The sequence below is a fragment of the Macrosteles quadrilineatus genome, unplaced genomic scaffold (assembly GCF_028750875.1).
Source record: "Macrosteles quadrilineatus isolate MER2022 unplaced genomic scaffold, UCM_ALF_1.0 Scaffold_9__3_contigs__length_116548681, whole genome shotgun sequence".
Taxonomy (NCBI): domain Eukaryota; kingdom Metazoa; phylum Arthropoda; class Insecta; order Hemiptera; family Cicadellidae; genus Macrosteles; species Macrosteles quadrilineatus.
In genome coordinates, this window is record NW_026542602.1 from 30545355 (window position 1) to 30649457 (window position 104103).

At 35.0% G+C, this 104103-nt stretch overlaps 5 protein-coding genes across 6 annotated transcripts; 3 read left to right on the forward strand and 2 right to left on the reverse strand.

Annotated features, from left to right (window-relative positions):
* The first annotated feature begins 22187 nt into the window (after positions 1-22187).
* On the forward strand, positions 22188-27358 carry LOC129003212 (28S ribosomal protein S34, mitochondrial-like). The gene is made up of 3 exons (XM_054431499.1): positions 22188-22480; positions 26195-26413; positions 27074-27358. Exons 1-3 carry the CDS (start codon positions 22301-22303, stop codon positions 27287-27289), a joined length of 615 nt encoding a protein of 204 aa, XP_054287474.1. The 5' UTR covers positions 22188-22300; the 3' UTR covers positions 27290-27358.
* A 1702-nt stretch (positions 27359-29060) lies between these two features.
* Positions 29061-80419, reverse strand: LOC129003114 (recQ-like DNA helicase Blm). The gene is made up of 31 exons (XM_054431354.1): positions 80307-80419; positions 78804-78914; positions 75043-75150; positions 73814-73906; positions 72250-72354; positions 71227-71289; positions 70956-71024; positions 69284-69367; positions 68813-68875; positions 67701-67772; positions 66333-66431; positions 64992-65111; positions 64489-64560; positions 62585-62662; positions 62270-62344; positions 61367-61459; positions 59732-59868; positions 55012-55233; positions 54779-54863; positions 54195-54342; positions 52429-52560; positions 52000-52138; positions 51243-51365; positions 48141-48336; positions 47007-47188; positions 37421-37574; positions 36463-36647; positions 35245-35424; positions 34380-34524; positions 33538-33676; positions 29061-31050 (listed from the first exon to the last, which is right to left on the reverse strand). Exons 1-31 carry the CDS (start codon positions 80311-80313, stop codon positions 30825-30827), a joined length of 3705 nt encoding a protein of 1234 aa, XP_054287329.1. The 5' UTR covers positions 80314-80419; the 3' UTR covers positions 29061-30824.
* A 2135-nt stretch (positions 80420-82554) lies between these two features.
* LOC129003017 (dynein axonemal assembly factor 11-like) lies at positions 82555-91449 on the forward strand. 2 transcript variants are annotated; one of them, XM_054431212.1, is made up of 9 exons: positions 82555-82752; positions 83302-83469; positions 84458-84632; positions 86950-87128; positions 87594-87675; positions 87849-88076; positions 88810-88957; positions 89651-89733; positions 91180-91449. In XM_054431212.1, the coding sequence occupies exons 1-9, from the start codon at positions 82743-82745 to the stop codon at positions 91340-91342; spliced, it is 1236 nt and encodes a 411-aa protein (XP_054287187.1). In that variant the 5' UTR covers positions 82555-82742; the 3' UTR covers positions 91343-91449. The 2 variants fall into 2 exon arrangements, with proteins under 2 accessions (XP_054287187.1, XP_054287186.1); XM_054431211.1 differs by having other exon boundaries at positions 82556-82752; positions 88810-88975.
* Positions 91450-92736: 1287 nt separating this feature from the next.
* On the reverse strand, positions 92737-100064 carry LOC129002749 (ras-related protein Rab-10-like). Its single transcript, XM_054430778.1, has 5 exons — positions 99901-100064; positions 96727-96787; positions 96312-96450; positions 95743-95832; positions 92737-94870 (listed from the first exon to the last, which is right to left on the reverse strand). Exons 1-5 carry the CDS (start codon positions 100025-100027, stop codon positions 94682-94684), a joined length of 606 nt encoding a protein of 201 aa, XP_054286753.1. The 5' UTR covers positions 100028-100064; the 3' UTR covers positions 92737-94681.
* Positions 100065-100840: 776 nt separating this feature from the next.
* Positions 100841-102665, forward strand: LOC129003904 (glucose-fructose oxidoreductase domain-containing protein 1-like). Its single transcript, XM_054432241.1, has one exon. It carries the CDS (start codon positions 101218-101220, stop codon positions 102391-102393), a length of 1176 nt encoding a protein of 391 aa, XP_054288216.1. The 5' UTR covers positions 100841-101217; the 3' UTR covers positions 102394-102665.
* Positions 102666-104103: the final 1438 nt, after the last annotated feature.

A 104103-nucleotide genomic window follows, 5' to 3' on the forward strand; every position in this document is an offset into this window, starting at 1 on the left:
ATGTGCAAACTATAAAAACGAAAACAGCCTTTGTTACTAACACAGAATATTGTGTTTTTTATATTTATCAAACTTAATGACAAGGCTTCCTTTATTTTATGGCATTTATTGAATTAAATATGTCACTCTCATAAGCCATGCCAAAAATATTCCTGTTTGCTATCGTAAGCAGTTGAAATGTAATTTTAAATGTAGTTTAAATATACCAAATAATTAACCTTGTCTTCTTTTTGAGAAAGGACCTTGTCTACTATATGAAGAAACCGCACCTTCATAAAATGAAATTAACTTTGTAATAAAGTTATGGGCTGTAATTAAATTTAACCCTGCTTAATGAGAAATTAAGGGAGGCGAGAGGAAGGAATATTATTTTTCTGGGAAACGAAGGTACATAGATTTATACAGACGTTACTGCCAAGAGATACATTAATGTTATTTATTTTTGTGTTTGTTTCTAGAGGTAACTAATAACATAATGTTTCAACAGTAACAATCACATATTTCACAAACTACTAAGCATTGTCAACTAGAAATTATCGTTTATTGGATTTAGCAATGACTATTTTTATCTTTTATCGGAATTGAATACATTACTTGTTTATGCAGATCACTATAAGTTTGAAGATTTAATGAGTTTATATTTTACAAACATTAACATAAAACTAACAATCAAATTAATATTGATATTGGTAAGATAAAGTACGGTAAATCCACAAAGGATATCAAACCCTCACTTTTCTGTTAACGAAATACGTGTACAATTAATTATCAAAGCTGGGCCCAGTCTCGACCCATGAAAAAGTTACGGAAGTCGACATGATCGAACCGGAAAACGTTTCCACTTTCGTCCACTGAAAACTGTTGAACTGTCCTCTTTAAACTTTTGAAAAGTTTAGTGGAATTTCCAAAATCCACCAAATTTGCTAAAACATTTTAATATTTTCGGTTGAATAATGTTTTAGTTATCTACAAATCCTCTTGAGGGATTGGGTTGGTTAATGTTAGGTTAGAATCGAAACACAGCCTAAAACTTCAATTGTATATTGTTACATGCAATTTTTTTAAAAATTAAAAAAATTACATGAAAATAACTTAGTTGTAAATCCAGGAAATGGTCTATAAATTTAAATATCCAGATTATGATTGTTATATGGGTACACAATAAAACGATAATAGTATATCAAAACGACGAAGGCAAAAGTAAACTATATCAAACTTTCTATGTTACAACTTTTTATTTCCAATGATGATAACCTTCTCTAGATGTTTAACCTTAATAAACACAACGGCAGTTGAAGGTGTACAGAGTCGCTGTAAAAGCAACACTTGCTGCTAGAGTGGTCTCAGTAGATACGTGCTTTTTATCAATTAAACTCCGAGTGTTGTCTTTGCAATTTAGGGCCAAATTGCTTACGTACTCTAAACGTTCTCGAATTGTATCTAGTAATTAAATTGAATGAGACTACATCGTTTTATCATTTTGTATCAAATGTAGTTTTGTTACATTTTAAATTCATTTTATCCTATAACCTGGCACAATGTTTTGTAATGTTAAACTTATAATCTTTGCTGGTATGTAGCTAGACTTTACTACTATTTACGTAAAGTATTGTAATATAGAAACACTAGATTAGTAAGTGATAAAAATTAAACACTCTGTCTACCTTGGCCTACGAATACAAATAAAGAAAAATGAAACATTCAGACATTATTATTGTTACGAATTAAAAAACAAGTTTGTGTAGTTTGGCCAAGTTTCGAAAAGTTTTCTACTTCTTTCGGATGGTTTATTACGGTTTATTATACTGAAACGTCCTCTAAATAATTCTAAAATGTTATGTATTCGATTTTTACCAGTTTTACATCAATTCATATTCACCTAATAGCTAAAGGACCTATTTGAATAGTACTTATCATTTGAATTGTATTTTAAATCAAATGTTAATAACACGAGTTATTTCATTTGTTATCATTTTCCCAAGTACTGTACTGTATGTTGTATTTAGATTGTGTTATTTACATATGTAAATCGGTTGATTACCTAAACCTAAACATTTCTCCATAACGAGTAAATTTTAATTCTTAACTTGGAATCTTAAATATGTAGTTTTTATTTTAATCATTTAGCTCTTAACTTTATCGATGTTATTCGAAAAAATTACGTATAAATCATGAACTTATTGTTGCATTGTCGGGAAATATACAAATATCCATTGGAAAAGTCTGCAAATGATTATTTTGAAATAAAACTAATGACAAATGATGGAGGTTGAAAGTAATATTAGTCTTCTCGGTAAATGGCAAATGCTAAATTTAACGCTGTTAAGGATGCTTAGTCTAAACAATGTAAACAATAGCTTTTGTTCAACATCTTAATCACTTTTGAGAAACTTCTGTTTCATAATAAATTGCGTAAAAATTGTTTTAAATGTAAAAATTCGTCACAAATATAATGGAATAATTTTAATTTTATAACATTGGCTCAGGACTCTCCTAAATTGATTTCAATGAAACTTTGAATTACTTATATCCCGGTTGTTGTACATGTCTCTATTAAACACACCCACACAACAAACACACATTAAACATGTCTCTTTGGAGTCTTCCCACTACTCCAAAGTTCTATTTCTCCCTACCAGCACGGATTCTCACCGGGTAGATCTTCTATGACAAACTTGATCAAGTTTCACTCCGACATCATATCCTCGTTCACCGATCGAAAGCAGGTCGACACCATATTCCTAGACTTCTCCAAGGCCTTCGACAGGGTCAGCCACCCTCACCTTCTTGTTAAACTGTCGTCTCACGGGATCCACGGCCCATTGTTGGACTGGTTTTCGTCTTACCTCTGTGGCCGGAAACTGGTGGTGAAGTTTGCCTCCTGTACCTCAAGATCGTTCTCTGCTACATCTGGCGTCCCCCAGGGCTCACATCTTGGCCCTGTACTCTTCAATATCTTTATTAACGACATCTCAAGAGTCATTCATGTCAAGCACCTCTTGTTCGCTGACGACATCAAGCTGTATTCAACCATCAATTCAATCGATGACTTCTATGACCTCCAGGTTAGTCTTTCTGCTATGGAGAGATGGTGTGTCGAGAACTGTATGGCTCTGAACACTTCAAAATGTGTTATCATGACTTTTCACCGGACCTTGGCTCCCGTATTCCGCAACTATGGCTTGAATGGGTGCAACCTTGTCAGAGTCTTCGAGATTAAGGACTTGGGCGTTCTGTGCACTGCTTCCTTGAGTCCAGAAAAGCACGTACTCTATATAAGTGCAAAAGCAAATAAGAACTTAGGTCTTATTACCCGATATTCACGATCCTTTTCGTCACCATTGGCACTGAAAACCCTCTATTGTCACCTCGTCAGATCACATTTAGAATACTGCTCAGTAGTGTGGTCCCCCTACCAACTCTATCTTCAGGAGAGACTCCAGTCAATTCAGACTCGGTTTATCCGCCTAGTGGGTCTTCGTCTTGGATACCGCTACGCAGATGTTCCAGTGTGCGCCTTGGCAGCTGTCTTGGATCTTCGTACGCTGGTGTATAGAAGGAAAGTATTCGATCTGATGTTCCTACATAGACTGGTCAACGGAGAGATACTCTGTCCGGAGTTGCTTGAGCGGATTAGCTTCCACGTCCCAGGAGGGGGTACCAGATCGAGGGAGCTGTTTGCTAGGTCTTATCATGCTACGCTCTACGAACAGCACAGTGCCATCGCTCGCATACAAGCCATGGGAAACTCTCTGCCACCTGAAATTGATTTCTTCAACTGTAACACCACATGCTTCAGGAGATTGATCAGCTCGCTTCCACTTGATTAGAGAAGATGACCTATCTCATTAATTTAATCTCTCACTAATTTGTTAAATGCTTTTTATGTTTTGTTGTTCTCGTTGCTCTTTATTGTTATCTTAGTATTTATTGTTACATCATTGTTATTGTTTTTGTTATTTCGTTGTTGTTGTTATTATTATTATTATTGTTATCGTTATTACTATATGCACTTTTGTTGTTATCTATACATGTTTGTTAGTCATCACTCATCAATTCAATTCAATTTAATTCAATAGTTGTAACACAAATTGTATCCTGTATGAAATGGTTTGTCCGTCAAATAAATGAAATGAAATGAAACACTAATTTAACACTATATGTATTAGGCCACTATGCTCATAAGTGAGGTAGGTAAGTCTCTAGGTATATTTCAGCCAAACCGAATGAAATATGTTTGTACAATCAGATACAAAACTGTTTACAATGTAGAAAAAAGTTATGTTTCTCTAGTTAAGATAATTTATTTTTATTTTCTATTTACTCATTAGCCTACCACTCTCTTTTCATTTCCATCTATGATTTTTTATTTTTGTTTAGCCAATTTATAAAACCCTATCCAAAACCTAACCTAACTAGTAGTGAATCGACAGAAAATTGAAAATTGTCCTTGCATCCACTCTACTAAAACCCATCCGATAATTTAATTGAATTTGCAAATACTACGAGTTTTCGATCTCCAGAAAAGATTTTACAGTGGACTATATGTTTCATTAATTGAAAGATAGTATATTTTTGTGATTATCGTGCCTTTAAAATCAAAATCGACACGTTATAAATAGAATGTTTGTTGTCGCAACAACAGATTAGTAAGTGGCATTCGCTTTCTAAGCATTTAGGGCGCAGTAAGCGCCTTTCGTCTACCTTATCCCAGTATTCCCAGCGTAGTTTCATTGGAGACAACAAACTCTCCTAAGCCCATTATTGTATTATTACACCATGCATACCAGGATGAGCATTTCACTCCAACAATTAATTTTTACCCCTTCTAAACATGCCTTTAGTTTGGACTATAAGAATTATTAACAAATATTTTACCTATTTTTCAACATGAAACGATGAACATATTCGATTTAAAACATACTTTTAAGCTATCGTGCAAGTAGTTTAGTTTAGTTGTTAAGAGTCGACAAAGGATGTGCGTTTGAGTCTTATCTAGTCTATTAGCGAATTTCCCATATAGGGAATAAGCTATTACCGTAGTACTCATGGTAAGACCTGGACGCGGGACCGATTTTTTTTTCGTTTTGAGGTCCCTATAGGCCAAAAACACCATCCGTTCAAATTCATATATGTATATATATATATATATATATATATATATGTGTGTGTGTGTGTGTGTGTGTGTGTGTGTGTGTGTGTGTGTGTGTGTGTGTCCGTCAGCACGATAACTCGAGCAAAAATTATCCGATTTTGATGAAATTTGGTACAAACGTGTAAACGTACATTTATTCGAACGAGTTCGCGATCCAGCATGATCGGACCATGGGAACGTAGGTTTACGGGGGGTTTTATGGGGTAAAAATAGGTTTTTCCCATTTTTGACCCAAAAAACATAAAATTTAGCAATTTCTTTCCAAACCATTTTGTAGAGCTTAAAAAAACAAATAATTTAGTATATTGAAGCGTTATTATGCGCCTAATGGTTACGGAGAAAATTCCAAAAAATTGTAAGTTTAAAATTCCGATGTTATTCTTATGGAGAATAAGTAAACTGTTGTAGTTTGCTTGTTTGTGAACATATCTTGATCAAATTTGGAAAATGTTTTTATTTCTTACTAACTATTCACATTTTACAAAAAAATACCCCCGCCGCAGCAAACCTGCAGACTAAGCGAATTTCCATTTGACTGATTGGATTTACACTCAAATGTCTACTTAAAAATATAACATTTATTCCCAATTTAAATAGAATTATTTTAACAAGTACTTAGGTTTGCTGCATCAGGGAGGGTAAAATTGTGTTTTTTTTTGTAAAATGTTAATAGTTAGTAAGAAATAAAATAATTTTCCAAATTTGATCAAAATACGTTCATAAACAAGCAAACTACAACAGTTTACTTATTCTCCATAAGAATAACATGGGAATTTTAAATTTACAATTTTTTGGAATTTTCTCCGTAACCGTTAAGCGCATAATAACGCTTCAATATACTAAATTATTTGTTTTTTTAAGCTCTACAAAATGGTTTGGAAATAAATTGCAAAATTTTAAGTTTTTTGGGTCAAAAATGGGAAAAACCTATTTTTACCCCATAAAACCCCCCGTAAACACCCGTTCCCATGGTCCGATCATGCTGGATCGCGAACTCGTTCAAATAAACGTAGGTTTACACGTTTGTACCAAATTTCATCAAAATCGGATCATTTTTGCTTGAGTTATCGTGCTGACGGACACATATATATAAATATATAAATAAATATATATATATATATATATATATGAATTTGAACGGATGGTGTTTTTGGCCTCTAGGGACCTCAAAACGAAAAAAAAAATCGGTCCCGCGTCCAGGTCTTACCATGAGTACTACGGTAATAGCTTATTCCCTATATGGGAAATTCGCTAAAAGCAGTTTTACCCTCCCTGATGCAGCAAACCTAAGTACTTGTTAAACTAATTCTATTTAAATCAAGAATAAATGTTATATTTGTAAGTAGACATTTTCAGTGTAAATCCAATCAGTCAAATGGAAATTCGCTTAGTCTGCAGGTTTGCTGCGGCGGGGGTATTTTAATTTATACCCCAGGTGATTTTTGTAGAGGCCGCAAAATAGACTGACCGCAAATTGGCTACAACCTTTTGGAAGACTCTAGATTCCGTTCAGATGGTACAAAAATGTTCAATTTTTACGCACATGTTTATTTAATGCTTCTCTATGTTGTTTAATTTAGATTTTCATAGATACAATTTTGAATATCTGGATATCTGGGTAACAAAACATCTTAGGAAAGAATTCGTTCTTGATTTTCTCTTTATTTTTCGGCTTTAAAGCCTACAATTTAATTAAAAACTAGAGGTCGTCAAGTGGTCGAAAACTTGACCAAAAATATGTTATGTACAGACATCTCTATTTTTCACCCAATGTTGTAAGTAATACATGTGATTGGAATTTCTTTAATTTGTTTTTATTTTCTGTTTATATTTCGTTGTTATTTCGTCACCAGCATGGAAACCCATACAAGCTAAGACAATTTTTTTTTAAAGAAACATGCTTGCCTACTATTCAAATATAACAATAAATATAAATCGTGTTACTAAAGTTTTAAAACATAAAATGTACTTTTCAATTATAAAATCATGTACGTTGACATAGTACCAATTCAGTGAATCGGGAACTGCTTAGATATTCAAATCCCACAACGACACTAAAGCTACAACTGTTATAATTAACTGTCTTCCGTCGCTTAAACTGAGTGAAGCACTGTGTTGATACTAGAGGTGTTGCCACACTAACAAACTTCACTAACTATAGATTATTTAACGTTATTAATGTTGATTATTGTACACTTGTACAGGGCATATATTGAAAGGTGCATTGCCTTCAAATAACTATGTGGTTTTAAGTGATTGTTCCTGATGATAGTAGCAAAAACTACTAGGAGCCGTTTCACCTTTAAACTACACACAAAGATAGATCATGAACTTCAACATGACGTACAAAGTTTTGAGGCTTTTGGTGATGTAAATAAATATTGATTGGGCTCCATGGCATTAAGAAAAGTATGGTTAAATCGTTCGTTATAATTAATAACTATAGTTACAGTTAAAAAGGTCCTTCTAATTTATAGCAACCAGATCGTGTTGATTGTGGCCTCTGGAGCCCTTTCTCCAATCACCATACACAAGGTTACTTTCAAAAAAACTACCTGTAATCTCCATATTTTACTTTATACTGTACACCAAGCGTTTTTCTAGCCTAATTTTAGAAATAAAAATACAGTTCCTTTTACTTTGTATTAGCTTACAATTTATCTACATAAAACCCATTTCAACGACCTTTTTTGACTTACTATGTAGTTCAACAGAACGATGAACCGTTTATTTAATTTGGTTTTAGCCGATTATCCAAGTTCACAGTAGTTCATTATGAAAACAAGAGTTTCAATAAACTGAACTAAGTTTATCGAGTACTTAACCCCTAACTTATTGCACTTCTTTGAAAGTTATAAGTTTATTCTAACTAATTACGTTTAGTTGAAGCTCGCCTGTAACTCTAGTTAAAAACATCGAGGCTAACTTGTTTACTAGTTTTTTTAGAGCCAGAATAATTGTATAACATAAATCTGAGAGATTTAAGTTTTGACAATGTATCAAATATGTTGGCCATACACCAGACATCTTAAACAAGTATAAAAAATCTTAAACTAAATAACACACTAGACATATTTCACACATCTAAGCCGTTTGAATATATTTTATATTAAATCAATCATCTTAGACATACCAATATATCAAACATCTTAGACAAATGTAAATATCTTAGACTTATATAAATGTAAGTATAAATAGTACCAACCACCGATCTTAGACATCAAAGATGATCAAACCATCTGAACAAACGCATATTTTAAAGATGTATCCGGTGTAGAAAAATTTGGTCTAAATTTAACGTTGTTGTACTGCTAAATTAATTGCTATTTTAGTATATAATTTTAAACACTAATCTTACCCAAACTTTGGTTCCTTATAACAAATTTTTTTCGAGGTTCTTTCCTGTCATGTTTCTCTTCCATAAACTGTTCAAAGTACAATACACGACAAAAATGTAAACGTCAATTTGAAGTTTAAGGAAGGAAGAGACAAGCCATTGACAAGCAACCAGCCTCAGGGGTCAACTTGTTATGCCTAACTACTTGAGAACTCAGTTCACCTTGTGGCAGTTTTACACATTTCTCTCTTAACTACTGGTCCAAGAAATTATTTTTATTAGATGAATCATTAAAGTATAATTATAAAATAAAATATCTCCTCATGAGAAGAATTAGTTGTTTACTGTGCTTAGATAAACATGTTTCTAACTTATTCTCTATTGATCAATACTACCATACTTTTGTGGTACGGCCTAGATCCGCGAACACTACTATTTTTTAGGGTCCCTAGAAACAAAAAATACAGTTCGATTAAATTTGTATATTCGGAATAAACTTAAGTATAAACCTCAATTTTTGTAAGTTTGTGAACTAGTTCAGTCCAACAGTGGAAAAATATGTTAGTGAGAAAAGTTTGTACCTAAAGAAGATTAATTTGTTTACGCTTTTGTCAAAATGTTAAACTCTTGTAAAAGAATTTTCATAGATGAAAGTAAATACTTATAATATTCTACACTTTTATTCTAGGCCATAAGCTACCGAGATATTACAGGTCGTGCAAAGTGCTAAATACCACGAAGAAATGTGGAAGGGTGGTCCCGTGGCTAGAATGAAAGGTTGGTGATGAATAAAAAGGAGGTTGTTTGTATTGTATTACGAAAAAGAAAACAATTGTCTGTGTAACCGAGTGGTTATAGTGTTCACCTTCAAACCACCTTCAAGTGGTTAGAGTGTTCTGAGGTTCGTTAGTCGAGTCCATGCAAGATCGGTTCTGTACCTAAATGCCGTTTGTAACTGGGCTATCTATACTAATGTTATCAACAAAATGCCGTAGATTGTAAAAAGACCAGGGGTTGAACCGTTTTCACACACATAAAACATTCTAATGACGTAGTTAAACATAAAATGAAGGAGGGAAGAGAAGTCCAGACAACTCTCATTGGCTATCGGAAACCCCCACAACCCAGTGCTGATCGAGGTTAGTGCTAAGAGTGCTGACCATCTATGGGGATCGGCTTAGCTGATTTTTGCCATCCTTTGCAAAGAGAACATTAAGGTTCTACATACGGAACATGTTACCAAATATTGTTCTTTTGCAAGTTATTGTAATTTATAAAGAATGCCTTTTAAATAGCGATAAGTAATTTTTACATTGAGGCAATTGCTTGACATCATTCATTTCCCTCGTCTTGTGACATCATCTGACAAACATTATCATCAACAGGAGATTGGGTTAAATGGGAGTAAGCCATTAAAAGAGCAATTTCCAACAGCGAGGAATCTAATGAAAACCGACAGATGCATCCTGTCGGTAACAGGAGGTTGAAGTGGCATTAATGACGTAATTTGTGCATAGACAGCTGATTGATAGTTGGATTACACGGGTTTTGTGTCAAACTAGCAACTCACCCGCATCGGTTGGTAGCATTAACTATATTGGATCCTGAAGTATGAAGTATTAATAGTTGTATTAATAGTCAAAGTTGGTAGCTTGTGGATGGTAAGCCAAAACAGATTTGTAATGGATCGTTACAGATTTGTGTCACATATTGTTTAGCATTTAAATAATGTATAATTTTTTGAGTTCATTATCAGTGAGTGTAAGTGTTCGTCGTTTAAGGAACTGAAATCTCTACAGCAGTGTATATTTCCCGTCATTGATTAGGTTAGATTTAAACGACAACGACATCGACATACCTCATGAGAGTGTGTAATTTATAGTGAAGAGCGAAGTATGAATATTTTATCTAGCTTCCTTACTGACTAAGATCATCTGAATATTTAGCCGTAGCTTTTTCTAAGGGTCCAATGATCAATGACAGCTGGGTCGGTTTTGAACAACCACTGACTTTTCTCAGTGGTTTGAACTGGCAATATTCTGAAAACATGCATCCAGGGCGAGCACTACTAAATCCATCCAGTGCTAAACTAAGCTTTGTAATAATAAAGCTTTGTAAATAAGATAAAACAATGTTTCTTAACGATTCAGGTTTTGGAATCTGATTTCATCTTTAGGTAGGAGAAGGTACTTCATCATGATACAAAATAGACAAACTCACCGGACAACACTGTCTACGCGTTTGAAAATTTTCAATTTGAAATGTGTCGATTTTAGATCCATACAATAAAGGGTGATTTGCCTAAATCAATCAGGTTACAACTACCGAACAAGAAGTAGTACATTAAAAATATATTTTGATAAAATGCTGTATACCTTTTACAACATGACTGCGGTTGGAAATTAAACTGACTGTTAACTACAATTATTCACGTTTACACCCGCTGTAAATTAAATTGGTCAGCTAGCACTGGTCTTTTGAAAGATCACTCTAGATATGGCCTTAGAGGCGAAGCCCTAGAGCAAATTGCCATGTTACTTACCATCAACGATGTATCGTTGCTTACCATTTGCCACTGCACCAGATTATGATAGAAGCGTTAAAATGATACTTCAGTCGTAACGATCGGTTTAGGACGGGAGAAAACGGATATTTATACAGGACCCCCTATTAAGTTTACTGTACACGATCTATTCATCTACGGTACGACATTGTTAAGTGGGCAGAATTAAAAATTGCGTTTTTAACTTTACGATACTCCTGCAAAAACCTCAGTTTCGGTCTTTGATATTAAATACTATAAGATTACAAAATCTTGTTAAGTTAACGAAACTGCATTGTATAACTTAATATATTTAGCTTTGTTTCACAGCTAGCCGAAGTATAATAACACATAGGTCTAATTGTAGCAACAAATAATTATCTAGTTTATTCCAATATTACTATTTACTAAATGAGAAACCTTACAACTTAAAACTCCATTTGTAGGCCTATAAGCTGCAAATTACATTCAATGAATTCTAATTCCCATCTTGAATTCTAAAATAGAAAGTCATTTTGTGTTTCAACATTTATTTATCTACTGGAAATTTTGAGAAATTTTATTTAGGGGCTAGTTTCAAAATACGTACAAAGGAGAGATAAATATGATTTAATAAGATATAAGGGTCTGTTTCAGGTAACAGGAATGTAATTGGATCTTCAAGTCGCATAATTGAATTTGTAGACGCAATTTCCGAAGTAAAGGCAGTAATGAGAGACGTAGAGCACCTGTGCCGGCGCAAGATTGTGTCGTGTGTTTTATTTCTACGGCGAAATAAATATTTGTAAATGTAGAGGAAGAGATAGGGATCTTTTCACAACGCCTACACATCGGGGTAGCCTACGGATTTTAATATAACGATTACGAGATGTTAGACCGTCCTACGTACGGGAATTCAGTAGTCAGTTAAAACCGTGTACAATTCAGATCAGCTAGTTTACACATATAAAGACAAAGTTTCTTGCAGTTTTAATGTAAAAAATCATCTTGTAAACAAATGTTGTGTGACAAAATATGTTTTTATTCCATCATAGGCCTATACGATATGCATTTTAAATCCGTTAATTTTAAAATAAAACAGCAATTCTGCAATTTTTACGATGTGAAAAGCGTTGAAGTGAGATTTGCAGCCGATTCGCACAGACGCACACTGATTATAAGTAGCCTATTGTAGAGAGAGTAATAGTCAAAATTGAGAAGTGTATAGACATAGACCTAGTCAACGATACCACCTTTCATAGCATACCTGCCTCTTCCATAATTATTATCACCACAATACAACTACTATACACAATTTCCAGTAGGTCTGAATAGAAACGACCTAAAATAAAACGATAGTATCCGATAAAATTCACAGTACACATAATTTAACTTTGGTGTCCTAACATCAAAACTAATCGTCACACCTATCCTATATATAAATTTCACTGCATTAATTGCTAAATAAATAAGCGTAAACAAAGAAAAGTAAAAACAATCAGTTTGTTTTGAAACAGCTGTTTGGTTCAAATAACATTCATTTGAAAATAAGAACTGGTCACATGTAGCAGGAATATAAAAAGTTAACACGCTAGTAAAGCTAATGACGTAATTGTCAATGTTTATTATCTATACCGTTTTCAGTTCTATCCTTGATAATTACACACCCTCATTGAATAAATGTACATATTAATTTCCCATATTAGTTAATTTAAACTACAATATATTCATAGTTGAAATAAAAGTGATATTTTCACGTTTGGGGGCGCTGATATATGCGTCCCCAAACGTAACCACAACCATGAACACGATTTTATGTAAGGATGGTTTGTCTAATTGCAGTATCCTAGGTCAATGTTGACGTTGTGTTCAATCTATGTCATCCATCTGTTTATCTTTGTATAAAACCCGGCTGAGGTTGTGGTGGTAATTTAAAATCGTGATTCCTGATTATTCTTGATCTTCTTTTTATGACATCGATATTTCCGGGCCTAATCCAAACAAAGTTAAAGCAGACAAACATTAATTGTAAACAAAAAGCTACCATGAAGAATTAAAACATGTAAACATTGTTATTTTTCTAATCTTTCCTTGAAAAGTGTAGCAGTAAAATAATTTGCATTTATCCTTTTTTATTAGACTCGTGTACAGAGCCTCGATTTGTACTTTGGTTTAATTAATTTTGGTTTAAACTGTGGTCTAATTATCTCTACTAATCTTACTTATTTCCTATAATCAATGACAAAAATAAAATAACCTCATAGTTCCATAGTTTATATTTAACCAGCTGTTAGTTAAAACAAATTATATTGCTCTAAAACAAATCGAAGTTTACAAAGATTGCTTTAAGAAATAATTTGAACATCCTAGTATTTTACTATGTATATTTAATTAATCCGTCATCCTCTTACAAAAGAATTGAACGTATCAATGAATAGCATTACACATAGTATAAATAAGTCAACCCTAAGTATGTCTTTACATTTTTATCCAAATGCTGAATTTGTGACACAAAAGCTGAATGTTTACAGCTGTTATGTTAAGCAAATTATTTTATGCCAAAAGCTAGTTTAGAATCTTAGCGTCGGCTGCTAGACTTTTTAAAAATTAAAACTTAATTTCTAAAAAACTGGGACCCTAAACTAAAATTATGGCTTCGACATTCCCTAGTTTTCAAAATTATCTTTCTTTCAACTCAAAAATCATGAAAATCCGTCTAGTGGTTGATTCAGAATCGTGAAATAAAAAAACACACTTTCGTTTTAATATTATAGATAGATGAGTGGATGATGAAATGGCATCTTTGTTATTAACTGTGACCACCTGTTTCTTTAGCCAGGGTCATTTATTAACAGTCCGATGATCAACGACAGCTAAGTCTAGTTTCAAACCATTAAAAAGATAACATTTTATCGGAACTTTAATTGGTGTTCTACCGCTTGAAACCAGGTAGCCAAGAATTTTATTTTGATGAAGAGGAAATCCATATTCCACACGAAAATAATTTACTGACAGTTATTAAAAATGTGTTAATGATTCGTTAAATATCGGTTATTTTATAGGTTTTGAATTCAATAATGTAATTTACGTGAAATATTTGTATTAGATTTGTACAATACTACTAGACTACAGTACATAGCAACACACAAAGGAATACAAAACTACGAGGCTAAAAATACTTGCATAACTGACAAGTCATCCTGTTTTCCCCGTCGGGGTAAATGATTATTTGAAATATCCTAACTTGGTGTTCAGCTTGAAAATTGCCATTAAAGTTCGAAATGTCTACAGTATAGGATAATACCCCCGCCACAGCAAACCTGCAGACTAAGCGAATTTCCATTTGCCTGATTAGATTTACACTAAAATGTCTCCTTAAAAATATCACATTGATTCCCCATTAGTTTAACGAGTACTTAGGTTTGCTGCAACAGGGAGGGTAAAAACGTGTGTTTTTGTAAAATGTTAATAGTTTAGTATGAAATTAATACATTTTCCAAATTTGATCAAAATATGCTCATAAACAAGCAAAATACAACAGTTTACAAATTTACTTCTTAAGAATAACATGAGAATTTTTAATTTACATTTTTTTTTTTTTTCTACGTACCCCTTAGGCGCACAATAACGTTTCAATATACTGAATTATTTGATTTTATAAGCTCTACAAAATAGTTTGGATAGAAGTAAAATTTTATGTTTTAGGGTCAAAAATGGGAAAATCCAACTTTTACCCCTTAAAACCCCCATAAACCCCTTTTCCCATAGCCCGATCATGCTAGTTCACGAACTCGTTCGAATAAACTTAGGTGTACTTGTTTTTCCAAATTTCATCAAAATCGGATAATTTTTGCTAGCCAAACTTAAAGTAATAAATGTTGTACAATTGTGTAAACCTACGTTTATTTTATCGAATTCGCATACACTATCAGACTATGAGAACGGGGTTTTATGAGGTAAAAATTTTGTTTTTCTCATTTTACCTCCTCAACAAAACATAGAATTTTAAATTTTTTCTCAAACCCCATTTTGAAGAGCTGTAACACACAAATACCCTAATAATTTACTATCTTTTTTAGTGTGTTTGTACAGTTATTGGTTGCAGAGAAATTTGAAAAAAAAATAAATTAAAAATTTCCATTTTACTAAGTAAACTGTTGGTAGTTTGCTTGAGTTGTGGATACATTTTGATCAAACTTGGAATTTTTTTAACTTTTATATTGACTAAGTTTTCAACATTTTATTAAAAAAGCATATTATAACCCTCCCTGTAGTAGCCAAAGAGATAAAAGGATTATAACTAGAGTCACTACTCTTTGGTTAAACCATTTAAACATTAAAGAAAAAAGAGTGCCATCGATGGCTGCTTGTTGCTGTGTTTTGTTGACTCGAATGTGAATCGAATTTGACAGCTATCCAACCAATCTATCATATGGCCAACATAAAACACGAAAAAAGCAAACACTTGTAAAAACACAGTGAACACAGAATGGTGACTCCAGTTCATCAATTTATCTCTCTGGTAGCAGCTAACCTGAGTACCTACTCGTTAAACCTAGTGCTCTTTAAATAGGGAATACGTCTGACAGGTATAAGGAAATATTTTTGAGAAATTCTAATCAGGCAAGTGGAAATTCGTCTATAGTCTTCTAGTCTGCAGCAGGGCATAGTATTTTGTAAAATATAGCACCCTATAATTCATGACATTTTGGCATGGTTAAAATTTGCTATACAATTAAGAAACTATATATTTGATAGCTCCCGCTATATCGGTTGATAGTATAAACTAAATATTTTATATTTTAGAACCAAGAAAATTTTTTTTTTCATTAATTAAAAAGTAATTTCTAAAGAAACTATTCATTGATCTATTACATCGACCACATAATACAAAGAACTATTTGAACCATACGGTCGCTGAACTATTACTACTGTATATCTTTTTCAAGAATGCTTCAAAACGTCTGGATAATGGTAACAGGAAGCCGAGAAAAGGAAGCGGAAGAAGAAAAAGGAAATTGCTGAGGATGTTATTTTGGTGTTCATCGTAAAGTGTTATTCTTAGTTCCAAACCATATTTATTCAAAATAAAATCACTGATTTTACGCCTTTGGTTCCTTTTCATGGCATCCAAAAATATAAACGCCCTCACTCACTCACTGATTCATTACCTAATTCTCCAACTTCCAGACTAGCACTTCAACATTATTATCAAACATTCCAAGTGTTAATTCATCGATTTAATTTCGATTTGCTCGTAGAAAGGTACAAACAGTACCAAGTTTAATTTTTTTACATGACTGATTATAATTAGTAGGTACTTCTGTTATAAGATCTATTATTAGATCCTCACACCTATGTCAAGAGTGAACATGGTACGAAACGTACGCCTGCTGCAGTTGGCGGGGTTCTTGTTTTTCTAAGTGGGGCCTTGGTTCTTTAAACCAATTGTGCCAAATGTAAATGTTTGTATAATTCCGTTAACCCATATGAGCCGTGTAAGCTACATTTACCCCAAGTCACGTCTTTGACATTTAATCACAATCAACGAGTAAGGTTTGAAATAATTGCCAAAATACAGTTCAGGACCAATACTTGAGATAGAAAAATTATTATTACAGAGATTCCGGTTGATGATGGAACTCTACAATAAATGTTTAACCGATTTTAACGAAACTTTCTTTGCAACAGTCCTCTAATGAGGAAGATCATACTAGCCACAATTAAATTATAACTCAGCATATAACATATATTTTCTATGTATTCTGTATGCCTTGTAAGAAAGGGGATAAACCCTGTACCCACGGTGCTCATCTATGCAGACACACACTTCACATTACATTTAGTCGACCAGATGAACAGAGATTAACAGTAGCATGAGCACCGTGGGTACAGGGTTAACATGGTTGGTCAACATGGTGGGGTTACATGGTGGAGGCAGCCACACGGCGAAGACTGTCTTTTCATTCTAACCTTAGCGATAACGATCCTACATTTATTTTAATACATTATCGTTAAAACAAATTATATGACTTGCGAATTATTTTAGTTTATTTTATAGTCAATTACAGTCAGTTAAGTTGATATCAGACTTACGACTCGTCAAATGTATATGGTGTTAATTTAAGATTAAACTTAAAGTCAGAATATGAACAAAACAATATAGGCCACTAACACAAATACAAAAACTCATAATTAATTAATGTAGCTAGGCTCATAACGTTTAAAACCCTCAAATGTAAAAATTACTTATGTAGGTTCATCGTAGTACTAAAACTTGAAAGATAATTTATGGATTTAGATTTTTAAATTGTTAATATTGACATTATAGCTTAAACAAAACTGAGGCTTTACAACAAGCTTGTAAATATAAAATACAACTCCCAACCATCCCTGAAACCGAAACCCTAGCTAATCTGATAACATAAAGTTAGCTTTCACTAAAGATGTTTTCAAGACTGCATTTAGACATGCTAGTTTCGCTCAGACTTGTTCTTTAACTTAACAACATTCTAGAAGACCAAACAAAAGAACAGTTTAGAGATTTTCTAAAATTCTAGAATACCCTTCAAGAACCAACATATGACACTGTACATTCTTCTGACGACCTAACACAACCTGAAACTAAACATTCACAAAACCTTTACGAAAACAGAACAATAATAGAGCATGAACAATAATTGTTACAAAGCTTCAATTCGTTAAATTTAAATCCAGAAACACATCAAAATCATACCAACTGGAAACCCCTTACATCAACACAAATTGTCTCTCATCCTAAATCACATATAACCAATAAAAACATGCTGATGATTTAAAAGAGAGACTTCCTTTAATAAAAGCAGGTACATACTCTGGTCTTCCTTCAGAATATTTACATGAATTTATTCAAAGTGTGGTTGATTCAGAATCGTGAAATAAAAAAACACTGTTTCGTTTTAATATTATAGATTTAGCATTAAAGACAGCAGACAAAACTAATATGATTATCAACGCATCAAGGACTAAAAAATGTAATAGCAAATACAGTACCTATATGTTTCATTGCATCTCTGATTCTACTCTCCAAAAATATCAACAGACAACTTAATATACAAACCAGTTCTTTTAATCAGTTCCATCATCCATTGCCTTTACATTTTCACACTTACCATTGAGTAAACATAGTAACAGATATTTCATTGATTTTAGAAACAAAAGAACACTGTGTACTGCTTAGTTTTATGATATTTTCCTTGGTTTAATTTAATCAGTGGTGTGGCAAAACACAATAGTAAATTTATCAAATAAAGTAAATGCGAATTGAAAGCTATGTTAAGATAAAATAAGAGTATTTTGTATTACCATTTGATAATTAAATATAGTTATACATATACAACAGATTTTAGAACACAAAAATCAACACAATTTAGTTATTGATGATATTTTTTAGTTTGATTAAAGCATAGGTTTAGCAAAACACAATAACTAAATTTACCTAAATCTATATATTTAATACGCGACATGAAACTTTGTGAACAATAAGGCTTTGTTGTTTTAAGATTAAACCACACATATTATATACCAAAAAGTTCGTCTAGGTGTGTAGATGTGCAAACTGGCTTTATATTTTGGAAATATATCTTTTTAAGGGCGTGGGCTGCCCTCAAAGTTCCTTCCATAAGGATAACATTGTAATTGATTTGACTGAAACAGATGTCAATAAATTAGTTAACAAAAATATTAAATCCCAGCTGTTTTGTTTGGTATTGAAATGTTGACAGTTTCAATGTTTTTAAAAATAATAAGAAAACCGGCAAATAAATGTTACCTATAGGACTCGATGCGAAAAAAATTTTAAATTATATTTTCGTTTAAACATGTCAAGGGCCCGACGACGAAGAAATATTGCCGGTCGGACACGGCGAGTCAACATACGGCAAGCAATGCAAAACATAAGGAGTCCAGACGAGGAGCTGGAGCAGTCAGTGGCAACTTGTACCTACAAAATTACATTGACAAATACAAGAATTCAGCAGCATTCACTTGGCGAGATAGCATTAAAATGTCAGATATGTGGTGCGCTACATTTTAGAGAAGAACAAAGAGGACGAAGGGAAGGATTTTCATCCTACTGACATAAAGGAAAAGGGAATATACCACCATACCAAGAAATCTATTATATCCAGAGCTTACTTATTGGAGCAAATAATTTGAGGAGAAACTACAAAGAGAACATTAGATCGTACAACTCTGCGCTCGCAATGGTCAGCACTCTAGCTAAAATTGAAGAACATTACGTTGGAGGACATTTCATGTATAAGGTGCACGACACAATTTATCACTCAAATTGGCACTTTTCAACCGTCAGAAGGGGAGCATCCCACGTATGCCAGAGTTTATATCTACGACGTCGAAACCGTTGTTTAAGAAAGAATGCTAAACAAAGCTAATGGCTCTTGCAGCACTGAACTCATGCACATTTTGACTCATCATTTGGTTGATATTAATCCATACGCGCAGGTTTTCAACATGATGAGCTCCGTCCTGCAAAATACTCCTACTGAACAGCAAAAATTCCTTAGCATGCGAAAAGTCAACGATAGAGCTCAAGACCAACGTCGATACAACGACGCAACTACTAACGACGTTGCTATACTATCCTAATTTATTATTCGTGCGAATTCGCACGGGTTCACCTAGTATACATATAAAAAAAAAAACAATGTGATGTGCAAGTTATGTTAAGTTAATCTAACTTATGTTAAGCAGTTCGAATTTATTTAAAGTAGCCTCCAAATTCATACAAAACATCTAAGCAGTTTAATTTTCTTACTGTTTCCATAACACTTAAGACAATTTAAAAATCGAAAGCAGAGCCTGTATTGATACAGCAATGCTTTTAGAATATATTTTTTATTTCTATAATCTTTGACATAGTTTTTGAATAAATCATCTTTGATAAATTTTTAGATTAAATAAATCAACCACATAGTTGTGTGAAATATTATATTTAACTTCATTGGATCAGCTGTCTTAAATTGTAAACATTGTGAGTATTCTTATTGCAGCCATGGAGACCAATCAATATTTACTTTTAAAATCCTCAACTCAGAACTTTTAAAGCCAAAGGGGCGAAGCCCACGGTTGGTATCAAAATGTGAATAGTCCTATAATGGTCCTTGGTATGGTAGCTATATTTTTGTAAAATTTGAACCCAGTTGGTTCAGTAGTTTTTGCACCTATTACTATTAGTAATACACATACAGACAGACACCATTAGATTTTTATATAATAGTATAGATATAGATTAAGTGCTTTCGAAAATACACAAACACTATTAGCTTCTTCCAAACAGCTGTTACAACCCTACTTGCAACGTTGCCACTTCGAAGGCCGCGGCCTGGAGTTAAAGGTGGCCGTGGGTCGAGCCTTCCTGAGAATCTGTAGGCCAAGGTTTTAATGTGATTTAGAGACAAAAACTATTTTTTATATTATACCTGCTTTTTATCTGGCAACACTGTAATAATGTTTTAACGTGTTTTACATTAACTAGTTTGTGGCGAAGGGCCTTTTCCTCCGGACCCTTAAAGAATACTATTTTTCCTACAGTTACCTAACAATGTACATGTTCTCTCACTGATTTGAGAAAGCAATGTTGCCGATTCGCTCATCAGTGAGACAATGTTCAATGTTAACATTGTCTCACTCTAAATTACTTTGTCTCACTCACTCCAGATTTGCAACGTGAAGGCACGAAATAGAGAGCGCGTAATATGCAGACAAGGTCTTATGCGCGCGAAATACGTTGGCAGCACTGGTTGTAAATCAGCTGGTCAGCTGGTTGTACTGTTGTATCATTATATGTAATATTAAAAGTTCACTTCTGTGTAAAAAATATGTCACGTTTCTTTACCAATTTATTAGTTTTATGGTAACTGTAGGAAAAATATAATGTGCAACTCGAGTGCAAAGTGCAATTGCCTCACTCGAGAAATTAGTCCTCACTCGCCTACGGCTCGTGAACGCCTGGTTTACGCGGGTCGAGTACAGCGGGCGAGTCAGTGTACGAATTGCCACTCGCTCTGACTGCGACGCTCTCTAACTCGCATGGTGTAGACATGCAGACGAGTCGAGCAACGGGCGAGTTGATAAAAAGAGGTCAGTTGAGAGCGAGTCGAGTGATTTAGTTGAAAACCGAGTTGCTCGGCCCAGTAGCTACCCCCACCACCACGATTTGCCCGCGAAACATCTGTTTACTGATATCAAGTTAGTCCAGCGTCCATAGAATTATGTTTATATTTTTTTGTGGTCACTGAGTGAGTCGATGGAGTCGATCACCGATCACACACTGACACACAACGATCAGTATTGAGGTTAGTTCAGTGAGTCGTGTAGGCATACTCACCCTCAATGCTCAATGGTTTATTTGAATAGTACAAGTGATTTTGTACAAGTACAAGTTGAACAGTACTGTGTTGCATTGTCTCGTAAATCTACTCTTATAGAATTTAGTTTATAAAATTGTTGTACAACAACTTAAGATATACAGTTATACTGGACTGATTTTATTAATCAATGGGTCATTAATTCAATTCAATTCAATTCAATTCAATTATTTAAGATGGGGACGCCACTATGTGCGTATTTTAACCCAAATATGAGTGAAGGATGAGTGGCGCGATCTTGTAGTCTTGTTAGTGACTAAGGCCGACATGTTCCTTAGACACAGCTGTTAATTAATTAGAAAGCTAACTTCCTAAAAATGTGTTCTATCAGAATTACATTTACATTATTTACTTCCACCATGGTCCAGTCAAGTACCGGGAGAGTTTAACAAATCAACAACTGGGCCTAGTATAACTGGGCCGAATAATTCGTCTGACATACTCGACCCGTGTAAATCAGGCTCAAGTATTTCTCTGGCTCTCGAGTGAGTCAATTGCTCCCTTTGTTCACTAGTTGCACAAATAACTATTGCCTCCCCTGAGGGTATTCCTGCCAGCGCTCATGTTTACGTCAATCAGTCGTATCTAAGATTGGATTTAATTTAGAAAATGTGTAAAATCAGACGATAGATGAAAATAGCTCATTTGCCATAATACACTGAACTACAGTTAGAGTTACCCTGAAGCTACATAGAACTTTAACCAGCATACTTTTTTCAGGAAAAACACGAAGAAGTTTGAATAAAAATTTTTGTTTATCAATTTACCGGACAGACAAACATAACCTTAAAAACTCAAAATAAGTTTTATCCTTATCCTCCCTTGAAACCCTTGTAACTTAGCTATATATATTTTCAGAAATGCCAAAAATAATTAAAATTGGGCCCAGTACAAAGTATGTAGGAAAAACACTGTGGGAAATTCTAGGAAACTTGAGAAACTTAGGGGTAGGAAGAATCGTGAGGCGCAGCATTTATGAGAGGTATCCTGAACCTACCTACTATAGAATTCTCAAAGTTGATACACTTCCTCCTCCTCAGGTAATGTGTATACTATATTAGTTAATTCCATTAACTATAGGTAGTAATGCGGAGTTTCTACTAGGCCCTAACTAATAGTATTTTGAACTGATAGGGGTTTTTTTAGAGGGCCTGACTTACAAGTATCCATGGGATAGCGATTGCATCACAGTTGGAACAGCTTATTGTGCACCCTCATTTACAAGTCCTCATTCTCCGTCAAATCACAGGTCCTTTGTGAACCATGACATCCTTTCGACTATAGTAGGCTAACCTGTTCTTCCCTTTGATCTCCAGTCGATAGGCCAAGGAATCTCATACGCAGACCTTGTAGGGCTGGGCACATAAATATCACGTGGAAGGCTGTCTCTTCCTCCTCTCCACATTTCCTACATAAAAGGCCTTCAACTTGAATTCCCATATTGTGTAGATGTCCGCGGAGTATCCAATGGCCGCTGATGAAGCCAACCACCTTCCACAGGGTCTTCCTATTCAGCCCAAGGGCATATGCCGCTATCGCACCAGTAGGTGTCTGCAGCATTCTCTTTGACTGTACGTTGCCTTCTGTTCTTTCCCTGCTCTTTCCCAACTGATAGGCTGGATCAACATTTTTTGGTCTGCACCGTTGGCATTTTTAAAAGGAGTTGGAACAGAGAGTATGGACCTTTTCCGTTAGGCCTAATTCACTACCACAGAATCAAATTGTTTAGTTGAACCAGCTGATTAGATTCTTTAATTCCATTTAAAGTAGGTACGGTACTCATAAGGTTAACATGGGGAACTACAGAGCCACTGGGGTGGAGCCCGAAAGGATTTTTGAGATAAGAATATGCCTAAATGTTTTAAATCGGGAATGTGAGCTATAAACATCCCAAATTTCAGCCCAATCCATCAGTTTTTATGCGTGATTGAGCAACACACAAACTCACAAACTTTTAGATTTATAGTAGGCCTAGTATAAGATAAGATACTTATAATGTTGTTAAAAGTGTAATCTACAATGTTTAATATATAGCCTACTTTTTACTTTAATACTTTTGGTACTTTACTGTTAAGGGGAACATTCATTATTATCGATTATTTCTTTTCGATATATCGATATTTTTGTTTTCCTTTACGGTCCATATTCTATCTGTTTTAATATATTCAAACGCATTTAAATTACAGACAGACAGACATAGAAAATATTTCTAAGTTATTCTTGGCTCAATTACCTAGTTATTGAGTTATAGCTCGTATTAGAGAATAGGATTGAGAACTAATCTTGTTTAGGCAAAAAAAAATAGCCTAGCCTATTTAAGAAATAAAACTATTCTAAACTAACCTAACATAACTAACCAAACTTGCTGTAGGCTAATTAAGTTACCGTTCAAAATTCCGTTCTGTAACAGAAAAGGCAAATGGGGAATAGGCTATCAAACAGAATTTTGTTACAGGAAGTTTAGTTCGTTAGGTTAGTTTAGAACAGTTTCATTTCAATATTATATTTTTTTTTTATTGTTTGTTGATACTGAACAATATTTACCTACTAAAGAACCCGTGCGGCTCAATGAGCCGCATAGTATGAAACATAACGCCGAGGAAAACTTTATGCTTAAATTCAAGTAATTGTAGCTACATCTTAGAGTTGTTTAAACACTTGTTAGAAAATAATTTTAAATATCTCTGTTTGCGTCGTCAATGTTCACCTACATTATTTCTGCTCTCAGTTTTAATTGATAACTTCTAATTAATGCTAAACGATCTGCTTCGATTTGAGTTAAAATGTTGCAACAAAGTTTTTCCAGCATTGAGAATTGAAGAAAACTGTTGCCTTAGACCTACTGATAACCTGTGTTTAGTAATTTAAGTTGGGTCATTTCATTTCTTTGATTTGATACATCCCCTAAATCAAACGAATTTTCTTCGTGGAGAACCCTGAAAAGTGAGGTGATATCAACCATTTCATGTGCTCCATTTTTTGCCAACTGGACTGTCATAATCTGCTTTGAATAGGCTAAAGCAGCAACACCATTGAATGTTGGTTAACATATTTTAACGTGTTGTCTGCCAGTATCACGTTTTTCAGTTGAGTTTCTTTAAAATACCTGTCCCAACGTTTTGAAAGTATGGATTCATTTGTCGAAATAGGTTGGATAACTCTTGTAGTTATACGATTTGGATAGCAATTTTCGTATTCTCTTTTTGAACAGCGTATATTATTTGCCTTTCCTAAATCATAAAAATAAACTTGACTGTAACAACTCGATCGTTGAATACATAAACACTAATTCCTTCACTTATGTTTGGTCTAATATTGCCCCTAAAACTTTCAATAGCAAATGAGTTGTTGAAACTTCTTATTTTTGACTTGACATGTCTGGATTGTGTAGGTAAATTCTACTAAATGTTTTGAAATATCTTGTTTTGTCAGTGTCAGAAGTAAATATTTTTTGCATGCATTCATTTGATCGGACATTAGGCAAAAATACTTTACCACCGTGACAACACTATGTGCTTCGTATATCTTTTCACTTCCAAAGTGAGTTGCATAGCAGAACCATCGATGTGTAGCATAACTGGCAAATATTATTCATATCACCAAGTGAATGTGTATCTGGATGGGTGTCTGTTAGACCAGGCCTCTCTATTTCTACTCTCCTCATACGCATAAGATATCTTATTATTAATTGTCTCCTACTCACGTTTTCAATATTTCTTCTTTGAACTTGAGGTATTTTCTGTTCTTCCTACAAAACTGATTACCGGTTTAACTTGGTCTTAACCTACTCAATATTAAAAAACATTAATATTTACTCCCAAAAAGCTAAGGAGTTTCTTTTTATAAACAGCTGTTTTTGTTTTTAAATTTGTTCTATGTATTTCTTGGGGAAAACCCAAACTTTGAGAGGGTCTCACGCCCTTAAGAGTAGGAATTTCAAAGTTCTAAAACCTTATTGCAAAACTACATATTGAGACGAATCGTTTGACACCTTAAACATTGAAATTGGTCCACAAATTAGGGAGGAGTTGCGTTAACAAAAAACGGCTTCACGTATTATATATATAGATATATATAGATATAGATATATTTTTATCGTAGATGTCAGCTGATAAGTTTCATTAAAAAAGGTTCAACCTTTTTTTATTTTTTTAAATATATTTTTAACAGTATGCGAAGATTTTCCCTGTGACGCTCACGATGAGAGAAAAAAGGTTTTAAAGGAACATGCTTGCCTATTAATATATGGATAGAGCTACAAAACAAGATATATAGATGGATAATATATAGATAGAGACACAAAGATACTGGGCATTACAATAATTTGAACACATTAATCAGTAATATGTTACCCCTCAGGGGGTAGACCTAAGCTGGATTTTCTTACGCGCGGAAGCGGAGAGCGGAGAGAGGAACGCGGAGAGCGGAAAAGAAATTAAAATGGCATTCTGCTCCGCTTCTAGGATAACAGTAACATTAAATTACCTAAGACAAGTGGAGTCCGCTCTCCGCTCCCGTTCCTTGGAAAACCCGGCTCTACATACATACTATGTTTACATTTAAGATTTTCTTCTGACTCCTAGCAGGTCGTTCCCCTGAGGAGGTAGCTTATATCATTAAATAATGTGTTCAAATGATCTCAATGCCCAGTAGCCTGACCCAGGCTTAGCAAGACTTTTTTACACCATGTATAGATATTGCCCATGTTACTTATTTGTACTAGCTTCAGTGAATTTATTTGGGATTGATTGCAGAAAACAGATGATGCCAGAAAAGTACGAGCTTATACAGAAAGAGTTTTCAGGGGAAGGAAGTTTGAAAAGATTTATGAAATATGCCAAGAATCCTGGGCGCCCGATTTCACTTTGGTTCCAAAATCAGAAGAAAAGGCTTTATTAGAAAAAGCAGAAGCGTCAGTATATCTTAATAAGAAAACTGTCCCAAAAACAATTTCCTTTCCACCACTGTTAAAGGTAAGTCTATAGAAAGATTAAATGAAATACTATTTCTAATGTTATCAACACACTGTGTTGTTAAGAAAAACATCAATAGCGTATATCATGTTACACAGTTTCATAATATATAAGTAGCCAGCTTAAATTCTTACTGAAAATGGTGTAAGCACCTGGTTCTGGTAAACTCCTAATTTGCTATCAGCCACTAGTTTCGCCTCTAAATCTGAGCCATCTTTAGGCATCCTCCACTGAAGACTATCAAATTTAAAACACACAACCTTACACATGCATGTATACCTATACATTTGGGCCCACACACACACATTTGGCACTACACAAACATTTTGGCTATACACATACACACACAAACCAAACAAACAGAAACACATACAATAAATTACTAACTGTGTGTGTTTTTGCTTTGATGCTCTGAAGCAGAAGATGACTCAAATAGGATTTACATGAACACTTTGAATCGGCAGAAGTTTAGTCTATACTGGGTTACAATTCAAATTGTTGATTTTATTATTATAACTAAACATAGTTGTTGTTTACTTATGGATATATATCTTGATAGTGGTTTCTGGATGAACTAACTATTCAGTAATGAATCTTAAATATTTCTATTGATTGATAAACTCAAGTAGGTAGTTAATCAATTTATTTATTTCATCGTAGGAACTAATAATCCAAGACAGAAAGGCAAGGGGACTTCCTGTAGATGAGGAACCTCGCATGAAGCTGGTGATTCGGGAGGAAGAGGACCAGTTATACAGAATAACACAGGATGGCGAAGCTCCGTCAGTGAACTACGACGGAGGGAAAGGCACACCTAAGACACCCCAACTATACGAGATACCTCAACTTTTCAAAGAGAAGCTTAATTTGTCTTGAACATTGTTGCATTGTGCTGTTAGTTATTTTCTATATTTTGTTTTGAAATAAATTTTGTTTGAAAATATTTTCAGTGGTTTTTAAAATACCAAAGTATAACACTGTATGTACTGGTCATCTAAATGCTAAATGAAAGGGACTTTACAGTATTTCCGTGTGATATGACTGTACGTAGTGCGTATCACACTTTTACCACCGACTTACTTGGAAGATATGTGCCAAGATTTCGGTACCTACACTTGACTGTACATTTGTATTGTTATAGAATGCTGTACACTAAACGTTCCTCAACTCCTGATACCTGCATATATCTCTGCTTCCCTTCGTCTTGGTTATCAGTCAGAACTGGTTTAGATAGGATAATCAGAACTCTGATGATTTAGGTTGTCATGGAAGTCATACATATTAGTTTACGGGCATTTTAAGTCAAGGGCCTCAAAAATGATGTAGTTAAAAAAGTTTAATTTTTTCATCCACCAAATTGAAATTGACAATGAAAATTTTACTTAGATCATAATATGGACTATGTATTTTGGCACAAGAAGAAGGGGGGTAAGTGCCTCCTCCTCTTTCAAGCTACGATTTGGTCAAAACATCATTACTAAAACAAACTGCACAGTGTGTCAATACACTCTTAAATTGTGAGATGATTAAGTGCATTCAAGTTTACTTAGATATCACAACCCAAGGTTTCTAAAATTGTTATTTAGCCAAACAACTACAGTATATAGAATTATAGTTGTATGACAAAGGAAATTGAAAAGTCAGAGATTTGTTCTAAATTTTAACTAACTAACTGGTGTAAGTTAGTTTTGTCTACACACCTTTCACTGATTATGGGAATTTATTGCAAATAATGTATAAAATAATATATCTAAGGACGAGCTCAACAATATTAATTGATGTGAATTTTCAAGAATAATGTTTTTATACATCACATATAAACTGAAACTGACGTGGTAAGGACAATTTACTTCCTTCCTGTTTCATAAAAAAATATTATTTTGATTGCAAAGTAAACAGTTCTATCCAAATAAAAGCAATTAAAATTACCATCCACTACCTATTTGTTTTAGAAATGTGTAGAACAGTATCTTTTCATAACAAGAGTAGAAAGTGAGTTATTACATATTATTTGAGACCATGTTTGAAGTGCTATTGCTATTAACTAGTATCGAGCACTTTTAATGGTTGAGAATATAGACCCACTTTCACTCGTGTTTTGAACGTTAATTTTCGCTACACTACAAAGCCAAATAATTTCTTAATTAAAACAGACATTGGATATTTCTTTATTACAGTTAGGAGCATTGCAAAACTCATAGCATTTTCAGGTTATTCTTTTAATTTAAATTAATATTAATATAATAATATACGGTTTTGGTTGTCGGGAATTAAAACGGTTAACAAAACAATAACAAATTTTTTTTGTTAACGTCGGCAAAATCCAAAAAAGATAGTCGACATTACTTTTGCATAGTAAACATTCGTTTTCCTTACAAATCAATGTAATGATGAATTTTTGCAGGTGATAAACATGAAATCTTTTTAAACATCAGAAAACAGGTAATTTCACAGTAGTGTAGCGAAAATACATTTCTTGAACTTGAGAAATCCAATTTAGTTAGAATTAAACTTGTTGGATCAAAGATTAAATAATAAAAAATAAGGATGGGGGGGGGGTCATTTATAGGGAGTAAATCATAAACTGGATTATTCTGTTTCAGTTAAAAAGATTTTATAAAATAAAAATATAATAAAAATGCTTAATTTATTGATTTTACTACAAATATTTAATTCTAACAACAAATAATTAAAAATCCATACTATAGTTATTTGTGTAACTATAGTTCGGCCGCTTAGAAAGCGACCTCCTCCAGCATTAATTTAGCATTAGCGCGCAGGTCGTTTTCTAAGCGGCCAAACTATAGTGAGCAAAGTGGCACTTTGCTGCACACAAGAGCAACTTTTACGGAATGATCTTGAGTGCAGCAAAGGCCTTTTGCACTCGTGTTACACATTATATTTTTCCTACAGTCACTATAAAGCATATAAATAATTAGTTTTTCAAACACTATACATCACTTTTTAGGTTCAGCTGGCAACACAAATAGGTGCCCTAGAGAAAGTAGTCCCCGGTCCGTATCACTCCGCTATTTGTTCCTCGACAAGCAATGTGCTCCGCGACTTGAGAAAATAGTTCCGTATATTTTTGTAATTTGCAGTGGTTACCGCGCCTAAAAAATGCTTTAAAGGTATTTTCTTGTTTATTAAGATCGTAGGAATGTTTTAATAACGTTTAAAAGAAAAGTCCAGAAAGTAAGTGATGCCAACCCATTTCCAAGCGTTCACAGATTAAGTGCATAATAGAACCGCGCTGTTTTGTGTTGTTTCGTTGGAATCCTGATGTGCGCCAAAGTATAAAACGTACGATAAAGTATAAATATGCAGCAATTAGCAGCTTTCTGAAATCTGTACTATAAACAGTACAAGGAAGCCAACTTTGTGAGGTGACTGTAGGAAAAAGAATTTACTACACTTAGTCCTGAACATTGAATGCAACAAAGGCACTGGTTAACTAAATTGAGTTTTATAAAAACAATTTATTTACATTACAATATTTTTTTGAGATTTTGGCGTTTTGCTTATAAAAATAATAAATATGTTTTTTACAAACTAACGACATATAAAAATATGAATGGTAGCTTGGCTACACTGATATCATGTGTGTTTAGTTTCAATTCAAAACTCAAATGATTATCCTGTTGGACTAGTCACAATACATAAATCCTTCGTTATGACATATTACAGTCTCTGATGACTTAATTCCAATTTATCATAGAATGGTTCAAGTTACGTCCAGGAAGATAAATAATGTGTAACGCTGAATTTGTCTTCAAGACCTTTACAATAAATAATACTATAGAGCTGTTTGTATAACTAATTTATAACATACATTTCAAAACTAACAAAACTACCTAATTAAAAATAAAATAAAATTTTTATAATATACATTTTTAACTTAAAAACTATCCTAATAAAAATAGATTACAATTAAAGTCCAACCAAGGTTGTTGGCAGCAGTAAAACTCAGTATTGTTCCCAAAAAATGTTGATCCAAAGGTCCACTATTGGTATCTATCTATAGGTATCTATTGGTTTCATGATAAATCAAAGTATTTTCATTATGATCATCTTTCTAGGACCAGACTTAGAATGAGTCAAATTCCAATGCTCACACCCACCAACCTGCAAGACATTTTTATGACAAAACAGTATGTTATGTATCTTAAGATTTTTTCCTGGCTGCTCATTGCTAGAAACCAGTTCCTTTCAGCCAGCTGCAATACATTGGTATTCATTTCAAACTTGAATATGAATTAAGAAAGTTCATTACACTATACAAGCATCCCGTGTTGTCTTCACCTGCAGGTGTAATGTAAAGTAATCAAAATCAGAAATATAGGTCTAACTCCACAGATTGGCGTTTTTCCAAAATCCATTTCTTATTTTGTTATGAGGATGACATTTTACATCACTTATTCATCGTGGACACTCTTGGTGCGGGCATGAAGCCGGGCCGCTTGGTAGGAGGAAGAGTCCGGTTCGGTTGCAACGTGTTGTGATTTCCACTGGCGGTTGCTCGATAACTGCTTGAGCCAGAGCCACTAGAGGGGTTAGCCCTACTGTTGCTAGCACCTCTAACATTCTTAGATTTTGTTGTTTTCCATTTCTTCTTGCGTGGATTAAACTTTCTGTTCCTGAAACAGTTTCTGAGTTAAATATACTGTGGCAAACATTGATCTAAATAAAAATAAATGGTATAAGCAATCTGACACATACTTTCTCCCGTTAGCTTGTAAAATCCTTCATCATTTTATGGGGAAAATCACAAAAGTTGCAATAATTTTTTAACCGTAATTTTTACAGCAAAGGGTGTTGTTGCCCTATTTTGTTTAGAATTATAAGGGCCATAAATTACTAATTTTAATCACAACCGGTTTAAAAAAAAATCTGATTATGGGAAAATAATATAAGTTATAATATCTTTAGAATTAGAACCCTAAGTTTTACAACAATGGGAGTTATACCATTTTGTTCAGAATTCAAAGGGCTATAACATGCTAAAATTTTATCAAAATGGTTTAGGCCATTTCCGAGAAAATTCTATCTTTCTGTTATTTTATGGGTTTTATGGAAAAATCTCCATCAAAAATGCCTGGAGATGCAATGGATTAATTAATACCTAAATACCAAATTTCATAAAAATCAAACTTATAGGTGATGTCTGTAGCTCTACACACATCCACACACACACACACACGGATATCACTTCGAAAACCACTTTTTTCCACATAAAAAAACGTGTATACCACTCAATCCACTCAAACTCAAAAATGTTGATGAAAACAATTTTTCTGAATATACTATGGTATAGGGGAGAAAGTAAATATTTACACAAATAACTGCTAAAACTGTTTAGTGAAACTCAAATGATAATGATAGTTTCAATAAGATCAAAGAAGATTTTTTCATCACTGTGTATACAAAATTAGTTCTTTTTCGACTACAGCTGAGCTTTACAAAAATCGTAGTTTTCCAATCCCTCCAAAGATGATGTTGCCTGTGATAAACATTAGTTTTCATGTTCCAAAAAATACTTTGCCTGTACAAAACAGACTTTTTCACGTCTCAAACCGAAACCAACAATCTTCCCGTTTAGTCTAACAGAGCACTAATCTATGTATTCTTTTGAAACAAGAAATAATGTTCTACAGTAGACCCCCTCTTAAGAATCCGGACTTCTCGGGACCGAGGCCAGTCCGGATAACGGTTTTTTCCGGTTAAACCGACGTCCACAAAAACTTGTTATGTAACCCAAATATTTGACTTAAATTTAGGAGAGAATTGTATTTAGACACGTGATCACTGGTCTCAAATCTTTCCACGAGAACAGTCGTTTCAGTACTACCCACTTCCTGCCGATCTAGTCCGGTTAAACCGATGTCCTGATAAAAATTGTCCGGTTAAAGTTATGTCATTTCCGCCGAGTGTAGTCCGGTTAAACCGATGTCCGGTTAAAAGGTGTCCGGATAAGAGGGAGTCTACTGTAACAGCTAACTTCAAAATAAATAGTAAAACTTACTATTTAAAGTGTACTATTTAAAGAGTAGTTTTAAAGAGTACTAGGTTATGGAATAATGTTTTATTATTAATAACCAAGAAGCTTTGTGTGATTGTTTTCATCGTTATGGAAAGTATTGTCACTACTCAACATTATTTTAATTTTCCATTCCGGGGCTCGATAGTTATTTCTTGCGCTCTGCTTTTCCTCACTTGTAAACCACTATCTTGCCATAAATGGGTTACTTTCAGGACGAGTAGTGAAATAAACTATTAAAGTTAGGTAATAATGCAATTACTTTTCAACACTGGCTTCAAAAGGAGACATTCTTATATATTCTAACCTCATTGCAAATAATGCTGCATCTATTGGTCCTAAATATTAATAAATTAAAGTATGATTTCTTTCAAAAGGTCAAAATTTGCAGCATTATAGGTCCACATTCTAGGGTTTTGTTTTAGCACTTTCAATGAACAAAAAAACACTGTGTTTGAATCTGCTAGTGTCTACACCAGAATATATCAGCGCTGCTGTCTCTGGCTGGCGGGCTAGGCCAGACTTGTGGAAAGGGAAGAACTGACTTCACTACACAGTTGCTAACTACTGATTATATGAACAAGTGAAATTTTAACTTTAGAAAAACTACAGCGGAGCTCAGGTAAATCCCCAAAGATCTACCTGCAAAGGCAGAATTCAACTTCTAAATTTTGACAAAAGCGTTTTTAATAGAGTGGTGTTGTATGTATTTTAAGGGAAGGTGAAATAGAAATAAATCATTCAGACACTTATCACTGATACAAAACTGTTGGGTACTGAAGTAGGCTACACATCCCATCCATGTGGATTTTTAATTCAAATACAACATAGTGAAATGAGCTGTTTACAGCCAATGCTACAGTCTACATTTTGTTTTCTGCCTGAGTTTTTGTTACTGAGATAGTTGATGTGAAATAAAAGATGCTACAGCTTACAAAAAGTTGTCAAATCAGTTTGACTTAAAAAGGTGGACGAATTCAACTGAAACTAGTAGTTTCAGCACACTTTGTTGGTGGGCTTGATTCAAAAACTGGTGACAGCATAGGAATGGAAAGTCAAACTACCAATTCTCAAGACTGACACTTACTTCATCTTGGCGGCATATGGAGCAATGTAGGATCCTGCCGGAGAGTCTTCTGTAGAGGATTTTCTTCGTTTTGAAGGGCCGTTGTGTGGCCTGAAGGACGTAGGAGACAAAGATCTCTTCTTCTTTGGTTCGACAAAATCTATAAAATATCCATGATTAATTTTTACCTAGTTTTTACTTTAAAAAGGTATACTAGGGAGGAGCTAGCACAGCTCATTATCTAATTAATCTTAAAAACAGTTAGAGGTTATTGACGCAACATAGGGCAGAAGGGCCTAAGTGTTAAACAGATTTACAGCAAACTTATCTGAATGGGAAAGAGTATATCCTGGCAAAAAACTTCACAACATACACACAAAATAGAACATTTCTCAGTTACTTACAGTATTTTCTTTCAACCAAGGAAGGTTTGAGATAGAAAGATGCCTTCAGGACCTAACAGTGTTAGCTTGAGGGTAAATTGCTGCCAGTGCTAATCATGCTATGATATCTGAAGTCTCAGGAAAAATAGGCCTATGCCTACAGGGGTTTTAAACTAATTTATTATTTTTTTTAAATAAAACTCCAAACCTATAGTGTTTAGTCACTTAATGAAGACTGCTTTCTAACAATTTAAATTGGTCTATTCTGATACTTCTATAATCTAAAAATATTAAAAGTTGGCAGGAACAACATCAAATTTAACTCTATCCAATGGTGTGCATTATTGGAATTTGCTATTTAACAATATTGCATTTAAAATTAATGCAGTCAAAAATGTATAAAGTTAAGGAATGCGAATGAAATAAACTCATGAACTAAAACAACCTTCAATTTACAACAATAATTGTTCTTATACTCACTTAGCTTATTTCTCTCCTCCGCATATTTGCTTGTGATTTTAAGCAAATCTTTGCCATATTTTTCATAGTTAGCATGTGTCACACCGATAATCTTCAACATTTCCTCTCTAGTTTCAGGTAATTTCAGAGACATTCCTTTTAGAGACTGAAATTAAAAAAGGCAAATAAAATAACCATGCTTTCATTAACTATCAACATTGGTTTTGAATATTATTGCAGATCCCCATCTTATGGTAAAATCTGGAACATTTTTATGAGTCTGACTACGTTTGGGTATGCTGATGTCAACTGGATGTTTTTCTTTTATTTTTCTGTAAATTTTACATAGGCTTGATGCAATTTACACTTAGGTTATAATACCTGAAGACAAGTTAGTTACAGTAATTTATTAATTAGTATATCATCTATTGAATTGGTTGGAACTTTCTTAATGTTGATAAAATTAAAATAGTGAGAAAGAAATAATAAATATCAAAACACAGTCGGTTCAAACCAGACCAAATCATACCTCAAAGTTGTTTTCAGCTAATCTACAAGCATGACTATTCTTAAAGGGAGTATACAAGTAAGTAAATAACACATCTTACAAAACAATTTTTAGTTGTATTTTAGTTGTCGAGTTAATAAACGAACAAAATTAGAGAGTTAAATAGTCGTCAGAAGATAGCCGTGTCGTTGAACCATTGACGATACAAGCTGGCCTTTTGGAAGTATTGCAGCAATCCATCTGCGGGCGAGCTACTATTCAACTGAGTTAATTCTTCCAAAACAAAAACGTCAGCCACTGTTTTTACCAATTCAATGACACAGTCATCTCTTGAAGATGACCCAACAGTCTCAGGTTGGATGTACATGATGCCTGTACCTGTATGTTCATGATGGTGTTTGTGTTGACTCCGCTGACCTCTGCGATGGCCGTTACGACATCCATCAGCTCACTGAAGCACTGCTCATGTATCGCATCCATCTCACTCATAGCCTCATTGCCCTCCGCTGGGTTCACAACTGAACTCTTCCTGGCAAGCTTGCGTATGGAGAACTCAACCTGCAAGCATTCACTCATTGGCAAATAAAATAAATAACCACTCTTTCACCTGCAATATGTCCTGAGGATCAGTCTCTGGATAAACAGTCAAATAATGATATATTAGTTTTATAGTTATTTGTGCAACTAGTGAGCAATTGCACTTTGCACTCGAGTTGCACATTATATTTTTCCTACAGTTCCCATAAAACAAATAAATTGGTAAAGAAACATAACATTTTTTTACACAGAAGTGAACTTTTAATATGACATTTAATGTGATGACAAATACAACAGTACAATAGCTGACCAGCTGATTTACAGCCAGTGCTGCCAACGTATTTCGCGCGCATACAACCTTGTCTGCATGTTACGCGCTCACTATTTCGTGCCTTCACGTTGCAAATCTGGAGTGAGACAAAGTAATTAGAGTGAGACAATGTTAACATTGTCTCACTGATGAGCGAATTGGCCACTTTGCTTTCTCAAATCAGTGAGAGAACATGTACATTGTTAGGTAACTGTAGGAAAAAATAATAACACATCACACGCACACTACCACTGTCTATTACACAGAGATTGTCAGTTGCAACTCTCCTTTCAAAAAGCACCGTATTTATGTCTGAATGGGGTCTGGTCAACCAAGCAATGGAATAATGCAATAAAAAATAAAGTAAGTGAAAGAATAGCCTAATGAACTAGACTATCGTTCTTTAGTGTGCTAAAAGTAGGCACTGCTTACTCATCCTGATAGTTTGCAGGAAATAAGGTTCACCTCAGTGACCTAAATATACTACAGGCTTAATGTTACAACTAGGAACATGCATGCAATCTTGCCTTTGCAACGACCAATTTCAGATTATTTGGTTATTGTCTTAAAAGAAATAATTTCTACCGAATCTATTTCATTTAGTCCTAAAAGTTTTTGTTTTATTCAAAACTACTTACCGTACTTTAAATTCAATTTGTGCCAAAATATATACTGGGATTCCAATGTATAGATACACTATGGAAGAATTACCTATCATATATCTATTACAATAGTATGAGAGTAAATACCTTGTCTCGGCCGTTAGCAAGGCTCTCAGCTCTCGGGCCCAGTCTGATGTAGGAGTTGGTGTTGTCATACTTGGTGACATGGTACTCCTCCAACACTCTGTCCATCACCAGCTTGTTGATCAGTCTGCAGATATCTACCTTGTCCCAAACACTGAGACTGCCAAACGCATCCAAGGTGTCATGTCCTAAAACATAAAACAGCTCTCAGCTTAGATGACCACGAGCTACTACCTGTAAAATACAATAAAATACATTTCACTGGTCAAAAGAACTGATTTTACCCAGAAAATATTGTTCGTTGTCATGTCTGCTCTCGTGGTCTTTCTACATTGTCTCCCGGCATTGTTTTAGTGATTGCGTTAAAATCTTGAAAACCTTCCGCAGTCTTGCAGAAATGATCATTGTCTCTCACGGTCATGGAAACTCGTCATCCTTTTCCGCGATTAAGGCAACATCTTTTACAGTTTTGTGGACATTATCATCGTCTCCCGCAGTCATGGAAACATCGTCATAGTTTTCCGTAGTAGCGGCAAAATCATGAATAATTTTTGTGGTTGGTTAGACAAGATCATGGTCTCCCGTAATGTAATTTTTTTTGCAAATAATTAATATCTTCTTCAGTCTTGTAGACCTAATTTTCGTCTCCCGCGGTCACGTAAAATCTTAATCGTCCTTCGCAATGGCGGCGAAAGCGTGATTTTATCTTTCGAAATCTTTGCAGACGCGTTTTCTAATTAAGATAGTAATAGCTCAGCTTTACTCGGTTTATTTTTTGTAAAATACCCCAAATTTGGGTAGAAATCCAGTTATCAAAATTTTTGTCAAATCAAAAGTGTTAAAAGATTTTCAAATTGATTCGGATACGCAAACAACTGCTGAAGTGAGCACAACGGGATAAAAGACATTTTATTCTGTAAAAAAGCTGATAATTTTTATACAATCTCTACCTTACACTTACCATTATCCACCACCTTCTTGCAACGACTGCCCTTACAGACATCCACCAGGTGATTGATGGTGAAGTTATCCCACTGAGACTTGTTACAGATCTGAGCCACCATCATCACAATGGCTCTGCACACTTCTGTCACATCCTCCACTCTGTAACTCTCCTGTAACAACAAAGACTTGTTACAGATCTGAGCCACCATCATCACAATGGCTCTGCACACTTCTGTCACATCCTCCACTCTGTAACTCTCCTGTAACAACAAAGACTTGTTACAGATCTGAGCCACCATCATCACAATGGCTCTGCACACTTCTGTCACATCCTCCACTCTGTAACTCTCCTGTAACAACAAAGACTTGTTACAGATCTGAGCCACCATCATCACAATGGCTCTGCACACTTCTGTCACATCCTCCACTCTGTAACTCTCCTGTAACAACAAAGACTTGTTACAGATCTGATTCACCATCAGCACAATGGCTCTGCACACTTCTGTCACATCCTCCACTCTGTAACTCTCCTGTAACAACAAAGACTTGTTACAGATCTGAGCCACCATCATCACAATGGCTCTGCACACTTCTGTCACATCCTCCACTCTGTAACTCTCCTGTAACAACAAAGACTTGTTACAGATCTGAGCCACCATCATCACAATGGCTCTGCACACTTCTGTCACATCCTCCACTCTGTAACTCTCCTGTAACAACAAAGACTTGTTACAGATCTGATTCACCATCAGCACAATGGCTCTGCACACTTCTGTCACATCCTCCACTCTGTAACTCTCCTGTAACAACAAAGACTTGTTACAGATCTGAGCCACCAACACCACAATGGCTCTGCACACTTCTGTCACATCCTCCACTCTGTAACTCTCCTGTAAAGACAAAGACTTGTTACAGATCTGAGCCACCATCATCACAATGGATTGACACACTTCTGTCACATCCTCCACTCTGTAACTCTCCTGTAACAACAAAGACTTGATACAGATCTGAGCCACAAACACCACAATGGCTGTGCACACTTCTGTCACATCCTCCACTCTGTAACTCTCCTGTAACAACAAAGACTTGTTACAGATCTGATTCACCATCAGCACAATGGCTCTGCACACTTCTGTCACATCCTCCACTCTGTAACTCTCCTGTAACAACAAAGACTTGTTACAGATCTGAGCCACCAACACCACAATGGCTCTGCACACTTCTGTCACATCCTCCACTCTGTAACTCTCCTGTAAAGACAAAGACTTGTTACAGATCTGAGCCACCATCATCACAATGGATTGACACACTTCTGTCACATCCTCCACTCTGTAACTCTCCTGTAACAACAAAGACTTGATACAGATCTGAGCCACAAACACCACAATGGCTCTGCACACTTCTGTCACATCCTCCACTCTGTAACTCTCCTGCAACAACAAAGACTTGTTACAGATCTGAGCCACCATCATCACAATGACTCTGCACTCTTCTGTCACATCCTCCACTCTGTAACTCTCCTGTAACAACAAAGACTTGCTACAGATCTGAGCCACCATCATCACAATGGCTGTGCACACTTCTGTCACATCCTCCACTCTGTAACTCTCCTGTAACAACAAAGACTTGTTACAGATCTAAGCCACCATCATCACAATGGCTCTGCACACTTCTGTCACATCCTCCACTCTGTAACTCTCCTGTAACAACAAAGACTTGTTACAGATCTGAGCCACCATCATCACAATGGCTGTGCACACTTCTGTCACATCCTCCACTCTGTAACTCTCCTGTAACAACAAAGACTTGTTACAGATCTGAGCCACCATCATCACAATGGCTCTGCACACTTCTGTCACATCCTCCACTCTGTAACTCTCCTGTAACAACAAAGACTTGTTACAGATCTGAGCCACCATCACCTCAATAGCTCTACACACATCTGTCACATCCTCACATTTTGTGAACTATAAAACAAAAAACTTCATTATGAATAAACCCATTAGAAATTTTGGCTTAAATGCAATACTGTTATAGTTCTAATAAAACACATTTGTAGCCTGACAAACAGTCAAACAAAATCATCCCTTGAAATAAGTGCTATACATCTTAGCAACTTTTGTTTGGAATACTCAAGCTTTGCGTTTGCAATGGGTTGAGGACACAGTTTAATAAAATTTGGTTCATAATTTTACGGTATAGTATTGTAGCATTTTTTGATTAGGTTAATATTTTTTGTTTATGTATTGAAATAAAATTTGAATTTTGTGTTATTATTAAAGAAATAATTTGCAACTCTGCTCAAATAACAAAACGTTACAAGTCCATTCAGAATAATTCTTGTAAAGTAGATGAGACGTCATTGGGGGAGGGGGAGGTATATAAGACAGCACGTGCTGCAAGGCTCTTCCTCAGTCGGGTTTAGTTTGGTATTACTGTAGATCAGTTCACTTGTGATTAACCATCTTAGTCTCTGGTACCCCAATTTGGGTAAGTTTGTTCGAATTTTTAATAGTCTTAACCTTTTTATTTTCATGTATGTCTCATCTGCTCCTTTTCAGCTCAATTCAGTATTAATTCTAGAATTCTAATGTTATTGTATTTTTTTTAGGGCTCATGAAACTAAATAATAATTCAAATTCAAGAAATATCCAAAATTGTGTAAAGAAAAGTAAATGTTAAAAATCAAATTTGATCAGAGAATGATCTTAATAAAAGTTAATTTAAAGAAAAAGATGTCAGTGTATCAAGGTTTATAATTTTGGAAGTAAATAAATTATTTTTAAATGTCTTGAAGATGTTTTTAATTCAAGTTACACTACAGTATAGTATAACACATCTAACATTGCCATAATTTTCTACCACTGCACCTAAACAATAGAAAAAAATAAATTATCAAACATTCGCACAATATCATAAATTATTCATTAAATTAAAAACACAAACCAAACTGTAAACAATACTACTTTGACAGTTTTCATTGTGCTCTTTTCTATGCTATTCTATGCAGTTCTCTTTTTAATGCTACTAGTGGAACCCCGTCGAAATCGACGGTTAATCTTGAGGTTTTATGTAAATTCAGCTAACTGCGTTGGATAGAGTGAAGTCATTAAAATCTTAGTTATATGAAGGGAGGATAAGCAATAATAAGTATGACGATTGTGTTCCCTAAAAAACGTGATTGATAAATTCGTTTAACACAATATTTCCTTCCTTTCTTTTTATCGGCTTTAGGTTGCCCAAAAGGTTTTTTAGGAGTCTTATAATTGTTTGTTCATGAGTTTGTTTCATACCAAAGCCACTTTCACTATATGGGAGAATGAGTTCATATAATTAGTCTATCATGTTACAGAAAGAGTCAATATTTATTACTAACCACTAATTCCATCTGCTTTAGGAAAATCATTCAGATTGTATCCGGATTTATAAGTAAATCTTCATCTTTTTATGATAAAAATATCTGATTCTCCAGAAAGCAGTAACATTCTTACTTCGATCTCAGCAATTTTAAATCCTTCTCTTGCCACATCGACCCATGTATTTATCCTGTTCTTACTTGATAATTCATTAACTTATGGGGTAGTTTTGCCTTGGCCATATAGATCACATAAAGCTGTGCATGTATTTCGTGGATTGGAATGAACCATAATTGTAGGAAATTTTATCACAAATCTTGAACATTTGCGGAACCAAATCCATAACCTAGTCCAGCATTGGTAACAAATTATGCAAATGCGATGAGATGTGATGAAAATAAACTGTAAAATTAGACTGATTAAACGTATTTCCCCTTTTTTAATACCTAAACAGCCATTAATTCACCTACTGCACCAAACCATGGATTAAACCTACTCCGTGCCTAGTCTATTCCAAAACTTGGAACACAGCTCACATCCTCAATGTACAAATGATTACATACATCTACAAATGATAATAATTGAAAGTAGACTATAAAGGCAAGTTCAAATCAAAATCAAATCAAATCAAATCATCTTTATTCCATAGACACAAATTGTGAAAAGTACAATAGTGTATAGGCTGCGTCAACAATATAATACAACTTAAAACTAATCTAAGGTTGATGCAAAATAATCTTCTATTTTATAAAAACAGTTTTTTAGAAGAATTCTCTTGATGGCTACTTTAAAAACATTTAATGGTAACTTTTTAACTTTAACTGGTAACTTGTTGTACAATTTGGTAGCGGTATATTTGAAGCTAGCTTGAGTGGTGGCATAAAGGCACTGATCTATTCTTAAATTATTACAATTCCTTGTGGCATACTTGTGCACATCCTTATTACAAAGTAAAATATCACAGTTGTTTTTAACATATAACAGACATTGAAAAATATAAATACAGGTTAAGGGCATCACAGACAATTTCTTAAATATAGGCTTACAATGACTACGTGGTGGAGCATTACTTAACAGTCTAATGGCTCTTTTTTGTAAAACAAACAAGATGTTGGCATGGCTACAATTAGCCCAGAGAATGGCACTATATACTAAATGACAATGAACATAACTAAAATACACAGTTAACAATACATCTGGAGAAACAATTGATTTTAAATTTCTTAAAATAAAAATTCCTTTGGAGAGTTTTGGAGCGATAAAATCAATATGGGAAAACCATTTTAGGTTGCTCTGTATCATCACACCTAAGAATTTGACTGGAGTTTGAGAATTCTTAGAGTTACCATAGGTCATTTCCAGATTTTGAGTTTTCTTTACGTTAAGAGACAGCTTATTGGCCTTACACCAGTCGGACATTGTTTTAACAGACTCAGAAATTACACTGTCCTGCATACACTTAGTAGACTTGATATTCAAACACACGTCGTCTGCATACATAAAACATGAAACATCATTACTTTGGACATTAAAAGGTAAGTCATTAACATAAATAATGAAGAGTAGGGGGCCTAAAATGGACCCTTGTGGCACTCCGTGGGGAGTGTGTTTAAGCTCTGACAGTGAATCCTGGAAATAAACAGCCTGGAATCTGTTGCTCAGATATGACTCAATCAAAGACACGGCATTATCACAAAAACCAAATGACTTTAGTTTGCCTAGTAAAACACTGTGAGACACAGTGTCGAAGGCCCTTGAGAGATCAAAAAATTTTGAGCAAACACCTTGTTTTCTTTCCATGGCCTCTAGAGTGTCCTGAATGTAATTTAAGACCGCCTCCGTCGTGGATCGGTGCTTGCGGAAACCAAATTGCGCACACGAAAGCAAACCGTTTGAATCCAGAAAGTTAACTATTTGCCATGAAAGCACCCTCTCAATGACCTTCGACAGAGTGGGCACCAAGGCCACAGGCCTATAATTGCTAACATCCAATCTATTACCTTTTTTAAATATTGGAATTATCTTAGAAATTTTAAGTTTGTCTGGGAAAGTTTTTCCCGTAATACAGGAGTTAATGATGTGTGCAATGACTTCACATAAATAATCACTACCAAACTTTAGAATCTGAGAACTTAAACCAAAAATATCAAGACTGCTGCTGCTGCTTAAAGACAAAATAGCTTTATGTACACATTCTACTGATACCTCACAAAATTCAAATTTAACATTACACAAAGGAACACTAGACATATACTCATCGGCACTGGTTAAACTAACAGGAATGTTATCAACAATATCATTAATACTACTTACAAAAAAAGAGTTAAAATTTTCTGAGTTTAAAGGTGAATCAACATCTGGTAATATAACAACTGGGCGCTCATTTGTTGAGATATTTTTTCTAATAATATTCCACATTACCCTGGGCTTGTTGCAGGCATTAGAAATACATGAGTTATTGAACAATAACTTAGCTTCCTTTACTTTCTTATTATAGACCTTTGTTAATAACTTGTACCTAACCTTAAAAGCTTCACAACCAGTATCTTTACTTAGATAAAAATAATTTAAACATTCTTCTTTTAACTTCCCAAGTTCACCAGTATACCAATTACCAATGTGTTTGCGTGGTTTAGCAGATCTTGGCCTAACGTAAGGAAAACAACAATTTACAAAAATAATGACTAGATTAAGAAATAACAATATCTTAGTATTTACATCATCTGCGCTGTAGATTTCATTCCAGTTTGTATCCTTGATATGATTACAAAAAACACCAGCGTTATCGTCTGACACCCTGCGCCTAGACTGTGACGCACCCATGGACCTCGGAGGATGTGACTGTGTGGAAGCAGGAGCCAAGTCCAAACACATAGACGAACTTACGATGTAGTGATCAGACGCCGTAGTCTGAATAACAGTAGCCTTCCACCTCGAGGGATGCAAATTGGTTACATAATTGTCAATGCACGAACCATCAAGCATATTTAAAAGGCTGGGTCGAGTTACTTCGTCTCTTAGCATAATGTTGAGCCCAAAACTTGTAATTAAGTTACAAAAATCTTGACAGACATGAGACACGTTATCTTTAACATCGATGTTGAAGTCACCAGCTATAAGAACATCACATTCCAAGGATGCTGTTACAGTTAAAAGTTCTTCGAATTTGAGCAAGAATAACTCAGTATTGTCTTTGTCTGGAATTCGATAAATGCACACCAATAAAATCTTCGGATTGTCTAGGAAGAGAGCACTAATTTCAAAAACATTTACCAAGGCTAAACTGGTAATAATAGGCGCAGGAGACCAATTAATAGCATTGTTGTCCCTAATAAATATTGCTGAACCTCCTCTTTCTAACCGAGGCCTACTAAAGCTTGAACATAGTGTAAAGTTTTCTAGATGTAATGATTTTATGTCAGAATCCAAAAGCCAATGTTCAGTAATAAAAACAACATCACTGTTTTCGTCATTAGCAAATATTTCAACGAAGTTGACCTTGTCACAAAGATTACGGCAGTTCCATAGCAAGGTATTGAAGTTAAAATTGTTTAGGCCTAGGCCTACGTCAATTATATGTGCACAAGGGTTGGCTACGTCTGTGCTTACCTGGTTTTCAAAGTCAGTCACATTGGAGGTACAACTCGTTTGTCCTGTAAGTTTAAAGATTTCTTGACAACAAACCTGTTCACAAACACTCCCTTCGGCCAGAAGTCAGGTTTATACACTACTTCATCAATCCTGGAAGGAATGGTGACTTTGAATGAACAGTATTCCTCCGGGTACTTAGAATTTAGTGATTCTACTTTAAACGATTCATTGCTAAATTTTTCTAATAGGAAAGATTCCAAATCCTTAGAGTCAGTGTCCGGTGATAGCCTAGATACAAACAGGAACGACTTCTTTTCGGCAGTTTTAAGCCTATCGCCATCAGCTGCACTTAAACTTCCAGTAATAAATTTAGGTTTGTTATTGTTTTGATTTTGTCTGTAACTGACATTCCCAACGCCACGGCCTGCATTATTCTGACTTTTCTGTTGATGTTGTTGAAAGTCACGACGCATATTTCGCTTCCGATAGGAGACTGTCTGGAACGAATCGGATTCAGCTGCCATCTCACTCCTATTTGACTCCGCTGCTGCAGATTCAGACTTGGATGTAGCCGGTCGGCCTTCTGGGTTTCGAAGCAACGAGCTCGTCATAGTCGACTCTTTTACTCTATGACCACTAACAACAGATTTGTTACTAGCTGTCTGTTCAACGTTGTTGTTGTTGTTGTTGTTGACATTTTCATTACTGTCAAGCATACTAGGGTTAGGTTTAAGAATATCCTTATCGATAAGATTACAATTTAAGGAAGTTAGATTTTGAATACTACCTTCACCTCTCTTTAAATTCTGTGATTTTAGTTTGCTAGCATACGTGTTATTAGTAGACTTGTCAAAAACGATATCACCAATGATTTCAGACTGGTGTTTCAGTCCGTTCTTCAGCTTGTCATTTTCACAGAGTAAAAACATAATTTGCTCACTCATCTTGTTTTGCGTGATAATTAAATTGCACACTTTATCCGAGAGGGATTGAAATGAGTCATCAGAATATGGTACATCACATTCGTCGTCATTTTTCACAGAACTTGCTGAGCAGGGAGCAGACGACGGCGGCGGCATCGCTTCAGATGACGACCGGCACGTTTCACACTTGAAAAAAGCCTTATCTCCTAACTCCTTAAAAATATTTAACTCTTCGTTTGATAGACCGGCACACGAAATGTGAAACCACGACAGACAATATCCAAAACACTTGATACATTTACTGTTCTTCGTAATATTTCTTTTGCAATCAGCCGAGCCACATCTAGTAGGCGCCATCTTGATGACGAAAAAAAAAAAAAAAAAAAAAAACCTCTACAATAAATATAAGCTAACCCGATAAGGGATAGTAATCTGTTCCTTTAAAATTGATATGTCCAACTGATTTCTGATATAAAGCATAGATTTCTGAACAACAAATTTAAAACATATCATAAATTTGTCATTTTGTTCAAACTAAAAAGCATGCCATGTAGAGAATAATCAATTTTAAATGGTAACAAATTATGCATATGCGATGAGATGTGATGACACTGTTGTGTTTCCGAATGTTTTGTATGTAGTGAGGTTTAGATGCGTTGTTCGACCTCACTACATGTGTACATCAAAGTAAAAACTGTGTACACATTTTTTTTAAATACCTGAATTGACATTAGTTCACCTACTTTACCAAAACCATAGACTCCGTAGTTAGTCTATTCCAAAACTTGAACACAGCTCTCATCCTCAACGTACTCATCTATGACACAATTTTAAACCCAAAATTTTCTAGAGCAATAAAGCATTGATTTTTGAACAAAACATTTAAAACGTATCATAAATTCATCATTCTGGTGAAACTATAAAAAACTTGCCATGCAGTAGAGAATCCATTTAAAATCATAAATAATAGTAATAAGTAGACCTTTGAATACAATTTTAATATTAACAGCTGGTTCATTAAAAGTTGTGTAAAATTATCCATATGGTCGAAATGTAAACAACATTGCAGAGTGAACTTTAAAGGCCTCTGGGGCAGAGCCCCAAGGAAATTTACCTCGTTTCTCTTTTGAGGGCTCACCTACAGACCAATACCTTTCTTTAGACACCCCTACCAAGTTTCTATGCCCAGCCGTTCTCTCACATTAGCTGTGACAAAAACCTCGTTTTCCTCCATAAGAATAACATGGTATGTGAATTTAAAGGCCACTGGGGCAGAGCCCCGAGGGAATTCTCCTTGTTTCTCTTTTGATGGCTCATCTACAGACCAGGACCTTTCTTTAGACACCTCTACCGAGTTTCTACGCCCAGCCGTTCTCTCAAAATAGCTGTCACAAAGAAAAACAGTTTCAAATTAATATATAGATTGTATATTATAGAACCAACGTGTAAAGTTGAAACAGCTGACTAAATTCTTTAATTCCCTTTAAATATGAAAACTCATACGGTTAACATGGGGAACTAAAGAGCCACTGGGGCGGAGCCCGAAAGGATTTTTGAGATAAGAACATGCCTAATGGTAATTGGGAATGTGAGCTATCATCATGCCAAATTTCAGCCCAATCCGTCCAGTAGTTTATGCGTGATTGAGCAACACACACAAACTCACAAACTTTCAGATTTATAATATTAGTAAGATTCTGTAAATAGACCTAAAAACATGAATAATTGAGACCTGGCAGAGACAGTTGTCGCAGGCGAGTAATGGATTGTTCGGACAGCGACCTTTGAAGTTCTCTCCAAAGTAGTGCAGCTGAATAGTTCTCCGACAGTCGCTCTTGTTCTCGCAGTACTCTACCATTCGTCGTAGATTGTCTCTGTGAGTGTCCTTCGAGGACTTCGTTCCTTCAGAGTCCACTGTCAAAATATTACAGACTAAGTTTACAGCAAAAGTTTACTCCATAACATGATGTTAAACCTCCTACTGATGAGCTAAAAGTGGTTTTCGGTAGCTTGAAACCCCGTTAAAGATTTTACAAATTTCAAAAACACACTTTCAAAATTGTTAATTGATGGTACCATTTACTTTTAGATGCCATAGTAGACATCCCATCTATATGGACTAGCTGTAGCTTTTTTTACTAAAAAAGAAGTAAGAACATAGTTGAATGTGCCACTCTTAGAGTGTGCTACAGTCTAAAGTTAAATTTTCTCTTTTTTTGTTACTGAGATAGACGGTTGATGTGGCATAAAAGTTGCCAAAGCTTTTTGTCCTATTCATGAGTTAAGTCGGTCAATAAGTTGGTGTATTTGACTTACAGTAACATCAGCACACTCCTGTGGCTTCATTTAGATTCCAAACAGTAACTTAAACTTGAGGATGAAATGTCTATTTCTGTCAATGGTCAAATGTATGTACCAATAAAGCAAAAGGTTTAGATTCAATTAAAAACAAGTGTAAAAAAATAAATTATGTTGTTGTAAAATCAAATTTAGCTCTATAATCTACTGTAAGTAAGGGCTGCTTCATTTTGGTTGTGGATCGAGCTAACACACCAAGTAATGAATGTAAAAGGCAACTGTTTTACTGTATGACTCAATTCCTGACTTTCAGTCCCTCAGCCACACGAGTACGACTGATTTGGAACCTGTCCCCACTCGGAATCGTAGGAAACGCATAGATGAGAAAACAATTTAACAAAATCCACTCCTTAATGGGCAGCTGTATTTTAGCTACTGTTGGATTGCAGATTAAGGTCTCGTGCCGATAGACAAGGTTTCAGATTACAATTATATTATTTTGTTAATTTACTTTTCATTATGGAGTGCCTATATTATCCAAGCTTGACATTAAGGTTTGATGACTCACTATCTATCATTTTACGCAGCTTGCACACGTCCGCCACACTGTAGTACAGTATACAGACAGCTGTGTCTCCATCTCGGCCAGCTCGCCCTGCCTCCTGGTAGTAGCCCTCTATACTCTTGGCCATGGTGTAGTGGACCACAAACCTCACGTCTGGCTTGTCTATACCCATACCAAACGCTATGGTAGCCACCACTACCTACAACATTAGACACACTGTAGTTCAGTATACAGACAGCTGAGTCTCAATCTCGGCCAGCTCGCCCCGCCTCCTGGTAGTAGCCCTCTATACTCTTGGCCATGGTGTAGTGGACCACAAACCTCACGTCTGGCTTGTCTATACCCATACCAAACGCTATGGTAGCCACCACTACCTACAACATTAGACACACTGTAGTACAGTATACAGACAGCTGTGTCTCCATCTCGGCCAGCTCGCCCCGCCTCCTGGTAGTAGCCCTCTATACTCTTGGCCATGGTGTAGTGGACCACAAACCTCACGTCTGGCTTGTCTATACCCATACCAAACGCTAAGGTAGCCACCACTACCTACAACATTAGACACACTGTAGTACAGTATACAGACAGCTGTGTCTCCATCTCGGCCAGCTCGCCCCGCCTCCTGGTAGTAGCCCTCTATACTCTTGGCCATGGTGTAGTGGACCACAAACCTCACGTCTGGCTTGTCTATACCCATACCAAACGCTATGGTAGCCACCACTACCTACAACATTAGACACACTGTAGTTCAGTATACAGACAGCTGAGTCTCAATCTCGGCCAGCTCGCCCCGCCTCCTGGTAGTAGCCCTCTATACTCTTGGCCATGGTGTAGTGGACCACAAACCTCACGTCTGGCTTGTCTATACCCATACCAAACGCTATGGTAGCCACCACTACCTACAACATTAGACACACTGTAGTACAGTATACAGACAGCTGTGTCTCCATCTCGGCCAGCTCGCCCCGCCTCCTGGTAGTAGCCCTCTATACTCTTGGCCATGGTGTAGTGGACCACAAACCTCACGTCTGGCTTGTCTATACCCATACCAAACGCTATGGTAGCCACCACTACCTACAACATTAGACACACTGTAGTTCAGTATACAGACAGCTGTGTCTCAATCTCGGCCAGCTCGCCCCGCCTCCTGGTAGTAGCCCTCTATACTCTTGGCCATGGTGTAGTGGACCACAAACCTCACGTCTGGCTTGTCTATACCCATACCAAACGCTAAGGTAGCCACCACTACCTACAACATTAGACACACTGTAGTTCAGTATACAAACAGCTGTGTCTCCATCTCGGCCAGCTCGCCCCGCCTCCTGGTAGTAGCCCTCTATACTCTTGGCCATGGTGCAGTGGACCACAAACCTCACGTCTGGCTTGTCTATACCCATACCAAACGCTAAGGTAGCCACCACTACCTACAACATTAGACACACTGTAGTACAGTATACAGACAGCTGAGTCTCCATCTCGGCCAGCTCGCCCCGCCTCCTGGTAGTAGCCCTCTATACTCTTAGCCATGGTGTAGTGGACCACAAACCTCACATCTGGCTTGTCTATACCCATACAAACGCTAAGGTAGCCACCACTACCTACAACATTAGACACACTGTAGTACAGTATACAAACAGCTGTGTCTCCATCTCGGCCAGCTCGCCCCGCCTCCTGGTAGTAGCCCTCTATACTCTTGGCCATGGTGTAGTGGACCACAAACCTCACATCTGGCTTGTCTATACCCATACCAAACGCTAAGGTAGCCACCACTACCTACAACATTAGACACACTGTAGTTCAGTATACAAACAGCTGTGTCTCCATCTCGGCCAGCTCGCCCCGCCTCCTGGTAGTAGCCCTCTATACTCTTGGCCATGGTGCAGTGGACCACAAACCTCACGTCTGGCTTGTCTATACCCATACAAACGCTATGGTAGCCACCACTACCTACAACATTAGACACACTGTAGTACAGTATACAGACAGCTGTGTCTCCATCTCGGCCAGCTCGCCCCGCCTCCTGGTAGTAGCCCTCTATACTCTTGGCCATGGTGCAGTGGACCACAAACCTCACATCTGGCTTGTCTATCTATACCCATACAAACGCTATGGTAGCCACCACTACCTACAACATTAGACACATGGTAGAAATATTGAGCTGATAAGCCACACATTGCTGGTTTGGGACTAGCTTGTCTGTGTGACTTACACTCTCACTGTACTTTTCTGTCTTTTATCACTACTCAAACCAAGTAGTCTGTGGTAACTAAGTCAGGCCATTTTGGATCACCTATTTTTTCATTTAGCAGAGCTTGCAAAAACACAAGAATCCTTTTCTTATCTTGGAATTAAATTGTTTAACAGGCTACCTCTTGAGTCACACCATGTTAGCATGAAGTCCTTTAAATCTAGTCTAATGGCCTGGCTGCTTGAAAACCCATTTTATAGCTTGGAAGAATATTTTAAATGTTCCAGAATTAATTTAAGTTTTAGTAATTAATTATTGACATTGACTAGTCTTGCTCTGTTATGTTTACACCTTGTTACCTTGTTTATAGATGGCATTGTTGATCTTTAGATATATATTCACTCTTGTTAATTTATTAGTCTTAGTATCTTGACGTCAACTGTACAAGTGTGCAATCTTGTTTCTTGTTGAAATAAATCTTTGAATCTTTGATAGTTAGATCCAACAGGCTATTTCAAAGTGGTTTCAGTTTAGCGGGGAGCAGTTAAAAAGTGGTTTACCGTAATAAATAAAAATTATTTGTATCCAACGACATGCTGGAAGTAGAATAGGATGATGTTAAGGTGTATCCCTATGAACATCTCCTTGATCAGCCACATGGTTTGTCATTAAATAAACTACACTAAGTATAACACACATAAACACACTGAAAGTACATAACAATATGTCTAATAACCCTTAAACAGTTCTTTACTTATACTTTTACACATACAATGTTGATCAAGAAGTTATTTATATAAACACAGACCTGCAACTTCCCATGACAAACCCAAATAGGAACACACTGGACAACCTTAAACTAGTAATCAGCACAACAAAAGGAGATGTATCAACAAATGCATATTGTACAAATTTACCTTAATCTTATTGAGTACCCAGTCAGTCTGTACTTTAGCTCTTTGCTTGTCGCTGAGCCCAGCGTGATAACAATCTGCCTGTATACCAGCGGCCTGAAGAGCACGAGCCGTCGTCTCACACTCCTACATGACATACAAACTGGTATAGTACAAGCCAGGGGACATGTGTATAACTAATGTAACACTAAAACATGTTGAACATTTAATGTAGTTTTCTTAAGATATCTTAGAGTAATAAAAAGAAAACTATGAGGGGGAAAACACATCCTATGTCACACAAAAATTACTTCATTTATAAAACATATTTTCTCAATTACAGTCCTGGTTTTCTTCCATTTGTGGTCAATCTTGCCTCACAGACTCCTGGCAGATAATTAATTTTTTCATCCTCAATATAACTTTGGAACTTAAATCTAGTAAAAAATCCATACTTCATTTTACTAACACAATTACAACAATTGACAGCTAAACTACAAAAAACTAAATTTGAAAATACTTATACAACTCTTCTATGACACATCCTCTAAATTGGATGATCCAATTATGAAGGATGGGATGAAAAACACTGAAGAAAATGTGTTGTAATTTTGACCTAGTAGTGATCTTCCATAATATTAATATTTTCGTAGCAAGAAGATGCTCTAAAAATAAATTTGTATACATTTATAAAGTATTTAAGTTGGTTGTAACTGGAAACATTGAATATTCTATATTAAAGAGGATCAGATATAACTGTCGGATAAGAGTTGACACCAACCTTACGAGAGAAACCATACACGATCCCGGATTTCCTTAGGTATTGTTTTTTGATGAAGGAAATAATCTCTTCCAGAGTGTTCTTGGTCTTGTAGCGGACACTGTAGGCAAGGTTAGGTCTGTCAAAGCTGCAGACAAACCTGTAATACACAGCCTCGGTAAGTTTACACAATGTATGTACAACTCACTCAGGAGAAAATTTGTGCAGTATCATGCAAAACTGAATTCAAGCGTTCAGTTAGGCCAGGTTTAAAAAGTATAAGACATTGTGAAACATTTAGTGAATACAGGGAAAAGATTTTTATCTGTATCAGTGCTATAGCTGCCACAGAGTAGGCAGTGTAAATTGCTTAGAGAGCCACTGACTGACCGACAAACACAAAAAAAGTATATTTTAATTTGTATGGGTTTATCTAGTCCTGATACTGACCACTTGGTATTAGTCATGTGTAACTGGTGGAGGATGTCCTTCCTGACTCTGAGAGTGGCTGTGGCTGTCAGAGCCATCATGGGCACCCCAGGGAACTGTTCACGCAACTGACTTAGTCGCTTGTAGTCCTTCCTACACAGTACACAGTTAACAAATATGTCTCTCGTAGTGTTGGTCATGTGTATGTGTAACTGATGGTGGCTGTATATTTTTACTTACTATTATTTTATTGTATTTACTCAGAACTGTTTTCTTCTACAAACAGCTGACAAAGTTTAATAACGTAACAAATTTACAACTGATCTCTTCAACTCCAGCTGATCATTTTTCACTCTGAGAATGGTAATAACTACTTTAGCCCCATGCAAGTCTGTAACGTATGTGTTAAGGAGAGTTTTTCTAATCATTTATGGGATTATTGCATTTAAATCACAATTATTTGTAGTAAAATTTTACAGGAATTTTTAGGATTTGGCATCTGATCTCATCCTTGTGTATGACAGTAAACCAGAGTCCTGCTAATCAGAACTAATTGGCACTGGACTCTGTTTGGACTAACCCATTGAGTGCCGCTGTGTCATGCCTATTTCTTATGCATAAATTGCCGAGCTAATTTCAAAGGAAAATGCAGTATTTTATATCAAATGTCATATAAAACACAATTTTAGATGTATCCATGTAATTTATTTTATTTTGAGCATGAATAAATTCTTTATGAAATGATAAGACGTAAAAAAATTTCAAAATAAATTTAAACCAAATTTTTTTCACATTTTTTCAATATGTTGTTTGGTGTTTGAGTAATACATAAAATATATTATTTATATATTACTTTATGCGCACAATTTATGCGTAAGCACATTGCGTCACTATGAGAGATGCTGCAGCACTCAAAGGGTAAAAAAATTGTTTGGATTAGCCAAAAATGCAGTAAAATTGCATTAAAACACTAATACAGCGTTTTTGTTTGCTTCTTTTTTATTTTAAATTACTCCCACAATCACGCCAACACTGTGGTCATCTTCCGCAAAAAAGACAACAACAACGAGATCATTTCCCACCATCATGGTGAAATAATCAGGGCTACACCGTCTTCCATGATTGCGGAAATATACGTGTTTATTTACCATGATCGCAGCAACACCTGTGATCAATGATCATCTCCTACAATCACGCTCTTGATACTAAACAATGACCTTAAAATAATATCAACTAAACACCGTTAATGAATGGCCACTCGACCACAGGCTATTGGTGATTGTATCAAATCAAACTATTCCACATTAAATTCACACACAATTCACAGACTTTTGCCTGTTCATAAAAATTAAAGTGCAGTTCCTAGATTTCTCGGTTTCCTAATAGGATGTACACCTTGGTTAGTATTTCAGAATACATAGCTTTGTTTTTAATTTAAATACAGTAACATGTTCTCTTTGACAGGTGGATTAGCCAGACTCTGGTGTACCAACATAACATAACATGACTTGCATCCCGATTAGGTACTTTCTCAACTATGATATCAGATTCCACAGTCCTCAAATAAATAATATAACCTTAGTCACTAACAAGACTACAAGATCGCGCCACTCATCATACACTCATCTCCATTCATACTTGGCATAAAATACCTACTTTGTATGGTCGCCATTTCAAAGAAAAGTATTAAGTATTAAAGTATTAAGTATCAGATTCCACAGTCCTCAAATAAATAACATAACCTACACACAATTAACTCAGCACAGCTGTTTTGTGGCAGTACTGACCTGAAGTCATGTCCCCACTGAGACACGCAATGAGCCTCGTCAATGACAAACCTCGCCAACAATCCTCTGTTGAACAGCCCTTGTAGGATACCGACCAGCCGCTGCGACGCAACTATCTTCTCCGGCGTAACAAATAACAGATGGAAATCTAATAAATTTGAAAACAAATATATTAGAAATTTGTAAGACATTTTAAAAACTCAACCCGTTTAGTGCTATGGCTCTCTACCGAATGCTGTATTGATTTTTATCAGACAACAGATGGTTAAGTCACTTTGATACACACATTATGTAGATAAACGTTAGTTGATCTACAAATTAAATAAAAACCCTTATGTTGTCTTCCTTATGAATCCTAAGACAATTTTGGAATGTGTTTCTGCTTGGTATACATGCATTGCATTTTGATATTCAGTATTCATTGATTGTTATCTAATCAATATTGTACCCTAACCAAATATATTCTTGGTTGCCCTTCTGTGTAGTAGCCAAAGAGTAAAACACCTGTAGAATTTAATCTAAATTAAAGAGACAATTCCACAACTAATCTATCTAAGCTTTATTTAAAGTGTACTTGTACTTACCAGGTCCGTTGACCCTAACCAGCTCACTATAGATCCTGTTCGTCTCAGTCTGTGTGTTATCTCCCATCAGACAAGCAGCAGGTATCTGCAATATTGACATTGAAAAGAAATATTGAAAATGTCTACAATAATAAATTAAATAACATTAATATATCATCATGAAAACATCTCAAACAAAGTAAGCTAATTAACAAGTTGATCATATTAGGTTAGGAGATTGTAGGGCAACTTACGTCCAAACTCTTGAGTTTGTTGACTTGGTCCAGTATAAGTGAGCGGAGAGGGCTGATCACTACAGTGAGACCCCTCTGCAACAGAGCGGGCAACTGGTAACACACGCTCTTGCCTCCCCCAGTCGGCATCAGCACGAAGCAGTCGTGCCCCAACATGGCGGCGTTCAGTGCTTCACGCTGCTTCATGCGGAACTTGGCTAGCCCAAACTGCTGTCTGAACACCTGCAGCAAAATAATAATAGAAAACACTCGTTCACTTAAACTTGTTTCTTACATTTTACAATTGGAATAATTTTGACTACACTAAGGTCAAAATTGTAATTGTTATGTCAAAATACCAATCTATAAAAAACAAAAAAACATAAAGTAACAGAATTAAGTAAAATTAACTCCCCTCTTCACAATGAGTACAAGACAGTTGACAACCCTCATGACGATAAGCATGATGTTTTCAGTAATTTTAATATTAATAAGATCTCCAAAAAGACCTGAACTGCATGCACGTTGAATGTGGAATGCCGTATAATTTTTCATTTTGTATGGACCAGCTGAAGAAAATTTTGTATTCACATAAATCGTAATTTAATGAGCCCCTCAAAAGTGTTTTACTGCCAAAATTATATTTCCTATTATATGTTTACATTTTTTAATAATACAATTGGCTAATGTGATGTACTACAGTTTAAAAGCTATACTACATGTGTCTATGGCAGAAATCCGCAGAAGTTAGCAACACACTAAATTCAACTATATTCATTTTTGGCAAAGATGCTAACTTCTTTTAAAATCTTATCTTTTCTTACTAATATTACAAATGCGAAAGTTTGTTTGTTTGTTTGTTTGTTTGTTTGAAGTTCAATACCGCACTAACTACTGGTCGGATTGAGCTGAAATTTGGTAAGATGATAGCAATATTGGATGGTAAAGTTTCAGTCAGAACACATTGTGTTATCATCAGCTGAGTACTTTTGCTTGTGATGAACGGTCAAAAATAGACATTTTTTGACCTTATACAGAATAAAATACATATTAAAAGGAGAGAAGGTTATTTTTATTTATTTATTGGAATTATCGAAGTAGTGACAAAAGAAACTAGACTGGGCAGGGTAAACGTTGACCCCTCCTCACTCCAAGACGAATCTCGTAGCGATCGCTGCCTTGCCAGGCGCTAGTGTCGGGCCTCCAGCAGAATGGGGGAAGCCAAGAGCGAGTGGCAACAAACAGTTCAGTTGGTCAGTCTCGTCCTAGCCAGTAGCCACCAGCAGGTCACATCCTCCCCGGTGAGTGTAGTATACCATTTGGTTACACGTTAGTAATACCATAGCTACACTTTACCGCTCTCACGTTAGCTTAGACGTTCGACAGTGTAATATATATTCGTTGCTTTAAGTATTATTTTGTTATTTGTTAATTAAAAGAAGAATATACTTTCGTTTGCATTTTAGTTTTGCATAGAGGTTATTTGCAGTTTAAATTGTGTTGGGAACCAGGGTCACTCCTCTGACACCCAGGGTCATTGTGTCGACTTTATTTGTCGTTAGCTATCGAGCAACTATCACTAAACGTTAACTCTTTAAGTTTTAATCGTTTGGGAACCAGGGTCGCTCCCCTGACACCCAGAAGGTAGGAGTTGGTGATGATGAGCCTTACAGAATAAACCTTGGAGTTTCGAGACTGGACAGAGTTCTGAGCCTTCTCCTACAAACAAAACTCTTGCGACCGTGTTTGAGTTTTGTTGAACCGTACAAAAACAAATCTCAACTGACCCCTGGAAAATTGAGAACCCGCGCAGACTGAACTATTTTCGGCATCGATTTCAATTCCGAACACCCCACCGAAAACACGGTCACAGAGAAGTGATGTATTCCACCAGATGGCTTCTTCATTGTTCAATAAACTAACATAAATCACAAAAACAACACAACACATAAACATTTAAAACACTTATAGAGACATTGCAGGCCTGCATGGACAAACATACAGTCACGCCGTGGGTCAGGACAGACTGGCTATTTGCTTATCAGTGTTATCACGGAGACAGTGGACAGCTGTTTCTTTGATGGGAATGAGAAAATTGAGTATTGAATTGGAGCTGAAATTTATTTTTTGTTTGGAATAACTTCGTTTGTGTCAGTATTTTTATGAGCTCTGTAGATTTCATATTCTTCAAAACTAAATTTCAGCTCCAATTCAATATTACATTTTTTAATTTCCACTAATGAAAAAGCTGTCCACTGCCTCCGTGATAACACTGATAAGCCTGGATGAGGAAATAGTCAGTCTGTCCCCGACCCGCAGCGCGGCTGTATGTTCGTCCATGCAGGCCTGCAATGTATCTAAACGTGTTTTAAATGTATATGTATCGTGTCTTTTTCGTGATTTATGTTAATTTATTGAACAATGACAAAGCCATCTGGTGGAATACATCACTTTACAAGCAAAAGTACTCAGCTGATGATGACACAATGTGTTGAAATGTGTTCCGACTGAAAATTTACCATCCGATATTGAGCTATTTGACGTAAGTAATTTATTCTTACAATTTAAATATAGGCCTATATATAATGCTTTTTACAGTGACACATTCAGAGGATAAATAAAGCGGACTGACTAGTAGATGTAAATTTATTAAAAAAAGACAAATATAAAACAAATGAATTAAATTAAAATTAAAACAAGTTAAATCTATGAAATAATGAATGGTCATATAAAACTTCTTAAGAAGTTTTAGCAAACCAGAGGTGTACATAAAAAAAATTGAAAACAGCAACAAAACATGGGAGCACAATTTTAAAAACATCCAATGAGAAAAAAATGCAGGAAACGGTGGGGGACAATAAAGAAGAAGAATAAATATTAAGTCAATTTTGTTTATTGCTCTCCAAAAGAGACATGTTAAAAATAAAAATAATATAGTAGTTAACGTAGTATACTAACTTACCACGTACTACCATTGACTATTATATATTAATAGTCAAAAAGGTACTATATTATCTCAGCCCTCGTATTAAACCAACTGGCAACAAATCAACTAAACAAAATAGATGCAGATTGTAACGATAAGATTTAAGTACAAGTATCCACCACTGTGACGCAGAGTTGTGCTGCCCGTGCTGCAGCATGGCCTGTTTTTCTAGTGGGGCCTTGGTTCTACCAAACTATGTTTTATCTATGGTTCTACTGACCCCTGTCTTGTGCCTTGCTTGTAGTCAGTTGAAACAAACAGCAGTTCTATTATTTGTTTATAACAACTAATAAAATGGAAATAAAATGTATCAAGGTTTATTCAAACATATGTTTATACTCATATCCTTATGTGAATTAATTTCTGTACTGTTTACAAATGTTTAAACATGCTGATGTTTTGAAAAAAATGTAAATAACAATAAAAGAATAAACATTACCTAAGACATTAAAATAAATATAATCTGAAAAAGGTACACTAAAACTACAAATGGCAGATTTATATATACAGTTTTTATATGATGTGATGAAGGGAATTACTCACTATTGCACACTTTTTATAATTTTCTACTTGATTTTGTATTTCTTGCTCTGCATAGGAAACGATCTACTTGCAATGAGGATAATGGAGATGAGAAGACTACAGACACATTCAGAGGAAAATCAACAAGAGAACTCTGACAAGGATGACTGAAACTGGTTCTGGATTTTGATTTGAAATGGAACATTTCAAACTCATAATCTAATTTAATTCAGGTCGACAACTTAAATTAAGTGATATGTTGCTAATTTAGAAGGAGTATAAATACAGACAATTTTATTCATTTTGGATTTGAAAGACTACATTCAGTTTTAACTGGACTGGATGGGTTAAGTTTCATAGTTTAAGGACCAAACACAAATACAGTACTAGCAAATCTTATTTGTTTTTTTTTTTACATTAAGTCCTTCCCCCCTTTTATCCAAATGAGTTCACTAATTATCATAAATGTAAGCATGGGTCGACATACACATCAAACTAATGGTCTTTATTAGTAGAATATAATATAATGCCGCAAATTTGAACTCAAAAATCTTCGAACGGCTACCATTTTTGACTCAGTTGTTTGAATTCAAATTTTCGGCATTGTATTTTACAAGTAAAGGCCCTTTAATTTGGTGTACATATCAACCTATGCTTACACTTTTTCTTCTGAATCCTAGAGGGCAGTCCCTCTGAGGGGGTAGCGTATCACTGATTGTGTTTAAACTATTTTAATGCCCAGTAACTTTGTACCAAAGTTTGTAAGCTATATATTGATTTTTTTATATTTAACTGTCCCGGGACTTTTTTCCACCCTGTAAATTCCATTCCACATTCACCGTGCAATAGAAAAAGCCCATTAGCCATGTATTTTAAATAACAGTTTTGGCAAAACTTGCTGTCCTGAAACATCAGAACCGTCCAAATGCATTTTTTCAGTTTTTACTTTATTCTTAAGTGCTTACGACTAATTTTAACTGTACTAAGGTAACAATTCAAATCACCTATAATACAAATTTATTCTAATAAGAAACATAAATTTACAGGAATAAATAAAATATATTTAAGTGCCTTTATGAGTGTGTTGGCAGTTCACAAAACCCGCATGACAACAAGAACAAACACAATGTTTCCAGTAATGTAGATAGCACAACTATTTATCTGAACAGTGAACACCTAAGAGAGATTGTATTGGTGAAAGTGGTTTTGAGTATATCAGTTGCACTACATTACCCTCAACATCTCCTGGTAGTGTGGAAAGTTTGTGTGGTTGAACTCAGCGGAGTCGTCTTTGATCTCCGGCTGCTGTTGAGGAGACTCTCTGATGCTAGGAAGAGAGGTTCTGTTGGTTTGGAAGTACTCTGATTTATCTGTATGAATTAAACATACCACATAATGTCCGTCACATTTTGAGAATTCTAAAATTCCAAAAATATTTTAAGAAAAAATATTTTTTTATACATCATTTTTTTACTTAACTAGCAACCTGTGTCACTTTGTGACTTAAAATCCGTAAGTTCATACAGAAGAGAGAACCAATTGGGACCGTTGGTGGATCAGATAACCGATTTGTTCGGATTTTCAAACGTAGCCTAGAAATGCCTAATAGACACATAATTAGGCCTACAATATTAAAAATACAGTTCTAGGATACAGTGAATGAAATAAAAATAATGATTTTTTTACTTAGGTATTTTTGTTATATAACTGCAATTCGTTTCTTGAAAAAAATATGTAGAGCTTATACATTGGAAAGGAACAAAACACAGATTGGCTCGGCGCATTCACTCATTTCCCTGCCCAGCGCCCACTGTTTGTCCCGCAAAATTGTAAAACACCGGTGTCTCCGTGCTAATTCAATATTTTTTAACTCTCAGGAGCCGTTCGGATTTTGACGTTTCAGATTTTTGACGTTCGGATTTTCGACTCTCTACTTTAGGATGAAAATGATTAATTCTCATCATATGCCTTTTATTTGCATTGCGAGTGTGATCCCTTCGAGGTATCTTAGAAAAATAACTAATACTAATGAAACACACTATGAAAAGTCTAACATAAGTAATTTTCTTCTTTAAATTTTAAACAATTAACATTACAATACTTTACTTGAATTCCCTAAAATAATAAAATTTTTGTATGGATGTAAACAACATTGTATCATGGCCATCTGTTTTGGTGTAAACAAGTGTAAACTTAAAAAAGTTCAGATGATTGACAACAGAATTCAGCACAAACTATGAAATGTTAAAAGCCTATAGGACGAAGAGATTTTATGGGATATCATGCAAACCCTCAAAGGGCAAATCTAGAAGATAAGAGCTTTATATTGATACCCAATATGCCTATCAAAATAAATATTTAGGGGTCGATTTGCTGCACACAAAAATCCAACAAATTATTTTAATAATATAGATACTATTATTATTAACACTAGCCCTGGACTTACTCAAAATTAGATCAGCTATCCGAGGACGACAGTACAATTTTGTCCCCAAGGGCAAAATTGCACCGTCACAATTCTTATTCTTTAATTATTTTTAACTCAATATGGAAAAATGCTCATGTAAGTAATAAATTTATGTGTTAAAATTATATAATCTGTAATGTATCCATTTACTAAAACCCATTAAAAATTGCAATGTTCCGGATAGCTCGACAACCTCTAGGCCACAAATTGGCGAGTTAGTTTTATTGTACATACAAGCGCGTTTAAATTTGTTGTCAGTAAAATTCCTAACTGCTTTTATATCCTTTCATTGGCTTTGGCTCGTTTGTTAAACTTGAGCTTGTGTAAAAAACACTGTATACCCTACAAATATAGGCTACTGTTTATATATTCAGGGTTCAATCGATTTTGTGATTACTTACTCGCTGATGAAGTAGAAGCCTCCAAGTGAGTGATCGACTCCAGGAATTGATCACAGTCCAAGTCTGGACCCCAGTCAGGTCCCCAGTCCACATCTGTTACATTATATGTTTTTTGACTAAAGGAACTTACAAAATGCAAAACTTTCATAACACTCAACTAATTTATATTTAAAACATACACATAATGTAGGTCATCAAATAACAAATAACTTAATAAATCTAAAAGATTCACCTTAAGTTTCATACAGTAGACTCCCTCTTATCCGGACACCTTTTAACTGGACATAGGTTTAACCGGACTACACTCAGCGGAAATGACATCTCGATCTGTTTAACTGGACAATTTTTATCAGCACATTAGTTTAACCGGACTAGATGAGCAGGAAGTGGGCGGTACTGAAACAACTGTTCTCGTGGGAAAGATTTGAGACCAGTGAACACGTGTCTAAATACAATGCTCTCCTAAATTTAATTCAAATACTGTACACAGTATGCATTTAAACGGTCCGTTTTAACAAGTTTTTGGGGACGCCGGTTTACCTGGAAAAACCATTATCCGGACTGGCCTCCGTCCCGAGGAGTCCGGATAAGAGGGAGTCTATGTATTCAATCTAATCATACAAAAAATAAAGAGAGCCTGACAGGAAAAAAGCTTGTTATTATTGAGTATTATAAAATGTTGTTTACACCATACACACATTTTCAATACTTTGATAAATAATGTTGAGGTACTGTAGTCCAAATTTTACCAGTTCAGATAACATAGTAAGTTATTAGGCCACAAATCTCTTTTGGGCGTTAGCAAAGAGGATGGATGTAGAATGGTATGAGATGATCTGTGCAGCTTTGTTACTGACTATGAAGTCCCCAATAATGATAATGTCTTAATTTGTAAGCACTTACTGTTGTCATCATTTTGCGGTCTTGGAGAGGAAAAATTAGAAGCCCCTTCATTATCCACAAACGGAGGAATGTATCCTGCAAAAACACCAAAATAATCCATTAAATTATTATTTTTGATAAATATTTTGAATGATAAGGTGTAATGACTATTTTCTTCTTACTACCTGACGCAGTTAGGTACCACAACACCAAAGCCATGAAGCAATGAACTACGTACTTCACAAGAAAATAAACAATTAGGCCTAACATTTTTTAATTAATTTAAAATCCAGCAGTTCTGATCATAATATGAAATGTTATGTCTTATGTACTTACTACTATTATCATCATTTTGTTGTCTAGGAGAGGAAAAATTACAGAATTCTTCATTATCTTCTAATGATGTCATGTACTCTGGAAAAATACAAAATGATAAATCTTTTTTAAAAAATCATACTAATATTATGCCTAATTGTGAAAGTTTGTATATTTGTTTGTTTGTTAGAAGTTCAATCGGGTATTAACTACTGGTCGGATTGGGTTGAAGTTTGGTATGGTGATAGCTCACATTCCCAATTAACATATAGACATATTTTTATCTCAAAAATCCTTTTGGGCTCTGCCCCAGTTGCTCTAGAGTTTCCCATGTTACCCTTATGAGTATTCACATTTAAAAGAATTAAAGAATTTCGTCAGCTGTCAGCTGACCTACACAAGTTGGTTCTATGATATTCAATAGCATTAAAATGTTATAAGGTTACAGGGCTAACAGGGTGCAGCACTATTATTTTTTGTGCAATTATGACAACAGCTAATTTAAACCAATCAGCAACAAAAAATTGTGAGAACTTTACTTTTTTCTATTGTTTAGGTGCGGTGGTAGAACATTATGGCTACAGTAGATGTGCTATACTATAGTATACCGTAAATTAAAACTGTGTCCTCTCCCATTGCAAACGCAACTGTTGTTGTTGTTGTTAGTGTGGCGTTGGAACATTGTTCTACAAGGCTTAGTGTTAAAGGAGACTATGATATCAGATAAATATACCTAAAGTTCAGATTTTTTATCTTTATCATCTTATCTTTGCTTATCCAACTTCCTTGTTATCTGACCAGTGTCAAGAGATCGCACACTTTGTCTGTGTGGTATGCCTGCAAACCTTGGCGAGTACGTCGTGACAACTACAGTGAGCGCAAGCAGTCTGGGCGCGCGGTTCCGTCTCTACTAGCCATCCTGTGTACATTTCACCCACCCCCTCCTAGCAGTGAAGACATTTCGCATTCGCATTCGCATTTCGCACTTCGTTTTGTCATAAGAGCAAGCTCCCTGACTGCAAGCCCGGTACCTGTAATTAAACATACCCGGGCCCCATGATGTAGGCCGAAGCTAATGCACCAACCTTTGGCACATCATGGGAGGATGACTTAAGGTCATCAGGCTCACCGGCTGCCGAAGCAACCCATCGGAGAGAGGGTTTCCCCTCAATCCTAACCAGGGATACCGGCTACTTGTTTAAGCGTCACTCCACCTGGGCTCCCCCAGGTACGAAACCCAGAAGAACCATAATGGAATGCCCTGACGCATTTAGTGCAAGCAACACTCGGGACCTATCTAATCCCTGACAGGCAGAGCCTGCCATCAAAGCCAGGAAGAAGGGGACCACCAGCAAGCTGATGGGGGGAACCCCAACCACCTATTTACACCACTACCCGATCGAGGCCTTACCCAGTTAGCAGTGAAGACAGCTGAACAAACCCAGAGCCGTGTGGGCCAGATGTTTTTGGAAATGAGCAATAAACACTCCCCCCTACACCCCGCGCACTATTGCGGCCACTCGCCCAGACTAAATGCGACTACTGTACATCAGTACTGGGAAGGTAAGTTTTCGTCACTTGCTCATGAATTTACTTTCTGACTGTTTCAGCATGATGCAGTTTGTAAACTCCTCATATCTGCAAACTTGTTTACCACGCCTCAAGTCTTAGTTGTAGACTTTAATTTCTTAAATATCTTGAATATGTTTTTCAGCCAAAGAAATAGTTAGACCAAAAACACTCTAGGGTTAAAATTATCCTAAGTAAAGAATTGGTTTACACACACGTAAAGAGCTTTTAAAGAGAAAAGTTGCTAAGCCTCTCCTAGCATTGACTTACGTTAACAAGGATGGTTATTTAGAGAATACAATCCATCCTTATTCCATAAAAAAACTTCAGGAAAACATGAGATTTAAAGTTCTTACCATTGTTGTGATGTTGTTGTTTTGGAGGGGAAAAGTTGTAACCTCTGCCTTCCTCCTGGTTTAGTGACATCCCTTGAACATCGAGACAAAGCATTCTGAATACTCTCAGCAAGTTAAAATAATCAACAATAAGAATGATGGTTTGAAGTGTATAATATAAGACACTAAGCCTGTTTCGAGAGAATATAATAGATAATTTCCTTAAGATTAGTGAACAACACTTGTTGATTTTAATTATGAACAAAATATATCAAACCGCTTTGTTAGCTATTTTCATGGAATAAATGATATTTGATTATTGAAATGATATTTGATTTGATGAATATTAAAATATAAAATATGTCATGGCATGTGTGATATGAATTATCTACTTTTGAATGTATGTTTCACCTATACAGTATATTGTATTCCAATTTACAAACAGTGTCAAGTGACTGATGTCCCATTGCTTTAATCAGTGGTACTCCTAAAGTTTTCATATATTCAACCAAATTTTGACTCACCATCATTGTATCTCCCGCAATCAGCATTACGAGGATGGGAAGTGGTAGGAACTCTAGGAGTGATTGACTCAGACTTCCTGACCACTTTGTTTTCTTCAGCTAATTTTATTTCATTCTTGTCTGAAAAAATTTTTAGGATTATATTTCACTAGTGGGTCAGCTTATTATTTACCACACTACTTTTTAATCTCACGATTTAGCTTTATTTCTACTGACCGCAATTCTTAAACTTGCCCCAAAGTCTAAAAAAAACATGTTATTATTTTTAATAAATTGGTAAAAAAGCGTTATTAATTATACTTTTAATTATTTGTAAACTGTTTACATTCATATTTTTTTTTTTCATTTTACTTTTCATTAATTTCTCTCTGCTTGAAAACATTTTTATTGAATACAAATTTGCACTGGTTTATTTTTCATAGTTATCTCAAGAAATCCTCAAAGAAAAAAAAAAATATATATATATATATATATATATACATAAGAGGGCGGTTTTTTAAGAAAGGAAGAAAGGGGGGGGTTCCACATATAAATCTGTAGTTTGCTTGTATGCCGTAACGAGGCTCATCATTATTTACTGGCATCATTTGTGAACAGAATTACACAAATTTCAGCTCTGTGCCTGTCATGTATGCTTCGCTGAGTGTGTTTACAACTTTTTAAGCAATAAATCTCCTGCCGAATCTGAGGTAAGGTCAGTGATACTTTTTAATTACAAGAAACAAATCCGATGCCTACATTCATCGCCAAATGACTAAAGGTGATTTCCCTAATGTAATGAGGGAGGGTAATGTGCAGAAATGGGTTATGGAGTGTAAAAATGGCTGTGAAATCCTTTTTTCTTAGTGATATCTTTGAGAAGTCTGGGTACCCGCCAAAAACACAATTCCTTCTGAAATGAGTCATTTTTAAACTCCCTAGCCTATTTCTGCATTTTCCACTCTATCCCAGAGCATCAGGGTCATAATCTCCAGTCATCTGGCGATGAATGTCGACATCAGATATGTTTCTTGTAATCAAAAAGTATATCACTGAACACTGACCTTACTTCAAATGTGGCGGGAGATTTGATTGTTTGAAAAACTTTAAAAACAGACATCTACGTGTATATGTCAGCTACATAGCTGAAATTTGTGTCATTCTATTCACAAATGATGCCAGTAAATGGTATGAACCTCGTTTCGGTGTACAAGCAAACTATGGATTTTTAAGCGAAACCAGCCCTGACTTAATATACCGCCTTCGTATTTATTTATTTTTAGCTCAATAAAATATTAAATTCTATAAATAACAAAATGTATACTAAATATAAACTAGTTACACATATATAACTATACTTACATTGATGCAGTAGTTTGGCCCATGTCTTAGAGACACCACCAGACTGAGACTGTTTGACTAGTCTGAGCAGAGATACGCTTGGCTCCTTGTGTATGAATCCTGAAACAGTCAATCTAAATAAATTGTCTGTTTTATATTAATTTCAGGGCCCTATATAGAATCTATGTGGCCCCCAGCAGCTCTAGAGATCTCCCTATATTTTCATTCTTTGGTGGCTGGAGCTCAAGGAATTTAGAAATACAAACGATATTGCTTCAACTTGATGAACTCAATTCTTTTTTTTCTATGATCCAATCAGCAAACAGAACTAGGACTTAAGAGGTTAGGAGACCAGCCAATAAAGTATTTTTGAAATCTAGAGGGACGTAGGAGGTAAGAGGTTGGTATGAGACCAGCCAATAAAGTATGTTTTTTATTTATTATAATATTAATAGTCTTTGGGCCAGACTATTTTATTTTGGGTCTGGTCAAATATGGTTGTATTGGGGCAGATTCAATTTGAGTTCAAATCAAGTTGCTTTGAAAAATATTGATTTTAAAAATTGGTTATATACTTCACTTGGTTAACAACTTCTGCAAACGCAAATAAATCTTCAACATTGTTCTTGGTTGTAATGAAATTAATAATATCCCCCGGGGTTCATGGTAAAATCTTAAACATTATCACAGTCTTCCACGCTCGTGGCAAAATCACAGAAATGGTTTGCCTAGTCATAATTTTTGTCTTCGTGACAAAATCGTTAACTTCTCCTGCAGCGCGGCGAAATAGTGAAAATCTTCAGCCGTTGCAGGGACGACATTATCATCTCCTCACCATGAAACCAAGAACAGCATCATCGTCTTCCACACTCGCGGTGAAATCATGAACATATTTCACGGCTACGGTTTGAGTACTTTCACTAGCTGATTGATAAAAATTGTCTCATAAAAGCTCTTTTTTACTCTCTATTTTAATAGCATTTTTGCTAACCTTAAAAAATAAAGGCTAATATTAGAAAGCATTCAGTAAATAACATTTTCAGTGACTTGCCATTGCTAAATTTCTGAACAAGCTGGATTATGGAAGGTATACAGTCAGAGTATGATGAATCAAATCAAACATATTTCTCAATCAGGCAGGAACTGCTTTTAACAAGTAATTACAGTTATCATGTATACTTAAGTGGTAGGTTTGCTATAGGCCTAGCCTAATGATTGTTTCTGTCATGAAAAGTGAACATGGAACAAAGTGTAATTTCTGCCTGAAGGGGTAGTTAACAAACCATAGTTTTTGTGAGGAATCAAAGAACTTCTACTTGGGGAACAATTAAAAAGTTTTATTTATTAAAAAAATTAAATAAAACTATGATAAATGTTTATATTAATTACCTGTACTTGCTGTGCTGGATCTAGGAACATTCGTTGATCTGGAAACAGTGTTATCACTCGGAAGATGGGAATCTGTAAAACATAAATAGTTGATAAAAAAACTACCTCAATACAACACTAAGTACCTAAATTTCACAATTTGACTAAACAAGATTAGTGTTACTACCATGAAATATACATGCCATTGATAAGTCAAAGTTGCTGCTAGGATTAAAATAGTAAAGCAAGTGTAAAAAGAACCAAGTTTGATTGTAGAGAGAGTGTACAATGTAAAATTCATCAACCCTTTAGCTGTGTATAACTGAAAATGCCACTTATTCCAAACTTAACCTTTTATCAACTATCAAAGTACAAGAAACTAAAACTCAAATAGTATCACACTCTAAGAGGTCAATTTAACTATATTCCCTTTAATTAAAAACTGGCTACTGCTAATCCAAATACAATTGAACTCTATATACGGTCCACCAGAGTCTGCAGTTGAGAGAGGAGCCTATCTACCATGTGATTATGAAGGAGCCAATGAGGACCGAGCATTGTTGCCAAATCAAATAATTATTGATTAATAAATGTTTACATTAAGTGCCATACCATCAAGCTTTGCTATTGTTGTTTCTATAATCTTATATAGGCTACTTTAGTTTGACAAACTTCTTTTTCCCCAGCGGAAATTTATACCAGCTGAATTGGAAATATTGTTTAGTATATTTTAATTAGGCCTAGTGCCGCAACAGCCTGCGATGAGGGCGAGTGGTAGTCAACAAACGATGTTGCAACGTCACGCTTAGCCTGGTCCTGGTATTGGCTGCCGCCAACTGCAGACTTTGTGGCCTGTACTTTAATCATCCGGATTGTCAACCATCCAGATAACCGTACCTCAACAACAACAATAATAAATTCGGCCAGAGAAATTAAGTAATTTGCATAAGTAGCTTAAATTTTAAAACCATTAAGCCTTTTCTCAGAATTAGTTATTACATTTAAATTCAACTAGAGGAAGTCTGATTCAACGATAACCTCTAAGCCTTTTAAACAACTACTAGCACAAATAAAAATAATCTATCTCCAATAGGAATGAATAGGCCTACTAAAGAAATACCAAAACTACTCACCCAAAGAGGTCTCAGGAAAGCCAGAGGACGGGGTGGTATAGGAAGTGGTTGGTGCCAACCTAGCTGCAGAACATATTGTACAAATTGGTACAAATTGTTAAAATCAAGAGTTAATACAAGTAACCAAACTTTCAGAGGTTGGATATAAAAATTTAAGTACACAAACAAATAGCGTTTAGTTAGCATTGTGTAAAAAAAAGTCAAATTTAAAATTTACAGCAGAGGGTCAATTAACCCAGCAATCTGAAACATCACTTAACCCAAAGGCCGATTATCATTGTTTGCTTGACTGCAAGATATGTTTCTAAAACTGCAGGAGAGAACCAAATTCAGTAAAAATTATTTTAAATATTATCAATTTAAGTTAAAATACTACATGTCAATTTTACTAGCAATCACTCTCTGCTGTAAAACAATGTTTTAAGTTTTGATGAAAAAATATAAATTGTATAAATGTAGTAAAATTCTTACTTGAATTGGTTTTCCCAGAAGTTTGAGTCTTGAATGAGGAATTGTTTAAACTACGATTGGGAGGAGGCAAAAACTCATCTCCACCTAGAATATTTCAAATAAATTATACAAAAATGGCTTGACTAAGAGTTACATTGACTTGTAAACATTTGAGCTTATGTGAAGAAGCAGAATGTTAGCTCTACTAACAAGTTTAATATGATGAAGTTTAATATGAGTTTTTATGTTTAAATAGCATAAATACCCCCGCCGCAGCAAACCTGCCGTCTAAGCGAATTTCCATTTGGCCGAATTGATTTTCAATTGATCTATTTAAATAACATTAGGTTTAACGAGTACCTAGGTTTGCTGCTACAAGGAAACTAATAAAGTAGTGTGTTTTTAGTAAAATATTGATAGCTTACTATAAAATAAATAAATTTACCAAGTTTGATCAAAATATATCCATAAACAAGCAAACTACAACATTTTACAATATTCTCCATAAGAATAACATGGGAATTTTAAATTTACAATTTTTTTAGTTTTCTCTGTAACCAATAACCGTACAAAAACACTTTGATATACTGAATTGTTTGTTTTTTTAAGCTCTTTAAGACGGTTTAGAGAAAAATTGGGAAATTTTGTGTTTTGAGGGTAAAAAGTGAGAAAAACCAATTTTTACCCCATAAAACCCCCCATAAAACCCTGTTCCCATGGTCCGATCATGCTGGATCGCGAACTCATTCAAGTTTATCCCGCCTTACACCTTCAAACCAAATTTCATCAAAATCGGATAAAAATTACTCAAGTTATCGTGTTCACGGACACATATATATATATATAAATCTATATATATATATATATATACATATATAAAAATTTGAACGAATGGTGTTTTTGGCCTCTGGGGACATTAAAATGAAAAAGTAAATCGGTCCCGGGCCTAAGTCTTACCATGAGACCTACGGTAATAGCTACTTCCCTATAGGGAAATTCGCTAAAACAAATAACTTAACGCAGATACGTCTCAAAATGGTCTATCGATTCATGCTATCCAAGTCAGCTAATGAGTTAATGAGCTAATGAGTACAAGGCATGTTTTTTTTTAACTAAGTAGCCTACTGTTTTTAAATTTCTCCGTTCCAGCACTGTGATTGGCATTTTGGACATTTGTGCTGTGTATGTGCATCTATTGGCAAGCCTGCACCAGAAATTCAGCAACAATCGGCCGCGTTTACATCCGTTTTGGAGCATTCAAAATGGTGCCGCCAATTGAGACTGCTGCCAACTGTGAAGTGCACGCTGTAATTAGATTTTTAAGTGCTAAAGGGGTGAAAGCCATTGAAATTCATTGACAGATTAGTGAAGTGTATAACGAGAACATTTTGAGTGACGGAACGGAACGAAAGTGGGTAAGGGCATTTAAAGACAGCCCCACCAACGTTCATGATGAGCAACGCACTGGGTACTGGGGGCAGTAATGCCAGATGGCCGCCGAGTGCGCTCATCATGATCGTTGGTATGAAACAGTTTCTCAAGATGTAATAATATGGTATTTTTTTAAATCTGAGTCTTGTTTGAGCTTAGTAAGTGTAGGTATATTGTAAGTAATTTCTTCAAGAAAAGTGTTATTAATTTTGTAATATTTTTACTTATTTATCACATATTATTTTTTCAGAGCTTAACTTACTGGATGAATCTTCAATGATGACCTCATCACGGTTGGAGCAAATTTCTGCGTCTTCTTCTTCATTATCGCCTGTGGAAGAACAGTACTATAATAAGTAGGGTAACAGCTAACAGCAAAAACGACTATTTCTTAAATTTTAAATGAAAACCCCAATCACAATACTTAATTGATATTAATTATTTATTACTAAAGCAAAGTGTGTATTACTTTTAAAAAACATGACGGAGCACTGTCCTCCGTATTAACAGGTAACATAAAATTCTAAACTTACTTATTAATATGGGATCTCTTTTTTCAGGTTCAGGTGCAAAATTGATTCTGCTTTCATCTGAAACTAACACCATTTACTGGCTATTGGAGAGTGTTTTCCACTTTGGAGTACATTTACCGGTCATCTGCCTACTAATGGTTCTTAGAGGCTACTGCAGTGGTGCGTGGTGATGTTTTACGTACGAGTAGTGTATGTCCAGGATTGTTGAGGCTGTTACACGGCACCAGTTCACGGTCCATTGGCAACTGTATAGTCAGCAAGACATTGGAGCATGGAAGAGATTATATTTTGTTTTGGAAAAATATAGCTTGCTCGGAAAGTTGAATACTTATGGCTGGGGAATGGGTCAATTAGGTTAGGAAAATAATAAATAATAAACATATTCCATCCATAATTACCTCCACCTGTCTAAGCGGGACGTAAATTATTTTTGTCAATGTGACGTGGTATGCCAGGAAAAACGGTTGGAAAAATAAATAAAAACGCTATAGTAATCCTTTAAAAAAGTGCATCTTAGTAAAATTTTAAATGCTCTAATGAAACATACTATGGAAACACAAAATCTCTTCTTTAGATATCAAACAAATAACATTACAATATTTTACTTAAATTCCCTAAAACAACTAAAACACAACACAAATTTTAACGTAAGTCATTTTCTTCTTTACATTTTATACAAATAACATTAAAACATTTTACTTCACAACATCACCAACTACACCCCCATGCCGATAGCCCCATTTTCCTATGGATATAAACAAAATTGTATCATGGCCATATATTTTCATGTAAACAAAATGTAAACTTGAAAAAAGTTCTGATGATTGGCTCTGAAATTTTAAAAGCCTATAGGACGAAGGGCTTTCACGGTATATCACCCGAACCCGCAAAAGGCACATCTAGAGGATAAGAGCTTTAAATAGATACCCAATATGCCTATAAAAATAAATGTTTCAGGATCGATTTGCTGCACATACAAATCCAACAAATTCTTTTAATAATATAGATATGTTAGAAACTTACCATTAGGTTTCTGAGTAGGTCGAAAAAACTTTGTCAAAGGAACGTTGGACGACTTGACATTTGATTTAGACTTAGCTTTTGAAAGAGAAGGTCTTTGTGATTTTGCTGTAAATAAACAAAAAAGATAATGTAAATTAAACTTTAAAATTTCTTCATAATTAGAGTACACTGTGTGAAACTTATACTTTCCTCAAAGTTGTTTTTGTACTACCTATGCAATGTTGTTGCAAGGAGACAGGCTTTCACGTTTATAATTCAACTTGGCTTTATAAAACTCCCTTCAAAAGGTAAAAAGTCGAGGCCAAGGAATAGAAGTAGGAGCAAAATGTAATGTCTTAGCCTTCGGGGATGACATTGCGCAAGTCGCGGAAGATGAACATAGCTTGAAAAGCCTTGCCAAAACTCTAATAGAGGGAGCAAAAAAAGTAGGGCTACAGGTAAATGAACAGAAAACTAAATATCTTTGGGTAGGCCGTCACATGGACAATATTAGTGACAACTTACAAGTAGAGGACCTCACATTTGAAAGAGTGACAGAATTCAAATATTTAGGAGCGACTATTGATCAAGCCAACCAAGAAATGGCTGAAATCAACACAAGAATAATGAATGTCAACAGATGTTATTGGGCTTTACAAGGGCTTTTAAAAAGCAAACTACTCTCAAGAAAGACCAAGTTACGGGTCTATAAAACCATCATACAACCTGTAGTATTGAATGGGTCAGAAGTATGGACAATGTCAAAACAGGCTGAAAAAAAGCTAATGGTGTTTGAAAACAAAATTTTAAGGTGCATCTATGGTCCCATAAATGAATATGGAATATGGAGAATATGCACTAATAAAGAGCTTCGAGAGCTATACAGAGACCCGGACATAATAGCCCAAATCAGAAAAAGCAGAAGACTCAGGTGGGCAGGCCATATCACAAGATGAGAACAAAATGTAACAATTAAAGCGATAAATGAAGGACTACCAAGAGGAAAGCGGCCCTTGGGACGACCACGACTTCGCTGGAAGGACCAAGTGGAAAAGGACTTGAGAAGATTGGGGGCAGAGGCTCAATGGATGCAAGACAGAGAGAGATGGCGAGGCATTGTTGGCGAGGCCAAAAACCTTCTGAGGTTTTGAGTGGCCTAATAGGTAAGGTAAGGTATGCAATGTTGTTTGACACGCTCTAGTCTTGACAGTTAAAGAATATATTTTTAAGGATAGACACTTTTAGGCCTACAACTTTAAATGGTTTAGACAGCTTTCCCTTAAAAGCGTTACCTAATACACTTAAATAGCTACAACTTCAATTTTAAAAATGTCACTAGCGTAAAAAAAGGGGGGAATTTGCCCTTGATAAATGTCTTTTAAAATAGGTTTGTTTTTTTTTGTTTTTGGCTGAAGTTAAAGCCAGTAACAAGGCATTCATTTAATACTTATCTTTGCCTCAAATTAAAAACCTGAAGTTTAGATCAACTAATGTGTTTTGTGTGTTAAATTCAACTGTGTATCTATATAGACAAACAAGCCTTTAGATGGTAGCCTTAACTATTATAATTAACATATAAACTCACAATTAATAACTTGTGAAGCAGGTGAGCTTTTGGATAACCAATTGCTTGCATGGCTTGACTCTGGCCTGGAAGTGTCATTGTTGAACGATGAAGCTAAAATACACAGTTTATATCAGCAGTTGTAAGAGAAAGTCAAACTGCATGTTTTGGCAATGATTTATTTGATTATTTTGTTTTAAAATTATAACCCTTTAACTAATTTAGTTTCACAGTCTCCTTAAAGCCTCAAAGGTTTTTTTGTCCCACCTACAACACTTTCTAGGACGCCCACGCTCCTGTGTGGAACTGTTTTACACATTAAGTCAGGTTAGTCCTGGAAAATCATCGACATATAAAGTCCACTGGTGATGGCGGGATTTGAACCTGGGACTTTGAAATTTATTTACCATTTTGTAGAGCTTAAAAAACAAATACATAGGTACATAGAAGCGTTGTTATGCGCCAAATGGTTACGGAGAAAATTCCAAAAAATGGTAAATTTAAAATGCCCATGTTATTCTTATGGAGAATAAGTTAACTGTTGTAGTTTACTTGTTTATGAACATATTTTGATAAAATTTGGAAGATGCATTTAATTCTTACTAAATTATTAACATTTTACAAAAAAAACTTGTTTACACTCCCTGCCGCAGCAAACCTAAGTACTCGTTAAACTAATTCTATTTAAATAGGGAATAAATGTGGTATTTTTAAGGAGACATTTTAGTGTAAATCTAATCAGGCAAATGGAAATTCGCTTAGTCTGCAGGTTTGATACGGCGGGGGTATTTTGTTACTGAGATAATTGACGCAACATAAGACATGTTATAGCTTACTATAAATGGTCCTATGGGTTTAACTTGGTTAAAAAGTCCAATCCCCAACAGAAGCCAGTAATTTAAATGAGCCCAATCTGTTGGTAGCTCACATTAACTACGTCCATTTTGATTTTTAAACTGAAGACGACTTTAACATGGGGATAGAATGTTTAGTTCTATAAAAGTCCGAGGTACAAAGCTATTATGTTATGAACAAACGAGGACATGGTCCTAGAACAGCCTCAGTCAAGTGGAGTTTCGGCTCCCTGGACTGAAACATCACGAAACAACAGCGAGTACACAGTCAATGTGAGTTGACAGAACAAGATACTATAGGCCTGGATGATTTTTAGAGTGCTTGACTTAATATTTTATTTTACAGAGAAATAAAGCAGCATCATAAAGAAACTTGAATTTATTATGTAGGCCTACCTTTAAAAGAAGTAGTGTTTCCAAGTTGAGAAGATGGGGTTTTCTGAGTACTAGAGACTGAACCTTTACGACTTGTGTTGCAAGGATAAGTTGTTTGGTCCTCAACAGCTGAAAAATAAATAGTGCTGCATAAATACAACACTGGATATAAATACAATATTGGAACTGTTGTTTCAAGGCCCCACTAGAAAAAGCAGGCCATGCTGCAGGATCTATGACGTCACTCTAGTGGATAGATTTCATTGATAAATTCATTGCCATCACCATTCCCATATGTTTTAGGTAAATAAACAAGCTGCCTGTTTGTAAAATTTTAATGGATAGAGTTTAGTACAACTATCCACCACTGTGACGTAGTGTTGCGCTACCCGCGCTGCAGCATGGCCTGTTTTTTCTAGTGGGGCCTTGGTTGTTTCCAAGCAATATTACAAGTCATTATCGGGACGGTACGTTTTTGAAATCTAGCTTAACTTACGGCCAGCTTATAAGTTACATCATTTTATTAGTGAAGTGTTAGCCTATATTACTATAACTTACTTGGTACTTTTTTAAATGGATTTTTAATATTTTGTGCTAAATGAAGCAATCAATTTACATAAATTGATACCTATCTTATTGACCCCCTATTGGCCAATATTTACATAAATTATTGACTTGTGAATCTGCCAATAACTCACCAATAAGTAGCCATGAATAGATTTTGGTGTGAGTGGTTTGTCATCTACCCCTAATGTATGACCAAAATTCGTTCCTGGGATATGACTTTGATACTGTCCTGTGCATGAACATGTCCTTTATCACATGATCATAGGTATAACAGTTTGCGGGCCTATTTTTCCACAATAGGGCTATCAATAGATTTTGGCGTGAGTGGTTTGTCATCTACCCCTAATGTATGACCAAAAATCGTTCCTGGGATATGACTTTGATACTGTCCTGTGCGTGAACATGTCCTTTATCACGTGGCCATATAGATATTACTCTGTGCAGGCTTATTAAATACTCAAATAGCGCCATCAATAGATTTTTACAAGTGTGCACACTACTTATTGCTAGGAATGGTTATTGGCAAGTTATTAGCAGATTCACACCAATAAATGATTTTATACTTTACTTATTGTTGGTATAATTTTGGCTGCACTTTAGTTTACGCCCTTTAGCACTTTAGTTTACGCCATTTAGTTTATGTTAGGTTAGGTTAGGTTAGTTTAGAATAGTTTCATTTTATAATCAGCTGGTAGTTAATGTATAAGTTTAAGGTATAACTAGTTACTCTGCCCGTGCTTCGCTACGGGGTGAGAATGCAGAAAAGAATAATTCGGTTTTACTTTAAGATACTATAATATACTATGAGAAACAGTTACAACACACTTACCAGGAAAAATATAAGCAAAGGCTCAATTCTGCTTATTGATTATTTAAATTAAGATCTCTTAATGTATTAGAGTAAAATCATTTTATATAGTGTATAGCATTTAAAATATATGCAAAAGTAGGCTATAATTCATTGACCACATGGCACCAAGAAACAATTCTCCTTGTAAACAAATTAAATTAAATAGCAGAACAGCATTTCTGACAACAACTGGAGTTTCATAACAATTTTTGTTTCCCATGTTAATCTTATGGAGAAATACGAAACTTTAAAGGGCCCCAGGGCCTCACTCTCTAATTATTTCCCTAAAAAGAAAGTTTCCGGCACAACTTCACGTTACGCTCTTTCCAATGACACCAAAATCATGTCAATCGGTTCAGTAGTTTCGGAGGAGTAATTGTCACAAAAAACCTGCTTGCGTACGGTATTAAATAAGTATAGATTAATAGTAAATGTGGGGCATAAACTAAAGTGCACCCATAATTTCAAACATCTTGGTACATCAGTGATGTACCAAAAAAGAAGGGGTGAAGGGTTAGGGAGAAAGTACTTCCCAGAACCCAGTGTTCCTAGAAAATGTTTTTTTTTAAATTACATACCAACCCATTCAGGCAATCGTAAGGCCCCATTGAGGATACAAGTTTTTTTGTTAAACTAGGCTAACCTATTTTTTTACTTTATTGCAACCTATTTTAAGTTAACCCTCGAGGAGGCGCTTCACCAGTAAAACGGGAGCGGGCGCATGCAGAGTTTTATGCCGCAAAACTAAATAGCATAAATTTTACCCATTTTCCTTGTTGTTATAACGAAGTATTATATGTAAGTGTTGAATAACCTAATCAGAAACCTAATTTCTTTGTTAATAGCATTATTTGTTTAACTTAATATGAGTAATATTTCAAATAAACATATTGAGCAATTTTCTAGTATAAAGGTATGTTACGAGAGAGGGCGCTTGCGGAGTTTTGTTCCGCAATAATGCAGTTATACATATACATGCAAACAAAATATACAGGGTGTATATAAAGTCCCGCACGGGCTTAATATTTTCTAAACAACAACAGATAAATCAATAAGATTTGGTACATCAACACCACACCTAAAAATCTACTTTTTCAAGGAACTATCAATTTTCTGTCATATCATGGGGACGTCCCGCAAGGAGTCAGAAGGAAATCTTAAATAGAAGCATAGGTTGGCATGTACATCAAATTAAAGGTCTTTACTAGGAGAATATAATGCCGCAAATTTGAACTCAAACGGACAACCGAGCCAATAATGACAGTTGTTCAAAGATTAATTGAGCGGAGTGAGCGAAGTGAGCAAAGCTCTTATACAATACTCCTGCTTTTGTTTTACAAATACTCCTCCTGAACGGCTGAAGCGATCTGCACGAAACTTAACACAGTTAGAATACCCAACCATGGGAAGGTATAAATCTGAAATGGTACAAATCGGGCCACAGGACTTTTCCCTACATGAATGCAAACTTTTAGAAACTTAACATGGGCCTTATGGGCTAATTGGTCACCATGACATTATTTGCGAGTTAACACTAAAAAGTAAACAAGAGCCTCGACATATGTTAGTCAACAAATCTACCACATTATAGATACAGTACAAAAGAAAAAAATCGGATGAATACTAAAGAGCACATTAGTCTATTGCATGTAATACGAATTAGGCCTAATTAACAATTAGTTCTATATTGAGTGATTAAAATCATGCCGTTTATATTTAATTGGATAATCATTCTGTTCTTTTTAACAACAATGAATAGTCAACTAATTAGGCCTAAGCGTATGTTGCGTGGAGAGGAGAAGATAAAACGAGGTCATAAAAAAAAATCTCTACAACATAATTATACCTACAAGAATCACACCGCCCTTGATTTGCAAGTAAATTTGTAAAAGATGTACTTGTAGCTAAAAATACAAAATCATTTTACGAAACGAAATCACAACCACTTGGTTTACAGGTAAGGTTTAAAACTAAGGTAGTTTTACCCCGCTCGCCAGAGAAAGCCAAGAAAGTTCTAGAAGCGGCCGGAGCGCAGTGGGGCTAGAACGGAGTGGAAAGTTCCAGAACACCCCCACCACCATCAAGAGGGTATATAACCTACGAGCCCGGCCCACCCGTGCCAGTCGAGTTCTGTGACTACGGTGATAGTGCTCGCTCGCCCTGAAGATGGCTGACTGTTATGTGGCCGAAACGTCAGTAGTTGCTGTACATAGTGTACATAACCTAAGGACGCGATCGAACCCCGAAGACCAAGAGAGTATAGATAATTGGTTCATTTCCCGTTGTAATTTCATTCAGTGTATTTTAGTGTAAACCTGCTTAAACTCAAAAATGAAAGGGAACTAAATAAATTAGGCCTACTTACCTTCATTGAAATAAGTGGTACAAAGCACCTGGTTCAACAGACAGTTTGATTTTGAGGATTTGACAGAAGAAATTAAACTTGAGCTTGGATCATTATGGCGGAAGAATGGACCTGTCAACATTTAAGTACCTAGTTTGGGGCTGCACTTTAATTTACGTCCTACACTCATTGGAATGAAAATATCGATCGATAATTCGATTAACTTATTCGATATATCGTTTGGTTAGTTAGGTAAGGTTAACCAAACAATATATCGAATGAAACAATCAGATAATCGATATTTTCATTCGAATGAGTCTAGGACGTAAAGTGAAGTGCAGCCTAGTTTGGTTAACAGACAAACGTGCAAGCAAAATGGAATAACAACTTATTAACTTAAGGTAATTCCAATGTTTAGAGAGAGAAAAAAGATCAGCTTAGAAGGTAAAAATACCCCCGCCGCAGCAAACCTGCAGACTAAGCGAATTTCCATTTGACTGATTGGATTTACACTGAAATGTCTACTTAAAAATATAACATTTATTCCCGATTTAAATAGAATTAGTTTAACAAGTACCGGTACTTAGGTTTGCTGCATCAGGGAGGGTAAAACTGTTTTTTTTTTTTTTTGTAAAATATTAATAGTTAGTAAGAAATAAAAACATTTTCCAAATTTGATCAAAATATGTTCATAAACAAGCAAACTACAACAGTTTACTCATTCTCCATAAGAATAACATGGGAATTTTAAATTTACAATTTTTTGGAATTTTCTCCGTAACCATTAGGCGCATAATAACGCTTCAATATACTAAATTATTTGTTTTTTGAAGCTCTACAAAATGGTTTGGAAATAAATTGCTATATTTTATGTTTTTTGGGTCAAAAATGGGAAAAACCTATTTTTACCCCATAAAACCCCCCGTAAACACCCGTTCCCATGGTCCGATCATGCTGGATCGCGAACTCGTTCGGATAAACGTAAGTTTACACGTTTGTACCAAATTTCATCAAAATCGGATCATTTTTGCTCGAGTTATCGTGCTGACGGACACATATATATATATATATATAAATATATAAATATGAATTTGAACGGATGGTGTTTTTGGCCTCTAGGGACCTCAAAACGAAAAAAAAAATCGGTCCCGCGTCCAGGTCATACCATGAGTACTACGGTAATAGCTTATTCCCTATATGGGAAATTCGCTAATATTCCCTATATGGGAAATTCGCTAATAAACCTCTTATGAGTCTTATGTCATAAGGTTGGCACTAGGGCTGGTACATTGAAATCTGGAACATTAACTTAGGCTAATAAATTGTAGAATTGGGCCTTGTAATTTAATGGCAAAAAATATTGTTGACCTGTTTAATAAGTTCAAATAAGTTGAGCTGTATTTTATTTTATAGAGAAGCATTATAAAAATGGAACTTACATGCAGGACTAATATTTTTTTTTTACATTGGCTAGGCCTACTGTAGGAAAATACATGTAACAATTAACAAAAAGGATAAAATTACCTGCCATGTTATTCGTTTAAACTTGACTGTTTATTCATATCTTAATTGTGATTATAACTCCATCATTTGAATCAGAAAAAGTTACAAACCAAAACTTATTTAAATGAAGAGCTTGAAAGTAGTCACAGTCAAGAAACTCACAACTCACAACAGTCACATATAGTCAGTCACAACTCACAACACAACTATTAATTAATTAATGTTTATGAGGTTATTGAGGTTATGAGGTTATGTGTTGTGTTTATGTTCTTAAATCATATGATTTGATTTTAGTAGTTTGAATTTTGTGCATGTTTTTGACATTGCTAAGCAGCTTTTTTTATACCATGTAGCTGCATATTATGTGTTTCCAAAGATTCTACCATAGATAAAAAACATTGATTCTGCAGTAGGCCTAGATTGTCAAGTTTATTTATTCCAACGGGAAACCCATTAGATTGATTCATTACAATAATAAACAAGGAAAGTTATTGTGTGTTACTATAAATATTCAACAACATTGTATTCATACAATAAGTCTAAATTACTACAGCAAAAAATGTGTGCATTTTTGACTATGTAACAATAAAACATAACAATAGATAAAACATGTTTATCTATGACATAACCTTGTAACAATACATAAAAACAAATACATTTCAAATTGACAACAAAAATAAATAATTTAATTGTTTAACTTAGAGCAAGCAACAATATCAACAAATAAATATTACAAATTGACAACACATATAAATAACTTAATTGTTATACAACTAATGAATACTGATTTGTCAAGCTTATTTTTTCCAAAATGTAACCAGTTTCATGCCCTTATTCAACAATTTATAAAGAACCGTGCTCATATCATTTCTAGGTGGGGAAAGCAAAATGAAATCTCCTGAACACAATTTTTCACTGGCTGTAACTTCACAAGAATTTGCGATGCTATAAGGTAAATGCACCAGTAGCTGACAGTGCTCCAGAAGCTGACAGTTCAAGATTCTTTACAATATAATGTGGGCTCTTAAAAATATTTACACATGATTGCATTGTTAGAAGAACATATGTTTATTCTTGATTTGTTTACAAACAAATCAGTGAAATTTAGCCCATACTCGCTGAATGGTGGTGGTTTGAAAGCGACCCTGTCTGTACACATCACATTTAGTCGATTCCCTTAATGAAACTGTTAAGAAGGTAAGTTGGGTTTTTTGTCATTTCGCTAAATTTCTTGAATAATATCAATGATTAGACTCATTATTTTTATCAATTATACCTTTGTTGACAATTTCATGATAAAATTGGGGTGTTAGGGGTTTAGGATTTAAAATTATATCAATGTCAGGCTTTGGTACACAAAAGCCATACAAGTTCCACTAGCTGACAGGGGATATTTGCTACTTGCACAATATTAAATTGGTTTTACCCATCGAAATTTGCATGCTATTTATAATTTATGTGATCTCACATTTTTATAAAATGATTTTAATTTTTTAATTAATAAGCCAAATTATCTTAAAAAAATTATATTTTTTTAATATATATAAAATACATATATTTTTTTAATGTAAATAGTTTTTATTTTAAAATATGTAAAATAAATTTTCTTAATAACGTTTTACATGATTTTATAATTTAACTATTAAGTTAGATTTTATTCATCTTATAAATTAGAAAACCCTTAGGTTTAGCAGCTAGTACATTTATAGTTCCAGTGTCAGCTACTGGGACAACTGACAGTCAGCTACTGGTACAAGCACTTTTTTCACTGTCAGCCACTGGAACACGTACAAAGGTTGAATTAAGCTTAAAAATGTTATAAAGTATATTTTAAAAACCCTTTTTGTATGACAAATTTGAAAACTACACTAAATTTAGAATCACATAAAATCCGTAATATCTCTTTAGTTCCTATTTATTCAAAACCACGGATTATTAAGTGCGTATAGTTTCTTATACTGTCAGCTACTGGTGCGTTTACCTTAATTGTACACGTTAATTCCTCATTCAACAAGTTCATAACTACAACCTACAACTGAATTGCTTTTTTGCTAACCGAGTCAGTACCGGCGTCGTATTTCCTGTTTCCACTGTGGCCACCAACAAAATATTATCCTAATTAAAATATTATCCTTATTCAGGCCAGGCACGCGCCAAAAATATGAATCTGAATCGGCTGCACTCTGGACGTACCGTGTTTGGCCCGAAGTCCGTCACGACTGACCCGCCGACCGCCGAACCCCTATACCGACTGAGCCACTGACTCGCCAAGCTGGAGAGTGGCGATGATAGTTGTCATAACAACCTACCAACAACTTTAATATTGTCGTCTGTTCTGTATTTAAATGCTGAGTGTTTTGGTTGATGTGTTTTTAATGCAAACAGTTACTGTAATAGTCTGCAGTTTCTTTTATTGTGAAAATAATTATAACTGTATTTATTTGGTCTGACTAAGCTATGGTGTTGAGTAAGTTCATTTTATTTTATTCCATACTGTGTGCCTGTGTACAAATTGTTTACAGTAACTAGACACTACTATGAGTTTTGAACAACATTAAAACGTGCAGTAATTTGACTAACCACTTTATGTTACATTTACAATAGACAATTTTACAATAGATCTACACAAAGTGTATTTTTGAACTGCTTTTATTAGCAAATTTCATACTGTTATACAATATCATTCTATAGAAAAGTATGCTATTCAGCTCAATATCCCAATCCTTCATCATTAAAAAGTGTCAATGTACACTGTATAGTTATTGGCATTGTGAGATTTGTTTGCTGGATTTATTATTACATCGGTCCATTCCCAATGTCCCTTGTGTGATAAAGATTTATTTCATTGATTACTTTTATACTTTGTTTATTATTAAGTGTATGTTTCTGCTGCTGCAGCTCTGATAATTAAGTAAAACATTAGAGACTCTCATTTCAGGTAAGAAGACAAACTATTTAAAATAGTGTTTAGTAAATTTGTTTACAGTGGTAAAGTTATAGTAAGTGTTTGTTACAGTAACAGAAGAACTTGTTAGAAAAAGAAGCGAGCACAATGAATGTGTCATTTCTACCCTCGAAGAACTCTCCTTGCATCAAGAGGACATTGAAAAGTTTGAACACATTCAAAACTGGTGCAGGGATTTGAAAATTTTACTGTTACAGTCCAATTTAATATCAAGAATAGGTAAGAACAATCGAGACTACTTTTTATCACATCACTGATGAATTATATCAAATCATCATTGAACAGGTCAGGCCGGCGCCCTAATTGTAAATTAGTATAGTATAGCTCATATGGACATTCATTTACAAACATTATTTATATTCTTTTGGTACAGTGGTTCTGTGGGTTTGATCTTTTGGCATATTCAAAAAGAGTAATTTGCCAAGCCTAAGGGTTTTAGACCACTTTCCCAAAGGGGTTGTTACTCTTTCTTATTCAATTAACATACCCAGTGATATGAAAGAAAAACTACTTTCATGGCAGCAAAACTACAGACCATGAGAATTTCTAGTTGAGTTTATGTTCAGACAGATTCAAAAAAATTAAACTTACACTTAGACCAATAAAGCTCAGCCTATTCACTAAATATGGACAATTGAAATTTTTCTCTAATATGCTACAATTGAATAAGCCAAAAATATCGTGAAAATCCATAACAACTATCATTAAAAAATGATTTATTACTATATCAGGTAATAAAATAGAAAAAGCTAAGGGAAAATGCCGTAAAATAAAATAAACCCTCATTTCAAGTAGACTTAATTTGTATTCAAAATCTCTGGATACAGTGTTAGCTTGGGTATGGAATGAAGAAGCATAGACAAATAGAATAAATATAGACTGTCAATGGAAGGTCTTGCAATGTGCCGCTAGAGCGTGCTCGGCGTTCGATTCACTGCCGTCCCGTCGTCGGCTCCTCGCCTTGCTAACTTACCAGCAGACGCTGCAGGGGTGTGTGCCGTAACTACACGGCACTCCTAGCGGTGGACGCCAGATCATATGCTAACTGCAGCACTGCTGTCAGTCTATTTCATTCTTTTTTGTCCACGGTAGAAGGTACAAAACTAAAACCTGAAATTTCAGTATAAAACTGACATACATCAAAAGCCAGTAATGCTTATTTTATTAAATCATCAATTACTATACCTCTGATTCTTTTTATTTCCAGAAAATGTACATAAAATGAAAAACTTGGAGTATCTAAATCTTGCTTTAAACAATGTAGAAGTTATTGAAAATCTTGAAGGATGTGAATCCCTCCAAAAGTTGGATCTAACATTAAATTTTATCGGGGATCTTCTGTCAGTAGAAAGATTGAAGGCGAATCAACATCTTCAGCATCTGTATGTATTTTAGATTTTTGTAAATATAAGAATATGCTCTCTAGTTATCACTGCAAGAAAGTTTAAATAGGTAGTTATCAAACATAATATGTGAGTTAAGTTGTATCGCCTTGATGGTTTCATTTTTGTGTAGTCTCGAGTCACTTAACATATAAATAAGAGGTTAATTTACCTTAGTATCGTCTTGTGACTCTTTTATACTGTATACCTCCTCTAAGGGCGGATCCGCCCTTAGAGGAGGTATATATAAGAGTCACAAGAGGATATAAGGTAAATTAACCTCTTATTTATGAGCTGATAAGATAACAATATTGCTGGTTTCTTGGTTTGAGACTGGACTTTGAGGCCTGGGAATCTAATCACTGTGATCACCAATGACTTGCCATGTGACTTTTTAATTCAACAGCACATATCTCTATCTTAATCACTTCACATAGTTAAGTTGTCTATAAGCAGTGTTTTCTGTAAAATAAAAATAAAACATAACACTGAATCGTATGCTTTAGTGAAATAATAAGCAAAAGAATACTCCTAGGATAAAAAAAATGTATTCGTGTAGCTACGCTTTAAGCATTTTATAACCTTTTTTGTAAGAGAACCGTCCAAATAACCATGATCTTGTAACTAATCTAACTACTGTTTTGTTAGATAGCATCTAATTGATAGCCTGACAAAATTCATGCACGTCTTTAAATGACAGCTGGGTTCATAGTAACAATCTCGCTTGGTATCAAACCAGTGAAGTTCAGATTTGAAGGCGAGCAACCACTCGGCTACACAGATAATTTTTTTTGCCACTCTACTTCTACCACAATACTGTGAAGGTAGAACCTCGCTAATTCGAACCTCTAATCATTCAAAAACCTCTAGTATTACTAATGTTTGTCTGTTCCCCTCAGAAAACCTCTAAAATTAGAAAAATAATATACCAATAGTTCAATGGGATTTTTACGCTTAATGCATCCTCTACAATTCGAATTTGCACATACTCGAGCCTCTACAATTCAAATTTTGTTGCCGTAATTCAAACTGTTACGTCCAAAATCCGAATTCAACCTCTACAATTCAAACTGTGTTACCGTAAGCCTCTGTAATTTGAATTCAGGATAATAAATATACCTATTGAAACTTCAACTGACGCTATTATTGATGTTCCCACTGTGTATCATTAGCTTCTGTTCGTTTTCTTTCAAAGTTTGAAACGGTTGTAAATATTGAATGGCACTAAAAAAAAGTTGATGTTTACAACCGTTAGCAAGAAACAGTTGTTACGGCGTGGACACTAAGATGCTTCGGGGACGAAGGTCAACCAGTTGATAAGAGTCACCAGCTTACGTCGCCGGCCGCTGAACACAGAATAAGTAGTTCCTGTAATCATTGCTGGAGCTCGCTACTTCTGTGGCGAATAAAACCAGAGCCGGTAGCCGTTCTAGATCAGTTGGAAGTTAGTTGAAACCAGTTGAGAAGTCCGACCAAATGTCTAAACCTCAACCTTCAACAATCAACAAGACTTGCAGATATTTTTCAGCTATTGAGATATTTTATTTAGGAAAGACCGGCGAATGAGCCTGGCAATAATTAATTGTATTTAGGGATTAGTATTGGTTATTGGCCTGGCATTTAAGTTACGATTTTAATTTATTCATCTATTTTATTCTAGAAAGACCGGCGAATATGCCTGGCACTTTACACGCAAGAGTAAAATATAGTTGACAATTTTTTAGAGTATTAAAGCGATGATGAGTGTGTTGGCATCAATGACCCCCTGTGGTGAGATGTCACTCTGAGCTTTATCAGGTTGATACGGTTGGTTCAAAATTGAATCGCGGAAAGACCGTGGGGTTTCCCAGCTCGAGCGACTCAGAGCATTTTTATTTGTAAGGCAATACGGGAGAGCTTAGATCGGAAAAGCCACGACCCCGGCACACCGCCACAGTAAACATACTGCATATGAATTGACAGGCAAAGCTCCACGCGGTCAGCATTCTGGGTTATAGTAGTATGTTTTCTGTGACACCGCACACCTTACAAGTTGACGTCTTTAACGGTCAGTCAGATTTTGCGGTGTTAAGTGATTGTTATTTGATGACTATTTTAGTGCAGTGAGCAAGAATGAGTGCTAAGAAGTGCCCCTAATAATCACCTCTATAATTCAAACTATCCATAATTCTAAATATATTTTCTCTCCTCTGAAATTCGAAATAGCGATGATGTTCTACTGTATTTAACTTTCTGTAATGAGAAATTAGTATTTTTGCTTTCTTAACTCCTCTGTGTCTAAACGTATTGTGACAAATTTGTCATTTCAACTTTGCAGGTACCTGACCGGAAACCCCTGCACAGATTACGAGGGTTATCGAGAGTTTGTAGTGGCAACACTGCCACAATTACACACTCTTGATGCTAAGGAGATTGAACGCTCGGAACGCATCAGGGCTGTCCAGAATTACACCCTTGTTCGGCCAAAGATTATTGCTCAACAGCTTGATTACAAAAGTAAGTTTGATGTATTCTCACATAATTATTTGCCCGAGTTCAGTAGCAGTAAAATCTGTCAATGTTTAGATTCTAAAGAACCATCAGTAAGCACTTACACAGAGAAGTAAGTTTCTGCCATAGTTTATAAACAATTAATATACAATATACACACATTTGATACACAGGTCAAGGATAACCAAGATTTTATACAAGATTTAACAAGAATTAATGAAAAAAATTCCTCTTGAAAGATCTATGAGTGACACAAGTACCTAATTTGTGCAAGGCACATCGATTGTAATGGCTTACATGATTCCAACAGCAGCAATATAAAACAAGAAGTAGGCCTATACAAGTTTTTTTAGACATTTTAGAATTTAAACCTAAGAGGCCGTACAGTATAAATGTAGTACTTGTTTGCAGTGATCTTTGACACTAGATCAATTAATAATTGTAATGTATTTTATTCTGTCTGTATCACAGAAAAAAGAGAGCAACAAAAGAAAAGCGCCGAAGAAAAATGTCTGAACGCTGCTGGGGATAAAGCCACTATGGATGATTCTAAGTAAGTTGTGGATTTAAAAAATAATTTTGTAAACTTACATTTTTTTCCTGATGTTTCAAAGAAATTGTATTTTAATATATTGGATTTTAAAAATCTAGCTTCCTCTATATAGAATGGGCAAAATGTTTGTTGGCTTCAAATTGTGTAGTAAAAGTACAATTTTTCTGATCCAGGTTTTGGGAAGAAATAAGTGAAAACACGCCTGAGACAAGGATTGAAATCGCCCAACACTCAAGGCGAGCAAAACAAAAACCTGAAGAAGTGAAAAATTCAACAAAACGAGAAATCAATCTGTTTAATAAAGATGGAAAACCAAACAACATAAATGAGGCCAAACTGTCATTTTCATTTGAAGATGACGAGGATAGAAACTGCTACGTCCTAACTTTAAGGATTTACAAGTAAGTTTGTGTTTCGTCTTGCTTATAATCAACCCTTTCTTATAGCCTGGACGATTTTTTAAAATCTGACCAAATAAATCTTTGAATTCATATACCTGGATGCTAACTTGATGCTTTATCATGATAAAACACTCCTGCAGGTAATTAATTATTGTTGTTTGTTTAGTCTTGATATTGACGTAAGGTTTATTGTTTTTTCATAATATTGAAGTTGATGTTGTTTTTGTTTGACGATTGATGTATGATCCTAAATGTTTCCTAATGACAAATAAGGATTTATTGTTATTACTTAGACTAACTTTAATCCTAACAATTGCTAGAAAAAGTAGTGACATCTCTGGCTGTGATTATTATAATCATAGTATTTTATGCTCTTCCATTTCTTTTGTTTCTCTCATATATTTTTGTATTGTGTACCAAGATTTTAAATGTTTTCATAAAAAACTACTAAGTTTAACTAAGTGCTATTAATTGCACCAACTAATTCTTGCTGAGATGCTGGGTAATAGAAAGTGGTTTTAAAACTCTATATTTAAAAAAAAAAACTTTAATAGTTTAATTTTCTACACAAAAAAGGAAAGTTAATTTAGTTAGTTTTACTCAATTCTAATTAGGAAGTTACGGTGAATTCTAACTTAATCAGTGGTTCATGATTAACCACTTAAGTGATGGTAATGACTAAACTATAGTGTTAACAGTGCTACACCTTGTCTGTTTTCTCTGTTATTTGCAGACACCTGGACACCAGTTTGTTAGACGTGGATGTACAGCCGACGTATGTGACAGTTAGAGTCAAGGGGAAGGTGTTCCAGATCACACTGGAAGATGAGGTCCAAGTGTCCTTGTCAACAGCGCAACGTTCACAAACCACAGGCCACTTGGTAGTAACAATGCCCAAGGTATTTTCTGTATATATAGGCCTACTGTATTGTGGTGTAATACAATAAATACAATATTCATCTTTTATGAAAGTTGTAAGCTGTGTTTTTTACACCGGAGTTTAAAACACATGTTTAAACCAATGTTTATAACAAATCCAAAGAACTCAGATTTTTTGTTGGCAATATGTTGATACATTCAAAAGTTTTTGGTGTTCACAACAGGAATTTTGTTTTTCCCAAGAAATTGACAACCCATCAAAGAGTATTGTGAAAATTTGAGATGAAAATTCTTGGCTCACATCAACTAGACGATTTTGATTAAAAACTGGCGACAACTTTTTAAACATGGGGATGGAATGTCCAGTCGTACCAAAAGGTAATATTATACCTAAGATGATCAAATGGGGTTCAGTTGCATAGAGGAGTTTGACTTTGGTATCTTATGGTTAGAAATACCAAAGAGATAATCATAAATAATTGTTCCCTGCACATATAGAGGAGTTTGACGGCAGAAAGTGGGATGTTGAGTATTTCAGAATGGAGTGTACAACAAACAAAGTGGATAACTTAATAAAACCACGCGAGTAGCATTATCACTGCAAACACTACATATATGTTGTTGAAATAAATAGTTTTACTAACCACAGCTTTTGACATTGTTTGTTTGTTTATTTCTCTGTATTTGTTCTGCAGGTTAATGGAGTTGTAAAGATGAAGCCACCAGTCAACCCATCGACTCCATCCTCTACTCAGACTTCAGGATGTGATATGTCAAAGTAAATTCATATTTCACAGAATGGATTTATTCAGTTAAAACCTAAATGCTTTCTATTTAATTTTTAAAATATTTTTAAAAGTATGTGTATATTATATTGTAATAATCCGCTAGTTTTACAGTTAGACATCCATTTCTGTATGATTTTCTATCTGGTATGTTAGATGTGTGTTATATATTCATACCAATTTCCCAACTCACTGGCATACCATTATAATTTTGTGATGGGGATGTCACCTAGGTGTGCATTTTAACACGAACATGAGTGAAGGATGAGTATAGAATGTTGTGAGATGATCTGTGTAGCTTTGTTACTGATTAAATCAGCTGTGTCAGAATGATCTTTTAAAGCCCAATGATCAGAGACAGCTGGGTCTATTTTTTAACCATCAAAAGCTACTGACTTTTCTCAGGATAGAACCAGCGACCTTTTGATTGTTAGGTGAGCACTTTAACCACCCAGCTGCCATTTGTCTGCATAAGATATTAAAAATCATTACGTAAAAATAAGATTTAATAAACCGAGTGTTAAACATGTTTTTGCTACACTTTACCGTGAATAGCTTCTTACTACACTCTTATTATACAAGAAAGGAACTGGTTAAGTCAGCTGGCGTACAGTACAGTCAGTTTTGTAATAGACTAAAACAATGCTATTCTGTTTTTGAAGCTACCTCCCTCCCCCGCTCAGCTTGTATAGACTTTGACACATCAATGCAAATATTGGGATAGAGTGAGATTTCACTCAGATTGACGAGTGTCATTTACTAATCAACCTATTTTAGAAGTTGTATTTCGATAGAGAACATTGTGAAGTTACTCATGAATTAATCACAATTTGAAAGGAATTAGCTCAAATCTGCTGCCTGATGAATCTAACAGGAATAAGTTAAAGAGTATTTAATGTTTCAAGGGGCAAAATTATAGTAATATTAGTAAGGCTATGTTAGTCTATATTGTTAAACTTGTTGCTGGCATTATGGCAAAAAGTATCAAACACAGCTCACCTTAAGGTGTTTACGTACTCACATGAAATCCTGTGCACACAGGAAACTCCACAAAAGAACACAAACAACTATTATGTGTTACTATTTTATGTTAGCATGATCTTGTTGAGCTACTATCTTGTACAGTTAACACCTACTTCCCGGTCTTTGTAGCATATTTAGTATATGTATATGCTACCAAGGCTGGGCAGCACTTTTTAAAAGCCATGTTCACAAAAAAAGGTTCAAAATTTTAGTTAGGTAACACTTATTGCTAACAAATATTACTACATTTTACTGTAAACTCTGGTGTAAATGTGGCTTAAGGAAACAGCTCGTCCTAGTAGTCAGCAACAAGTTTAAAGTGTTTAGGAATCATCATACATCAGTGTGTTTGTTTAATGTAATGATGACTTGAATTAGTGTAACTTAGATATCACTGAGTAAAATTTTCTTTACAGGCGCCAATACCTGGAAATAGGTAAGCCTGATGATAAAATGGATTTTAGCAAGATTTTTGATAGAAGTAATAAAAGAAAAATGAAACCACTAAGGGAGAAAATAGAGGAAAAACTTCCATCTAAGGATTTCAAAGATGATCCAAGTGTGCCTCCATTGGAGTAGATGCAAAATCTGCCGTTGGGTATTAATGAAGCATTAACATACCAAACTGTAGATGACTATCAATACAATTCATGATTTCGAAGATAATGACTGAAAATTGAAATAAAGAGCGTAAAAAAATTTAAGAGTTTCATTTTAGATTATCCCTGCTTTAAGGAAACAAAGCTTTATAGTCCAGTGTTTTGAGATTGTCATTGTTTTTAATTCAACTGTGCTGGAACCCACAATGATTCAAAAATATATTTTCTATTTTTGTCATCCGAAGAGTGCTCTACTAAAATTTTACATGTCTTAAAATAGTTAAAATATGATTTGACTATTCAAAAAATGTTTTGAATAATTTTTCATATTCATACCATGTAATAATTTTGAGTGCCTCCAAACGATTACTAACTCGTTTGTAGAGTATTATTGAAACAGAAAAATGCATATCTGTAATGGTCGATACATAGATCTGATCTTAGTTTTTCTACTCAACCCTACTAAACCATCCTGAGTGTTGTATAATCTTAAATGTTAAACTAGCTGATGGCCCTATACTGTGGCCGGGGTCACACTAGGCTGTTTAGCAGCTGTTGTTTATTGTTGCGCTGGCAAATATCGCCAGCAGCCTGTGGATCTGTAGGGTTCAGATTATTAACACTAGCCACTACGCTATTAAATAGCCTCTAGACCTTTTACTCATTAATGAGACCAAAGTTGATTTTAGTCCTCGTTCTTTAAGTCTTGGAATAACTCATTATAAGCTGAGTCTTTAGCATTCCTGTTAATGTCGGCAGACGAAGCGTCCCTACTAAGCAAAAATATTTTTGGAATAAATCTAGAAATGTTGCAATGTATTAGCCCGACCACTTGTTGCTGTCAACCATATTCAATATTCACAAAAAGAAGTATCAAATACAGCATAACAAAACTAACATTGCATGAACCAACTAGACGCGTGTTAATTTTAGCAGCGAGGAGGTCACGTTAGTGCCAGCGGAGGGTAGGCAGCACTAAAAAGACAAAAATGTTCAACATGGTTCTGAATTAGACTTGGCTGCTTGCTGGCAATATTACCAGCGGCATAGACAAAAGGATATATAGACCGGCAGCAGTTCTGCGGTTAGCATATGTTCTGGTGTCCACCGCTAGGAGGGCCGTGTAGTTGACGCACACTGCTGCAGCGTCTGCTAGTAGAATACGGCGAGGAGCCGATGACAACAGCGAATCGAACACCGAACACGCTCTAGCGGCACATCGCTGAACCTTCCTTTGACAATCTATATTTATTTTATTTGTCTACAGTGGCCCCGGCTTCCATGTCTTAAATAAGTCACATTGAAATTGTTTCAACTAAATAAATATTTTTTTTAACAAACTACACAAGACAGAGATAATTAATAAAAACACAATTAAATGAAGAATATATATATTTTACAATTCATTGTATATTCAAATCTGTAAATAACTTAAGAAATAAAGTATAGCATACAGAATACCAAAAGAAATTCAGTAAAAGCAACATATTAACTGTACACAACAAAATTCAGCTTTTGTGCAAATTTGACAATACAAGGCTTTTAGACCTTCTGTGGTCAACTGTACATATATTTAGTTTCTGAAATTTATGTTTGTGAATGGCTTGTTAAGAAAAAGATTCTAAACCATTTGAAATGAAAAAGAACGCCAATCCTCCTAATACATCTATACACAAAAAGTAAAGTGACTAGATTTGTCTATCTGCAATTAATTAGAAAGCCCCGGAATCATCCACATAACTTCAACACTGAAAAATATTAAAAGTTCAATAAAGAAACATCGTCCACTTTTTCCACATCTAAAAAAAATTAACTGAATAACATCTCAGTTTTACATTACTGTTCTTAAACCTCATAAAAACCACTGTTGAAATCATTCTTTAAAAATGTTTTAACTTTACAAGATTTGAATACAAGATAAAGCAATTATAAAAGTTTAAAATTCAATATAAAAATACAACATTTTAGAGACTAATTCATTAAAAGGATTTCATACTTCTCACAACCTGAATACCTTTGTCTTGCAGAATCAGACACTGATATTTAATTATTGCCCAGCTAAGTTTAACAAATTATAAAAGAAATATCAGGCACAATAGAAACTATTAGCCTATATCAAAACCGGATGAAAAGGGTCTGAGAAATTTAACCATACTTAATTCAAAAGCACATAAATTCAATTTAATTTAACATGGACTTATACTTGGAAACGGTCCCTAAACATTATTTTTGAACACAGCACAATAAATATTCCCTATTCTTGAACAATTTTTCAGGGACTGTAAGAGTAAATACAGTAAAATACAATAATATTGTTCATAGTAATAACTCACTCCCCTAAGATTAATACATGGGGTGCCTCAAATATCACCTGCAAGAACTTAAAACACCTGTAATTGCATAAGTGGTTTTATTAGTAGGTAATCAGTTAAAATTTATATTTTGGGTTTGTAATAGAATGAATAAGATTGCCTGAATTGAAATGTGGCCCTATGAAACTACAATTTTTGTACAGGATAAAAGCTTTAATTTTTAAGACCAATTAATTAACAGACAAAAGAAAACAATATGTTCACTCACTTGGAAACTTCTAAAGGTCTGCCATGTTGCTATGCTGATCAAATAAAAATTCATCTTTATGTTTTGATTTATAATCACAATGTTGGATGGTTTTTCTCACTAATAAATGTTACAAAATCTTACTCTGTAGTCACAAATGTAATTTGAAAACATCCTACGATCAAAGTGATCAGATATCTATGTTAAGATAAAATATTATTTTTATAAACATAAAAAGAGTATGGTTCTATTAGGTGTTACATAATCTCTAAGCAATATATTTATTTACAATAAGTATAAAACGTGCAAACTAAGGCAACCGTTTGTTTCAGAACTCGAATTAAAAAACAAGCGATTAGGGAAGTAAAACATACATCGCTTTGCCTCAAATCACTTCAAATTTTCTCACTTGGTAACTAATTTATGGAAACGACGAGGGTGAAACTCGGAATTACAGTTCAAATATCACATTAAACTTTAGAAAACTTGTGTAAATATCCCTCCGACACCACTCATGAACACTATTGCGTGATTTCTTTGGCAACAATAACGGTCAGGCGGCGCAGACTCACATAGATAGTAGCGATTAAAACGTTAGAATCGGTATTGAAGCTGTAATATTTACACCGTGCTAGATTATCACACAAAAAATTACATAGAAAATCGGTTTGTTTCCTATTGAGTATAAGCGGTTTGTATGAACACTGCGCGGGTACAGCGTAGATATGTCATGTTCGTTGTACGCGGCGGTGGCAATGATCTAGCAGCAACGGTTCACTCCTCGGTCTACCCGGCTTCGGTCCACCAACACTCTATCTGGTTGCTCCGTGGGGTCTCTTCCTTGTGTCTTGTCCAATATAGCTTCTGCCAGTTCATTAAATGCCTTTTCTATGTTGATATTCGCCTTGGCTGAAGTCTCCATAAATCTGATTCCATGTTCACGGGCAATCTGTTAACATAATACAAAAAATTATTTTTAAGTAGATGCATAAACTCCTCTTAATTTTAGTTGGTTTGTCATTAGGAATTTTCCCCACAATAACTAGTGTCAGTCTAAAATCAAATTCCCTATAGGAAAATTTGCTAAAAACAAAATAAATCAAAACCAAGCAATGGCGGTCTCTAACATAAAGCCAATAATATTTATATTTCCAGCACTAAAAATATATGCCACTAAACCATTTGACGGTGTTATTGAGATTTTCCGTAAATGTCATCTGGACAAATAAACTAATTAGGGTATATTGGTTGAGGAGTTTAGCGGTAAAAAATGAAAACTCTCCTTAAGAAGACTCGCAAAGCACACCAGCAGTCTCCAAGCATGTACTGTAATCCTGTCTAGTTTGAAAGGCCATGCTACGCAAGTGGCTTTTCAATCTTTTTCTTCAATTTAAATAGGTACAATAAAAAGAATGATATCACAACAGTAATGAAAATCATGAAAGAAGCATTTTGGCATAAAATAGGGTACCCACACCACCATTTTAGAGTGTAATAAATACTCCAGTACAGATTGTCAAGATAACTTCTTGTTCCCAATATGAAGTAATGGTTACATTCCAAATTTATAATAAAGGAAAGAACTTCGATAGGAAAAACCTTTTCTACACAAATCTTGGTAACCAATAAATACTTACTAGATAACCTGTTGCTCGAAATCGAGCAAAACTGCAACTTGTAATAAAATAATGAAGAACAAAAAACATTAAAATTAGTGAAATAATAGCTCTGAGCCAATTCAGCAATGATATCATAATTAATTTGTCCATAAAATGCAATTGAAAAACAATCTTTAAGGTTGATACTGTTTACAACACTCACCGCCTCTCCACGATCCTTGCTGACACACCTCTTCTCTTCCATATCACATTTATTGCCAAGAATCATCTTCTCCACATCTTCGTTCGCATGCTGTAGCATTAATATGGCATAATTTATATTTTTTAACTAACACTTTTAGATTAATTATAAAATTTTGTTTTCAGGAACTGATAAAAACCAAAAGTTACACTTTAAACATTACAACTAATAGCCTACATAAAGACACATATACTATTCTCTAAGAACATTATTGTAAATATTATTGTCAAGCCTATCTTTAGAATGTGGTTTGTAAACTCATTAATTTCGAGTGTAATTTGTTTACATCCTCAATAACAGACAATAACATATTTACAAGATTTGATGAAAGTTAAGCCGATATGTATAGTTAACTTTTACTTAACTTCAACATTTTTAGAAAAACTACTCCAGGACTCCAGATTGGATTAGTAAGATTTTACAAATCCCATCTTCAAGTTTGAAGAATCATACCAAGATTAAAACTGTATTTCCAGCATCTGATATATTATTTAAATCTAAATCATCTCAGTTCCATCTGCAATACTCACTTCGTCTATATTTCGTAGCCACTTGACTATATTCTCAAAGCTCTTCTCATTGGTTATATCATATACTAACATGATGCCCATTGCACCTCTGTAGTACGATGTTGTGATGGTGTGGAATCTCTCCTGGCCAGCTGTGTCCCTAAACACAACACAGTCAGAAAAAGTGCAGCGGTTATGCTTAAGAATAATATGACTAATATTACATATATTATAAATATGTAGCTTTCAAACTAAGTGATCGTCCATTAAGGTGCTGTAATTCATTATTTTTTAATGATCATTGATCAGGATAAATTTTTGCTGTCCATGTAGGCAGCACAAACTCAGTAAAAATTGTATACCTAAGCTTAGGCTAAAAATTGAAAACAACGTCAATATTACATTAAGTATGGAAAATAGCTTTGTACAAACTTACCATATTTGTAGTTTAATCTTCTTGCCTCTCAGCTCTACCGTTTTTATCTTGAAATCTATACCTGAGAACATAAGAAATAAGCCTTAAAACACATTATTATTACAACTGGCATGATGGAAAGTAAAAACTAGGAAACTTGGGGTAGCCGAGTGGTTATGTTGCTTAATTTAGCCTATATTTTGAAAGTTGCTGGTGGAAGGCAGTTGATAATTTGTTCTAGCCTATGTTTAAAGGATGTCAATATTTCGGACGTTTCAGACATCTGGACTGTCAATAATCTGGATTTGTCTCTAGCAAGAAATAATATTCTGTACTACGGACATCTGAGAACCATGGGTAGGCTATACAAATTTATAACAGTCCATAAAAATATTGTAATACTTAACTTATAAAAAGCCATCATCGTCATAATTGGGATTTTTTACGTCAATGAAATTCAATACAGACTGTATTGCGCAATCATGATATTTCCATTTCATTAACTTTTTTCTCTTTAAAATTAGCTACCTGAAAGCACAAAAAATATACATATTTTTGTGTTTTCAGGTAATTTGATAACATGTACGATGCTGATCAAGAAGTTATTTAAAATTACAGAGCTCAAAGAAGCTCAACAAAAAAATTTTGTAATCGCTGTACAGCAATAAATCACATAAGTACAAAAGAGAGGCTACATATTCATATACGTGTATATATATATATATATAGCCTATACGATTGAGTCGTCTACCCAACCCTTGCAGTGATATAAGGCCCAAGGTTGGTTGTCAGTTTTTAGCTGTGCACGAGCTTCAATGTTTTTATAATAGGTATCGTGTCCGTGTCAAGTGTTGTGTGTTATTTATTTGGAGCAATGGAAATGAAGAAATCACGTAAAAAATTTAAATATGTAAAAGGTGACTTATTTAAGTACCTATATGATGACTACGCACCCGACGATGGAGTATCTCCAAAACGGCCATAGTGCTTAATAACCAGGATTTCGAAGACTGTAAGTAGGCCTAACCTTTAGATTTATTACACACAATCTGCCACACTGAATAATCATCAAAGATAGGTAATTAATTAAGACATAACATACATTTTAATCTGCCTATGAAAGGCAACAGGCCATAGGCCTATATAAAAAACACAGACACACACAAATATGGGACCGACCCGGGACATAGCCTATACTAAGTCTTATTGATGATCTGAAGGTGTTGAGGGAGTGTCTAGTTGAATGGGCGTTTCTATTCTTGACTTAATACGTGTCATAAGGAAGTGTCTTAGATACTTTAGAACCATCTTAGAAATAAGTGTCTTAGATTCTGATTGGTCAAGATAGTCCACGTGGACTTGATAGTCCGCTGTCATACATAATTAGCAAATATTGCAGACTTGTCTTCTGTCTCTCTCTTTGACGGGCAGATGATGCAGAGTTGCAGAAACTATCAATGCCGTGGGACAGGTTGTTTGTTCAGTAAATTTTTCAGTTCTAAGAACTGAGCATCTGCTACAGCCATACGCTTAAAAACGTTAAACTGCGTTACACGTTAGGCGTGAATTACATTTGGCTGTATAAGTAGGCTATATTTGAACGGTGATATCTAGAGTTATATTAGGCTATAGCTATATTAGCTAGGCCTATACCTGTCATCCATGAAAAATGTAAACATGAAATCTAGTAAGCTAGGTAGTGTAACTTAACCCTCCCAGTGTTACTTGACGAAAATTCGACAAGCAGCACACTTTGTGTAGTGTTACTTGTCGATTTTTCGACACGCAGACATCGTTTACGGCGAAGGCTCTATGACTGACTGAATCGGATTGAACTGGATCGAGTTAGGTATCGTTCTTTCCGTAATATTCTAAGCTTTCTCCAGAGGTCTGTCTCTAAGCGCTATTCATTTTAGTTCCGAAAATATTGTAGCAGACAGCTGACGTGCGTGTATTTGTAAACAGCTAGGTTCCCCCGGACCGATGACTGATGTGTTTTATTACGTTTATCATTGTTTTAGTGTTAAAAATCAAAAGTAGTGATATACGTGGTGCATTATAAGAAGATTTAAGTGGTTTTGAAGTGCTGGTTGATGATCCTGAAGAAGTAGGTAGTGATATTGATGTAAATTATCAGCCAGATTCCTAGCTATGGTTAGGCTATTAATTCTTAGCTAAACGCTATGTACTGAAATCAGTTTTTTGCCCATAACTTATTTATTTGCAAATCTACTTCCTTATATTATTATAAATTTGTAATCCTCTTAAAATTTAGAACAAAGTGGCTATTTTCAAATATTTATAGGCCTATAATTTATACAATTTCATTGAGCGCGAACTTATTTTTTTTTTTTGAAAATTTTTGAAATTATATTTTTTTTACCTAAAAATTTTTTTTTGAAAAAATGTTCCTTATGTTTTATATATAATATTGAAGCCCATGATTTTCCAAACAAAATGGTATATAGAACATTAGAATTAACATTGTTTTAAGCTTCTCAGATCCGTTTTAATAAAACCTTGCAAATGCGCCAAAAATAGGTGGACATTAAGGCCTAAACTATGGACACTTGGAGGGTTAACAATGTAAAGTATAAGTTAGCCTACCTACAAAAAACACATTTTTCTTTTAAGGAAAAAAAACGGTGATGATCTACCTTAAGTTAACTTACTAGGCCTAATTCTGTACAGACTCTTTGGCTAACATTTTTAATGACATCTCATGTTGGCCTAAAGTAGAAAAATGCCCAAGTATTTACTTAGCTTAGGCTAGTGATTTATATGGTGTGCTAAGGTCAAACGGTTCCAGCTTATGATAGGAAAGGTAACATTTACCAAAGACCAAAAGTTTCGTGATAACATTATATTTACATAACTTAGGAACCTAATTTTAGATATATAGCTCTACCTAACCTGAATTTCTTCAAAGCCTAGAAAAAAAATTAGTCAGGGGTAGGTCTGCATCTAATTCAAGAGAAAGCCAAATATTTAACAGCTATGGCATATTAAGCCAAATTCCACGTAGCTAACTTTATTTATGTAGGCCTTAACATTTTGTGATAAAATATTTCAGTAAAAAAAACAAAAGAATGACTTGCATTGGTATTCGATTTGCCGTCACAGTAGGGTACCCACCCTGTTCCCTGAAGAGTCCGATTACTGAGGTAGTACTATTATAATGATTCAAGAACTTACCAATGGTGGAAATAAATGTTGTTGTAAAAGCGTCATCTGAAAATCTAAATAGAACACACGTCTTTCCAACACCAGAATCGCCAATTAAAAGTAACTTGAACAGAAGATCGTATGTTTTCTTCGCCATTTTTACAAAGTCAATTAAATAACAATGACGTCACTGTTCAAACATGCCGGAAGTTACAGACTCTATTCGCAAACCAAAATTTCCCTTTTCTAAAGTTATTTGTAAGAGGAAAATACTTGCTAAAGGAGTATGTTTTATTATGCTTGATGCCCATGGTGAAAGGAAAATACACTTAAGAAATAGTTATTTGTGCAACAAGTGAGTAAAGTGAACAATTGATTGACTCACTTGAGAGAAATACTTACTCACGAGCCGTAGGCGAGGTTATTTTAGTACTTAATCTTTACTTTACTAGCCTCCCTGTAGCAGTAATCCTAGGTACCCGTTTAACCTAATAGATTTAATAGTATTTCGATTCAGGCAAATGGAAATTCGCGTAGTCTGTAGGTTTGCTGTGGTGGGGGTATTTTTAAAAAAGATTTGCACCTATGTCACAACTTAGATTCCTTGCAACAGCATCCACCACTGACTGTTGGGTGGCATTTCTCTACTTGTTGCTCACGGTTTAATAGTGGTGTAAAGAACAACACAGTCAAAATTTTTGTAATATATAACACCGAAATCAGTATACTTTTTAAGACTTTTTTATATCCATCTAGATCAATATAGTCCAGCTTAGCGTGAAATAATCAATGTTTAGTTTCACTGTTTAAATTTCTTCAGAAAATTTGTTAATCTAAGAGTGGCAGACTTGTTATAGAGTACTGTGACCGTATCGGAGCAATCGAATTGAGCCAATCGCCATTCTCCATTATCTTCTTATTCTTAACTTAACTGCTTATTGTATGCTCGCTCTGCTTCTGCTCTGCTTCTGTCAACGTCAACGTCAACTTCTGAGTTCTATCGTGTCGTTTCATTGACTTGTCAGTCAAGTGCCATAATGTAAATCAAATGAGTCAGTTTCAAGTGTAATTGTAGTGTCAATCAATAGAAACAATAACACCATTCATTCACTGAAGCATATCAGTCGTACTCGTCGAATGTGTTCTTGCGGTTCTGCAGTTAATGTGTTGAAACTGTTTGCTCATGTTTTAGGTTGTAGGAGTGTAGGACTAAATACAAATTATTCTGCATTAAACCATGTTACTTTTGTCACATGGTTGTCATTAGGTTTAATAGCATATACCTAACCATTGGGTGACTTGACATCTAAATTTATACTATTAAACATACTTCAAAAGGCAAACACAATGCTGCCTGGTATCGGTGTATTTGGAACTGGGAACATAATAAAAATTGCCGTACCATTTCTAAGAGAAAAGGGGTTCAAAATAGAAGCAATTTGGGGACGAACTTTAGCTGCAGCAGAAGAGGTTGCCAAAGAACTAGATATACCTTTTTACACCAACAAAATTGATGACGTACTTTTAAGGAAAGATGTTGATCTGATATTTATCATAAGCTCGCCTAATTTGCATTCACAAATTGCAGTGAAAGCCTTGGGAATTGGCAAACATGTTTTGTGTGATAAACCTGCTGGATTGTGTCAAAGTGAAGCCTTAAAAATGGTAAGAGCTGCTCAGTACTACCCATCATTAATATCTATAGTGAATCATAGTCTCAGATTTCTCCCCGCTTTCTCTCAGATGAGAAAGGCTATTGCTGATGGTTACCTAGGAACAGAAAAAGACATAACTGTTTGTGATGTCAGGGTTCAAATGGGGAGTTTATTGCATGACACTTACGATTGGCTATGCGATGGGACAATGGGTGGAGGTGTTCTGACACTAGTCGGGAGTCATGTAATTGACTTAGTGTCTCATTTAATATGTCAAAGAGCGGTCAAAGTACATGGAGTTGTAAGAACATTCAACAAACAAACAGAGCACGTTAATGGCATTAGAAACATTTCAAGTCCTGATTTTTGTTCATTTCAAATGGAAATGAGTGGAGGAACATTGGTTACCGTCACTTTGAACAATCATTTACCTGGCCAATTCCATCAAGAATTTTTAATTTGTGGTAAAGGTCATTTAGTGGTTAGGGGTGGTGACTTGTATGGAATGAAACAAGGGGCATCCAAAGAAGATGTTATATATTTAGACGTTGAAGACCTTCAAAAGTGTGGGAGCATCAATCCAGTCGTGGCCAATTCCATCCCTAAGCCTTATATGAAAGGACTGTTTAAAATGATGGGCGCACTGAAAGAAGCATTCCTACCAGTTGAAGACAAACGAGGGTGGGTCAAAGAACCTGTAGCATTAGCCGCAACATTTGAAGATGGATTGTATGTGCAAGCAGTGATTGATGCTCTGCGTAAATCAAGTTCTAATAAAGAATGGGTTAAAGTAACAATAATCACTGAAGAACCAGATCCTAACCCTCTTTTAAGTGCTGCAGTCAGGCGGAGTGGAATATCTGTTTAGACTTTATTAGTGGCAGCCAGCCACATTGGATTCCGTTTTTGCATGTATCTTTAACTTGGTCACATTAATAGATTAGTACACCGACTAATAACTATTTGCTATCAGCATTGTGTACTTAATGATGGAAACAATTCATATTCATAATTTGTTTAGATTTTTCTATGTATGAATTTTTTACAAGTACGGTAGCTTTAATGTTCAAACAATAAAACAACCAACTAACTTAAATCTGTTAACTTTGGTTTTCATTTTTCACAAGTTCTGTACATGTAGCCTACTATTCTCGTTCTTATTTGTTTGTTTCATCTAAGGTATCAGGGTCTGGCGAATAATTGTTGGCGAGGGCAAAACCATTCTTGGGAATCGATGGCCATGGGAGTAGGCCTATATATTATTTATTCTGTTTTTAAACGATTTTGTAAAATCAAAATTTTAGGTTTGACAGCTCGCATGATGATATGAGAGGGCTCAAATTAAAGGTCTGGGTCCCAAGGGGTTGGGAGAAATAGCAAATCTATATATCTATCTATCTATCCTTATATATAACTAACTGTTACCCACGGGCTTCACCCCGTTTGACATCATATATATCAATTTTAAAATCAGAAAATAACATTGCAAATACTTATTTGGTAGAATTCAGTAACTCCCAATAAATATGTGTTGTTTGAAATACAATTTAATAAAAATGAACAGCTGTTTCATTAAAAAGTAGGCTACGGTATTATTCATGGCCAAAATGTAAACAACTCTGTGGAGGGATCACTCACTCATTGAGTGAGTGAGTGAGTTACACATCGGGCTGTATAGTTAATTAGATATGTGGAGGCGATTTCTACGAAACACTACTCATCCGTTAATAGTGGACGGATTTTTACAAACGACGTGTCAAAATAAAGTGTTTTTTGTCTAGACGCCCCCTTTCACTAATTCATGTAATAAAAGTCCTCGGGCTTTGCCCCACAGGCCATCAAAGTTGGAGTTTTTCCCATAAGATTAACATGGGGGAATCTAAATATTTAATTGGAAACTTTGTCCCCATAATTTGAGAGAATTGCTGGGTGTAGAAACTTGGTAGAGGTGTCCAAAGAAAGGTCTTGGTCTGTAGATGAGTTAACAAAAGAATAACTAAGCAAAATCCCTTAGGATTCTGCCCCAGAAGCCTTTAAAGATCCCTCCACAGAGTTGTTTACATTTTGGCCATGAATAATAGCCTACTTTTTAATGAATCAGCTGTTCATTTTTATTAAATTGTATTTCAAACAACACATATTTATTGGGAGTTACTGAATTCTACCAAATAAGTATTTGCAATGTTATTTTCTGATTTTAAAATTGATTTTCTTCTTTATCATGTCATGCTTTGCAATTATGTTCCTTTACGAAATCAGTGGAAAATCCTTTTATCACAGCAATTCTTAAATTATTTCTTATTGAACTATCTTATATCTATTGTACGGGTTGGTGTCTGCCTTTTTCACCACTTTTGCCTAGGTACATTTTATCATATTATTCTAAACATAAAATATTTATGTAGAAACATCTGCTCTTATCGTGTCTAATAAAACCCAATCATAGAAACCTTGCCTAAAATGGTACCATCTTGAAAAATTATTTGCACCTGCCTATTACAGACTTTGGCGCACTGGGTTGGTAACATTATTGAAAATGACACGACATTTTGGCTGTAAATATGGTACAAAGAGAAAA

Coding starts and splice junctions, on each gene's coding strand:
- LOC129003114 (XM_054431354.1), bottom strand. Junction 67,773..68,812: donor CTTTCCTGAGACCTCTTTGG/GTGAGTAGTTTT, acceptor TATGTTTTACAG/ATTCCCATCTTCCGAGTGAT. Junction 65,112..66,332: donor GGCCAAACTACTGCATCAAT/GTAAGTATAGTT, acceptor AAATTTTTTCAG/ACAAGAATGAAATAAAATTA.
- LOC129003212 (XM_054431499.1), top strand. CDS start 22,301: ATGCCAAAAATAATTAAAATTGGGCCCAGTACAAAGTATGTAGGAAAA. Junction 22,481..26,194: donor ATACACTTCCTCCTCCTCAG/GTAATGTGTATA, acceptor GATTGATTGCAG/AAAACAGATGATGCCAGAAA. Junction 26,414..27,073: donor CCTTTCCACCACTGTTAAAG/GTAAGTCTATAG, acceptor ATTTCATCGTAG/GAACTAATAATCCAAGACAG.
- LOC129002749 (XM_054430778.1), bottom strand. CDS start 100,027: ATGGCGAAGAAAACATACGATCTTCTGTTCAAGTTACTTTTAATTGGC. Junction 96,451..96,726: donor AAGATTAAACTACAAATATG/GTAAGTTTGTAC, acceptor TGTTGTGTTTAG/GGACACAGCTGGCCAGGAGA. Junction 95,833..96,311: donor GGCTACGAAATATAGACGAA/GTGAGTATTGCA, acceptor TTAATGCTACAG/CATGCGAACGAAGATGTGGA.
- LOC129003017 (XM_054431211.1), top strand. Junction 83,470..84,457: donor CAATTTAATATCAAGAATAG/GTAAGAACAATC, acceptor TTTTATTTCCAG/AAAATGTACATAAAATGAAA. Junction 89,734..91,179: donor TCAGGATGTGATATGTCAAA/GTAAATTCATAT, acceptor TTTTCTTTACAG/GCGCCAATACCTGGAAATAG.
- LOC129003904 (XM_054432241.1), top strand. CDS start 101,218: ATGCTGCCTGGTATCGGTGTATTTGGAACTGGGAACATAATAAAAATT.